The 144,179-nt window shown below is 42.7% G+C and overlaps 1 protein-coding gene across 1 annotated transcript; it reads right to left on the reverse strand.

Annotated features, from left to right (window-relative positions):
• Nucleotides 1-6,071: 6,071 nt before the first annotated feature.
• LOC147447782 (uncharacterized) lies at nucleotides 6,072-77,723 on the reverse strand. Its single transcript, XM_086523498.1, has 10 exons — nucleotides 77,443-77,723; nucleotides 75,610-77,368; nucleotides 75,398-75,520; nucleotides 73,165-73,213; nucleotides 72,856-73,070; nucleotides 72,709-72,777; nucleotides 71,957-72,063; nucleotides 8,284-8,377; nucleotides 8,126-8,195; nucleotides 6,072-7,732 (listed from the first exon to the last, which is right to left on the reverse strand). Exons 2-10 carry the CDS (start codon nucleotides 76,873-76,875, stop codon nucleotides 6,672-6,674), a joined length of 3,054 nt encoding a protein of 1,017 aa, XP_086379624.1. The 5' UTR covers nucleotides 76,876-77,368; nucleotides 77,443-77,723; the 3' UTR covers nucleotides 6,072-6,671.
• Between the last annotated feature and the right edge of the window lie 66,456 nt (nucleotides 77,724-144,179).

A 144,179-nucleotide genomic window follows, 5' to 3' on the forward strand; every position in this document is an offset into this window, starting at 1 on the left:
CTGCAAGCTCCATGTTGGCAAGATCAAACAACAACGACAAAAACAAAAAGAAAGACCTACTCCAGGGCTAAGTGAGGGCCAGAGTGTGCCCTTACCTCAGTATAAATAGGAAGTCATGCACGCTCCCAGAGTCATCAGTTTGAATGCAGTCGGCCGCCCTCAACTGCTCAAGCTTGTAGGCGCCATAGCCTGGGAAGGTGATCGAGAGTGGATAGGGGGCCGCCTACCCCATAAAATAATTTCAATTTCACGCTTTAGTCTAAGCGGGGGCCAAGTCCCCAGTTATCATTATTATGCAACCAAGGAGGGGGGGGGGGGGTTGTTTCTTTTGGAAAGTTTCTCTTACAAAAGAACCATTTATGACTAGTATACTAGTGTGTGTGTGTGTGTGTGTGTGTGTGTGTGTGTGTGTGTGTGTGTGTGTGTGTGTGTGTGTGTGTGTGTGTGTGTGTGTGTGTGTGAGAGAGAGAGAGAGAGAGAGAGAGAGAGAGTGAATATCAAATCCTACGAGGGATAACGATGCTCAAAAGATCGCCTGAGATTGCAAAGCACCATCCTCCACACAGTGGGTGAGTGGAGAGAGAGACGCGATGTGCAGAGTGATTCAACGAGAGGTTTAATAAGCATAGGCCACGTTCACCTCATTATTTAAGGGACACATGAGAGAGAAAAATTCCAATACGTTACATGGGTATCATTAAATAACACCACCACTCCTATAAGCATATTATAGCTCGAGGATGTTATGAAAAAAATAACAATTTTCAACCAGTAATGTGCCCCGGTATTGTACGAGGGATAGTGTTAGAGAGAGAGAGAGAGAGAGAGAGAGAGAGAGAGAGAGAGAGAGAGAGAGAGAAGAAGAAGAAGAAGAAGAAGAAGAAGAAAAGAATTTTAACGTCCCAATTTTGTAACTTTATCATAAAACTTAAATGGTAAGATTTAAATGGCTAGCACATCATAGAGTTATTAATGAGCCACTGAGATGATAACCGACCACAAACTTGATGGCCAATCTTCAAAAAACTTCCCTGTCATAGGTATATGAAAAAAATATAGCATATATATCACCTAAATTAGTGCAATGTGACCGTGAGAAAAATAGCTTTATAAAAAGAACTTTTTATAACCATATGAGAAGGAGCTTCATCGACGTGCTCAATCAATCTCATGGTTAACTCATCCTGATCAGATGCAGTGAGTCATGCCGAACATAGCTAGCACTTGAAAACAACCATTAGAAAAAACGTCACCCCACTTTTTGTTTCACATGCTTTGAATTAACTAACGGACAGCCCCGGCGGCAAACATCACCACATTAACAGAGAACAGTTTGCACCATCATGAGCAAAGTAATACTCTTTAATCACAAAACTATTTAACGCAGTGGTAACTTAGATGTATAAACCAAAGCATGTTACGAACAGACCAACAAGGCCCTGCTTTGTTGACCAGCTCCATGCAAGGAAGTAAAGCAATCCACTAGACAAAGCACACAATAGAGAAAGAAAGTGCTCAACCTAACCTTTCCAGACACACACAATGCAAAAATGACTGTGAGGGGCCAAAGCAACCCTCACCTACATTTACAGCAGCTCCTACAGGTTGAGCCAATTGTTTTCATTGACTGGAGCATCCCCCACGATCTGCATACTCAAATGGTCCAAGGCTCGAGACAGGCAGTTACACCATCCAATTCCCACCATCAGTCAACGTAGGCATAGGTAGGGGCTAGGGGCGCGGCGGGGGGGGGGGGGGGGGGGGAGAGAGAGAGAGAGAGAGAGAGAGAGAGAGAGAGAAACTTTCCCAGACACACACAACGCACAAAAAACACTAAGCGAGGGGCCAAAGCAACCCTCACTTACATTTATAGCAGCTCTACAAAGGATGAGCCAGTTGTTTTCATTGAGCGGAGCGTCCCCCACGATCTGCATACTCAAATGATCCAAGGCTCGAGACAAGCACTTACACCATCCAATTGCCACGGGTAGTCAACGTAGGCATAGGTAGGGGGGTGGGGGAGAGAGAGAGAGAGAGAGAGAGAGAGAGAGAGAGAGAGAGAGAGAGAGAGAGAGAGAGAGAGAGAGAGAGAGAGAGAGAGAGAGAGAGAGAGAGATGGACAGTAGCATAGCAGAATTAATTGTGTGTGCTAAACCGTCTGCAGAAGGTGTGCGGCAGAGAGGGAGAGAGAGTGAGAGAGAGAGGAACGTGTAATGAGAGGCTTAGTTAAAAAAACCAATTACCCAGTCTGCATGGGGTTATAACCCGTTTATATGTTGAGTACCTGATTCAAGGCAAGCGTATCACACCTCAAGCGCCCACAAAGGGTAACATTCCCACGAGGGGTTTAGAGAGGGGGGTTCTATAGATAGAAAAAGGATGGAAGTGTGTGTGTTTCCACTACTGGGCTAGCAGTAGCTAAAGCATGGACTAGCCAAAGGGTTCCAGGTTCCCATAAGCTGTCTAGAAATAGTGCATTAGGTGAGAGTAAGTGTGTGAACATAGGGTTAAGGTTGAAAAAAACAAATCATAGCAGACAGTGATACATGTCTGTGTGTGTGTGTGTGCGCGCGCGCATGCGGGCCCACCCTTACCCAGGAATGTTAAGGTTGTAGACCCATTGAGCATGGGCCTACTGCCTCTTCAAGTCGATCAGAGAAAAAAAGGCTTTGTATTCCAGTAGGAGTTTTAAGGCTCTGTCAGCCAGTAGAAAGAAGTGTGGATGTCTTTCGTAGTCCTTATCAGAAAAAGACTTCAATATTATATATAACATTTAATGAGAAAAAGTAAAATCAAAAGCTCCTATTTCCTGCAAAATCAGCCAAGCAAAAGGATCATAAACCCTAAATAGGAACCTCAGTCCGAGGCCAAAGTCTAGATATGTCAACCAAAAAGGATTTATTGGCAGTGGGCCTCTTAGAGACCACCGACACTTCATTAATCCAAAGACAGAATCCCGACCAACCTAGTTGCCTAGGAAGGCCTTCTGTGTAGGATGTGTGTGTTGTTGTATTAAGATAATACTTATACAAAAAAGAACATATTGCTCATAAGAGGACTAGCTTTAGACATTAGGAAGGTGGTTTGTCGCAAAAATATTCTGCATTCCACTCATTTTTGTACAATATAATCAAAATGCCATAGCAATCTAGTTATCTTATACATCAGGATTAAACCAGTGAATGAGGATGAAATAGGCCTTCATCTCCAAGATTGGACTACAACAGCGCTAAACCTTTTTAAGTCAAGATAGAAGTCCCACATGCATCCATATAGTCAAAGCAACCGATTTGTTTACCTGGCTATGTATGGCAGGTGCCAAACAACCTACCAATTGTTATCCATGTCAAAAAAACTATTAGACTAGTTAATGTCCTAAATAGTACTTAAAATAAAAGTAGTAGCAAATCTCAAGTGATTCCTACATTTTTTCGAGTTAAAGTGCCATGCCAAAACTGAGTAGTAACCATATGATCTTAAAGAACTACTTTTAAAGTAACCTTTTACTGTATCAAAGAGTCCAAACCTATCAAATCATCCATAAGCTAACCGAAAATTGTTAAGAGACAATTCCCTCTATCGTAAAGAATCGAGAAAGAATCTAAAATCGAATGGATCTAGGCAAAGTGAAGGCTATCTTTGGATTAGCCAAATCCGAAGGAACTAAAAGAGTTGTAGATCTTCTTGGGAATGCTTGGTTATATTGATGTTTTCATCAGAGATTATGCCAAGCCAGGAGTTCCCATTGCTAACCAACTCAAAAGGAAATGAAAAAGCTTTTAGTAGGGGGGAGGGGAACAAAAGTCAAACGTAGCTATACCTTTATATCCTATTTTGTTCATTGTGTATCTCAATAAACCATTTATGGTTGAAACACATGCTAGCAATTTTGCTATAGATGCAATCCTTTCTCAAAAGGATTGACCCATTGCTTTTGAAAGAAAAAGTTAGACCACAACATTAAAAAATTGTTTGATTTGTGAAAAAGACTTGTATCCTCTTATGCATGCTCTAAGAAAGTGGAGGCACTATTTATATGGTGCCAAATTTATGATGGTGTTTGATCAAGAGAGCATTAAGTGACTCTCAAAAGGGTAGATGGGTTGAACTCCTTCAAAAGTTTGATTATGAGCTTAGGTATGGGAAAAGGAAATACAATACAATAGAATATTCCCTTAGTAGAATGCCTAGGATAAATGAATTAAGTTCTAGTCATTTCTCAAGTGATTTAAAAGAATCAATCAAAGAAAAATGCCAGAATGATCGTGCATATTCCAAGATATAGGAAACCATTGACAAAAGGGATCCAAATGTGGTGGGGGGCTGGTGCTCCTCTCCTCTCCTCTTTAATTCGAACCTTGTCTCTCACATGCATGCATAGCACTTCAATTTAAAAGGTGAACAAAAAGTCTCTCTCCCTCTCTCTCTCTCTCTCTCTCTCTCTCTCTCCACAAATAGTGTATCATTATTCTAAAATGTATAATGCTTGTATGCTCTATTGTAGGGCTTTGCATGTGTTCTCCATATCTACCATGCTCCCAATTGTAGCACGCAATCTATGCTCTAAGTGTTTTTTTTTTTTTTTTGGGCAAGGGGCACCGGGTGGGGGGGTTGGGGTTTACATGCCAACTCAACTTACTCTTGTGCATGGACTTCATATGCTTTTCCCCAGATGTCTCACATGAAAAAATGTGTGATAAAAAATAGTGCATCTCCAAGATATGAATGCAGGTAAGGGTTGGTTTCCGTTCAAAAAATGAAGTGACCCTATCACAATTGTCGAGTTCCTTCAAACTTTACAAGTGGGGACATTAGGCCTCCTTATCTCAAGGAGGACCTAGTGCCCCCATCCATACCACAATTCCTTGTGTCAAAGGTTTCTAATGCCCAACCATAAGTGGGACTTCATGAGGAAGGAGGGAGGTTTACGATAGTTTAGGCAGTGCTTCACTATCCTTTAGAGGCAGATTTTTCAGTATACTTATGACGAATTGTGTACTAATTTTCTGATGTCTTTGGCAACCAACTGAGAGCTCGGATGGCAAAGAAGGATGGGTTTCATTTGTGATGGGCAACCAATTACATGGGACCAATTAGAGGGTCAATCGCTTTCCTCCACGCATGTACACGTGGAGGGGACATGATGCAACCAATTGAGAGCTTCGACAGCAAACCAACGATGGATTTTATGATGGACAACCAGTTACCACAATGAATGGCTTCCTCCATGTATGTAATTTGCTGTGAGAGCAAGATGCAACCAATTGTGAACTTGTTGGCAAAAAAAGACAGCCTTATATTAGGCAGCCGATTCCATGTAACCTGTAATAGAATGCTTCCTCCATGTATGTACTTTACGTGCATGCCTACCTTGTCAACTAAATTTCTATGAATTCACGTTTTCACAGGTGTATGTGCAACACGTTGTTTTTTTTTTTTTTTGTATATCTATTTTGGCATCCTGTCCTGTGGACACTTAATGAGTACACATTCACACACGCACGCACGCGCACACACACACACACACAGACTGGAGCTCCTCCTTGAAAAAAACTCTCAGCAAACTGTATTACTGCCAGAATCTGAAGCTAGGCATCTTCAGCAGCTTTTGTGCATGCATAGATGTAAAGTCGGACATTTATCGTTACTTATTCATTTTCAAAATTCATACATACATCCCCTAAGTCTTTCCCCCGAAGTGCGAACATGGGTGGGTACACATGCAACCAGCATGCACATGTACATATATTTCTTTCTCAGCACTTTCATTACATAACAAGGCATCCGGAGACAAGACGATAGAACTGCCTTTCGCATTCAGTTGGCCGCGCGTGGGGTGGGGGGGGGGGGGGGGGGGGGATCATTAATTGAGGGAGAAATATGAATCGAACCTTGAAAAATTCGAAGCATTTTCCGTTGAGTACACAGGCTGAAACTCCCTCAACATACACCTTTTTACCGAAAGGCAGTGCCAACAAACCACAATCTCTCATTGTCTGCGTATATATCTAGTCATCTCTTTCCACAATTATCACACAAGCAAGTGCATCACAACCACGTAATTGCAGTCCTTTCACTACTATACATAATCATTTCAATTATCTGCTCTTCCCCTTCACAGAATTTAGGGGGAGCACAACAAATAGTCTGTCTTTGAGGACACTGTATCAATAACATGAATGGTGCATGGTCTGCACTTGTACAGTGTCCTTCCGCAAATCAACATCCTCGGGAATTACCTTACAAGTTGGTACTCAACAGAGCAGCACAAGGCTCTTGAACAAAACTTTCCTACACTCGGGTACCCATTGGAAAGTTACATGTACTTCCGATGCAGCCTCTTCCTCCCCCTCCACAAAAGGGTTCTTTCTCGCAGTTAGTAGAATATACTTCTACAACGAGCCTACCACAGCACAAGAAGATGCAGAACATTAGTCATACACCACCTCAGCGCATCGCCGCAGCACCTGATTGGACACATATGGAGTCTCTTTGGCCAATCCCAGCTCCTCTCTGTGGTACAGTATAAACAGTTCCACCTGCACGGATTGCGTGCGTGGCACATTTGTCAGCTCTTTTCAGTGGTACAAGGAGTTCTCGAAGGGTCACACCGAGGCACACTTTGCTGACCTCTTAAGTCTTGCAAGAACTTGAGACCATCACAATGGGAGTTATGGAGACTTCCAGCTATATGGAAGGCTACTGAAGGCAGGATTGCCAAGACTACTTAGTATATCGTTACCACCATAATCATTCAAGAAACTTTGATTCGGGTCCTGAAGTGAGAGGCTTTGATCCTCGGCAATAGCAGAGGAGCCGTGCATGGCACCATTGGCAATCATGTTCTCTGTGTTATTGACAGATAAACTTGATCCCAGGCTCATCATGTTGTTACCATTACCAGACAGGAAACTTGTATTCATGAGACCATCGCTGAAACTGCTGGTCACGCCTCCTAAATTACCACTGTCGCTATCACTCACAGCACTACCCATCCCAGGACCATCACCGCCTCCTAAAGCTTCACTCATGGTGTTGGAGTTGCCGAGCCCGTTTGCACTAACCAATAAACTTCCTGCCCCAGAAACCATGCTCGCATTCACACCTGCATTCAATTTCGCATTTGCCACCCCTCCAAGCACTTCTTGCTGTTGCTGGTGGTGTGATGTTCCAGCCCTTAACTGAGATGTCATCATCAGATCTTGAATTTGATGAGCTACATTTTCCCTTTCTTGAGGGTTCCCTTGCAAAAACTGGCCCGACGATTGCTGTAGCAAGTTTACAGCAGAGCTCAAAGAGTTCTGCTGAGCAACATGGGAAAATGTATTTAAGGGGGTTGGTTGACCACCACCCCCGCCACCGACTGAAAGAGACGGATGACACTTTTGCAAGGAGTTCAAGTATGTCCGCTGTGAAGAACTTAGAGAGCTTGTGGCTACTTCATTTGATGAGGTATTGATACTCGGGCTAGCACCATTCATTTGCATTGAATTCTGCAAAGGAGTGACAGCATTTTGATGGAGAAGACTCGGCAAAGAGCTTCTCGAGTTCCCTGCATGTCCCACTGTATTTATGGGGCCTGTTAGGTTGCTATTCCCTGTGCTTGTGATTGAGGCCATTGTCTGCTCTGTTGCAAGAGCCTGGGGTGGTGCTGTATGCTCCTGTTGCCGCAATGCATCGCCAGAGAATGACCCCATAGCTCCAGTTCTACGAGGGAAGTTTAACAGACTGGCTGCAAGTCGAATTACCAGCATGATTAGTTTCATACCCATTAGAACAACCAGAGACTTGTAAAAATCTAGATATATTCACACTGGATACCAAGGAACAAAGCTGATCTTAAATGCAACTTAAATTATAACGAAGCACAAATTGCTGCAGCACGCGTTTTTCCATTTATAGAACCAGACAACTTGAGCAAAAGCTCAATTTCAATTATGAAGGAAATAGCAACAATGGCAGAGATCCAGAATGTATTATAACTGTTTCAACGTTTCTCAAACATCCATCAATCCCAATCAAAGAGCTCCATCAGCTATCAAACCAATTCATAACTCGCAAACACATCATTTAAAAGACATAACTGCAAGCCATATTCATTCGCACTTCAGTAGAAAGTTCTTACCTATAGGTCCGATTCTCTTTTCTCTACTGAAGTCAATAAGGTCCTTCATACTATTTACAACTTCTGAAATCTGTAAGTCAAAATTTCGTGATTCAAAAACAACCCACATTTCACTGCAAAGTACAAATCAGAAGATACAAAGTTAGTTCAGAACTAACCTGAAGACATCGAACATATCTTTTTGTGTAGCCAAGGTCATTCACTGTGGGTGCCTCTAAGGTCCGTGTAAGCTGCTTGGCAGCTGCTACAAACCTAAATAACCAGTACAGAATTAACCAATCAGTCTCCTAATTTTTACTGATATCATTCACTTCCAATGTCACTGAACACATAGTAGCTTAACCCACAAATTTAACTTATAACAAAGTTCAATCCCTAATCCACATTTAATCAGAGTCCTGCAAAATCAAAGTTGGTTTCCAAATCCAATATAACGTCGTGCTACTTGTCACGAAATATACCGGTTTCATTCAAAACGGCGAAAAGTTGCTATGACAGACACATCAGCAACACTGGCAGATAAAATATTGCTAGTCACATCAAAGTTTAAGCATTTGCAATTAACATAATTAGAGCATGCTGGCAGTCCAATTACTTAGAAATATTTTAAATATTTCTAGATCAATCCAAGAACCTAGATTCATCTCTAAAGACAGCACAAGATACAGACTCGTGGTGTCACTCCAAGACAATATAACCATCAGCTCCATCCTGCAGAATATTGACTTACTACATCCTCCCTTTGTCATCATGCTCAGTAGTCACTGTAGAACAAGGCACCAATATATGCACTCCCCCCTCCCCCCCCCCAAAAAAAATACAACCCAAAAACAAACACACACACCACGTGCGCACACACTTGACCATATAAAAGTACAAATGTCTGCATTCTGAGTTTTAACCATGGTTTCTACTAAGGGCCTGTTCAATTAACAACCGTGTAATTACTTATCAGAGGCCTACTCAAATGTTCAAGTCCTCGGAGTACTTGATCATTCATTTGGCACATGTATGAACTTGGAAGTTGACACTTGTACTCCGCTTCGTCGAGATCCCCTCACGGAAACTTTCCGTTGTTCCCGATTCCTCAGAAGGAGGTTTGCTTCCGTTTGAATCTTTGTTAGTTCTTTCAATTTCTCCAATGGGAGTGGAATGCTCTTCACAAACGGCTGATGTGTCAAGCCATTGAAGACCCAGAGGGTTAGGGTTCCTTGAGCCTAACCTTGAGACCCTGGCCGAGGGGCCTAAACCCTAGCAAAAGCCAAAGAAGGATGATTTACCAACTTGCACATATCGCCGAGTGGCCCAAATAATAAATTCGGTTAGGATTTTTAAATCCTAACCACTAACAACTTATGGAACCAGCCTAGGGGCCTACACCCTTGAAAATAAAGCAAACCCACTCAACTACACAAATTTGTGTAGAAGTTGGTGACGTGGCATGCTGTACAAACAGCCCTCTCGGCGCTTGCTTTTGGACCCTATGCTTTTAGAAATTCTGCCTTCCATGTAAATTGCTTTTGGATGGTCTAGGGCATTCAAATAAATGTTGTGGGCCCTCCCTATAGCATTCTTCCACGTGGAGAAGGAAAGCAAACACATAGAGCTGTACAATGTTGAAGCAATATAAAGTATTATTCGAAATTCAACTGACCATTTGGTATCTATATTTCTAGCCTCCACCCGACCAAGTTTACTTAGTAGTTTTTGGCAAGGGCCACCATCATTTGGGGCCATTGGAGTCTGGGAGTGAAACTCGATCTATTCTTTTCAAATGGCAAGTTCCCTTACACTGGTATCAGAGCTTCAGCCGTGTGCTTTTTTGAAAGCATATCGATCCTACAAAGAACAGACAAAGCAAGATGGCGTTTTTGGATTCCACGGATTATCTGCAGTTTCTCCTCAATGAGCTTCGCGACATTCTCTCAAAGCATCCTCAATAGAATCTCCAGTTCTACAGAGCTTTCAACAATACTTGAATTACATGTTTCCACCTATGTTGCCTCAGGCTGTTCCTCCTCCTCCGACACCAAAAAGCACAAGGACTTCTAATCAACAATTTGCTAAGTCTTCGATTCCAATCGAGGGAGTTTGGTTCAATCTTTTAAAGTGCACCCAGTGCAACCGCCTCCTTCACCGTTGTTGCCATACCTCCCCAACCTCCCTCGGATACAATGGTTGGAGTCCATATGGTTTCCCCTATTGTTATCCACATCGTTGGGTTGCACCAAATCAACCAAAAGATATCAAGGATAGGGGAAACACATTAAAAAATTTCACTTTTTTTTAGTGAAAGATAGGAAGAAAGCCTTGCCCTTCCTACAACGTTTGACAACATCTATGCCTTGGGGAACAACACAAAAGAATCAAAGATCTCTTGTGCCGCGGAATTTCTAAAAGATAATGCTATATAGTGGTATAGTTCAATTCCTACCCAGTCCCATGCTCCATGGACTTGGCAAGTTGCCATCACCATTGAAGGAATATTGTCTCTCTAAACAAGATCCACTATGCAAGAACAGAGCCAAAATTGCAATGGGACTTGTTTGTATTTCATGGGCCGTCGAATGTCGACCCAAGGCTTACAAGAGTGGACGGCGGCAGCGACTAATAATAGGAATGCAATCTGCCAATTCACGTCGCTTGGCAAAGGATTCTATGTGGGAGGGTGTGCCTCCGAGCAAACTGTTCAAGATCTGGTTATGAGAGGAGGCATAAAAAGGCACTTCTCACTTCGCTTATGTAGCAAATCAATGAGGCTTATGGTGTTCCCACTGATGAGTTAACCTCATCACCAAGAATAAAGCAAGGTGAACCTTCTATGCAATTTAAGCCTCGGGTTGATAAAGGTAAAGGCAAGCAATCCAAGGTTCCTCAAATCCAAATGTTACTTGTAAAGGCGAATCACTTTAAGTTGAGCCTACTAAAGCTTGGCAGCAACCCAAAAAGCCCTTCAGCATTCAAGGACCTGTAATTTTAAGAGACTTCCTTCAATCTACTTATGAAGGAAAGCCATCAACTATCTCAGATGCGATTATACTTGATAATAAGGCTTTAGTTGAAGCTTAGAGTAGAGTGATTGCAAACTCATATAAACATGCTCTTGATAATGATGCGCTCTCATGGATGCTCATTTCGAGCCCTCTTCTTCTGGAAATGTGGCACTGAATAGTGAAGAGCCCATGGGCTTATATATCCTCTTGTCGTCCTCTAAAGGGCATGACATATAATGTGCGAGGTTTCTACAACCATGATAATATAGTTATTTTACGACAGCATAACCTACATCAATTTGTTGGTCAATCTTTTCACTTTGCAAGGTTTAAAACAATGTATGCCGGATGTTCGAGGTATTCCGGACTTGCAATATTAGTGAGACATAATTTGAATCCTATTGTTGCTTTAAATGATGCGATGGATCGATGGATAGTAATACGATGTCTCATTCAAGGTGAGATCTATGGATTTGACATAATTTATACTTATATTGCTTCTAGAGCAGAGCTTGGGAAAGATCTTATCCATTATCCTCGATTGCACAATACTTTTTGCCAGGAGATTTTAATAATGCTCCATTGCTTGTTTATGATACTTCTAGCCACTCTGATACGCTCACTGTAGAAAGAGAAATGGAACAATTTCACATATGTAGCATAGTCTTTTGATTTGTGGATGCACACAAAACCACACGTCTCAATCAAGGTGAGATCTATGAATTTGCTAGAATTTACAACTTCTATGCAAAGAGCTCAAATCTTATGTGTTATCCTTAATCCCACAATACTTTTTTGGTACGAGATTTTAGTAATGATCCATCGCCTCTCGATAATACTTTTGGCCACTCTCATATGCTTGCTAGAGAAAGAAAAGCATGAAACAATTTAACATTTGAATCATCGTCTTTAATTTATGGATGCATTACAAAGGCCATATGTGAGACGAGCCTGTAGCCTTTCTAAAGGGCAATAAACTTTGGCTTTCACCCAATCTATACGTTGTTTAACTCTACTTGTACTTTATGTCACAAAGTAATTTCACGAATAAACTTGTGATTGGAATTCGCCACTTTAAACAGTTTACAACTTAGAAGCTAGAGTGCTCCCAAGTAGACAGTAACACCATGTTGGCGCCCCTTTCGGTATTTCTTTATTTCAATTAAACTGGAGAAGAACCTATAATCTTCTTCAAGTTGTCCCACTCCTATTGTGCTGAAAATTCTCTACCTAGCCCAATTTTGGTAACATAACGCAATAGAAGGCTTCACAGACAAAATCTCCATGTGATACGTGAACTTCCATGCGCATTAGAGCACTTCTATAAACCTGGCAAGAAAATACAGCACGCTGAATTCTCTGTTTTTAGCCTCTAAAATGCGCCAGGACACCTATTTGGCAGTTCCCTAGCTTCCCCAAAGCTCCTGGGACCTTGGGCATCAAAAAGCGTCAAAACCCTAAACCTACAAAAAATTACAGCTTGAGCTCCGTTTTGCGTGTTGAACGCACCTGTAGGTAGGCCCTTGAGTTCCTGCACCTATAGGACTACTTGCCCTTCGATTTATATGAGATTTCTCGCGAGAAATCTCTCTAAATCAACTAGTACCTGCTTTGGATTAGCAATTAGCTAATCCGATACCTGTGCAATAGGCTCTTGCCTCGACAATCGACCATAATTTCCCCAAATGGATATGTAGCAAGAGAGGACTGATTTTAACTCATTACAGTGTCTAAGTAGTGGGTGCAGGTTCACAGCTTTAATGGAAAGCTTGCCTTCTCCTCTTGTCTTATGTAGCACGATGATTCCACTCTCATTCACCTCTCTCCCCTTTTGAATACAAAATCGTGATACCGAGCTCAAGTGAAACCGGCCTGTTCAATCCAAAAAGGGCGGTAGACTTTACTTTAAACCTTGATTTAGCTTTCACCCATTATTAGTCGTCTATTTTACCTGTACTTTCAAGACACAACAAAGGGGAGAGGGATACAGGCTGCTAGATTGCACCTGTATGAGTAGACGGACACCAGATTGGCCCCTAACTTAGGCGCCCCTTTCGGTATTTCTTTATTGTTCAAAAGAGGGAATAAACGCTGTGGTTCCCTACAAGCTGCCCCGCACAAACTCGGCTGAATTTCCACTGTTCCAGCCTGATTTCGGCAGCATAACTGTACTAGAACCCTTCACGGTCAGTATTCCCACGCATTGACTGACTTTCCCGACGCATACGGGCACTTTGCAAAACCTGGCGAGAATCTGCAGCACGCTGAATTCTCTGTTTTCAGCCCTGAAAATGCGCCAGATCGCCTGTACAGCGGTCCCCTTGCGTCCCCGAACCTCCTGGGGGTATTAGGGTCCGTTTAGGGCCAAAACCCTAAACCTGCAAAAATACACAGCAGGCTGTAATTTACTGTTTCGGGCTCCGTTTCGCGTGCCGGTCGCATCCCTAGCAAGTCCTCGAGCTCCCGCACCTGTAGGGCTACTTGCCCTTTGAATTGGACGAGATTTCTGGCGTGAAACCTCTCCGAATTCACCTGTACCTGCGGGGGGATTAGCCGCTAGCTAATCCAGTACCTGTGCAAGAGGCTCTTGCCTCGGCAATCGCGCATGAACCCACACAACTGTACATTGGTCAAATGAAGAGCCCACTAGAGGGGCATAACATACTGCCAAAGGGGAGAGAGAGGGCAGTGCGTAGCGTGCAGGGCATCACTCCTGGCACCGCACTGTGCATAAGAGGGAAAGCAAGCACTCCATAGCTCTTAACCTGTGACAGAGACTTGCAAAATGAGCCTCCCAGCTATAAATCACGTTTTTGCCTTCTCTATAAGTAGTAAACTGGCCTCAGAGTGCCAAGTGTCACTCATTTGTGCATTTTCCCGCTTTAGACCCTCGGGTCTAAAAATATCTCACCTGCAGCCTCTGTTGACTTGGCCACAGAGTAACAAAATGATCCCCATGTCAAACTGCACGTAATGACGCGAAGACATTTTCAGGTCCCAAAATAGCAGTTCCCTAAATTTTAGGAGATGCTGCCATTATATCTTTCTAGGTCATCCGACCCTCTTTGTACACTGTGGCCACATCCAAAACTGAAATGTAGCCTCTGTAGCAAAGGATTCCACTTTGGCTAGTCAATGACCCCACTTGGCTAACCATAGTCCTTGTCCAACCTTAGTGCTCTCTTGCCCTCAGGCCTGGACTCCCTCTGGACAGTTCCACACTAGCTATGCAATGCAGGGCAGTTAGATTTCCCGAGGGGTGTTTCCAAAAAGTGAAAGTAAATAGATAATAAGAAAGAAATCAACAAAAAGGATAGATAGTAGTCACACGCTGGTGACATACCCCCCTCTTGAAATCTCAAACGTCCTCGTTTGCATCTATGTCGTCCATGCTTACTGTCAACACTGATGTATTCAACACCTGTCGACACATATACGACACATACATGCTCATTGTCAACCCTGGTGTATTCAACACCTCGTCGACTCATGTATTGCCTGCGTGTGAACCCTGTCCCAATGACATAGTGGTAGCTTCGCACTCTGCCATTGTTTTGAGTCACTAACTTTCCAATGACAAAATGGTAGCTGCACATTTTGCCACTGTCTTATAGTACACGTTGGATCCCGTAACACTTTCGAGCATACCCAAACCGACAGTTTAAGAATGCAGTTACACATGTACTCTTTAATAGAAGCAATCACTGTATCCTTGACAGACTGACAAGAAATACTCACTTCTATAGCACTAACCAAACTTTTGGACATTCCATAAGAGCAATTGCCAAACTGACAATCTGTACAGCTCTAACATTCATGTAACAGGTATTTCATTTGAGCTCACTTTAAATACCATGTACATCATTTGTTTCAAAAGCCATTGTCACACTGACAATCCATTTAGCTTTGAAACTCAAGGGGTCAAGGTAGGTTGCAAATCGAAGGCTTCCAGGTAAAGTGATAACACAGTTGGTGACTCTGCAAGTTCACCTTCTTCCATCCACTTAGCATCCATTGGTGGATAGTTTCTGAACTTTACCAAGTAACGCCTAGTAACCTTGCCTTTCACTTTCCTTTCTTTGTGTGCCAAAATCTGTTCAGGGACCAAGATCTCGTCAAGTTCCTCGACTTCCGGCTGATCTTCAGCTGGAATAGCTTCTGGCACATCACCCACATAGGGTCTGAGAAGACTCACATGAAACGCATTGTGAATCTTCCAACTGTCAGGCAATTTCAGCCTATATGCAACATCACTGATTATGTCGCACACTTGAAAAGGCCCATAGTAACGCATGCTGAGCTTTGGAAACAGTCTTTCCTTGCCCTTCATCTTCTTTAACCTTGCCTTTTCAAACCGTAGAAGCACCCAATCACCAAGTGAATATACCACTTCACGACGGTGACGATCAGCTGCTTTCTTTTGCTTTGCCTGAGTCCTTTCTAAGGCCACTTTGACCTTCTTGTACATTTCATCCATGTCTTGAACATACTTATCTGCTTCAAATATCTTGTCCTTTGTATGCAGTATGGGAGGAACTTTCTTGCCACCTTCAACTATCTCAAAAGGTGCCTTGCCAGTTGATGAATGCACTGTATTATTGTATGCATACTCCACCAATGGCAAATACTGCTCCCACTTTCCTTTATGCTCTGACACATAGCACTTCAGCAGATCTAGGACAGTAGAATTTGCCTCTTCTGACTGCCCATCTGTTTGAGGATGAAATGACGAAGAGAATTTGAGCGTGGTACCCATATTCTCAAACAAGCCTCTCCAGAACAAACTAGTCATGCGTGGATCACGGTCGCTAATAATCGACTGTGGCATGCCATGATACTTGAAAATATTGCTCATAAACAAGCGTGCCATCTGATCTGGCTTTATCTTCTTCCTGACAGGAATAAAATGAGCCTGTTTGCTGAATCTGCAAATAATGGTCCAAATACCATCATTTCCTGTCTGCGTTCTTGGAAGATCAAAGATAAAATCCATAGCAATACTTTCCCATGGTTTATCTGGAATAGGTAGTGGTTGCAATAACCCTGGTGCCTTTTGCCTGTCAAACTTGACCTTTTGGCATATTAGGCATTCTCGCACAAAGGCATCCACATCCCTTCTCAATGTAGGCCAATAGAAGAATGTCTCTACCGCTTTAACTGTAGCATCAATACCACGATGCCCTGCATACGGTGGGACATGACTCTCTTCCATAACTTTGCGTCGCAATGGCTTTGTGACACACAATCTGCCATGCATCATCATGAACCCGTCTTTAAGAAGATAGTGTTCATGACGTTGTCCATCCATTAGTTGCTCGAAGACCCTTGCAAAATCTTCATCATTTGCATACTGTTCTCTCATATCATCAAGTTCATGATGATAAGGAATCGACACAGCTGAAATTTGTGGCTTTCTTGACAAGGCATCAGCCACAACGTTCTTCTTGCCTTCCACATGCACAATCTGAAAATGGAACATGGACAAGATATTTGCCCATCGCATATGCTTCTCAGATAACTTTGTCTGTGTCAAGAAGTATCGCAAGGTCTGATGATCCGTTTGGACAACGAAATCTGCACCTAGCAGGTAGTGTTTCCAACTTAAGAGCGCATGAATCACAGCCAGTAACTCTTTCTCATAGACCTGCATGGTCATCTCTGGCCCTTGCAAAATTCTGCTCTCATAGGCTACTACCCTGCCATCTTGCATTAGCACAGCACCAATGCTACTACCGCAGGCATCACACTGGACCACAAATGACTTCCTAAGATCTGGCAACACAATGACTGGATCTGAAGTCATCTTTTCCTTTAAGAGATTAAAAGCTGAAATCTCTTTCTGTGTCCATCTGAAGGTGACTGCCTTCTTTTGAAGAGCATGTAAAGGTGAAGCAATCTCAGCGAAATTTCGAATAAACCTTCTGTAATAGGAGCATAGTCCCAAAAAGCTTCGGACATCATGCACCGTCTTCAAATTTGGCCATGACTTGATCGCTTCAACTTTTGCAGGATCCATTCTGACACCGTCCTTTGAGACAATGTGTCCCAGAAAGTGAATCTCTTCCAGAAAAAACTCACTTTTCTTTGCATTGATGAGCAACCTATGACTGCGTAGCTCTTTGAACACAATGGCCAAGTGATGCCTATGCTCCTCTTCATTCTTTGAATAGACTATCATGTCATCAAAGAACGTACCAACAAACTGCTGGTGTGGACGGAAAATTCTGTCCATCATCCTATTAAACGTAGCAGGAGCATTTGTGAGACCAAAGGGCATCACTAAAAATTCGTAAAGGCCAAACGTTGTTCTAAAAGCAGTCTTGTGCACATCCTCTGATCTAATGCGGATCTGATGATACCCACTCTTTAGATCTATCCTGCTAAACATAGCTGCTCCTTCTAATTTGTCCATAATATCATCAATTCTAGGTATAGGAAACCTATTCTTGATGGTATTCTTGTTCAGTGCACGGTAGTCGATGCACATACGCCATGAGCCATCCTTTTTCTGCACCAACAACACTGGAGAACAGAATGGAGATGAACTGGGCTGAATCAGCCCCTTTTCTAACAACTCCTGTACTTGGCCCATTATCTCTTTCTGCTGAGCCGCACTAACCCTGTACGGAGGCTTATTTGGTGGGCTACAGCCTGGCACCAAATCTATCGCATGGTCCTCGGGTCTCTCTGGCGGTAATTGAGACGGTAATGAATCGGAAAAACAGTCACTATACTGTTGTAAAAACATTGACCTTTCTTTATCTAGCACAGATAAATTTGATTCATCACAATCTGACACTTCACGTGCAAAAACCAAGTACGCAGAAAGATGCTTTTTCATTACAGAAGTAATAGCAGAAGCTGATACAGTAGGAATAGACTCCCCTTTAAGCTTTACATCCAGAATGTGAGTCTTTCCCCTGCTCTGTACAGTGATCTTTTTGTTGTAGGCATCCATGATTCCCTGTACACGAAATAACCAAGGAATACCTAACAACACATCACATCCGTCCAGTGGCATGATGTAAAATTCTTCAGCATCTACATAGGACTGGATATGTAGACGCAACTTTCCAATGATGGGTGTCACAGCCTCTGTATGGCCAGGACATGCCAAACCTGCCTCTGCTGTATACCCCATCTCTTCAGGTCTGATTCCCAACTTTGAAGCCAATTCTGGGGAAACCGGCCTGTTCAATCCAAAAAGGGCGGTAGACTTTACTTTAAACCTTGATTTAGCTTTCACCCATTATTAGTCGTCTATTTTACCTGTACTTTCAAGACACAACAAAGGGGAGAGGGATACAGGCTGCTAGATTGCACCTGTATGAGTAGACGGACACCAGATTGGCCCCTAACTTAGGCGCCCCTTTCGGTATTTCTTTATTGTTCAAAAGAGGGAATAAACGCTGTGGTTCCCTACAAGCTGCCCCGCACAAACTCGGCTGAATTTCCACTGTTCCAGCCTGATTTCGGCAGCATAACTGTACTAGAACCCTTCACGGTCAGTATTCCCACGCATTGACTGACTTTCCCGACGCATACGGGCACTTTGCAAAACCTGGCGAGAATCTGCAGCACGCTGAATTCTCTGTTTTCAGCCCTGAAAATGCGCCAGATCGCCTGTACAGCGGTCCCCTTGCGTCCCCGAACCTCCTGGGGGTATTAGGGTCCGTTTAGGGCCAAAACCCTAAACCTGCAAAAATACACAGCAGGCTGTAATTTACTGTTTCGGGCTCCGTTTCGCGTGCCGGTCGCATCCCTAGCAAGTCCTCGAGCTCCCGCACCTGTAGGGCTACTTGCCCTTTGAATTGGACGAGATTTCTGGCGTGAAACCTCTCCGAATTCACCTGTACCTGCGGGGGGATTAGCCGCTAGCTAATCCAGTACCTGTGCAAGAGGCTCTTGCCTCGGCAATCGCGCATGAACCCACACAACTGTACATTGGTCAAATGAAGAGCCCACTAGAGGGGCATAACATACTGCCAAAGGGGAGAGAGAGGGCAGTGCGTAGCGTGCAGGGCATCACTCCTGGCACCGCACTGTGCATAAGAGGGAAAGCAAGCACTCCATAGCTCTTAACCTGTGACAGAGACTTGCAAAATGAGCCTCCCAGCTATAAATCACGTTTTTGCCTTCTCTATAAGTAGTAAACTGGCCTCAGAGTGCCAAGTGTCACTCATTTGTGCATTTTCCCGCTTTAGACCCTCGGGTCTAAAAATATCTCACCTGCAGCCTCTGTTGACTTGGCCACAGAGTAAGAAAATGATCCCCATGTCAAACTGCACGTAATGACGCGAAGACATTTTCAGGTCCCAAAATAGCAGTTCCCTAAATTTTAGGAGATGCTGCCATTATATCTTTCTAGGTCATCCGACCCTCTTTGTACACTGTGGCCACATCCAAAACTGAAATGTAGCCTCTGTAGCAAAGGATTCCACTTTGGCTAGTCAATGACCCCACTTGGCTAACCATAGTCCTTGTCCAACCTTAGTGCTCTCTTGCCCTCAGGCCTGGACTCCCTCTGGACAGTTCCACACTAGCTATGCAATGCAGGGCAGTTAGATTTCCCGAGGGGTGTTTCCAAAAAGTGAAAGTAAATAGATAATAAGAAAGAAATCAACAAAAAGGATAGATAGTAGTCACACGCTGGTGACATACCCCCCTCTTGAAATCTCAAACGTCCTCGTTTGCATCTATGTCGTCCATGCTTACTGTCAACACTGATGTATTCAACACCTGTCGACACATATACGACACATACATGCTCATTGTCAACCCTGGTGTATTCAACACCTCGTCGACTCATGTATTGCCTGCGTGTGAACCCTGTCCCAATGACATAGTGGTAGCTTCGCACTCTGCCATTGTTTTGAGTCACTAACTTTCCAATGACAAAATGGTAGCTGCACATTTTGCCACTGTCTTATAGTACACGTTGGATCCCGTAACACTTTCGAGCATACCCAAACCGACAGTTTAAGAATGCAGTTACACATGTACTCTTTAATAGAAGCAATCACTGTATCCTTGACAGACTGACAAGAAATACTCACTTCTATAGCACTAACCAAACTTTTGGACATTCCATAAGAGCAATTGCCAAACTGACAATCTGTACAGCTCTAACATTCATGTAACAGGTATTTCATTTGAGCTCACTTTAAATACCATGTACATCATTTGTTTCAAAAGCCATTGTCACACTGACAATCCATTTAGCTTTGAAACTCAAGGGGTCAAGGTAGGTTGCAAATCGAAGGCTTCCAGGTAAAGTGATAACACAGTTGGTGACTCTGCAAGTTCACCTTCTTCCATCCACTTAGCATCCATTGGTGGATAGTTTCTGAACTTTACCAAGTAACGCCTAGTAACCTTGCCTTTCACTTTCCTTTCTTTGTGTGCCAAAATCTGTTCAGGGACCAAGATCTCGTCAAGTTCCTCGACTTCCGGCTGATCTTCAGCTGGAATAGCTTCTGGCACATCACCCACATAGGGTCTGAGAAGACTCACATGAAACGCATTGTGAATCTTCCAACTGTCAGGCAATTTCAGCCTATATGCAACATCACTGATTATGTCGCACACTTGAAAAGGCCCATAGTAACGCATGCTGAGCTTTGGAAACAGTCTTTCCTTGCCCTTCATCTTCTTTAACCTTGCCTTTTCAAACCGTAGAAGCACCCAATCACCAAGTGAATATACCACTTCACGACGGTGACGATCAGCTGCTTTCTTTTGCTTTGCCTGAGTCCTTTCTAAGGCCACTTTGACCTTCTTGTACATTTCATCCATGTCTTGAACATACTTATCTGCTTCAAATATCTTGTCCTTTGTATGCAGTATGGGAGGAACTTTCTTGCCACCTTCAACTATCTCAAAAGGTGCCTTGCCAGTTGATGAATGCACTGTATTATTGTATGCATACTCCACCAATGGCAAATACTGCTCCCACTTTCCTTTATGCTCTGACACATAGCACTTCAGCAGATCTAGGACAGTAGAATTTGCCTCTTCTGACTGCCCATCTGTTTGAGGATGAAATGACGAAGAGAATTTGAGCGTGGTACCCATATTCTCAAACAAGCCTCTCCAGAACAAACTAGTCATGCGTGGATCACGGTCGCTAATAATCGACTGTGGCATGCCATGATACTTGAAAATATTGCTCATAAACAAGCGTGCCATCTGATCTGGCTTTATCTTCTTCCTGACAGGAATAAAATGAGCCTGTTTGCTGAATCTGCAAATAATGGTCCAAATACCATCATTTCCTGTCTGCGTTCTTGGAAGATCAAAGATAAAATCCATAGCAATACTTTCCCATGGTTTATCTGGAATAGGTAGTGGTTGCAATAACCCTGGTGCCTTTTGCCTGTCAAACTTGACCTTTTGGCATATTAGGCATTCTCGCACAAAGGCATCCACATCCCTTCTCAATGTAGGCCAATAGAAGAATGTCTCTACCGCTTTAACTGTAGCATCAATACCACGATGCCCTGCATACGGTGGGACATGACTCTCTTCCATAACTTTGCGTCGCAATGGCTTTGTGACACACAATCTGCCATGCATCATCATGAACCCGTCTTTAAGAAGATAGTGTTCATGACGTTGTCCATCCATTAGTTGCTCGAAGACCCTTGCAAAATCTTCATCATTTGCATACTGTTCTCTCATATCATCAAGTTCATGATGATAAGGATATCTGGCTTTCACCCAGACGACCCGGGTTCAAATCCCGGCAATGGAACCATGAAACCGGCCTGTTCAATCCAAAAAGGGCGGTAGACTTTACTTTAAACCTTGATTTAGCTTTCACCCATTATTAGTCGTCTATTTTACCTGTACTTTCAAGACACAACAAAGGGGAGAGGGATACAGGCTGCTAGATTGCACCTGTATGAGTAGACGGACACCAGATTGGCCCCTAACTTAGGCGCCCCTTTCGGTATTTCTTTATTGTTCAAAAGAGGGAATAAACGCTGTGGTTCCCTACAAGCTGCCCCGCACAAACTCGGCTGAATTTCCACTGTTCCAGCCTGATTTCGGCAGCATAACTGTACTAGAACCCTTCACGGTCAGTATTCCCACGCATTGACTGACTTTCCCGACGCATACGGGCACTTTGCAAAACCTGGCGAGAATCTGCAGCACGCTGAATTCTCTGTTTTCAGCCCTGAAAATGCGCCAGATCGCCTGTACAGCGGTCCCCTTGCGTCCCCGAACCTCCTGGGGGTATTAGGGTCCGTTTAGGGCCAAAACCCTAAACCTGCAAAAATACACAGCAGGCTGTAATTTACTGTTTCGGGCTCCGTTTCGCGTGCCGGTCGCATCCCTAGCAAGTCCTCGAGCTCCCGCACCTGTAGGGCTACTTGCCCTTTGAATTGGACGAGATTTCTGGCGTGAAACCTCTCCGAATTCACCTGTACCTGCGGGGGGATTAGCCGCTAGCTAATCCAGTACCTGTGCAAGAGGCTCTTGCCTCGGCAATCGCGCATGAACCCACACAACTGTACATTGGTCAAATGAAGAGCCCACTAGAGGGGCATAACATACTGCCAAAGGGGAGAGAGAGGGCAGTGCGTAGCGTGCAGGGCATCACTCCTGGCACCGCACTGTGCATAAGAGGGAAAGCAAGCACTCCATAGCTCTTAACCTGTGACAGAGACTTGCAAAATGAGCCTCCCAGCTATAAATCACGTTTTTGCCTTCTCTATAAGTAGTAAACTGGCCTCAGAGTGCCAAGTGTCACTCATTTGTGCATTTTCCCGCTTTAGACCCTCGGGTCTAAAAATATCTCACCTGCAGCCTCTGTTGACTTGGCCACAGAGTAACAAAATGATCCCCATGTCAAACTGCACGTAATGACGCGAAGACATTTTCAGGTCCCAAAATAGCAGTTCCCTAAATTTTAGGAGATGCTGCCATTATATCTTTCTAGGTCATCCGACCCTCTTTGTACACTGTGGCCACATCCAAAACTGAAATGTAGCCTCTGTAGCAAAGGATTCCACTTTGGCTAGTCAATGACCCCACTTGGCTAACCATAGTCCTTGTCCAACCTTAGTGCTCTCTTGCCCTCAGGCCTGGACTCCCTCTGGACAGTTCCACACTAGCTATGCAATGCAGGGCAGTTAGATTTCCCGAGGGGTGTTTCCAAAAAGTGAAAGTAAATAGATAATAAGAAAGAAATCAACAAAAAGGATAGATAGTAGTCACACGCTGGTGACACAAGGGCTTTTGATATGTATGTACAATTGTGGGGGCATGTCTCCTAATTCACATTTTCACATACCCGAATTGTCTCTTACAAAGTAAGACTAGACCATTGGTATAAGTTAAATGCATCAAAATGCAATAATTTTGTATGTAAGATGTAGGTGGATTGCTAATTGCAGTTATCAAATCATAGTCTTATCTATGGCTAGGTCTCTACTTCTATATGCTGGTGGATGATCGTCCTCTCCAAATGAAACGGTTTTTACATATAAATCATGCTAATTTATCGCATAAAACTTTCGAACAAATGGTGGAAGCTATCATTTTTCCTTTGGCAAATCAAAAAAGCCTTGATACTATTGGTTTCGTTTTGTGATGTGAATGCAGGCTATCATTGACGATTATGGATGTGATTCATGCATGAGCAACGGGAGCAACTTAGTTCATCAAAACATTTATGGTAGCAATAACATGACATAGCAAATACAACGCCTCTAACTGAAGGAGAATTGCAACAATTCAATCAAATCCTAGTTCATGACGAACGATCGTCACAAGCTACGAAAATGGTAGATGAAACCGGCGCGAGGACGGTAGACTTTAACTTTCACCCGAAACTTTACTTTAGACTTTAAGACACAAAGGAACTTTACGAATAAGCCTATGACTGGAATTCAACCCTTCAAGACAAACCACGGCCTGGCAGCTAGAGCGCTACCAAGCAGACAACGACACCCTATTGGCCCCAAAAACTGGCACCTCTTTCATTATTTCTTTATTCTTAATACGCTTGAGAAAAGTCCTGTAAACTTCTACGAGCTGTCCCACTTTTATCGGGCTGAAATTCCTCTACTCTAACCCGATTTCGGCAACATAATCACGGTAGAAGTCTCCACGGACAAAATCCCAAGTAAACATTTACTTTCACAAACTTTAGAGCACTTTGCAAAACCTGGCGAGAAATTACAGCTCGCTGAATTCTCTGTTTTGCGCTCCAATTCGCGTGTCGATCACTTCTCTGGGTTGCCCTCGAGCTCTCGCACCTATAGGGTCACTTGCCCTTGAACTAGACGAGATTAATCGCGGGAAATCTCTCTTAATTGTCTTGTACAAGCACCCAATGCTTTCCCGAGGCTCCCGTGGCAAATAAACGATCCGAACGCGTCCACCTAACCCTCACCAAGCTATCCAAACCTGTCCATGGCTGCAATTGCAGGTTTTTGACCCAATTTCGCAAACACAACAACGTAAACATCCCTGTAGGTCAAAAGTACACGTCAAGGACACGATGGAAGATTTCTAGTGAGCTGCAGGTCAATTTCAGCATTCTCTAATTTTCTGTTTTGCCACTGTAAAGTGCCCACTACCCTGTACACGCATCCTAAGGCCTTTCCGAGGCTCCCCTGCAGTTGAGCTACAAAACCCTAAACCTGCAAAAAAGCACAACAGGTTGTAATTCTCTGTTTTGGATCGTTTCCAGCGGACCCTCAGACAGTTCCCTTGTAAATCGGACAAGTTTTCACGCGAGAAAACTCTCTGTTTTCGTATTTCTTCGCGACGGAACTGTGCGTACCTAAAGGGGATTAGCAATTAGCTAATCCGGTTCCTGTACACAAGGCTCTTGCCTTGGCAAACGCGCATAAAACCCCAGAATTGTACCTCGTCATCTGAGACGCCCAACTAGTGTGGCATTACCATATGTGCAAAGGGGAGAGAGAGCTGCGCGAGAGCAAATCGTCGCGCTACATAGAGCAAGGGAGAAGGCAAGCTTTCCATTCAAGTTGTGAGCACCTTCAATCACTGTAACAAACTTGGACACTCCATGTCAAAATTCTACAGCGACACAGCAAAGATTCATTTCAAAACATTTCACAATTCACAATAAGGTCGACATGGCCCGACAGAATTCCGTGCCAAGAGGTATTGGCCCCAAAGACTGGCACCCCTTTGGGTATTTCTTTTTGTATTAATCTGTGTTCAAAATAGAAGAGAGTCACTAGGTGCTCACTCTCAGACTCTACGTCCAGATGCTTTGAGAAGTGAGGCATTGTCCACTTATTTAAAGATACAAGGGATGCCCAAAAGAAAGGCCCCAATAGCAGTAATAATAAAAGCTTTTCACTTTCAAAAGCAGTTTGCCCAAAAGCTGCCATAAAAACAGCCAACGTAATTTCAGGCAATTCCATACGTTGCAACGTGTCATGTCAACGCAAAAACGCGTTGTGATTTCCAAGATTCCATACAGATGGCCACGTCAGCATATCAACGCATTCTACGCGGGTCCATACTACTACCACGTGGCATCCGTGCCTCGGTCATTGTGTATGTGTCTGGAAGTCTGCCACATCACCAGTTTGTGACATACTGTTACCAGGAGGTGTATTTTTCCTATTGCCTTACGTAAATAAGTGCTAGATATTTTTATTTATTTTTATTTTTACTTGTTTTCCTTGGAACCCTTGAAAAGGTGCAAGTGGACATTGCATGGCTAGTGTGAAACAGCTGTGGCCGAATAGGTTTCTCATAGAGGGATTCTGGGTCGATCAGTTTGGGACTGGTCGGGCCAGTTAGCACTGAATTCTCATGAGTATGGAAGCCTGTGTGTGCCAAATGAAGTTTGGGCCACTCGGAAAGTCACTTACAACTTTATAAGTCAGTGGGAACTAGAGAATTAACTCAAAAGGGACAAACTGGACATATGGCGGCTCTTGGTGCAATTTTCCACTTCCATCAGCAAGAGGGGGTGCCCAATTTGAGAGAGGAGGCTGATTTGACTCATAAGTGAGCTACAGTGTGTGTGTGTGTGTGTGTGTGTGTGAGTAGTGGGTGCAAGTTTACAGCTTTAATGGAAAGCTTGCCCTCTCCTCTGTCTCATGTAGCGCGATGATTTGCTCTCGTGCATCTCTCTCTCCCCTTTGGCACATATGGTAAAGCCCCACTAATTGGGCTACTTAGATGAACATGTACAGTTCTAGGGGTTTATGCACGTTTGCCAAGGCAAGAGCCTTGGCTGAACAGGAACCGGATTAGCTAATTGCTAATCCCCCACAAGTATGCACAGTTCCATCGCAAAAGATTGAGAGTTTGGAGAGTTTCCTCGCGTGAAAACTCGTCCAATTCACAGGGGACCTGTCCCATTGTGTGCGGGAGCCCTTGGGACACGTGTAGGCGTGTTCGCTCCGCTAGAAACGATCCGAAACAGCGAATTAAAGCCTGCTGTGTTTTTCTGCAGGTTTAGGGTTTCGCAACTAAACTGCAACGGAACACCGGGGGAGCCTCGTGAGAGCCTTGGGATGCGTGTACAAGCTTTTGGGCACCCGGCAGTGAAAAACAGGGAATTACAGCCCGCTGAATTTCTGTGACAGCTCACCAAAAAGCTTCCGGATAGCGAGGGAATCCGTCCTAGACAGGTGCTTTTGACCTACAGGGGTTTTTGCGCCGTTATGCTGCCAAAATCAGGTCGAAAACCTGCGTTTTCAGCCCTCGCCAGGTTTGGACAGCTTCGTGAAAGCTTGTGCGGAGAGGTCGGATCGTCTACCTTAATTTGAATAAAGAAATACCGAAAGGGGCGCCAGTCTTTGGGGCCTACAAGGTGTCGGTCTCGTGTGCGCAGTGACATTCTAGTCGCTGAACGGAACTGTGTTCTCTCTCTCCCCTTCTCAGTGCTCTGTGTAAAGTTAACAGGTAATTGAAATAGTACCGCCCTCTACGTTGTACAGGCCGGTTATACATACCCCCCATGTTCACACCTCCATTTCAAGTGGCGCATGATAGCTTAATGGGAGAGTAGGTGGAAAATTAGTTTTTTCAAAAATCTAGTTTGCCAAAATTTCCAAAATACCCCTTGCATACTAGGAACAACACATCTAGCACAAGTATCAATCCACAGTCACATCACTGGACATGACAAGACATCACATGACAAATCACATTCAAATTTATTCCAAATCTCAAACCATGATTAATCGGCAACGTATTAAGCAATCGCATCTAGATCCAATCAAGACCTCACAGATGCCCGATTAACTAATCTATATTGCAATCATGTCTACACGGATTTATGAGACTGAAATGCTGCAATCATTTCGTCTATCAATTCTTGCACTCAAACAAGTCAAGTACAAATCAATCAATATCATATTCATTTTCGGAAATTCCATTTCATAAAGTCATACAGCAGAATACTGTCAGCCCAGCACTATCCCTGAAACCCAAAGGGACATCACTGACTATATATCAAAAGATCGAGGTAGTCTGTTAGCAAAGGAGCGGAGTGACTCCCCCTCATGTGCATGCCCACTACACTAGATTCACCCATGCTGAACTCGGGGTTCTATCGGAGTAGACTATGCTAAACTCAATGCTTCAAGGTAAAGTTCCACAATCTGAGGAGTATCTGCTAAGTCCTCCTCCTCCATCCACTTCGCATCCAATGCAGGATAGTTCTTGAATTTAACCAAGAACCGCCTAATCACTTTACCTTTAATCTTTCTATCTTTATGTGCCAATATCTGTTTTGGAACGAGTATCTCCTAGATTTCCTCCACTCCGGATTGCTCATTTGGCTCCCCATCATCAGGCACATCGCCTTTATAAGGCTTCAAGAGACTCCCATGAAAAGCATTGTGAATCTTCCAAGTATCGGGTAGCTTCAGTCTAAAGGAAACATCATTTGGCTTTTCTTTTATCTGGAAAGGTCCATAGTATCTCATGCTAAGCTTTGGAAAAAGCTGCTCCTTTTTCTTTTTCTTTCTCAGGCGTGCCTTCTGAAATCGTAAGAGCACCCAAAAGTCTTCCTTTAATTTCAAATCGCAACGGTGTCGATCTGCTGCCTTCTTGTGTCTTTCCTAAGATTTCGCTAAAGCCTCCCGAACCCTGGCAAAAGCAGTGTCCAATGTACTAATCGACTTCAAAAATCTTATCTTTCGTGCTTAGAAAGGGTGGAACCTTCGTAGCACCTTCAATAATCTCAAATGGCGCATTCCCCGTCGGAGAGTGAATTGTGTTATTGTAGGCAAATTCACCAAGGGCAAACTCTTTTGTCACGTGACACATCCAACCCTTTTTGTCCACGGACAAGCTATAGCATGATCAGGGTTCAGTCAGTCCAGTCAGTCTAGATTAGAAGTGATCTGGCACTTTTGTGAGTCTATTCCCAGATCGTGCATGCCCAATCACTTAGCACAGATGCATATCCTCTGGTTGCACACAACATGATCATCAGTATTCCCTTCAGAATCCATCAGATTCAGTCACGGGAATTTTCCAGTGCATTTAGCCTATTTTACCTATTTTTGGCATTTTTCACTTCTTATTATTAAGTGACTTTCCAACAAAAGTAGGTAGGGCAATTTTGCTAAGTTAAGATATAAGCAAACCCAAGTTAGCACTTTCTGGCAGAAGAGGCAGCAAGAGCACATGCTCAACAGGCTTTCTTCTCAGCAGGAACCCTCAAACGCCAAGCTCCCCCATAGCCTAGCGTTTTAGGATTGGACAACCTCAGCAGTAACCCCCATCCTGGCGTTTTCAGCATTTCCTTGATCGCCATCATCACCAACACAAAGTCCTAGCGTTTCCACAGCATTGCATCGCCATAGATACCCAGCTTGCTAGCATTTTCACTAACGCTATCATCAGCCCCAAGATTTGCAGATTCCCCATCAACCCTAGCGACAGAGCAACACCAACGTTTTTGGTTTTCAGCCTGTTTTGCAGCAAAATACTCAGCGTTTTCAGCATGCATAGGAGGTAGCAGATTCAGCCCCATTGGTTGCAGAAGATCCCCAATTTTCAGCCATAAAAACGCAGCCAAAACAGTCATTTTTCAGCCACCGAAACAGTCCCGAAATTCAGCAAACAGAAAAACACAGATTTCAGCCCTAAAGTCGTCGTCGTCATCCCCGTTGTCGTCATCGGCATAGTCCAAGTTGCATCAGTCCATTGCATACGCATTGTACCACTTTGTGCAATCAAAAGTAGACCACTCTCGCCGACGAGAGTGGGGCCTTCGGAGGAGGGTTTTACAACATCTCTGGTGTCGTATCTCTATTCTCTCTCTATCTCTCAGTCTCATACACTTGCACGCACATTGTCCATTCACTTTGTTCGTGATCATAGCACTTTCCATTAAGAACAGAAGGCTCTACCTTCCATAAGAACTAAAAGGAACCTTGAGCACAGTTCGAAGCACTCATCTTGAGCAAAGCGCAAAAAATCAGTCCGCTGCACCTAACAACTTTTCCCATTGAGTCTTCTGATCCGAAACGTAAGACTTCTGAATTTGCAATCTCAAATTGCCCATCTGTCTGCGGGTGGAAAGATGACGAGAACTGTAGCCGTGTGCCAAAGTTCTCCCAAATAGCCTTCCAAAACAAACTCGTGAATCGGGGATCTTTGTTAGAGACTACTATCTCAAACATGCCATGTAGCTGATTATCTGGGCAATGAACATTCTCGCTAAATGATCCAGCTTAACTGTTTTCTTTACTCGAATGAAATGAGCTTGCTTGCTAAATCTGTCAATAACAGTCCAGATACCATTGTGCCCACCTTGTGTCTTCGGGAGATCAAAAATGAAATCCAAATCAATACTTTCCCAAACACAACACACAACACACGCACACACACATGAGCATACATCAACACAAAGTTCAACGTGCTGAGTTTCTGTCATGACTCCGGAGATCAAGGGCAGACTCAGCCATAATGAAGCCTAGCACTAAGAGAAGCATTAAGACCATACCCAAACTACGACCACAAGCATCACAATATACTTCGAATGGATTCTAGCATTAAGACCATACCCAAACTACGACCACAAGCATCACAATATACTTCGAATGGATTCTAGCATTAAGACCATACCCAAACTACGACCACAAGCATCACAATATACTTCGAATGGATTTTGCAAATCCGGCAAAGTCAAAACTGGTACAGTAGTCAATTTCTCTTTCAAAGTCTGAAAGGCAATCACCTCTGTGGTCCCCACGAGAAGAGGACTCCTTTCTATGTCAAGGGATGCATAGGGGAAGCAACCTCTGTAAATTTTCTAATGAACCATCGGTAGTAAGAACATAAGCTCAAGAAGCTTCTAACTTCATGGACATTCTTCAAATCGAGCGAATCACGAATAGTCTCAACCTTGGCCGGGTCCATCTTACTCCTGCTGCTGAGACGATGTGTCCCAGAAAGTGTATCTCCAATAAGAAAAATTCACTCTTCTTTGCATTGATTGCCAACTTGTGATCTGGCAATGCCTGCAAGACCTGTAATAGATGTTGTCTTAGTTATGCCTCATCCTTGGAGAAGACTATAATGTCATCAAAGAAAGTGCCAACAAAAGATCTGTACTCTCAAAAAATCATGTACATCATTCGGTTAAAAGTCGCTGGAGGATTGGTAAGGCCAAAAGGCATCACCAAAACTTCATATAAACCGAAGCTCGTCCGAAAAGCTGTCTTGTACACATCTCCTAGCGTGATTCGGATTTGATGATATCCGCTTTTCAAATCGATCCTATTATAGCATGAGAATCCCTGTAATCTGTCAAGAATATCATCAATCCTTGGAATCGAAAATCTGTTCTTGATGGTGATTTTATTGAGAGCTCTATAATCAAAGCACATCTCCAAGATCCGTCTTTCTTTAAAACCAACAACACCGGAGAGCAGTAGCGTCAAGTACTCGGCTAGATAAGACCCTTTTCCAAGAGCTCTTTCACTTGGTTCATAATCTCTTCATTCTGAGCTCGGCTCGCACAGTAAGGTGGCCGATTCGGTAGTGTGCTTCCAGGTATCAGATCAATAGTATGATCCTCAAGACGAGATGGTGACAACTCGCCTGCCAAGCCCTGAGAAAAGCAATCGACATAAGTCTGGAGAAAATCTTGGCGTTCCTTTTCGAGGTCAAAACATATTCGACCTTCAATCATCATTCACTTCTCTCCAGAAAATCGAGTAAAGAAACTGAATTTCATCAAGTACAATCTCTTTGCCCTTCATTTGTCAAAGTCGCTTTCTCAACCCGATAGTCAATCACGGCGTTGTTCTTGTGGTACCATGATATTTCGAGGAGGACATCACAACCTTCCTAAGGGCATTACGTAAAAGTTGTCGTGCCCTAAATACCCCTGACACTGCAAACGAAGTTTGCCAATGATCTCTGTAATGGCAGCATCCCGTCCGAGTGCCACTAGAACTGCCTCCGCTTGTGGCCTGAGCCTATTGGACATAATTCCAAATCGAGCCCCCAATTCAAGAAGTTGGCCTTGGCTCCTGCATCAAGGACGAAGCGATGGCCGCACGCCATCTCGAGTAAATCTTATCAATCGGGTAATTCTTCACGTGTTTCGCCAATCTCGGGTCCCTGTAGTACTTAATCAATCTATTCACACATATGTCAATCTGCAGTTGATGTTTGTACTCCTTTCTCGCAAACTTGTCCAAATCTTCATTCTTTTCTTCGGCTCCCGCGTCGGATTTTCAACGTTTCTTTGCCTTCCCATTGATAGGCGTCATCTCTGTCAGATTCTTCACGAGAACCCATGTGTAATCTGGGATTCTTTATGGCTTTATGATCTATAAGAGCGCGTCCGATGACCGATGTATGAAGAGTGGGAGTGGCTAATAAGTCCGGGGTCAGGGCACAGAGATTCTTTCCCAAAAGTTGTGTGCACTGCAAAAAGGATCGGATCCTTCGTAGAAGAAGAATCTTTCTATGCTCTAATACCACTATAACAAACTTGAATCCTCCAAGTCAAGATTCTATGAAGACGGGAGCGCCTCCGATGCGGCGATGTATGAGGGTGAGAGTGGCTAACAAGTCCGAGGTCAGGGCACGAAGATTCTTTCCAAAAGCTGTGTGCGTTGCAAAAAGGATCGGATCCTCCGTAGAAGAAGAATCTTTCTATGCTCTGATACCACTGTAACAAACTTCGACACTCCAAGTCAATATTCTACCGCAACACAGCACAGATTCACTTCAAAACATTTCACAATTCACAATAAGGTCGACACGGCCCGACGGAGTTCCGTGCCAAGAGGTATTGGCCCCAAAGACTGGCGCCCCTTTCGGTATTTCTTTTTGTATTAATCTATGTTCAAATTACAAGAGAGTCACTAGGTGCTCACTCTCAAACTCTGCTTCCAGATGCTCTGAGAAGTGAGTCCTTGCCCATTTATTTAAAGATACAAGGGATGCCCAAAAGTAGAGCCCCAACAGCAGTAATAATAAAAGCTTTTCACTTTCAAAAGCAGTTTGCCCAAAAGCTGCTATAAAAACAACCAGTGTAATTTCAGGCAATTCTGTACGTTGCCCCATGTCATGTCAGTGCAAAACGTGTCGTGGTTTCTGGGATTCCAACCGGATGGCCGCATCAACATGTCAAAGCATTCTGCGGGGGTCCATACTATTGCCACATTGTGTTTGGAAGTCACCAGTTTGTGATACCCACTACTCACACACACTATGTAGCACTTAATGAGTGAAAATCAGCCCTCCCTCATGAAATGGGCGCCCACTCTTGCTGATGCTTCTAGCAAATCAACCTAAAGCCGCCATGTGTCCCTTATCCCTCTTTTGAGTTAATTCCCTAGTACCCACGACCTATAGGTGTAGCGAGGGGCCTAAATGACTTTGAAGTGAGTCTAGATACCCTTCTTCTACTCGGATTCCAGTGCCGATTGGCCAGACCAACTCGTGGTAACCTACCCTTCCCGATTGCGTGTGAAACTCTCCATCGTCGACCATTTCACACTAGCCATACAATGTCCGACCATTTACAACTTCTAAAAGAGGGTCCTAACAATTAAACAAAAATCATCAAAAAGAAACCAACTACTCAAGTTAGCAATTGCCACGTCCTCGTGACATACCGCCCTCTTAAAATCGCACACGTCCTCAATAACGTGCCATATATACATGCCATAGATGATTCGGTGTGGTAAGCACCCTTTTATCATCGCATGAATCCGCAAGAAACACTGTCAAAACATGTATACAAATGACTTAATGAGACCTTCATACTTTTGAACAATGTACATTGCTATTGCACCGAATCCATGAGTACATTTGATGTGCTAGTTCATCATTACCCCTCCTTTGCAAACGTTGGGTTGGGGCATACGTCGGCTGTAACCCAAAGGCCTGAAGGTAAAGCTGCAATACATTTGGTGACTCTGATAGTTCATGCTCTTCCATCCACTTTGCATCCATAGGTGGATAGTTCTTGAACTTCACCAAACAGCATCTTACAGCCTGTCCCTTAACTTTTACATGTGCAAGAGGCTCTTGCCTCTCCAAACGAGCATAATTCCACAGTACTGTAGCACACTACCCACGACCAAGTAAGCTCAAATTTCAAGATGATTTATGCATCAAAGAATCCAAGCAATCGCCGCAAAGAAACGACGAGCAGCCTGCCACCTGGCAGACCCACATCACTCCCGCAAGAGATCTAGTGGCCAGTCTACCACCGTGAGACCTGTCCCTATCTCATCTTGGTTCATACTTGCAAACCCTAAAAACACGACACAAAATCAGCCCTAATTTGACCACTTTTTGGCACGGCGAACGCTAAAAAGATTATGGAGGAATATGCGAAATTTCGTGTTTGTCCTGTGAGAAGGAACCCTCTTCACTAGTGTCATCCGTCCTGTCAGCAATAGTGTCATTCCAAGTTCATGTGCTGTGTCTTTGCTCAGAAACCAACAGAGGCTCACTTCTTGAGGAAAAAGTGATTCAAGTCCCGGCAACAGAACCATGAAACCGGCCCGTAGGACGGCAGACTTTGGCTTTCACCAGAAACTTTACTTTAGACTTTAAGACACAAAGGAACTTTACGAATAAGCACGTGACTGGAATTCAACACTTCAAGACAAACCACAATCAGGCAGTAAGAGTGCTACCAAGCAAACAACGACACCCTATTGGCCCCAAAGCCTCGCGCCCCTATCGGTGTTTCTTTATTCTTAATACACTTGAGAAAAACCTATGAACTTCTACAAGCTGTCCCACTTTTATCGGGCTGAAATTCCTTTGCTCTAATCCGATTTCGGCAACATAAACACAGTAGAAGTCTCCACGGACAAAATCCCAAGTAAACATTCACTTTCCACACACTTTAGAGCACTTTGCAAAACCTGGCGAGAAATTACAATTTGCTGAATTCTCTATTTTGAACTCCGATTCCCATGCCGATCACTTTTGTGGATTGCCCTTGAGCTCTCGCACCTGTAGGGTCACTTGCCCATTGAATTAGACGAGATTCCTCGCAAGAAATCTCTCTAAATTGTCCTGTACCAGCACCCCATGCTTTCCCGAAGCTCCCCTGGCAAATAAACAATCCGAACGCTTCCACCTAACCCTCACCAAGCTGTCCAAACCTGTCCATGGCTGTAATTGCAAGTTTTTGACCCAAGTTCGCCAACATAACGGCGTAAATATTCATGTACGTCAAAAGTACACGTCAAGGACAATTTCCCTTGCGTATGGAAGCTTTCTACTGAGCGGCAGGTCAATTTCAGCATGCTGTAATTTTCTGTTTTGCCATTGTACAGTGCATGCTGCCCTATACACGCATCCTAAGGCCTTTCCGAGGCTCCCCTAGCGATTCCGTGCTGTTTAGGTGCAAAACCCTAAACCTGTAGAAAAACACAGCAGGCTGTAATTCTCTGTTTTGGACCGTTTCGAGCGGAGCGCGCACGCCTACACGCGTCTCAGGTGCTCCCAAACAGTTCCCTATAAATCAAACAAGTTTTCAAGCGAAAAAACTCTCCGTTTTTCCATTCCGTCGCGATGGAATTGTGCATATCTGAAGGGGATTCGCAATTAGCTAATCCGGTTCCTGTACACAAGGCTCTTGCCTTGGCAAATGTGCATAAAACCCCTAGAACTGTACATGGTCATCTGAGAAGCCCAACTAGTGGGACATTACCATATGTGCATAAGGGGGCAGAGAGATGCGAGAGCGAATTGTCGCGCTACATAGAGCAAGGGAGAAGGCAAGCTTTTCATTAAAGTTGTGAGCACCTGCACCCACTACTCACACACACTATGTAGCACTTAATGAGTGAAAATCAACCCTCCCTCTTGAAATGAGCCTAAAGCCGCCATGTGTCCCCTATGCCTCTATTGAGTTAATTCCCTAGTACCCACAAACTCATATGTGTAGCCAGGGGCCTAAATGACTTTGAACTGAGCCTAGACACCCTTTTACTGCTCGGATTCCAATGCCGGTTGGCCCGACCAACTCGTGGTGACTTGCCCTTCCCTACTGCGGGTGAAACTCTCGGCCGTCGGCCGCTTCACATTGGCCATACAATGTCTGACCATTTGCAACTTCTTAAAGAGGATCCCAAAAATTAAACAAAAATCATCAGGAAGAAACCAACCACTCAAGTTAGCAATTGCCACGTCCTCGGGACAGTAGATTAGAGCAAGAGAAGCTGCATTCATAGATAAAGGATGTTTATTTGACAAGACATTCTGCGCACTCATCCCTCTCTCTTTGACAAAAATCAAGGAGAGACTTCTTTATTTCTTTTTAAGTTCTTTGTGATTGACCGTGGGTATGGGTGTCACAAACTGCTAACGTGTCAAGCCACTGAAGAACGGAGCCAATCTACAGAGGGGCCTAAACCTTCAGAAGAAGCAATAAAAGAAGTTCCCACCAACTTATGGGACCTCGTCCGATGGGGCTTAAATTTCTAAGCCTAAGTAAAGCAGGACTTACGGACACACTCACAAACAATTGTGCAGCCAACTGATGTCGTGGCAGGGTTGTACGGACGTTTCGTAAAACAAGCAAAACAAGCTAACAGGCCATACAAACACTGCGCTCTTACTTACATAATCTCGGATAGGATGAATTTTGTAATGCCAAGACATTCCTAAAATAACATCACATCCTTGCATTAGACCAGTTAGGAAAGACTCATGATCAAAATACTTACCTATTTTCAAATCAAGATATCCTTGAACAAGAGTAGAGTCCGAGGTCAATCTCTCACAGGCTGCACGGAGCTGATTTGGGATCCCAACCTTTTTGAAATAAGACCAAGAGACTCTAAGGTGTCTAATGAAAATATTTTGTTAGTCGAACCTGGATCAAATAGAATCAAGACTTTTCATACATTAAGACTACGACATCCCTTTAAAAGTTGTTGTTTACCTTTCTCCTTCCTGGTGCTCGCTTGTACATCAAGGACTGTGTTTCAAGCAAAAGACGAGAATCTTTCTTGAGATGTGGGAAATCTCGTTTCATGTGGCCTTTTTCACTACAAAAGAAACATTTACCCTCTTCCATGTAAGCCTTTGACTAAGAGGCAATATAAATATCTACTTTTCTTAGCTCCCTCTGGCTTCTTGTGTAACCGGCATGTACAAAATAGAGGGCGGCACTATTTCAATTACCTGCTTACTTTACACAGAGCACTGTGAAGACAAGAGAACACAGTTGCGTCCAGCGACTAGAATGTCACTGCGCACACGAGACCGACACCCTCTGTCCAAAGTTTGGGAGGGCTGAAAACGCAGGTTTCCGACCTCATTTCGACAACATAACGGCACGACAACCCTTGCAGGTCAAAAGCACCTGCCTACGACGATCCCCTCACAATTTAGAAGCTTTCTGGTGATGTGTAACGGAATTTCAACGTGCTGTAATTCTCTCTTTTTTCTATTGTCGGGTGCCCAAAAACATGTCACGCATCATAAGGCTTTCACGGAGCTCCCATGGCGTTTCCTTGCAATTTAGGTGTGAAACCCTAAACCGGCAGAAAAAACACAGCAGGCTGTAATTCTCTGTTTCGGATCATTTTTAGCGGAGGGACCACGCCTACGCGTATCCCAAGGGCTCCCGCATGAAATGGGACAGTTCCCCTGTGAATTGGTCGAGTTTTTACGCGAGAGAACTCTCCAAACTTGCAATCTTCCGCAATGGAACTGTGCATTCTTGTGGGGGATTAGCAGTTAGCTAAACCAGTTCTTGTTCAAAAGGTTCTTGCCTTGGCAAACACGCATAAACCCCCAGAACTGCACATATTGATCTGAGTAGCCCAACTAGTGGAGCATCACCATATGTGTCCAAGGGGGGAGAGAGATGCACGAGAGCAAATCATCGCGCTACATGAGACAGAGGGGAAGTCAAGCTTTCCATTAAAGCTATCAACATGCACCCACTACTCACACACACAATGTAGGTCACTTATGGAGTAAAAATTAGCCTCACCCTCAAAATCTCCTGCAAATGGCTCTCCTTCTGCCAAGAGTCCAGTTTGCCCCTTAGAGTTAATTCCCTAATTCCCACTCACTTATAGAGTTGTAAGTGACTTTCCGAGGAGCCCATACTTCATTTGGCGCACACAGGCTTCCATACTCATCACAATTCAGTGCTAACTGGCCCGACCAATCCCAGACTGAACGACCTAGACTTTCGATGTGAGAAACCTATTCGGCCGCAACCATTTCACACTAGCCATGCAATTTCCACTTGCACCTTTTCAAGGGTTCCGAGAAAAACAAGTAGAAATATATTTTTGAAATTTTAGTTAGGGAAGGCAACAAGAAAAATACGCCTCCTTGTGACACACCCCACCCTTGAAATACTGCAAGCGACCTCGCTTGCATGCTAATAATACATGCGGATATCTCCTATTACCACATATATTCTATGATGGGAATCCAAGATATACATGCTTCCGAAAATGTAACGTTGGACGATTAAACAATCCCGCCATCCTGGCTACCACACATCTATCAAGCATAGAAGTCTTCTAATGTACTCTCAAGCACAAACTTCTCTAGCTAAATTCTATATGGAAAGAGTAGATACAATTGCTTAAGTACTTCTTGAGCATCATGAACCATGCTCTTGCCTTCCTTCCAAAAAGGCTACATAAGTCACTGTGGGTTCCATCTAAAAGGCTTCAAGATACAGTTGCAATAGATGAAGTGAATCAACCAATTCAGGCTCCTCCATCCATTTGGCATCCAAAGATGGATAGTTCTTGAACTTCACCAAGTAGATTTGCAACCTTTCCTCTAATCTTCCTTTCTTTATGTGCCAGTATCTGTTCACGAATAAGAATCTCATCCAATTCTTCCACTGTGGGTTGTTCCTCATTAAGCATGTTCTCTAGCACAGCACCAACAAAGGGTCTTAGAAGGCTGACATGACAAGCATTATGTATTTTCCAACCTTCTGGTAGCTTCAACTTGTAAGCTACATCGCTAATCTTTTCTGAAATCTGAAAAGGACCATAATATCGCATACTGAGCAGTGTGACATTAAACGTTTCGAGCTTTCGTGCGTTTCAGGGTTTCGAGGTTTCTAAAACGTTTCGTTTCGGAGCTCAGAAAAAGCGAAACACGGGTTTCGTTTTACATGTATGTACCTATAATTATACATTGAATATACATACAAATTCACCTGTCAAGACATGTGAAATACTAGAATCTACATGTGAGACTTGAGTCACGAGTGAACAAGGTAAGAGCTGAAATTGAAATACCTAGCCAAGCCAAAACCATGATAAATTACAACGGCAAAACAAATAACAATGTCTCAATTCATGTACTCATAACAAGAATCGTGACTAAAATCACACTAGTAGTTTCTAATACTTGATTTGAATCTTGAGTCCTGACAAAAAGACCAATAATACATGAGCTTAGTTTTGGTCATACTACACAAATTGTCCAAATATCAATAAGAAACTAGCTAGAGTCCTCCTCATAAGGCTTTGCATTGGGTTTCAAAATCCTAAAACACCCGTTTTGGGTCAGCGGGTCAAAAGGGGAGAATAAAAAAAACATCATCTCGTTTCGGCCGTTTCGTCGTTTCAGGGGGCCGAAACGCGTTTTTATGTTACACTAGTACTGAGCTTAGGAAACAAACGTTCCTTGCCTTTCCTTTTCCTTAACCTGGCCTTTCAAAGCGCAAAAGCACCCAATCACCAAGTAAAAATACAAGTTCACGACGATGACAACCAGCAGCTTTCTTTTGCTTAGCCTGAGTCTTCTCAAGAGCAATCTTTATCTTCTGTATGTTTCATCCATATCCTGTACATACTTGTCTCTCTCAAATATCTTGTCCTTAAGTCTACAAAATGGGCGGGACTTTCTTCCCTCCTTCCACTATCCGAAATGGCGCCTTACCTGTTGACATACGCACAGTGTTATTGTAAGCATATTCAACCAATGGGAGATGGTGTTCCTAAGTTGCCTTGTGCTCAGACACATAACGTTTGAGTAGATCCAGAACAACAAAATTTGCCTCTTTTGATTGTCCATAAGTTTGTGGATGAAACGAAGAAGAGAACTTTAGCGTAGTGCCCTGTTCTCGAACAATGCCTTCCAGAAAAGACTCGTCGTACGTGGATCCCTGTCACCGACAATTGACTGAATCATCCCGTGATACTTAAAGATATTATCCATGAATATCTTGACCATGTGTTTTGGCTTTATCTTCTTCCTAACAAGAATGAAATGGGCCTGCTTACTGAACCTACAAATGATAGTCCAAATCCCATCATTGCCTGTTTGCGTCCTTGGAAGATCAAAGATAAAGTCCATCGCTATGCTTTCCCATGGCCTGTCAAGGATCGTCAATGGCTGCAACAATCTCGGTTGCTTTTGCCCGTCAAATTTGACTTTTTGGCATATTAAGCATGATCTTACAAATGTATCAACGTCTTGACGCAAAGCTGGCCAATAGAAAAATGCCTCAACCCCTTTCACTGTCGCATCAATTCCACGATGCCCAGCATAAGGTGGAGCATGACTTTCCATCAAAACCTTTGGCCGTAACTGATTAGTAAAGCATAACTTTCCAGGCATCATGAGAAAGTCATTCTTAAGCGTATAGTGCTCATGATGTTTCACATCAACAAGTTGATCATAGATCCTTGCAAAATCTGAATCTTCAGCATATTTGTCTTCATTTCATCTAGTTCACAACAAGGTTGTTAGGTACGTAGTATTCGGTACAAATTCGGTACATAAGGTACATAGTACAAAAAGGATTGAGTTTTTAGGTACGTAAAAATTCATCTTTTTTTTCAAGAAGCCTAAAACTGAGAGTACTTCATACATTTACTTATGCATTCACCAAGACTTCATATATAAACTGGCAAATCAACAGTACACCGTTAGAAATGCCAAAAACTAGAGTCCACGACTCTAACTGAACAATGAAAACGCAAAGCTTAGATTAGCTAACCAGTGATCAATGTCTACAAACAAATAGTATCAGATGTCTGCTACCATGGTCACATAAAACTAAGAGCATCAAAATAAATACATAATGAATCATGAAAATGATAAATCCAACACTGAAGTCTGAAGTCATGACTCTAATAACTAGTAAGCACTAAAACCGCACACTCAGCACTGCACTCAAAAGCCATCATCATCACCAGAGGACGATAAAGATGATGATGAGGACTGAAATAGGGCTCAAATAGGGCTGAAGATGATGATGAGGACCGAAATAGCACTGAAGATGATGATGATGACTAAATCGGCTTGAATAGGGCTGAAAAATTTTTATTACAAAAAAACACTTGTATGGAACCTATCCGTATGTATTGAACCGTACCGTACGGACGTATGGTACGGATAGAATCCATACGTACGTACGGATGCAACCTTGGTTCACAATGGTATGGAATTGACATTGCTGAAATTTGGGGCTTTCATGACAACGCATCAGCCACCAAGTTCTTTTTCCCTTGCACGTGCACAATCTAAAAAATGGAATGTTGACAAGATGTTTGCCCATCGCATGTGCTTCTCAGACAACTTCGTTTGTGTGAGAAAATATCGCAAGGTGTAATGATTTGTTTGGACAACAAAATCAGCCCCTAGCAAATTGTGTTTCCAACTAGTGACAGCGTGAATTACTGCCAACAATTCTTTCTCATAAACTTGCCAGTTCCTTTCGGTCTTCAAAAGAATAGTGCTCTCATATGCGACTACTCGGCCATTCTGCATTAGAACTGTGCGAAGACTATGGCCACATGCATCACACTGAACCACAAAAGATTTCGAAAGATCTGGCAAAATGATTACCGAATTTGAAGTCAGCTTCTCTTTCAAGTGTTTGAAAGCTAAAATTTCCTTGGTTGTCCACTTGAAAGTAACTCCTTTTTCTTGCAGTGCATGAAGTGGAGAAGCAATCTCAACAAAATTTCGAATGAACCTCCTGTAGTAGGAACATAAGGCTAGAAAGCTTCGAATGTCATGTACGGACTTCAAGTTTGGCCATGATCTAATTGCTTCCACTTTGGCGGGATCTATGCGTACCTCATCCTTTGAAACAATGTGTCCAATGAAGTGAATCTCTTTAAAAAAGAATTCACTCTTCTGCGCATTAATGAGTAGCCTATTCTTAGGTAACTCATGAAAACTACGATCAAGTGATCCCTATGCTCCTCTTCGGACTTTGAGTAGACAATCATGTCATCAAAGAAGGTGCCCACGAAGTTTCTATGTGGTCTAAAAATTATATCCATCATTCTACTAAACGTGGCAGGAGCATTTTTGAGACCAAACGGCATAACAAGAAACTCATAGAGACCAAATGTTATCATGAACGCAGTTTTTTGGACATCTTCTAGCCTAATGCGTATCTGATGGTAACCACTCTTGAGGTCTACCCTTGTAAACAAGGACGCTCCCTCAAGCCGATCAAGAATGTCATCTATCCTCGGTATGGGGAACCTGTTCTTGACGGTATTCTTATTCAAGGTGCGATAGTCAAAGCACATGCGCAATGAACCATCCTTCTTCTACACTAGGAGTACAAGCGAACAAAAAGGGGATGAACAGGGCTGAATCAGCCCCTTCTCTAAAAGCTCGTTGACCTGACTCATAATCTCTTTCTGCTGGGCTGCACTAATCCTGTATGGTGGTCTATTCGGTGGACTAGAACGTGGCACAAGATCTATAGTATGATCCTCAGGTCTCTCAGGAGGTAATTTCCCTAGCAAAGAGTTAGAAAAACAATCACTAAAATCACTCAAAAAAGTTGAACTATCTTTATCTGAGGTAGACAAATTAGATACAACTAGAGGTACTTCTTTTGCAAAGATCAAGTTCGCAGAAAGATGATTCTTTATTACAGATGAAATAGCAGAAGCAAAACAACTGGAAAACACTCGCCTTTAAGCTTCACATCAAGGACATGACTCTTTCCTCCATGTACAAGGGTAATATTTTCGTTGTAGTATCCACTGTTAGGTGCAGCGGAATGAATGTTTGCACTTTGCTCAAAGATGAGTGCTCCGAACTGGACTCAAGGTTCCATTTCATTCTGATGGAAGGTAGTGCCTTCCGTTCTTAATGAGAGAATGCTATGATTACAAACAAAGTGAATGGACATTGTGCGTGCAAGTGTATGAGACTGAGAGATAGAGAGAGAAGAGATATACGACACCAGAGATGTTGTAAAACCCTCCTCCGAAGGCCCCACTCTCGTTGGCCAGAGTGGTCTACTTATGATTGCACAATCTGGTACAATGGTAATGCATGGGACTGATGCAAGTCTAGGCTATGTCGACGATGACGACGGTGATGACGAAGTCTACCTAAGGGCTGAAATCTGCAAATCTTCTATCTGTTGAATTCTGACTCTATGTCGGTGACGATGTCAATGACCACGATGCGACGACGACACGCTGAAAACGCAGATGCTGAAATCTGTGTTTTCTAGGCTAAAACTGTAAACCTTGCGAAAACTGACCGTGCGGCGAGGAACTGCTGCGGAAAGGTGAGATCTACGAGCTTCGGGACTTGATCTGCGATGTCTAAAGGCTGAAAACTGAAAACGCTGATTTTCCTTGCCTTTCCGTCGCGGTAAAGGTGCAAAACGCCGGGGCTGATCTGCAACCAAAAACGCTAGGGCTGAATTTAGGTCTTTCTATCGCCGTGGTTATGCAAATGCAAAAACTCTAGGCTGATCTGCTGTGGTCTTGTCGCCAAGGATCTGCAAGGGCAAAACGCTGGCTGATCTGCGGTGATCTTGTCCAAAAACGCTAGCCAAGCTGTTGTGAAGCAAAAACGCTAGAAGTCCTTGGGTTCTGTTGAGAAGTTGCCTGTTGAGCAAGGTGCTCCTGCTGCCTCTTCTGCCATTTAGTGTTAACTTGGGTTTGCTTATATACAAACTTAGCAAAATTGCCCTACCTACTTTTGTTGGAAAGTCACTTAAAAATAATAACAAAAACTAGGAAAAATAGGCTAAATGCACTGGAAAATTCCCCTGACTGAATCTGATGGATTCTGAAGGGAATACTGATGATCATGCTGTGTGCAACCAAAGGATATGCATATACACTAAGTGACTGGGCATGCACGGTCTACGAATAGACTCACAAAAGTGCTAGATCACTTCTAAATCTAGACTGACTGACCCTTGTCGTGTTGTAGCTTGTCCACGGACACATAGGGTGGAATGTGTCACGTGACATCCCCTCCTTTTCAAAGTGAGGTATTGGTACCGAACTGTAAGGCGTCGAGGGAGATCGCCAATAGCATCCGGAATCCTGGAAGGGACTCTTCGCCGACCCATTCTGATGTGTGGGTCGTGCGGTACTTGAACTTCATAAAGGTCTGCAACGCTTGCTTCTTTGGGCTGCGTCGAAAGCGACACAAAGTCTTTTGTGGCTCCTTCGATGCTTCAACTTCGTCGAGTGTCATGCTTCTTTCGTCTTCAAGAATCTCCATGGCTGAAAATTCTTGAAACCATTTCCAACACAAAACCATGAACAACCTACTCCGTGTAAAGTGAATGGAAAAAGTCCTGTCTTCCTCAAAGACGGTGCATGCAATGTAGATGAACCAATACACGGAATGCCAAACCGATCACCACACACGCGCAAACAATGAGATCGACTCTTGTCTTGCTGATCTAAATCAATCAACTATGGCAATTCACAACGGAAATGTCCATGCTTGGTGCTCATACTATCATGTGCTCTTTCGAGTACTGTGTCATGCCAAGGAAGAGACATGGAATGTGACTTCCTTGAATGCATACTTTTCAGCTTTTCATGAAAAACATTCGTGCTCATCCATGAGAGAAACGTGCTTAACATACAATATGTCATGTCTAGGAAAAGGGATCACATAAAGACGCTGACGAAAATACAGAAAACGATCACGAATGAAACACTCGAACAATACGTGCGTATCAATCATGCGAACACATAATACTTCCTATGAGGGTTCTTTGGACCTAGGCTCGAGAGGCCAAGATCGCTTCTTCCTGAATGATCGAATCGTCCAGTGGGGGTTCTTTGGACCTCAACTCGAAAGCCAAGATCGTTCTTCGTGATTGATCGAATCTACAACGAGGTTAGCTTCGCTAGAAAAAGCATTCACTAACACATCATCCTTGTGAACAATCAAATCTTCTTCATGCAACTCATCATGCTCGTGAGAAATCACATCTCGATCATGCAAATCATCATGCTTATCAATGTCAATCAAATCATCATCATGCTTCACACAATCATGCAAATCCTGTGTATCATGCTTTGGAGAAGAAGAGACTGAGAGAGTCTCCTTTCCCCAAATCTCTTGCATCTGTGACTGAACTTGAGAATAAAGTCGCCAGAACCCTTTGTTTTGTCGGTCGCTCTGTTCTTGTATTGCTTTAATCTCTGCTTGTCTTACTTTGTTCTCGCGATCAAATTTGGCTTGACTTTCTTTTTCTTCCAAGTCGTACTAACGCTGTATGGCTGCCATTCCTTCTTTGTATTCACGATCTATGGCTGCCCTTCGTTCTTCATAGGCCTTTCTTTCTGCTTCTCTTTCTGCTTTTCTTTCTTCACGTTCTAACTTTCTTTCCATAAACAACTGCCTCAACTCCTCCATAGGAGTTAGTGCAATCTTTGTCGTAGAGAGGGAAGAGGGAGGGTCGGAAAAACCTCCTAGGAGGGAAAATTCTTCTTCGTCTCTCTCATGCTCATCACCTCCAAGCGAAGTATCCATTCTGCTTCGAGTGATGACCATCCTGAAGTCGTGGGTTCTTGTGGTCTTGGGTTCTTAAGTTCACGAGAAACTTGGGTTCTTGCGATTCTTGAGGTTTTCTTTTGCTTGCACACCTGTGTTTGAGAAGGATCTTCTCTTCACCCGAGTTCTACTCTTTTCTGTGGGCGCACCCCTTGGCGGCCTTGCGCTCACACCAAGGTTGCTTTTTCCCACCTCACGTCGAGAGGCCGGCCGCTAAGTGCACGGTCCGCTCTCAATGAGTGAAAAGAGACACAAGGGGAGGTTGGACAAGCCTCTTTCCTGGGATTCCTGTCAAAAACACGAGTAGGAATAGACACGCCCAAGCGAACTTGGGTTCGTGCGACCTCAACAAGCAAAAAAAATTCTAGTGATTCTTGTGGTTCTTTCCCTGAGTGATGCAAAACACTGCCAAAGCTCTATTACCAATGTTAGGTACAGCGGAATGAATGTTTGCGCTTAGCTCAAGATGAGTGCTCCGAACTGTGCTCAAGGTCCCTTTTCATTCTTATGGAAGGTAGTGCCTTCCGTTCTTAATGAGAGAATGCTATGATCACAAACAAAGTGAATGGACATTGTGTGTGCAAGTGTATAAGACTGAGAGATAGAGAGAGGAGAGATACGACACCAGAGATGTTGTAAAACCCTCCTCCGAAGGCCCCACTCTCGTCGGCGAGAGTGGTCTACTTATGATTGCACAATCTGGTACAATGGTGATACATGGGATTGATGCAAGTCTAGGCTATGTCGACGATGACGACGGTGATGACGAAGTCGACCTAAGGGCTGAAATCTGCAAATCTTCTATCTGCTGAATTCTGACTCTATGTCGGTGACGACGATGCGACGACGACGCGCTGAAAACTTAGATGCTGAAATCTGTGTTTTCCGGGCTGAAACTGTAAGCCTTGCGGAAACTAACCGTGCGGCGAGGAACTACTGCGAGAAGGTGAGATCTGCGAGGTTCAGGACTTGATCTGCGATGTCTAAAGGCTGAAAATTGAAAACACTGATGTTCCTTGACTTTCCGTCGCGGTAAAGGTGAAAAACGTCGGGGCTGATCTGCAACCAAAAACGCTAGGGTTGAATTTTGGTCTTTCTATCGCCGTGGTTCTACAAATGCAAAAACGCTAGGCTGATCTGCTGTGGTCTTGTCGCCAAGGATCTGCAAGGGCAAAACGCTGGCTGATGTGCGGTGGTCTTGTCCAAAAACGCTAGCCAAGCTGTTGTGAAGCAAAAACGATAGAACTCCTTGGGTTCCGCTGAGAAGTTGCCTGTTGAGCAACGTGCTCCTGCTGCCTCTTCTGCCATTTAGTGCTAACTTGGGTTTGCATATATACAAACTTAGCAAAATTGCCCTACCTACACTTAAAAATAATAAGTGAAAAATGTCAAAAAATATGGAAAATTTTCTAAATGCACTGGAAAATTCCCCTGACTGAATCTGATGGATTCTGAAGGGAATATTGATGATCATGTTGTGTGCAACCAGAGGATATGCATCTACACTAAGTGACTGAGCATGCACTGTCTACGAATAGACTCACAAAAGTGCTAGATCACTTCTAAATCTAGACTAACTGGATTGACTGAACCCTTGTCGTGTTGTTGCTTATCCAGGGACACATAGGGTTGGATGTTTCACGTGACATCCACCATAGCATGCAACCTATAACCACCATGGGATATCCAGTAACACATCACAATCCTCAAGTGGCATAATATGAAATTATTCCGCATCCACATAGCTCTGAATGTACAGACGAAGCTTCCCCAAAATGGGCGTAACAAGCTCTAGGCATGCCAAACCTGCTTCCCCTGTCATACACATCTCCTCTAAACGAATGCCCAACTTTGATGCCAATTCCGGTGATATAAAATTTGCACGGGCTCCTAGATCAAAGAAAACAAGCACTGCCTAGTCTCTAACTTTGCCCCAAGCTCTGCACAGTTCTGTGGCATCTATGTCTGGCTGGTCACCAACCAAATCTAGGACAAATCCTGGACTTGGCTTTGGCTTCTTCCCTTTATGGTCTGACTTGTCATCCTTTTCTTGTGACTTCTTCTGTGGGCATTCATTTGCAAAATGCCCTTCCTCTTCACAAAAGTAGCATTTCTTGGCCTCTCTAAGAGCTCTCCTTTCTTCAAAAGTTTTGCCAAAAAAATGTCTTTTTTGTCCTTGTCCTCGTCCCAAAGAAGATTTAGACTGCTTCTTGGACGTATCAGCTTCTTCAGTAGAGGGCTTCTTTGTGGGAGGCGCAGAGAGCTTTGCTGCAACATTGCCCTTGGCTGAAAACTGTTTGCCATGGGACCCTTTCTTGTGGCTATTAAATCCATCGGAATCTCCCTTCGACAGATTGTTGGCCACTCTTGCATTCTCAATCCACTGAAACATATTCATGACAGTAGTCTTTGTGTAGTAGTCCCTGAATTCTTGGGCAATCCGCAATAGTACTTCTCAATCTGTTCCAACAATGGCACAAATCTATAGGACTTTATTGGCAACAGTGCGGCCCAAAACTGTTTCTTGTGCTATTCCAGATTCGCACACTGTTTAGTATTCAACTCGTGCCATTCTGTCATCACATCCACTTCAAAAGTGTTTGTCAACCATGCACGTGCAAAAAGCTGTTTTAATTGGACCCACGTTGTTGGGGCTTGACCCTGGTTCAACAATGCAGTCCACCATTGAAGTGCATTCTCTTTCAAGAAAGTGGTAGCCTTGCGTATCTTTGAAGATTCTGTGAAGTTCCCTCCAGCATAAGTTGCATCAAACTGCCGTGTGAAGGTCAAAGCCTCCCGTTGATCTTCAGTTCCTCTGAAAGTTTCAAACTTCACTCCCTACCCGCCTTCCTTGTAATCCTTTGGCTGACTCAAAGGAGCCACATTAATATAAATAGGTGCCTGCAAAAGTGGTGCTCCATGATTGCCCATTCCAGCACACGCATCACCTGTTTTACCTGTCATATCTACATTTTGGACATATCGCTGCGAAAAACCAGCCATACCAAACAGTGTTCCAAGCACTCTAAATTGACCATAGGCACCTAGAATCCTGGTTGGACACCCATGTTCGCGTACATAGGGTTACGCATGGCTGTTTGCATTGTCCCGAATACATTCCCTATAACCAAGATAAGTAATAGGTAATAAAAGGGTCTAACGCATAGCGTGTTCATTACTCCCTTGACCATTCACAAACGGTTCCTGTCCAAGTTGCTTTGGATTATTGGACACCGCTCATTGCTCAACCACATGGGTTTTCCCTCGGGCATCACGAGTCCTCTGCGCATTGGAAATCTCCTTTTCCTGTAACGGCTCAATCATGCCCTGTGTAGGAGGTTGAAAACCCTGTGTTGGAACCTGAAATTCCTCTGTAGGAGCCTATAAGAACTCCTGCATCCTTGGATTGCTAGCCAACTACTGAAACATGTCCATGCAACAACGCAGTTGAGCTCTAAACAACCTGTCCTCTTCTTGAAGAATTGAAGGAACTTTCTCTGTGCCATGTGAGGAAGATCCCTCTCCAGGTACTTGATCTCTCTGCCATAACGACAAGCTCTCTGTGTTGCTTTCGCCCACAACAATCCACGCTGCAATTTTTAAAGAAAAAGTGACTATCCCGTCGATGGAACCATGTAACCAACCTGTACAACGTAGAGGGCGGTACTATTTCAATTACCTGCGTATTTTACACAGAGCATTGTGAAGACAAGAGAACACACTTGCGTCCAACGACTAGAATGTCATTGCGCACACAAGACCGACAACCTGTAGGCCCCAAAAGTTGGTGCCCTTTCGGTATTTCTTTATTCAATTAACAATTGACGATCCGTACACTTAGGCCAAACTCTCACACAACTGTCGAAGCCTAGAGAGGGCTGAAAACGCAGGTTTCCGACCTGATTTCGGCAGCATAACAACACAAAAACCCCTACAGGTCAAAAACACTTGTCTAAGATGGATTCCCTTGCAATTTAGAAGCTTTCTGGGGAGCTGTAACAGAATTTCAGCGTGCTCTAATTCTCTGTGTTTCTGTTGTCGGGTGCCCAAAACCCGGTACACGCATCCTAAGGCTTTCACGAAGCTCCCCTGGTGTTTCCTTGCAGTTTAGGTACGAAACCCTAAACCTGCAGAAAAAACACAGCAGGCTGTAATTCTCTGTTTCGGATTGTTTTTAGCGGAGCGAACGTGCCTACGCGTATCCCAAGGGCTCCCGCATGCAATGAGACAGTTCCCCTGTGAATTGGACGAGTTTTCACGCGAGAAAACTCTCCAAACTCGCAATCTTCCGCGATGGAATTGTGCCTCCCTGTGGGGGATTAGCAGTTAGCTAATCCAATGTCTGCTCAAAAGGATCTTGCCTTCGCAAACGCGCATAAACCCCCAGAACTATACATATTCATTTGAGTAGCCCAACTAGTGGGGCATTACCATATGTGCCAATGGGAAGAGAGAGATGCACAAGAACAAATCATCACGCTACATGAGATAGAGAAGAAGGTAAGCTTTCCATTAAAGCTGTCAACCTGCACCCACTACTCACAAACACTCTGTCGGTTCCCAAAAAAACAAGTAAAAATAAAAATAAGAAAAAATATGTAGTACATATTTAAAGAAGACAAGGGAAAAATACGCATCCTAATGACATCTTGTCTTGACCTTTTGGGATGATCTGAAGGCCAATTTCAAGAGGAGGTATTATTCTAAGTAGAGAGAGCCTTCTGGTTTGCATGGAAGGTATTAAACTCCTGTTTGCGAGGAGTTCCTTTTGAATGCAAATTCCCAGCAACCAAGATAGATTGCATCATAATTTGAAGGGCATTTCGAAGATATAACTTCATGCGTTTTTGGAGTGTCGGTTGCAGTCTTGCTTCAAACTTTCATAAATGGAAGAAGTATCTCCAAGAACTTGTCGACGTAGTCGGAAATTGCTTCATACTCTTTTTAAGAGAGCCAATCCCACTCTTTCTTTACAACAGTTTCGAATTCATAAAACGCAAGCATAGCATCCCTGCAACTCTCTTCCAACTCTGTTCCCAGAGTCCTCTTCTTGCAAAACAACTCTGCTTTCTTGGACGCAAAGTCCGTCCTTGGGAATCTCAAGTTCTGAATCCCAACTCGAGAGTCTATCATTGTCAGATTCGTGAATCTACTTCCCAATCTCGGGTACGAAACACTTGAGCTGATCTGGCCCTAGTTTCACAGAGCGCTTTTCTCCTGCAGAGGCTCATGTCTTCCTATGTTCCTACTCCTTCGCCAAAAAGAAGTACACATGCAAACAAATTGTAACAAACTTGGACACTCCAAGTTAAGATTGTACCGCGACACAGCAAAGATTCACTTAGAAATAGTACACAATCCACACTTGATTCGACACGACCCAGCCGAGTTCCGTGCCTAGAGATATTGGCCCCAAAGACTGGCGCCCCTTTCGGTATTTCTTTTTGTATTAATCTGTGTTCAAAGTACAAGAGAGTGGGAGAGTTCTCACTCCCAGATTCTGCGTCCAGATGCTCTGAGTTGTGAGGGCCCTGCCCACGTATTTAAAGGTTACAAGGGATGCCCAAAAGAAGAGCCCCAAAAGCAATAAGCTTAAAAGCCTTCTAAAATAAAGCATCAAGTTCCAAAAGCTTCAAAAGTTGTCAAATTCAGTGTAAGGTGCAACGGAATGAATGCTTTGCTCAAGATGAGTGCTCCGAACTGTGCTCAAGGGTTCCTTTTACATACGGAAGGGAGAGCCTTCCATTCCTTTAGTGAGAGAGTGCAATGGACACAAACAAAGTGGTAAACACTGTGAATGAAGGTGCTGACACTGAGAGATAGAGAGAGAAGAGAATACGACGCCAGAATGTTGTCAAACCCTCCTTCAAGGGCCCCACTCTCTATGGCGAGAGCGGTCTACTATTGATTGCACAAATCTCTACAATGCGTTGGACTTGCCGACGATGTCAATGATGATGAGGACGACGACGAAACGGGCTGAAATCTGAAACTGCTAAGGGCTGAAATCTGCAAATCTTTATCTGCTGATTTCTGACTCTATGTCGGTGACGATGTCGATGGTGACGATGCGAAGACGACACGCTGAAAATGCAGATGCTGAAATCTGCGTTTTCCGGGCTTAACTGCAAACTTCGATGGATCCCACCGTGCGGCGAGGACCTGCTGGTGCAAACTGCTAACGCTAGGGCTGATCTGTCTTCTACTATCGCCAGGCTGCTGCAGATGCAAAAACGCTGGCTGGTCTGGGTGCAAAACGCTAGACCTTCTTGCAGATGCAAAAACGCTAGGCTTGCGGGGGCCCTACTGAGAAGGTGTCTGTTGAACTGAGTTCCTGATGCCTCTTCTGCCAGAAAGTGCTAACTTTGGTTTTCTTATATATTATCTTAGCAAAATTGCCCTACCTACTTTCCAACAAAAGTCACTTAAAAATAATAAGTGAAAATGTCAAAAATAGGAAAAATAGGTTTAATGCTCTGGAAAATTCCCTTGATGGATTCAGATGAGATTGCTTATGGTCATGTTGTGTGCAACCGGAGGATATGCATCTACTCTAAGTGACTGGGCATGAACGGTCTGCGAACAGACTCACAAAAGTGCCATAACACTTCCTATTCTAAACTGAATTAACTGAACTGAACCCTAGTCATGTTGTAGCTTGTCCACACACACATAGGGTTGGATGTGTCACGTCACATCCCCTCCTTTTCAAAGTGAGGTACAGATACCGAACTATATGGCGTCAAGGGTAGCATCCGGAATCCTCGAAGGTACTCTTCGCCAGCCCACTTTGATGTGTGGGTTGTGCGGTACTTGAACTTCATAAAGGTCTACAACGCTTGCTTCTTTGGGCCACGCCGAAAGCGACACAAAGTCTTATGTGGCTCCTTCGATACTTCAGCTTTGCCTATGGTCATGCTTCTTTCTTCTTCAAGAATCTCCAAGGCTGAAAATTCCTGAAACCACTTCCAACACAAAAACATGAACAAACCCATTCCATGTGAAGTGACAGGAAAAATACTATCCCTTCGAAAAAACGGTGTATGCAATGCATATGAACATAGAGACAGAGTACCAAACCATTCATCAAGCACACGCAAACAACGGGGTTGAATCTTGACTTTTTTATCTAAATAAACAATTGTGGCAATACACAATGGAAATGCCCATGCTTGATGCTCAATCCTTGTTGTGCTCTTTCTAATATTGTGTCATGCCAAGGAAGAGACATGGAATGGGACTTCCTTGAATGCAAACATTTCATCTTTTCATGAGAAATCCGCATACATCCGTACTCATTCATGAGTGAATCGTGTTCATTGTGCAATATGTCATGCCTATGAAAAGGGATCACATAAAGACACAGACTAAAATACAGGAAACGATAACGAATGAAACACTCGAACAATGCGTGCTGACTAATCATGCGAACACAAAGTACTTCCTGTGAGAGTTCTTGAGACCTAGGCTCGAGTGCCAAGATCGGTTCTTCTTGAGGGGGGTCTTTGGCCCTCGACTCAAGAGCCAAGATCGGTTCTTCGTGATTGATCTAATCTGCAATGAGGTTAGCTTCACTAGAAAAAGTATCAACTAACACATCATCCTTGTGAACAATCACATCATCCTTATCTTGCAAATCATCATGCTTGTGAGAAATCACATCTTGATCATCATGCAAATCATCATGCTTGTCATTGTCATCCAAATAATCATGCTTATCATTATCATTCAATTCATTATGCTTATCATCATGCAAATCCTTTGTGTCATGCTTTAGAGAAGAAGAGACTGAGAGAGTCTCCTTTTCTCTAATCTCTTGCATCTGTGCCTGCACTTGAGAAAAGAATCGGAACAAGGCGGCTTTCCTTTCATTGTGCTCATGCTCTATGACTGTCATTCTTTCTTCGTGTTCGCGTTGTATTTCTGCTTTTCTTTTTGCGGTCTCCAAGCGTGCTTGCTCACACTCATGCTCAAAGTCTACCTTTCTTTCAGCTTGTTGTGCTTCGCATTCTAACTTCCTGTCAATAACATTTGCTCCTACTCCTCCATAGAAGTTAGTGCAATCCTTGGCGTAGCTGGGGAAGGGAGAGGGTCGGAAAAACCTCCTAGTGGGGAAAACTCTTCTTCGCCACTCCCATGCTCACCACCTCCATGCGAAGTATCCATTCCGCTTCGGGTGATAACCATTCACTGAAGTCGTAGGTTCACTGAAGTCGTAGGTTCTCGTGGGTTCTTCTGGTCTTGGATTTTTAAGTTCACGAGGAACCTGGGTTCTTGGGGGTCTTGGTTCTTGGGGTTATTGAGATTCTTTTTTCGCTTGCAATCTGTGTTCGAGAAGGATCTTCTCTTCACCCAAGTTCTGCTCTTTTCCGCGGGTGCATCCCTTGGCGGCCTTGCGCTCACACCAAGGTTGCTTTTTCCCACCTCACGTCGATTGGCCGGCCCCTAAGTGCACGGTCCGCTCTCAATGAGTGAAAAGAGGGACAAGCAGAGGTTGGACAAGCCCTTCTTTCTTAGGTTTCTTGTCACTCTTCATTCAAAAACACGATTAGGAATCGACACGCCCAAGAGGACTTGGGTTACGTGCAACCGCAACAAGCAAAAACATTCTTGTGGTTCTTTCCTTGAGTGATACAGAACACTGCCAAAGCTCTGATACCAATGTAAGGTGCAGCGGAATGAATGTTGAACTTTGCTCAAGATGAGTGGTCCGAATTGTGCTCAAGGGTTCCTTTTACTTATGGAAGGGAGAGCCTTCCGTTCCTTTAGTGAGAGAGTACAATGGACACAAACAAAGTGGTAAACACTGTGAATGAAGGTCTTGAGACTCAGAGATAGAGAGAGAAGAGAATAAGACACCAGAATGTTGTCAAACCCTCCTCCGAAGGCCCCACTCTCTATGGCGAGAGCGGTCTACTAGTGATTGCACAAATCTCTACAATGCTTTGGACTTGCCGACGATGTCGACGACGACGAGGACCACCACGAGATGCGCTGAAATCTGAAAATGCTAAGGGCTGAAATCTACAAATCTTTATCTATTGATTTCTGACTCTATGTCGATGACGATGTTGATGGTGACGATGCGACGACGACGTGCTGAAAATGCAGATGCTGAAATCTGCCTTTTCCGGGCTGAAACTGCAAACTTCGATGGATCCCACCGTGCGGCGAGTACCTGCTGGTGCAAACTGCTAATGCTAGGGCTGATCTGTCTTCTGCCTATCACCGGGCTGCTGCAGATGCAAAAACGCTAGCTGATCTGGGTGCAAAACGCTAGACCTTCTTGCAGATGCAAAAACACTAGGCTTGCGGGGGCCCTACTGAGAAGGTGTTTGTTGAACTGAGTTCCTGATGCCTCTTCTGCCAGAAAGTTCTCTTCTCGAAAAGCAATTCCCCGAAAGAGCTCTTGTCGAAGAGAAACCTCTCTTCCAAGAAGAGGTGTGCTCTCAAATCAGCCCCGTCTGCAACGTTTATGGGCTGAAAACAGAGAGAGACAGAAAATTGTCACGATAGAAACTCTTTGTATGTACTTCTTCACAAGGGCACTCACGCATTCGGTCCTGGCGACATTGGTACACTTGAGGCAGCCATGGGCATTACCGGCAACGTCTTCTTCGCGGCTAAAATCTGCAGCAGCATCTTCGCCATGAAACCGCTGGCCTTCTCTGTCTCTACGAGAGAGAGTATGCGTTTGTATCTCCTAGCAACCGGCGGGAATAGGGCCAGCCTTGCCGGTAGGAATAGGGGAGGGAGAGGAGCACTAGAGAGAGGGAGAGAGAGATCGTTGATGCTCAGCCAAAATAAACCTTATACGTTGAAAACAATGCTTGCATGCAACCACATGCACAGATGCAATGCAAACATAGACTTCCTGGGGGGAAGCATCTGCTTTTCCGAAAAGCAACCTGCTTTCATAAAAAGCAATTGCATTTCCTCGAAGTTTCCTTTGAACCCATCTTCATTCAACTGCTTGCTCATCCTTATGCACAAATCTAACACAGTTCGGAATTTCCTCCCGACTATGGAATATTCCCTTTTTGATGCCCTCGTCACCCACCTTGTGACACATCAAGAATGCCCTCACCTAGTCCTTTCCTACTGAACTTACGGTACAATCCTTCGCAATGCTCTATATGTCACCCAACCTATGGCGCATTAGAGTTGTCCGTTCTCGGATGGTCGAATACTTCTTCCCAATGCTCCCAATCACCCATTCGATGTGACGCATTAGAAGCATAGTCACATGGGACACCAATTTTTTGGGCTTCTCATCCCCACCTTTCCGTCTCGCCCTCTTTTTTACACTAAAAATCCATTTGAGCCTCGTCCCTCGTCCCCACTCCTCGGGACGTGTCCCTTGTGACTATGACTAGAAGTACTCGTTCCTGGTGGCCTTACAAATATTCCCGTTCACAGTGCTCCCGCCATTACTCTGAATGACGCACTAGAAATATTTGTACTCAGATGTCTCCAATGGGAAAAAACGCTCACACTTATATTTCCAATAATTCACTTAAAGTTAATTTTTTGTCAGAAAAAGCCAATTTAGCAACATGAATTACGTTACGTCTGAGCACCTTCGCCTTTCAGCTTCACCCACAATGTTTTCACGATAGGACAATTTGAGTAGTCGTACTTGCTCGCAAGGCAGAGTCAGCACATCTCCAACGTTTTCTCAGCATGACCCAGCATTTTCAACCCTTGATCATGAACGTTTTCAGCCCAAGACAACCAGCGTTTTCAACATTTGAGCACCACCAAGAGTCATCCCCTAGCCTCATCATGGTTGCAAATTCGAGCAGTTCCGACATTCACCCATAGCCTCGTCGTCAACACAATACCCCACCATCTAGCACCCCTTGTGTTCTCGCTTGGCTCCTGCCTAGCTCCGCATAAGGACTCAAAGAATCCATCAATACCTCGTCGTCAGTGCCGTCGACATAGAACCCATCAGTACCTCGTAGTTGTCGTCGACATAGAACCCATCGGTACCTCATCTTCGTCGTCGTCGTCGTCCACACAGAACAATCAATACCTCATCATCCAACCCATAAGTACCTTCAATTCCCCAGTACCTTCAGTATCCACAGTATCCCTCAGCACTTGCAATACCCTAGTATCAGTAGTACCCAGCATCAGTAGCATCAGTACCCATTAGCATCAGCATCTCAGCAATTAACATCATTGTATCAGCATTATGCAAGAATAAAGAAAGTACTTGCTTTGGCAACAGAGCAAGGGAGCCCTTGAGGGTTTGGGACCCGACATGTACCCCAGTATCAGTAGTACCCACCATCAGTAGCATCAGTACCCATTAGCATCAGCATCTGAGCAATTAACATCACTGAATCAGCATTATGCAAGAATAAAGAAAGTACTTGCTTTGGCAACAGAGCAAGGGGGCCCTTGAGGGTTTGGGACCCGACATTTGGTGTCGTCTCTCTCTCCCTCCCTCCCTCCCTCCCTCCCTCCCTCTCTCTCTCTTTTTTTTTTTTTGGCAAAAGTCAGGGCTGTATATTACTGAGTACAATATAATCCCCAACGGATGCCAAAATAGCCTATCACGTGGGGTGTACAAGCTGAATGTAAGGAGGAGAGCCACTATAGTGACTACTCGACTAGAACAATCTCATGGTGGTCGGTGTGAGGAGTGGAGGAGAAACCACCGTGGAGGGGCATAATGCCAAGTAATCTGACCACCTGTCAGTGTGAAGAAGAGTGGGGATCGAGCCCAACACCGAAGGAAGGCAAATCGACGAGTCTCGGCTGCTCGAGATGTACCTGAGGAAGAATCCCACTGCCAAATCAGGGTGTGAATGATGTCCAGCCAAATGGTAGTGAGGATATCTTGAAGGGGCTGTGGAGCCGCACTTAGAATGTGAAGACAACGAGCTCTCCAAACATTCCATAGTGTAATACTAGTGATGACTGAAAAAACTTCGTCACGTGTCTGAGAATCCCCCTGCCAAGCAATCTCTCTCTCTCTCTCTCTCTCTCTCTCTCTCTCTCTCTCTCTCTCTCTCTCTCTCTCTCTCTCTCTCTCTCTCTCTCTCTCTCGCGTTCAGTTCATTTCAGTTCTTTCATGTGAAGTAAAGTGTCCCTTCTGTTTGTGCGGAGTACTAGATCCGAGAAAAATCCTTAAACCTTTACGTTGCACCTGACAGATGCAGCCTAATCCATGGATTTCTGACCATTGCAATGCATTATGAAACATGAATAAAACAACATGTTGGTGGCGGAAAAAGCTACAAGATGTTCGGAAAAGTAGTCTTCCTTTGAAAGGGAGGTTATTCTTGTGGAGATTGCTTTTAGGGGTACTACCTAAGGAAATTACCTGGAATCTCGTCACATTGCATCCGCTCGATGCGTGATGTTCTTGTCAAGCTGGGACTCTTGCTCATTTGCTTTGACATTGTAAGCATACAACAAATTTTATTCGCATAGTTGCTCGATCTCATAGATTACATTTTCCCTCTTAGCATTTTGGAAAACACTTTTGGCTGTTGAAAGTGCTTTCTGCTCCTCTAAGATCTTCTTGACCTTGATAAGCTACTCGTTACTTTGGGGTATCTGGAACTTCAAAAATCAGTTGTATTTCGTCAACCAGATTCAGATATCTTTACTACATTCAACATCTCATGAGATATGCATTGCGGTTGTCCTTTAACAATGGTGAAACATTTTTGGACACCTATCTATGATATCATACCACAGAGGATGGTCTAGGCCAACTACTACATGGCTATTAGATGGTTCGCTGATTTTTTTGAGACTTAGTTATCGACGCCTCACGAGGTTGGTTTGGTCAAATAGATGTGTATCTCCGTACCTTCTTATAGTATGGTTGTGTTGCAGATCCGCACATGTTAGATTACTTGTGGATGATTTTGGAGGCACAGCCCAGGGGTTTAACAATTTCTTGTCTTCTATAAGATGCTTACAACCATAGTTGCCAAGAAACTAATTTCTCCAATCACCGAAACTTTCAAACGCTTCAAAACTTCTCTCAAACATTTCAAAGGGAAATACTTTCTACACGCGTGGAAATCACCTTGTCTTGTCCATGTGTTACTTTGATCGAAGTCTTCAACTTCAAAGGAATTTTTGGGTCTCCTAATCTACTTATGTTAATTTGAATGTTCATATGTTATCACTGTAAGCTCTACGCATACATATTTATGGCTTGACACTCAAAACATTTTAATGAAACTATTATTGTGGCGTTTCATAAACTAGCGAAACCATTTCGAAAACTTTTCAAACTTGTTTCATACGAAACGTTTCGAAACTTCGTGGCTACTGTACTTACAACGGATGCTTTATACCAGTCAAGTAGGTAGCATTGGACATGTTGGTTTTGCTACACTGCAAGGGCCAGGCATAACTTTTGGCAGTAATTCCTCTACTCCTCTCACGATTGTGACTTTGTTACATTATTACATCTAGTTCTCATTGCAGATACGAGGAGGATCCCCACACTTGGGTGGTCACGACACTTCGCTCTAGAGACATGCCTCCTCTTCGTCAAAAGCCACGCTCCTTTGACAACTAGTCACGCCCCTTCACCCAAGGGTTGTAGCTATTCGTCCAAAAGATATGTCTTTACATCAACAATAATGTCTCTTCACCATGAGACGTGTCTTTTCATTTGACTCTTTGTCTCCTATATAAGGAGCCTAATGTCCTCAGTTTCATTCAATCAATCACACGCACGGTCTCTTAAGTCTCTTGTCAGAGTTATCTTTTCAAGTACTTGAATTAGGACATACATCCTCGCAATTCCAATGCCACTTTGCAACAAGGTCTTCAATCTCCTTAGGAACCTTTATGGTCGCTCAATCAATACCTTCACACATAGTGGATGCTCCAACAACTTCTTTAACACTAGCTTAGTTCATCAACTTCCACTACAAACTCAAAAGAACCCTCACTAATATGACGTGGAGTTAGTAAATGGATCATTTTTAACTTGTGATCAGACAATTGAATAGTCGTTTGTACTTCACTTGAGAAACTAGAAACTATGCTTCATAATATCCCTTGATTTTTATATACCGACGTTTTGATCGACTCTTAAGTACGGGGTGGAAAGTCTCATACCAAAACATTGTGTCTCGGAATGTAACATTTTATGACGATGCCAAAGCTTTGAAGTATTATAGTGAAGATAACCCGGACTTTGAGCTTATATCTTTGTCTCCATACGACATGACTCTTGGTCTAACATTGGTCTTTCCAAGATGATCTAGTTATTAACTTTTGAGTCTACAAGGACCTTATAGTACACAAATGGTTATTAAAGCCTCAACTTTACAAGTTAACCAACCTATTACAATCAATTATACAATTGATCTGATCAGCAGATACACAGTCTTATAAATGAATCCTTGGAGTCCTTAATTCTTCCAATAATTCAGTGATAAGAGACGAAGACATGGTAGAGAGCTTACTAAGCTATTCCACTAATTAATTCTTGAAGGACAAAGATGGCGCACATGTGAATTAGAAGATGATGATGCTTTCTTTCATGTACTTGATGTTCCAATTGCAACCTCTAAAGTTGTTGCTTCTGATGATAATTTTGAAGAATTTAGGATGCACCGTCTTATGAAGACAATGTTATTCATTGAAGATGTAACAAACTTGGACACTCCAAGCCGAGAATCTACCATGACAACACAAATAACCACTTCAAAACAATTCACAGTTCACAATTGATTTGACACCAGTGTGACATAAAAACGTGTTTCATGCAGATGAAACCCCGAAACCTATGAAACGTTTTGCCGAAACGCATTAAACGGACAGGCATTTTTTATGAAACGTTTAAAATTGGGGCTTATTTTCCAAAAACTTTGTTCAATAGAAGTACTTTGCTAAATGAATCAATGATGCATCAGTTATGATTCATGAAACTAGTGGCTGTGTTTTAACTTTCATCAATACTGAACATCTCTTTGATCGTGCTCGCTTGAAGTTGCTTCTAAGCAGTGAGCACATCTCTCTCTCTCTCTCTCTCTCTCTCTCTCTCTCTCTCTCTCTCTCTCTCTCTCTCTCTCTCTCTCTCTCTTGGCCATTAAAGTCTAGAGTCATGTGTGCTACATTGTATACATATTTATTATATTTTATTAATATATAATTTAATGTCGTTTATGAAACTTGTTTCATGTTTTTGACGCTATGAAACGAAACGTTTCAAAACCTCGAAACCTCGAAACGGCCGAAACCACGAAACGTTTCATGTCACACTGTTTGACACTGGCCCGACGGAGTTCCGTGCCTAGAGATATTGGCCTAGAGATTAGCGTCCCTTTCGGTATTTCTTCTTATATTAATCTGTGTTCAAAGTACAAGAGTGCGGACAGGCGCTCACACTCAGACTCTGCGTCCAGATGCTCTGAGTTATGAGGCCCTGACTCCTTATTTAAGAGTACAAGGGATATACCTTCATAAGTTCAGAAAAGTCTGAACTCACGAATTATAAGAGGAAATAAAGCACTTATAAAACAATAAAAGCAAGGGACACAAGAAAAGAAAAGAAAAACAAAACAAACAAACAAACAAACTAACTAAATCACTTAGTTTGCTACGAAACAAAACTAAATAAAACAAAACATTATTAACTAAAAATGTTCTTAGAAAAGGCATGTGTAAAATAAGATGACACAACTTACTTGGCTTAAAACAAGTACTCAACTTTAAGCAAAAGAAGGATAAGACATCTAAAAAACTTAATCCTAGAAATCAAACTTCACACATGCCAAAAGCAAAGCCCAAAGAGCTGGAATCAAAAGCTGAAACGTAAAAGCTTTGGAAAATAAAGCAGTTCAATCTTTTCTCTCTCAAGCCTTGGCAAATAAAGCAAAGCTTTTTAGAAAAACTCTCTCTCTAACTCCTTGCGTAGGAAAATCCCACGCTCCCAAAAAACTGCCCACGCAAACGCAAAAGCCCTGCTTTCCGTACGATCAGCCAGCACGAATAACGAAGAGTGCCGTAAAGCATTCCACGTCATCATTTTGCGCAAGATGAAGCTACAGCCAAATTTTCTCACGCCAGGACTGTCCATACCACAAAAAGGGTGTATGTACGAGGCAGCCCCCTATCCTTGCCTGAGAGAGAGTGTGTGTGTGTACTGGACATAGTGACATAAAAACCCGTTTCAGCCCATCTGAAACCTCGAAATGACGAAACAGCCGAAACGTTTCGGCAAAACGTGCGGAACGAGTTGATTTTTTCTTTTTTGCCCCCTTTTGACCAGTTAACCTCAAGCCACCCGTTCGAGGATTTTTTAAGCCATGCACAAAGACCGCCTCAAACAATCGATAGATTTTTTGACCCTCACGCACATCAAATAATGTCTCTCTCTCTCTCTCTCTCTCTCTCTCTCTCTCTCTCTCTCTCTCTCTCTCTCTCTCTCTCTCTCTCTCTCTCTCTCTCTCTGAACCTTACACGTCAGCATGGCCCCCTCTTCTTTACCTCCATGTTGTTGCAATTGGTTACCGACTTACCTTGTTCACTAGTGACTCAAGTCTCACATCTAGATTTTGGTATTTCATGTCTTTACAAGTGAATTTGTATGTGTATTCAATGTATAATCATACGAACATAGATATAAAACGAAACCTGTGTTTCGTTTTCTTTGAGCTCCGAAACAAAACGTTTCAAAAACCTCGAAACCCCGAAATGCACGAACCCTCAAACCGTTTCATGTCACACTAGTACTGCTGGGCACGCCACGTCACTGGGTTGTGACATACCCCCCCTCTTGAAAGCATTGTTATCGCCCTCAATTACGCCTGCAAAACAGACAGAAGCCATAAATAGTCTTAGCAAACACTGACTGTTACTACCGACGCACTAGGAACACACATTTAGCACATGTACTAATCGACAATCACATCACACGACATCACAGGGCATCACATGACAAATCACATTCAACAATCATTCGGATCTTACACCATGATTTTATCAGCAATGCAGTTAGCAATCGCATCTAGATCCACTCAGGACCTCATAGATGCCCGATTGACTAGCCCCTATTGCAACCATGTCTATTTGAGATCATTCAGACCAAAATGTTGTAGTAATTTCGTCTATCAGTTCCTGCACTTAAAAACAAGTCGAGAATAAATCAGTTTCATATTCACGAATTCCATTTCATAAAGTCATACAGCAGAATACTGTCAGCTCTCAATACCCCCGAAGCTCAAAGAGACATCAGTGACTCTAGTATTCTAAAAATCAAGGCATCTGTTGACAAAGGAGTGGAGTAACTCTCCCCTCGTGCATCCCACTGCACCATATCTGCGGCCAAGTTGAATTCTGGGTTCCATTTGGAATAGACTATGCTAAACCAAAAGCTTCAAGGTAAAGGTTCACATTCTGAGGAGTATCTGCTAGGTCCTCCTCCTCTATCCACTTCGCATCCAATGAAGGATAGTTCTTGAATTTAACCAAGAACCGCCTTCGTACTTTACCCTTATTCTTTGTATCCTTATGTGCCAAAATCTGTTCAAGAACAAGGATCTCCTCGTTTTCTTCCACTCCAGGTTACTCATCGGCCTCCCCATCTTGGGGCACATCACCTTTGAAAGGTTTCAAGAGACTCACATGAAATGCAATGTGAATCCTACAAGTGTCAGGCAGTTTCAGTCGAAAGGAGACATCATTGATCTTTTCAGAGATCTGGAAAGGGCAGTACTATCACATACTAAGCTTTGAAAAAAGCCTCTCTTTTCCCTTCTTCTTTCTCAGGCGTGCCTTCTCAAAACATAAGAGCACCCAATCATCCTACTTCAATTTCAAATCGCGACGATGGCGATCCGCTGCCTTTTTCTGTCATTCCTGAGATTTCTGCAAAGCCTGGAGGACCTTGGCAAGAGTAGTGTCTAAGTCGCGCGTATACTCATCTAGTGGACAATCTACCACCGTGAGACCTCTCCCTATCTCATCTTGGTTCATACTCGCAAACCCTAAAAACGGAGCAAAAAATCAGCCCTAATTTGACCACCTTTTGGCAGGGCGAACATGCAGAATTTCCTGTTTGTCCTATAAAGAGGAACCCCCTTCCATAATGCCCTTCCCTTTGTCGGCCATAGTATAATCCCGCATTCCTGTACTCTGTGTCTTCACCCAAAACAACCAAGGCTCGCTTCTTGAGGAAAAAGTGATTGATATCCCGGCAATGGAACGTTGAAACCGCCCGTGGGGCGGTAGGCTTTGACTTTCACCCGAAATTCTTTAGGAAACCTGCGACAAGAATTAACACTTAAGTACACGCAGCTCGGAAGCTAGAATGCCCCGAGCAGACGCCGACAACCTGTAGGCCCCAAAATTGGCACCCCTTTCGGTATTACTTTATACTTTGAGACAGTAAATTACAAAGTAGAGTCCTGGGAATCCTTTACTTGTATCCCGCTAGATATTACCTGTTTTGGCCAAATTTCGGCAACATAACAACCTCAAAACTTGCGCGAAACCAATTTCCCTGATGAAACTCACTTCCACTAGCATAAACCCTCTGATTCCTGCCCAAAAACAGTAATTCAGCACACTGTATTTACTTGGTTTTGCCCTGTTTTCAGCCCCAAACAGTCCCCTAACTGTCCTCTGCCAGTGGGGAACGATTCCCAATGATTCTGGCGTCCGTATGGCTGAAAAACAGTCAATTTACAGCGCATACACAGCGCTGAAAACGCACCTGTTTGGTGAGGTTATGACCCTCACCGGTGCCTGCTTTTGGAGTAGCACTTAGCTACTCCTGTTCCTACTAAAGGAGGCTCTTGCCTCAGCACAAAAGCATGAAACCACCCAGCTGTACATCAGTCAAATGAAGAGCCCTCTTTTGGGGCATCACATAACTGTACGTAGGGGGGAGAGAGAGCACTGTGTAGTGTGCAGGTCATAACTCCTAGCACCACACAGTAGATGAGAGGGAAAGAAAGCACACCATAGCTCTTAACCTGTGACAGGTTCTCAATGATGCATCCCCCCAGCATAAATCGAGCGCCCCCTCTTTTGAGCTTGACCTGTAATGCATCTGTGAACAAATAGATGCAAAAGGGGAAGATTTCCATGGCTGCCAAAACCTGCGTATCACTGAAAATGCAGCAAAAAAGCCCTGTAAACACGCATCTGATGCCTTCCAATGTTGAAAATGAGCTCCTCGGTCCTAGGTAAGGTCATAGGAAGCTCAAAAATGGAGAGAGATGGCCGAAAATCAAAGTTATCAACCTCCAAAACTGCTCCAAAAAGTCAGTTACGAGTTCTGTTCTCACAGACTTGGTAAATTGGCCAAATAGTGTCACTTGGCACTCATACATGCAATTTCCCCGCATTGGGCTTCCCGCTTAAAAATCTCTTAACTGTTGACTTTGCAGCAGAGTAATAAAATGTTCCCCTTGTCATTCTGAAGCTAATGACGCGAACATATTTCATGGCCCAAAATAGCAGTTCCCTAAATTTTAGGGGATGTTCCGTTGGACTCCCATTGGTCATCTGACCATCAATGCCCATTAGGACCGCATCCAAAAATGCAATGTAACCGAGCTGTCAGGTACTTTCCTTTGGTAACCCCACCTTGACATTGTACCTTTATTGAGTTCACTTCCTAGTATCCGCAAACTTGCTAAGTGTGACGGGGGGACCTGCATGATCTTGAAATGAGCCGAGACATCCTTTTACTTTACGAGTTCCAGTGCCGACCAACTTCCCGTCTGCGGGTGAAACTACCGTTCACATTGGCCATACAATGTCCGACCATTTGCAACTTCAAAAAGAGGGTCTCAAAAATTAAACAAAAATCAACGAAAAGAAACCAACTCCTCAAGTTAGCAATTGCCACGTCCTCGTGACAGAGACCATCACAACCTTCCAAAGGCATTATGTAAAAGTCCTCATGCCCCACATACCCTTGACAATGCAACCAAAGTTTGCCGACAGGTGTAATGGCTACGTCCCTGCCGGGTGCCGCTAGAACTGCCTCTACAAGTGGTCCCATCAAATCGGGAGACATCTCGAGCTGCGCCGCCAATTCCGGTGAAATGAAGTTGGCCTTGGCTCCTCAATCAAAGAAGATCAAGGCTTCTTGGTCTTTCACTTTGCCCCAAGCTCGGCAAAGTTCTGTACTCTCGTCCAACGTCCTGGGATCGATACCCACGCAATCTGGAACCGGTCTTGTTTTCATCTTGCCTTTTCTTCCACGTTCCTCAGCTGCTCTCGAACTCTCAGGCCTTTCGACATCCTTGTCGTTCTGTTCTTTCTGTACCTTTTTAGGGAAGTTCGCGAAGATATGTCCAGTTTTCCCGCATCCAAAGCACTTCCCTTCCTTGATGTAGCGAGCTCTCCCCTGAGGAGTGAACTTGGGTCGTGCATCCTTCTTTTCTGGGTTGCTCTTTCTCTTTCTACTTTCATTTGTCGAAGTCTATTCGGCTCTTGGTGTCATGATCTCATCGGTGGGGTAGGTCAAACTGCCCGACTGTATCCTTCTTGGTCATCCGAAGATGGTTCCAAGCAGTTCGTATATCACGTTCATACTCTCGAGTCAACCAAGAAGAAATAAAAAGCCTCTTGAATTTCAACCATTTAACTGGCACATTCTTGTTTAATAGAAGTGTGGACCACCAAGTTCAAGCATTCCCCTTAAAGTAAGAGGCAGCTCTCTAAATCTTAGAATGCTCTGAGTAACGCCCCCCGGCGAAAGCGATGTCAAACTACTGTACAAAAGACAAAGCCTTCGAAGCATCTCTATAACCAGAAAACGTGTCAAATTTAATTGATTGTCCACCTTCCTTAAACTCTCGGACTTTCTTGCTTTTGTCTTCCAAAAAGTCATATTGGTTGGCTTTATAGAAATTCTTCTTCTTTGCATAAAAAAAGTTGTTGTCGGAGTCCGAACTGTCTGAAGAGTCGTCCTCTGTAGAACAGTCACTCATGGGGCGAGATTTAGAATTCTTTGCCTTTTTCTTGCCCTTTTCGAAGCGTTGCTTTTTGCTTTGCTTTTTGCCTTTCCTTTCTTCTTTGCTCGAATCATATGAGTTAGAAGAGCTGTCAAAAGAAGAAGAAGAAGAAGAAGAACTGGGTACTCCTTCAAATCGAACACGCTTCTTCTATTTCTTTGCCTTTTCAAAAGTAGATTGACGACCCAAATAACCCGGGAAGTCAGTGCTTTTTGTCGTGCTTTTTAACTTTGTTCTGCGCGTCAAAAAGCTGAGCAATTCGTGCATCAACCACCTCCTCTAATTCTTTCTCTGTATAACTCTTGGGAGTAGCAGGTTTCTTGAGAGTGGGTTTTCAAGGTGGTTTTGTGGTTTTGTGGTTTTCTGCCACTACGTGTGTACCTCATCGAAAGAAGTCTAGCTCATATATTTTGCAAATTTCGGATCCTTCGCAAAATTAAGCATCGTCTTTGTTGCATCGCCGATCAATTGACGACGCTCCATCTCCTGACGCTCCGCCTGAGTAGGCGCAGGCGGGCCGTACTCCTTGCCTGAATCTTCGTTGTGCTCCCTTCTCGCATCTCTGGATGCAAAGGGAGTCGAATAATCTTTGCCTGAAGCCATAGGTGCCGTGGAAAAAATTTAGGGATCGGATTTATTGTAGAAGAGAAATCGGTCGTGCTCTGATACACCAGTGTAACAGACTTGGACACTCGAAGCCGAGAATATAACGCGACAGCACAAATAACCACTTCAAAACAATTCACAGTTCACAATTGATTCGTCACGTGACAGTCGGGCACTACGTGCCAACAAAAAAGAACAGACTGAACAGACTTTTAGCACTTCAATAAATACAGAACTGAGAGAGAGAGAGAGAGAGAGAGAGGACACACGACACTGAGTGGCGAAATTCCACCCTAGAGAGTATTGGCCCCAAACCTTGGCGCCCCTTTCTGTATTTCTTTATATTGCATCAACTCAGTACAAGCCGGTACTCCAGACTCTGCACCTTCTCCAGGAAGCATGCCAGAGAATGAGCCCTAACCTCATATTTAAAGGCCCTTGGCCTGAAAAGCAATTACAGTGAAAAGCCTTTAAAACTCAAAAGCTTTTGGTCCCAAAAGCAATGCCAAAAGCTGCCATTGTAATTTACGAAAATCTGTACAACCTACCACGTCATCATGCGAGTGCAATTTTTGAAAATCTGCCACGTCATCAGTTTTTTTCCTATGTATGTGGGTCTTGCTTTATTTTAATCCTTTATGTCACTTGGGGCGCCATCGGAGGGCGTCCCCATAAGTTGGGAGGACTTCTTCTATTACTTGTTCTTCTTAGGGTTTAAGCCCCTCGACCGGCATCTATAAGTTGGCTCCATTCTTTAGGCTTTGACACATCAGCAGTTTGTGACATCTCCCCTTCTTGAAAGAGTAATCGTCCGGGATTACAGCATATCTGCAAAAAAAACTCAAGTTCGCTCAAAAAAAAATTCCGAGGGACAATCAGTTTGCTCTTTTTGTTAAGGAGTTAGCTTCTCCTGTCGGCTCTTTTTATCAAGGAGTTAGCTTCTCCTTTCGGCTCTTTTGATCAAGGAGTTAGCTTCTCCTTTCGTCCAAATCGGAACTCTTGATATTCCAGCGTAGTAAAATTAGCCATCACACCCAGACCGTACTGATCTTCCACGGGTGTCTTGATGCACTAAAATTACATACCCAGGCAATCTCATCCAATTAGGAATATTCAGTAGTTGGCACATCACAATGCAACACAAATGGTCACATATACATGTTATTAGACATAGAAACATAAAGTCGTCGATGAACACTCCTCCCGCATAACCTAACAAGGTCCGGGCCGGGAGATATTCAACGACTCCCTCATCACTCCTCCCACATAACCTAAAAAGGTCCGAGCCTGGAAATATAGAGGCCTTTTAAAACCAAACGCCCCCCAGACCGCAGCCTGCGTCGTTTGGAGGTGCTGCGAGTAACCACTGCTCAGACTTCTTAATACTCCTCTCGCATAACCATCCAGGTCCGGGCCGGGAGTCACAACAATAGCACTTTTCAATCATTCAATACTCCCCCCGCAAATAACCACAAGGGTCTGGGCCATGAGTATGAACAAGCATTCTCAAACATAATTTCTCACTACTCCACCCCAAAGTAAAATCACCAATCATTGAAACCGGTATTAAAACCAGAGTCAAACAATTCAATTCGGTACCAAGTCAGGTTCAAAATAGATACCATCCATTTCAAACAAATTCCAAACAGGATCACCAAACAAGTTCTCAAACAGATTTTAAACTTAAAAAGCAATCTCGACATCAGTCAAGCTCAAAAAGTCGTCTGACTTTCCATCCTGAAACCTGCACCAAAAAATTAGGGTTAGGTTCATTCCATAGGGTCGTGGCCGAGCACAACATGGTCCATCAGCTCTTGGACAAACAATGTTTCTTTGGCGGCGATGGTAGTCCCATGGTACTAATCGCATTGGACCTCCAAGGTCATCTGATCGTGAAGAGACATCTACTGGGAGATGTCGAGAAACTTCAAGTTATAATCTCCTAGGGTTTCCATGGCAAGCATTTCAAGATACCCCAGTCTGCCAGAAGTTGCACTCTAAAGGAAGATGTCGGAAACCATATAACCTCGGGCAAAAAAAAAAAAATCTTGAAAGCTTGCCACGTCCTTGCAAGTGTGCGGCTTGGTAGCTATAGACATCTGCATGGTACTGTTTCTGAGAAAAACAGCAACTCGAAACAAATCTTGGATCCTTCTTTTGCAAGTGATCTTAATGGCTTATGCCCTATAAGACATGAGCGGTGAAGACGAGAGCGCGCCCGATGCGCGATGAAGTAAGGGTGGGAGTGGCTAATAAGTCCAAGTTGGAGGGCAAAGATACCTTGAATAAAATTCCAATAGCTCTGTCTGCTCTACTGTAGGATCAGTATGCTTTCACAAAAGCACACGCCTAATGCTCTGATACCACTGTCACAAGACGGGCACCACGTGCCAATAGAAAAGAACAGACTGAACAGACTTTTAGCACTTCAATAAATACAGAACGGAGAGAGACGAAACGCGACACGTAGTGGCGAAATTCCACCCCAGAGAGTATTGGCCCCAAACCTTGGCGCCCCTTTCGATATTTCTTTATATTGCATCAACTCAGTACAAGTCGGTACTCCAGACTCTACACCTTCTCCAGGAAGCATGCCAGAGAATAAGCCCTAACCTCATATTTAAAGACCCTTGGCCTGAAAAGCAATACAGTGAAAAGCCTTCAAAACTCAAAAGCTTCTGGTCCCAAAAGCTGCCAACGTAATGTATGGAAATCAGTACAGCTACCACGTCATCAGCCAACGCAAAACGGGGAAATCCGTACAACCTGCCCATCATCATTTGCGCAATTTTTGAAAATCTGCCACATCGTCAGTTTTTTCTTGTGTGTGTGGGTCTTGCTTTATTTTAATCCTTTATGTCACTTGGGGCCCCATCGAACAGGGTCTCCATAAGTTGGAAGGACTTCTTCTGTTACTTGTTCTTCTTAGGGTTTAGGCCCCTCGGACGACATCTGTAAGTTGGCTCCATTCTTTAGGCTTTGACACGTAAGCAGTTTGTGACACTGGCAGAGTTCCGTGCCTAGAGATATTGGCCCCAAAGACTGGCATCCCTTCTGTATTTCTCTTTGTATTAATCTGTGTTCAAAGTACAAGAGTGCGAGCAAGCGCTCACAGTCAAACTCTGCGTCCAGATGCTCTGACTTATGAGGTCTTGCTTGCTTATTTAAAAGTACAAGGGATGCAAAAGCAGAGCCCCAAAAGCTGGAATCAAAAGCTGAAAATTAAAAGCTTTGGAAAATAAAGCAGTTCAATCTTTTCTCTATCAAGCCTTGGCAAATAAAGCAAAACTTTTTAAAAAAACTCTCTAACTCCTTGCGTAGGAAAATCCCACGTTGCCAAAAACTGCCCACGCAAACGCAAAAGCCCTGCTTTCCGTACGCTCAGCCAACGTGAATCGCGGAGAGTGTCATACAGAATGCCACGTCATCATTTTGCGCAAGATGAAGCTGTAGCCAAATTTTCTCATGCCAAGGCTGTCCATGCCACAAAAAGGGTGTATGTACGGGGTAGCCCCTTGTCCTTGCCCAAAGGGTGTGCATGTGTGTACAGGGCACGCCACGTCACTAGGTTGTGACAGAAGCCTTCCTCTAGCGGAACAATCTCCAACTAAACCTTATGAAGCCAAATATAGCAAAGAAGTTCTTGAATGTTGCAATGACATGGAATCTGACACTCAAAACTAGGCAGTTTCATAAAAAGATGAAGTTTTAGACAAAGAAGCTCAAGAATCTTAAAATTCCAAATAACTCGAAAGATTCTTTTCCAAAATACTGTCAACATCAAAAGTCATGTCTTTGAAAGAGGCTCTCATTTTAAATGGGAGCAAATGCCACAATCTCGTGGCTGTTTTGCATTACCTCCGTAGTTCATAGTCATCATGGATATGAATTCAGGGATTGGCCAATCAAGCAGACCCCTATGCTCGACTTGTCAAGGCTCCTCCCCAAAAGATCTGCCCCGTCACCAAATAGACACACTCCTTCAATGATCAGCTACGTTCCATTTCGCCGATAAGTTGTGCCTCTTGATCAATTGGTCCCATGATCCATCTCTCCGCCAAAAGAAGGTACTTATTAGCCAAGGACATGTCTATTCATGAATAGATATGACATTTTGTTTGTGTCTTTTCATCTCCTATAATCAAGAGCCTATTGTAGTTTGGAACATAATTGAAAATCAATCTTCTACTTGATTCTCAGTGTCCGGGTCACTTAATCATAAGTTTTATCTTCGAGTTCTAGAAATAAAACATAGAATTTCCCTAAAATTCTCACAATAAGCCCAAGCAGCGCATTTTTCAGCCCACACTTTATCTATGTGTGCAGAGCATGTGTGAGCAGCTATGGTGTGCTTACAATGCACTTGAAGCCCCTTCTTCATCATGGCTGAATAATAATAATAATTAACTTGAGTCTTGTATCCTCCATAAAAGCTATCTGAGTAGCGTAAATCACATTCCTTTGAAAGTGAGGTTAGGACATCAAGATTCCAAAGGCAAACTCGACCTTTATATCACGTGAATCATAAAGCTATTAAGCCTTCACAGTCCATAGTTGATTAACAAAGAGCTGTACAATCAATGCTCATCATGCATGTGTAATCTTGGTTTCATATGAATGAAGAAATCCACTCTAGAGGGGCACCGGCCTCAACAAATCTAGAGCTACACTATGTTGCTTGCCAATTTGCTAATTTCTTGTGTACCTTAACAAATCCACTCTAGAGGGGCACCGGCCTCAACAAATCTAGAGCTACACTATGTTGCTTGCCAATTTGCTAATTTCTTGTGTACCTTGACAGATTGAGTTGCATATTTCTTCATTGCAACCCTCAAAAATAATTAAGATTTGGGCTATTTAAGTTTAAAGTGGGGATAAGCACATCATACTCCTTACACATCCAGAAACACTATCAACTCTAAAAATAGCTCTGAATATGAAAATGTCATCCATTCAAAGACATGAATAGTTTTTGCTTTTAACACAAGCACAAGCTTGCCTGGTCACTCATTTATTTCAAATGGAAAACTTACAATTGACAATTTGTTTGCAGGTCCTGGGTTGTGAGACTAGTAGCCCCATTTTGGTTTTGTGCAATAGAATTTTGGTACTTCTGTGCAATAGCAGCCAACTGTGTCACCTGGAAAAAAATTATGCACAAGTTCAAGTAAGCTAAAATGTAATCACAGACACTAGGAAAACAGAAAAAGTGAGTTTCCAAATAAATCAGGTTGCTAACTGACAGAAGCAAACAGAAGGAAGAAAACTGCTGTGGAGGTAAAAATTCATTTCAAGAAGACAACAACAAAATAGAAGTACATCGTGGATCGTCAATGGGAGCTGGGGTCAAAGTCCATCAAAGCCCAACCCCAGACTATAAGACCTCAACATTGCCTTACGGTTTTGTTGAGACAGTATGACATTGGTCAACATTTAAAATATGCTGTGCTGAAATGAAAACTCCTGTGACCTTCGACTATTCAAATGGTTCTGATTTGTGTACACGATTTAACGGCTTGAAAGAAGTAACAAATATCCATGAACGAATGTGGCCTCAATCTAGACAAGAAAAGAGGATCAATAAATTGGCCAGAAAAAGGCTCTTAAATGGAAAGACCCGTTGACAAACTAAACTTAAATAAGATTTCAGTTGTTCAAGGAAATAAAAAAAGTTTGAATGCCCCCCTAACTCTCATTGTTAAGAAAGGCAAAAACAATCTATTGGCATATTGATATTGAAGTATGGCTTGAGAAAAGAACACGTAGCAGTCACAAGAGAGCGAACCTGTGGCACCAGGAGCCTCCGTGGCAACAGCTCCTCATGACCTCGAGCACAAAATTCCCACAAATGGATCTGCAGAATGTTACAACTTCTCTTCCATGAACAGAATACCTTTTTAAGCTAACCTAACATTGAGAAGTAAACACCAACCTTGAGCTCTGGAGTAAAAATTATTCGAAGTTGACCTTCCCTTACAACCCGCAATTGTTCAAAGATGCTCTCCTGAATGGCCTTGCCATACTCCAATACCATAAAACCGGAGCCAAGGCGATACTCGTTTGATATATCTACAAACAAAAGCTCATCCAAGATTCCACTATCATACTTGATCTTACAAAGGCGGGGTAGCACTTCAACAGTAGTCTCTGCACATACAGAAAAACAATTGACTTTAGATGAATGTAAGCAATAATAACTATGAGCTAGCTTGGCATCAGATTCATGAGAGAGGGTGCTTACCAAAACCTCTCCCAGGCCTTGAACCACAAATTTCGCAGTGCCAAACATCCTGCATGTAGCTCCAATTTCAATTAAATGCTTCAACTTTCTTCCTAGTCATAGAACACAAAGTAGCAATTTCCATCCATACAACATGTGCTAGTTTAGAACATAATGAAGAGCACATTAACACCAATAAGCCAGCTGTCCAAACGATAAATTTTTGAAATGAAGTCCTGACCAAAAACATTGTTAAGTTTAGTAAATATCACTTTTGAAATGATGATATTAGGAGTCCATGGAAAACCTAGCTTGGTGCTTAAACTCGTTTTCTTGTTGCCGATATTACACCTTGGATGTGTAAACAACTCTTTTAGAACGAGCTCTGTGGATACAAATTTTTGTGCAGCATACCAAAGCCACCTCGTAGGTATACACTGACAGAGCTTTGCAATTCAAAAGCACCACTGCATTCAGCCATATCAATCCAATCCAGCATTTTAGGATACAACCGTATACGGCACACCAAGTCCCACCTCACAAGTTTTACAGTAATAAATTTTTGCAACTCTCATTTGACAGTATCATTTTATCTAAATCATATAGATAGCCCTACCATGCAGTATTTCAAGATACAACAGGGTAGGACACTAGAATAACACCTCTGCCTGCTGCGTGAAACTACAGCTAGTTAGTGCCAAACACAACAAGATCCTTGCGTGCAGCCTAAGAGCTTTTCACTGGTAAGATTTATGAGCTAATTTAATTCCAACCTTTCCCTCAAAGATGCTCTCAAACTTCGAGTTCTGTATTGAAAACCCTAAAAGAGCAGCTTCAAATCTACGTGTGTACCCCCAAGTGTGCAACAAAGCTTGCTAGAACACTCCAAAGCAGCATCTGACAACTAAGAGAAACGCTTAAAAATGCAGTGCACCTACTGAATTGCAGGAGCACGTTGACAATATGGTAAATAGGCCACCTTCCAGAAAGAGGCCATGCACAAGATAAGTCAAGGTCCGAAAGAAGCGAAAGGTCACATTAAGGTCCATAAGAAACACAAAGGGTCGTATCTTTTCATGTCATCATGCCTTCTCCAGTCACACAAAATTTGAATCATGTAAGTATGTTTGTTCATTAACATCGTGTTCCTCATTCTTGTCGTGGAGCAAACATCTTAGGTATTTTGGATAGAAATCTTCATATTAAAAAGATCGAAATCTTCATATAAAAAAGATTGAAATCTCAGCTTTACTTTGAAAGTTTGCATTGCTGCTTGCAAGCTACAAACTAAACAAGGTCTCTACAGCGCACATATCAAGCACCCCATACCAAATTTACACAAGCAGGTCAAAAAATCTGAGCTTTACAAACCATAAGAAAGGCCATGACACTAGTACTGAACACACAATCAGAAGACACACATACACCTCATTCAATGGATATTATCCAAGCAAGCTAAGGACATGAGACAAAGCAGCAAAGACCTGATAACGTCTTACAACGACAAACATGAGAAAAGCATGCAATTTCTTAGTTCCTAATAAGAAATAAACTAAAGAATGCAGAATAAACTAAGTGAAAATAACAAGGCAAAGGCCTGGCTAAAGGGTTACAAAACAATCCTCAAAGTTCAAACCAATCTTCAACACTAGATGATATGCAACCTTGACCTCACTGCTTTAAGCTCTCTATTGACTTCACTGCTTGTCCATACAAAAATGACAAATTATCATGTTTACACATGCCTAGCTTGGACAATAACTACAACATGCCACTAATGTCCTTGAGTCATGGTCACAGGGCATTTGTTACGTGTTGCTGCTTCCCTCGTGTGGTTTAAGTGGCAGGAGAAATGTCCTAGCCTGTATTAGTAGACAGTTATTCTGCTAAATTCTCCATTGTGGATCAAATCATTTTTACCCAGATCATAGTCACATGCCATACAATATGGGATCATGGACCAGCGCACCGGAACAACCAAGAACTGCCAGTTTTTAACAGTCTCTTGAATATGATGTTCTATATTTGCGTCATGAAGAAAACTAGCGAGACAATCCCCCAAATTATAATAAATGTGATAAATCAGACCTGTAAAAACTTGACAAACATGCAGCAAACTCTGGCTTTGAAAGATTTTATCACAACCTTGATTGGTGTAAACAGCTACTTCATATAGAAGTCAGAAAATAACTCCCTCTCAAATCATCCACATCCAGGACAGTAAAAAAGATTATTTGAGGAGCACTACTCGGACCTGTGGAAAGACCCCAGTTGTTTGTCGGCCATTGTTTCCATACTGTGAAACGCACCATCGTTTTTTTGCCCCGTGAGCAAAGAACTCCCCAACAAATCTTCGCCAGAAGTGTATATCATTATCCTGTTAAAATGAAGACATGCTTGCTAAATCAACATTGTGCATATACACCCTTCATCTGCAACCCTAGATTAAAGCTACAAGAGTCATGCCTGCGGCCGCTGCCTTTGTTTGAACATGTACTGCATTAACCTGCGAGCACAGATACCAGGCTCAAACACAAGTGGCTTAGCAGGACCTGCTAGCTGCTGTCTTAGCTGCTGCTGCAGTTGCTTGTGTTGCAAAATTCGTTGCTGCTGCAGGAGACTCATATGAAACTGCTGAGATTGTTGTCTCTGCAGTTGCAAAGCCTCTTGCCTTTGCATGTGTGAAGTCAGAAGTGATTGTTGTACAAGTGAGTTGGGCAATTCAACATCTGGCTTTACTTCCAGTTTTGGTAGAGAAAGTTGGGCATGTAAAGGTTGCTCATGTTGTTGACGTACATCCAACTTCACCGGTCCAACTCCTTGCAATGCCTGCACCTGTTGATGCTGCAATTGCTGACGAAGTGATGCATCAACTTGTTCCAGTTTTACATGAGAGGCTAATGTCTGTGTTTGCTGATGTTGCAATTGCTGACGTAATGATGCATCTACTTGCTCAAGTTTCACTGGTCCTTGGATGGCCTGTTGCCGCAAAGGCGAATCTGTCTGTGGTTCCATTTTCACAGGAGCAAGAGCCTGCCCCTGCTGCTGTATGAGCTGTTGTTCAAGCTTCACTGCTGCCAACCCCTGCATTTGTTGCTGTGTTCCTACGACGAGAGACTGCTGATTTCGTAAGTGGGAGTGCCCTAATTGCTGCTGCTGCTGCTGTTGTAGCTGTTGATGTTGCTCTAGTTGTTGTTGGTGTTGTGCTAGCTGCTGAGAGTCTTGGCTGTACTGAGGCATTGATACAGCATTCAAATGTTGAAGCTCTTGATGGTCCAGCCTACTACTGCCATGTCGAGTTAGCGAATTTACCATTAAACCTGTTCCTGCCAAATTGCCAGAAGAAAATGATAGAGGGGACGGTGATGCCGGCAACCCTGCAAAGCCAAGAGACTCTGCACCCACACTCAAACTTCTCTGTACCGAAGGCACTCCTCCCAGTCCTGAGTTATTGACAGGACCAGGTAGCGCAAGCCCGGCACTGTTGTTTGAAACCCCTGAATTCAAACCTGTAAAAGTCCCTGCATTTCCTGCGCTGTTCAGGTTGCCAAGCATGCTTAGATCTGTGCTGAAGGATGTGCGGGGTGACGTGAGGGAAGGAAAGGCAAGTGTGGAAGGGGATCCATTGCTTGAGCGAAGAAGAGATGCGGGCGAAATGTTTTGCCCCTGCACTGACCCTGCCACCGAGAGGGGCGTCACAGAAGACGATCCCGCCCGGTGGCCTGAATCCATATACTGTTCCAGCGCCAGCCCTAACTATCGTGGAGCTGTCCTTACCCTGCTTCAAACTTTTAGAAAGCTAAGGCATTTCTGTGTAAGGGCTGTTATCCAGTGAGGGCAGCAACATGCCCACAGCACACCCTAATATCAACAAAGACCCCGCAAACAATGATGCGTCACATTTAGCTGCATGTCCAAGTATGCAAATCATGTAACACAGCCAGTTTCTGCACCTTAGTGCCTTTGATGGGCAAGCAGGTAATGCGAGACTCTTACCTTTTCCGCAGAATTGTAAGTCCAAGCACAGAAGTAAATGAGCAGTGGTTCATCAAACATGCAGATTGGACTAATTCTCATGCATTACACTATAAATTTGAAGCCTCTGACCGTCGGGTACAAAGAGTCTCCTTCCGCTCATGCCCTCTTCCCACGCACAGCATCATCTGAACTATTTGTCCTGGTATTAGTAAGAGAGCGGTTCTCCAGAGTGCAGAAAAAGACAACGCTGCCCACATCAAAAACTGCGATGAGCACCACGAAGAACGTATACAGAAAATGGGCTGAAGAAGACAACCATACACAGGGATAAACGCCCACGAGAAGCTTGATGGAGAGTGAGAGGAAGACGTGCACGGCGGAAGCAAAGTACAACGAGGTAGCTGAAGAGGGGATGGGGGCTCTGTGGCGAGAATCTGCAGCTGGGGATCTTCAGAGAGGAGGAAAAGGGGGGTAAAAAAGCAAGTAAAAAATACAAAGCTTTTTCTTCCGGGCTGGCTATGGCGGAATAGCTGCACAGAGAGCTAGTAGGCGGAAAAAGGAGCAGAGAAAACCAAAACAGAGAGAGCCTCTTTCCTTTGGACGAAGACGATGATGATAGTGGTTACCGGCCATACCCGGTCGCCACGCAAGGGCCCAAACCAACCGGGCCAACCGCACCCATCGCGCCCGCCGAAACCTGGACCAGGCAACCGGCCGCACCCGTCGCGGCACCAGAAACCTGTTGACTGCCCGTCATGTAGACGTGTCAAAATCTTAACACGCGATGAGCTGCAATCTAGTGTGGATGTCGGCCACGTGGCATGGTGTATAAAGCACTTCTCGCCGTAGGGATATATTTTTCCCATAGATCTGATAGCAATTTGTCGTTCAAACAGGGCCTTGTGCACACGGTTGGTTGCTCACAACTCGAAACGACCACTATCCTCTTTTTGGCAAAGACCATTAAAATACATATAAACGGATACAAGTAAGTTCTTAATTCACTTATCTTTTTCCCACTAAATTTTGTATTGTCTAACATGAGGTTGTCCCAACATATAAGTGCTGGATAGCATTTATATAATCAATGAAAAAGATGTCTCATTATCATGAATTTCTTATCTGACTCCATTCAAATTAGTATGTTGGATACTACAACTACGAGGTCAAGGATGCTAGCTTTGTTCTAATTTGTCCATACCTTGAGGAATAATGATCGATTTTTGGATTAGAACGTGTGATAGTTCGAAACGAACGTATCGCTCAAGGGATCGTGGTGTGCATGCAATTTTCTTTTTCATAGAGATATCTTAAAACACACACAATTAATGAAATAAGAGAAAAATGCATGCATCACAAGTTTTATTGATAGTAGCCTTATCTAGCACCATTTGCTTTAGCACATACTATAAGCCATATGCCTTACAAAGCATATGAGATGAATGAAAAGGGTGCCTTAACTTTGTGAGCTAGAGGAGATTTGTGCTTTATCTTTGAAGTCAGTGATTATAAATCATTCTTTCTTGGTCATCCAAAATCCAAGGTCGCTTTTTCCTTAGCATTTTATGTGCATGTTATCAAGACCAAATCTGTGGGCTATCCTTCAAAAAAAAAATTGTGAACCGTTTCAGATCTAATCATTGACTGAGAGATTGAAATCTATATGGACTAGAACCATGGTTCAAGACCAAAGCACACTCAATGGGGCCGTAAGCATCCACGATGCCAAGATCTCAAAGCTCCCCCTCCACATTCAATAAGTCAAGAGATTAAACCCATCCAAAAGTTAAAATTGGACAGGGTTTATCGAAGCTCATAGTGCAATATTGTGATGCCTTATGTACTTTCACAATATACCATGGAACCATAAAGAGCATGTAGGGCTGGCAATTACCTCGATTTTGCACTAGACAATATTGCCATTTTCCAAATTGGTTGTGTTCAAGGTTCACACTCCCAAGGATCTAGTTATACCCCCCTCATCAAGCAGGTGAGTCACTATTATTGTGAGAAGCCATAAGGTCTAAAAGTTGCATAACCATACGATAGAGCTCTAGTAACCCATAAACTTTATATGTACAAGGGAAAGCAATTGAGACCCAACTTAATTTTCTTTTTGTCTAAAGGGAATGCCAATTTGCCTCACTTTCATTCCATGCAATAATTGGTGATTTCCATAAAGAAGCGAGCATGTTTTGCAAAAAAAAAATATTTTGTTTTGCAAGATGGATTAAAGCATGGAAAACTTTGTTCTTATAAGCTTCATGAACGAGCAAAACCTTATTTTAGCTCAATATTAAAATCACTTTTCCTAGAACTCCTTCGAGTTGATTACGTGGCCATATTGTCTCCACATCCGACACCCTTTGTGACCATATGTTGAGGGAGTTCCACATTCCTCACCAGTGCTCATGTAACTTGGCTCGTACGGTAAATTTATCAGTAATGTCTTAATGATGATTATTTGCACCTGAATTTTCAAGGTTGAAACTTGGGCACTTTAGTCATAAATTTTGGCAAAGATATCAAACTTATGGCATAGATCCCACTTGTCTCATTAGTTTGCCCTTAAAATTCAAGGTTGAGAAAACGGTCTTTTTGGACTAATTTCTTGCACTTTGATGAATGTATGTACAAGGACAAGGGTCCTCAATAGGTCCTTCACTAAAGAGAACCCTCATCCCTTGCTAAGGCTCCTTGCTCAGTTCATGAGGTCCTTGACCTCACATGATGACCTTGAATCTAAAATTTGCATGCAAGCTTATCCGAAGAACAAGTGAATGAATTGTTTTTTGGCCTCAACATCCATGGTTGCATGAAACATCAAATTTGGCGCAACTATAGATAAACCATGAGAAATTTAGTCCTTTGGACTCTTAGTATGCACCTATCTATGTTGAGAACCCTAAATTTTATATGGTCGTTACATTGTAACAATGTACTTTTAAACAAGACTAAACCAAAGCACTTCTTGTATCGCTTAGTTACTGAAATGTTTCATCTAACCTGACACCAGAGTGCAAATTCAAGATTTGTGCACCTTAATCTAATCAAAATTTGTCCAATAGATGCAAGATTGGCATTTTACAATAGGCCAATAAACCTTAAGCACTCTGGCCAACTATCTAAACCTAGCTACACCAAATCTGACAACCATCACATGATTGGTCATTTCTCAAAGTAGTGGCTTTTGTGTTGGTGCTCAAATTATTCTCTTGATTTGTGCTATGTAACGTGATCGTAGTCCCTCCCCTAAAAACCCAAGGTTGAGTGTAACTACACATCTAAGGTCAAATGTACAGAATTGGGTGTGAGAGGGGTCAATTGACCGCCAAATGTGAAAGGAGGTGTCTTGCGAGCGTTGAAAGGTGGGAACTGTCGCCTGATGTCAAGCGAGGGATGGGCGACATGTGGCAGAACAGAGCGACGGTTGAGATGACGCTCGGGGAATGAGCCGTCTTTTGAGATGGGGGCCCCCGATTTGATGGAGACTGCGGCTATTGCTCCCGGCCGGCAAGCTACCGGCACTCTCTGCCCGCGCCGCCCATTCTTAGCCGGTGGCCATGGCGATTACCGCCTACTGCCCGTCGCCCCCTGCTTGGGATTCCTCTTTCCTGGACACAAGTCCTCTGTATGACGTTATCAACTTATCATTAGCCCCATTCCTCTTATCAAGCTAAAGTTTAAACCCCAACTTTAATCCCCCTGTTTCACTATTTCACTTGCATTTTCTGTTTTTTTAACACACCCCTCTCTAGAGCTCGCTCCCACGAGGCTTTTTGTGCACACTTAGGCATATTCCTAAGAACCTCTATTACAATTATCGTCAATGCTGAGGGTAGAGCAGCAGTTACCAGACGTGCTCCAATAGGGAAACATACCCACCCCCCATTTAGTGTACCACGAGTACTGTCGGTCGCCTTCGGCGGCCTCTCTCTCTCCGTCGCCCCCCCTCTGAGTTCTCTCTCTCTTTTTCGCTCCCCCACTTTTGGCTTATAGCCTTCATCTCGCAAAACATGACACATGTAAAGGGTCACTCCCTCTGCCATATTATTGGGTCTTGTCTATCTCTAATGCCTCAAGAAGCCTCACGATTTGGAATTTTCTGAAACAAAGCACAGAAATAAAGTCTACAAACTATCAATCTTGGTATTATTTAATTCACCTTTTCACGCGGATCTAACACAATTTTTACATTTAAAAAATGACCAGATTTGTAAAATCCCCCCCCCCCCCCCCCCCCCCGGGCCCAAATTACTATTTTTTAATTGAGTGTCTCTAAAATGGCTCCCCTACCCTACTGCCCAGCCTTGGCTTACCTTACATATACCCTATATGCACCACCCTTCCCATTGTAGGATGCTAGGACTATCATCAACAAATATGGCAATACAACACACTTCCTTTCTGTGTAATTAGGCTTAAAATTCACAGTCTGATAGGATGTTGTTGTAAACTTTTTTTGTAGTCCTTTCCCACAAAGGAGTGGGAAATTGTGCCTCTAGGGAAATTCTACCTCCGTCAACTTTCATTGTGCAAAACTAGAGGATGGTTTGGCTTACCATATTTTCCAGCTTCCATTGTACTTGTAGTTGGTTAATCTGTGAGATGCAATGCGTATTTGTGCACAATTTCAGTCAGTGCTCTAATCGTGGTATGGCCAAGCAAGCAAATAGCAAAATGGCAAAACATGTCAATTTCTAATGGAGTTAAACGATTGTTGTTTAGGTGATTGAAAGAAGGCAAACTATTTTTGGACGAAAAATTCACTAGTAGAATTGTTTTACATCTTGCTTGACTTTGCATCTTAAAAACCAAAATGAACCAAAATAATAGTGTGAAAATTGGAGTTCTTCATTCCAAATGGCTTATTCTCAAATTTTGAAGGGGATCGGGGAGCACCACAGACAGAGAGTGAGAGAGAGAGAGAGAAGGAGACACACGCTATGTGGGTGGGGAGACTCAAAGAGTGAGCAGCCCCCTATACACTTATGCTATGTATAAGGTATACAAGTCAGTGGGCACCCAGACTCTGGGCGGCCGGGCAAGGCACAGGCGCCTATACCCCAACAACCTCCCACTTAAAGGCGACTGTGCCTTTAAGCAAGGGAACCTAGTCTAAAGACTAAAAAAGGTGAGAGAAAACCGCTCTCAACCGATGTCCACTGGCTGGCTGTGATCGTGTGCATCCGGTTGTCCTGCTCCCGTGTAAGTCCATACACCACCAGACGTACCGCACACGTACTGCAAGTATGTACACAATACCTGCATATCTCCCTCGTGCACTATGCCATCATCAGTCAACAAACGACTGACAACCCCAACTACATATGCTCCCACTGTAGCTGCGATATCCGGTCTCAAGATCAGCATCTCATACATGAGACCACCGAATGCCGATGCAATGCTAGCGGGCCCTGCTAGCTCTACGGAGCATGCATCAACATATATGTCCCTGGCAATAGGCATCTCTGACTGACAAGGCGTGTCAACCACATGCATCTCCTGACTGTCCGCAAAAGACGCATCAATTTGTCGTGCAACCTCAGAGCAAACCAGCAGCTTTAGGTGTCTGCTGGAAGACATATCCTGCACAACTATATCCCCATGCTCACTGTCGAGCATAGAAAGGAATGACTGCATAATCGCTGACATCTCAGCCTCCTCTGCAATCATCCACTGCAAACATGACCACTCAATCTGCTGTGACTCACTAGAGCTCTCATGCTCTAACTCCGTATGCATAGACTCTTGCACAACGTTCTCCTGTCGCGACTCACTAGAGCAAGACCGCTCTACCCGTCTATCCTGCATAGAAGTATCTCGCACAACTGACTCTCTGCTTTGCTCAGTCACTAGCAAAGCATGCATGTCTGACTCTGTCACCTCTCTGTGTGACTGCTCAAGTCGTGCCCCAACTGTGTGCACAACGAGCTCACTACTCTGCACTCCATGCAAAGCATCCTGCAACCCATGAGCAAAAGAGACTCGCCTGCTCTCTCGCTCTCTACCTGGCTGCATGATCACAGAGACAACACCGTCTCTCGCGTGATCCACATGCAATGGGTAACCTGTACCACTCCTGGCACCTCTCGCAATCACTAGCGAACCCAAATGCATCACAAAATCTCGCTCTCGTAGCGAAATCTGACATCCACTATCCCGTAACTGTCTCACTGAGATCAAATCCCGTCTCAGATCTGGCACATAACGCACATGACGCAGGGTAAATCTCATACCACTGGGCAAGGACAAACATACGTCTCCTGCACCCTCAATGTCATACAAAAAACCATCAGCCATGTGCACACAATCAAGTCTCCCACTAGAAAACGTGCTAAACCACTCACGATGCGACGTGACATGGAAAGTAGCATCTGAATCTAGTAACCAATGTGAAGACAATGTGCAATCCGATATGCAATCTGTAGACATAAGATTGTCTGAAGACAAGCTAGATGTAAATGTGACATCGCCATCACAAGCATACTCAGTAACCACCGTACTGATCTCACTAGCATCTGTCATGCCCAAATTTGCATCACGCATCTGTCGTCTCCGTTGTCTCAAACGCCTGAAACATCGACGCCTAATGTGCCCTCTATGTCCACAATGCCAACATGTCAAGTCTCTATGCCGTCGAGACTTGCGTGTGGGACCAATCTCTCCCATGGACATAGAAGTGGGACTAGACTCTGCTATAGACATGGATGTCGCGTACATAGCATGTAAACTCTGCCATAAAGCATGAGTTGTAGTCTCCCTCGAGACCTGCCAGTCAACAGACTCAACCAGATGCAAACGAATCGTAGACATTGCTAACTCATCAAGATCCTGCCAATCATCATCACGCATAGACTTGGGCTTCGCCAATAAACCACGCAAGGGTTTATCATGACCCAAATCCGCCAATGCAACAAGCATATGCTCCTTCCAAGCAACAAAATCTGCACCATCAAACTGTGTCAGACCATAACGCTGGAAGTCAAATGAAAAATCAGCCATAATGCTCGCAAAAGAGCAACCAACAATGAGTAGAAAATGTCAACCAAATCAGCCCTAAACTGACTTGAATCACATCAACAAAAGTCTGCAAATATGGATGTAAAATATGGCTGCAAATCAGCCCCAAAACAGCCCCAAAATTCAGCTCTTAAACAACTGCATAAACAAGTCACAAACGTGTCCCAGATCAGCCTACAACTGAGTCATACATGGACACCTGCAAAGAGGAAACAATGGCTGAAAATTCAGCGCCCAAATAAGCCCTCAAACCTGCCTGTAAACTTGTAAACCTGTAGCTGAAACCTGTTGAAAAACCTCAAGCCATTAGTGCTCGAATCCGGCTACCTAGCTCGTAGCCACACAAGCATACATCACAATACTCACTCCTGTGAGTGTGCCAAGATAATTGTACGCCTGTCAAACCCGTGAGCTAATCACCAAGCCCACACTGTGCGGTATCGATGCATACACACGCACCAATCTCCCACCTACAGAGAACACCGCACGCAAATGTTGAGTGCAACCCGCAATCTCTACCTAGATCGCATAAATGATGCGCATAAAACTCCTCGGAAAATTTCGCCAGAGTTTCGTCAGTAAAACGGCCACAAAACCAGTAACCAAACTGACTGCACGCTCAAAACCATGAGCAACCAAAGCGCGTCAAATCACACTCCAAATGCATGCACCAATCTCCACATTTTTGCATACATCATTACAAACACCTGCAAATCTAGTACACAAATATCTGCTCTACCTGTGACTGCCAAAAAACATGCTCGAGGCATACATTGCCGAGCTCAAAATGCAATCACATTAGTCTCCCTGAGCATCAAACCACATAAGGCATACATCGTATCCTCCCACCTGTGAGAAAACTTGCAGCAAATATCACTCTCACATCTGAGAGCAAACCATGTGTGGAATCCTCGACACACAATAAACAACTGCTGCTGCAAAAAATTCAGCGTTCAGAATTTTAAAATTCTGATATGATGAGCGCGTCCGGAGCGTGCCAAAACCCCAAGGTAGACTCTTGGATCATATGTATCCGAGTCCGGGTGTGAAAGCTATGCCAAAAACAGTGTTTTTGGGACACGAGAGTGCACAAATAAACTTGCTGCTGTACCTGCTGTAATTCAAAGCATAATTTCAGCAAATAGACATCACCATCGCTTCCGGAGCGTGCCAAAACCCTGACCTAGACTCCTAGATCATGTAGATCTGACTCTGTATGACGGAGCTACGCAAAAAACTGTGTTTTAGAGCCCGAAAATGGCAAAAACGAGCTGCACACAGTCTTGAACCTGCTCCTGCTCCACTCTGCGTGATGCAATGTCCTCTCAATGCAAGCTCCAACACAAGAGCTCTGCCACAACAGCATCCAAGCACTCGAATGTCAAGCTCTCCTCCGCCGAGCACTTCTCTAACGAGCTCCACTGAGCTCAAAAGCTCCTCTCACCAAGGAAGCCGCAACCGCCTCCTCGACCAAGCTTGACCACACCAAGCTCCTAAGCTCCAAAGACAATGCTCCTCAAGCTAAAATCGCTCTCCGTGAAACTCCGTGATCGAACTCCACCGTCGAGAGGGAGCGAGCTATCGCCTCGAAGCTCTCAAAGCCGTCGTGCTCTCCGCTGTCACCATAGCTCTGATACCAATTGAAGGGGATCGGGGAGCACCACAGACAGAGAGTGAGAGAGAGAGAGAGAAGGAGACACACACTATGTGGGTGGGGAGACTCAAAGAGTGAGCAGCCCCCTATACACTTATGCTATGTATAAGGTATACAAGTCAGTGGGCGCCCAGACTCTGGGCGGCCGGGCAAGGCACAGGCGCCTATACCCCATCAAATTTTACTCCTTAATTATTCTATTCTAATAGTGAGTCCATGCTTGGTCACATTTTTCAACTCCTTACTTTTCCCCTTCCCTAAAGTTTGGCATCTGGGTTTTCCTTGTGAAACTTTCTCGAAATAGTTTCATGGATTGCCATTTATTTAAGCACGTCCAAAAGAATTGAAGCCTTTTCTACATTGTGCTACTTTTTAGGGAAAGTCCACTTTTATGAAAGTTGTACCATTTATGCAACATGAATAAAAAGTAGAAGTAAGGGTCTGTTTGAGCAAGGCTTGTGATGGAATTCTTTTTGGAGTTGGTAATATAATTCTACTCACTCCGGCGAGTATTGCTAAAATAAAATAAAGTAGAAGTAACGGCTATGTTGGGAGTAAGTTGACCAAAACTTTTATACTCATCCAGTTTATAACTCAATGTGTTACTACAAGATGGAAGCTTATATAGTATGTTCCAAAAAAGAAGGGCTTGTTGCATTGTATTACTTGAAATTACGACAAATGCGCTACTGTAGTTAGCTGCTGGCAAATTTGAAATTTCAGAGGACATTATGCTACACAACGATTCATCCATTATAAAAGAGCTACCATTGTAATCTAGCAAGCTATAACCCCAAAAAGATTATTATGATTTACAATACTTTCTCATATATAAACAATTAGTTACCATTATAAATTTCAAGCCCCACTTAATAAAACATGAAGCATTGTTCAAAATTAATGAATGTTGCATCATCGCTCATGTATTACAAATGGAGTCTTAATGCTCTATGACAAAATATGTCACAACTTAATGCATGCATGCTACATGCCTATGTAATATATGTATTAAACGATGCATTTAAAAATTAATTGATTGTTTATAATATAAGGTATATACTACTAAGACTCATAACATTCCCCCCCTTCCTGTATATGAAGTTAGTAGTATAGGGATAAAATGGGGAAAGCCTTGATTTTTGGCAAGAGAGGAGTATGGGTTGCACTGGAGAGGTCATGACACATGTCTCTCCCTTATGCATGGTCCTTATTGGGCAAGAGGCTATAACCAAGAGGCTATAACCAAGAAATGGAGCTTTAAGATATCAAAGAGTTCTATTATTAAGATAAGATGGTTCTACGTTAAGAAATGTGCAAGCTCCATTCTATAGTTACATCTCCCTCCAACATGGAGCTTTATTATATTTTAGAGTTTTATATTAAGATAGTGTGCAAAATGCTTGACATCAAAAGTTCTACATTAAGATGATGTGTATGATACTTGATGCTAAGAATCTCTTTGGGAACCTCATCAACCCTCACTATAATTTCCAAACAGCCTCCACCATGGGTAGTTGAATCACATTATCTCAAAACCTTTAGCTTGGACATGGATACAATTGTGCCACTTACTTCATCTATCTACCACTATGAAGAAAATAGTGTGTGCCTTTGTGGCAATATTGTTGTGCTAATTATGGCACCTTATTGACATGCATAAACTTTAGTATTCTTTGTATTTATGTAAATATTTTCTTGATATGGTAGTTAATGTTGACTATATTGGTTGTTTATATTTATAGTAAAGAGTCGTTTCTATTGCTTGGCACCTAAATCATCTAGTGTCTTTTATTACTTATGTTTATTTTGTTTTCTATTGCAATCTTTGTGCCACTGTCACTCATAGCCCATGGAACATGATATGTGGCTACCACTATACACATGGACAAATGATTTAAAAAACACACAAAAAGTTGGGCTAGATTTATGGAAGGCAGGTGTCAAGGGCCTTACCCACATGTTAAAGATGTCCACCAATTACATGTAGAAACAAAATGAACTATATGAAAAAACCTGAGTGGAAATGCCCATTGGAAGTTTGTGATTGGAGAAGGTGTAGGGTCGAACCAAACTTTTGATAAAATCTTACAAATAAATTCATCCTCATTGACAACCCTAAGTACTAGAGTTCCTCCTTTACCAAACCTTTGAAAATAAGTTCTGGATGCGCCATGGCTCCACCATTTCTTGGAGGAGTTTGCTTCTTGCCCATATACATCCGAGTGAATGGGGTGGTATGATTATAGCGAGTGGGCCTTTTCTTTCTTGCATGGCACTGGTACCATACTATAAGCACATTCAATAGGATTTCTTGATACTTTTAATCATAGAGTCAGAATGGTATTTACGTGGCACCTACGGATAAGTTCATTTGGATTTTGTAAGGGTTTGTTCACCCTCGATATGAATAAATGTGTGTGTATTATCTTTATCTTTGCTTGCAAGAGTATGTGCATGTGTGTGTGAACACATTGCATGTGCATCTGCTTGTATTTATTGAGATATGTGATCCCTCTAATATGTATGCATGGGTATTTTCATGTGTGTGATCATTTATTGTTGATTAGATTTTGGAGATTGTAACCTAAGATTGAGCGTGTAAGTAGAGTCGATATCTTCCATAGCTTGCATGTTTAATAGAGTAACTTGAGTTTGGTCGATAACATTATGTGTGTGTGTAGATTCCCATCCCCAAGGTTTGGTTTCCCCCATGGCCACGCTAGATAAAAACTCATTGATTTGACAAATTCTTATGGTGGGTCATGCATGTGTTGCTCCTTATGGCGCTATGTCCGTTACATAATTAACATTGTTCTATAGAGGGAGTGCCTACCTAAACTAATGCAAACCTGCATGCATTGTTGTATTTTGTTGGTAATTAGTCATAGACTTAGGCTCCATCGATTTCACGATTTTGTTGGATTTGGAGTAGATTTACATATGTGTAGAAGTAGATTTGTGTGTAGTAAAGAGAGATGTGAAGCTCCAAAACTCACAAAACCCCCTTTCAGTCCATCCATCATCACCAAGATACAATGTACCTTATCACTTGCATTTGTTGTTTTCCACTTAAATGCATTAATCCACATGAGCTATTCGAGATGATTTTAGTGTTTACGTAGTACTTGTTGCTGCCCAAATTAACCATGTTTTCGAAAGTTCATGTGTAGAGTTGGCATACTTAGAATTTGGCACGCCAATGTCATTTGGCATAAGCTGTGCTATCTTTTAGTAACTTTGCAAGGTTAGGGATACAATTGAAGCTACATGGCATGCACACATATTAGTGTGAGAAGTAAGCTCTCATAGTGGGTATCGATTGGACACAAAACTTGTGTATCTATCGCCATTAGTGTGAGGTTAATTGATTGTGCACTTTTCTTGTGGTTTCTAGAATAACCATCTATCGTAACAATTGAATGTTGCTAGATGAGGGTGACATCTCCTCGAGACTATTCGAGAGACTTAAGAACAGTTGGAAAGATATTATGGATTTTATTTCACTCAATAGCATGCATAGTTTCATTCTTTAATTTATTTGATCATAGATTTCATAGCAAAGCTATGTCAATTTTTTAAATGTCACTCATTCATCATGCTCATTGATATCTCATGAGAGAAAGAGAGGATGAGAAATTATTTTATTTGCAACATTTTAAAATTATATAATTCATATTTTAATACTCTGTTGACAATGGCATACCAAATCCTGGGGGGGTCACTTTATATAAAACCTATATATCACATGCGTTCAACGACTATTTATAAAACCCCTTAGCTATGAAATTCTCACCAATAAAAAAGACCATTTTTCTATTCAATCTATACAAATTTTTTTTAATCTTTCTTCAACACCCTTTTGTATGCCAAAATGTGAAAAAATATAAAATAAAATAATCTCTATTGTTGAACCCACGTGATATGCTTTTTTTTAATTGTAGTGAACCCGTCCCCCCAAGGATGAAGTCTTAAAGTTTCAATATACAATAATATAGGTAACTTTGGTTTTGAATGAACCTAATATATTTTAAAATTCAATTCTTGTGTTCTCTTTACATGTGTATTTTTAACAAGGTACAAGGAAGGACTTTACAGCTTTAATTAATTTGGTTATAATGTGTATTATATTCTCTTACAACTCTTTTACATCACATAATAGTGTATAACAAAAGTTAAGAAGCATACAAAGAAGTAAGAGGAATTAAGATAAGGAAACGTGTTTGGAGGCAATCCATATGCCACTCACACGCATACTTGTAATTTCATGCACATACATATGGAAAACGCAAGAAATAGACACATAATTAGCAATATGTCAACCTTACATTATCATATACATGCTTGACGGTGCATAAATTATCAATAAAGGCGTGCGTGCACACACACACGTACACTCTCAACAATTGGTGTATACAAATGAAAAATCCTCAAGTACTACATACCAATTTGGTACAAATGCATTAAAAATCCTACAATATTGTGCACATCTATACAACTCTGCATAGACATGCCGCCCAAATATTGGACGCAAGAATGCTCTAAATTGAGACACATGCACACCCAAATCAATGCACACGCATCCATGGTGGGCAACAAATGCACTTTGATAAGATGCACACATGCATATAATTAGGTATGAGGAGACTTTGAGTAATTTAAAGGTGAAAAATCAACACGCAAAATAATTTTCTATCAATTTTCTCTTGACGATCTCATAGATTGAAGGTGGAAAATCACCAAAAAATCAACAGATAAAAGTTGAGTTTTCTCTCTCTCTCTCTCTCTCTCTCTCTCTCTCTCTCTCTCTCTCTCTCTCTCTCTTTGGGAGTATACTTTTAGATGGAGGGAACAACTGTTTAGTGCTGAGATAATAATTTTGAGAGCAGTTACTGCGACTAGTTATGGCGATGACTGGTACAATACACAGTCTGTCAGAAGCCCAATTGTTGGGAATCTATAAATAGGGCTCACTAATTCATTTTGGAAGGACGAATCATGGATCCTAGTTCCTTGTATCTTGTATCTTGTATCTTGTATCTTAGAGTTGTTACTCTCTTGTGATTCTAATCACACGCTAAGCATACTTGACTTGTCATTGCACTTGTCTACGGATTTGAACATACAATTAGTTCCCATTTCCAATATTCATTCTCTTTTCTAGTTTCAATGTTCATTGTCATTTCATGTTCCAATATTGTGTTTCATTTATAGTGTCATTTGATCTGAAGTCTCATGTTGATCTGAACTAACTCTAAGTACCAACCTAGAATAACTATTTGAAAGTGTCCAACTCGTTCCATTTTGGCAATCACGGTGACTTGAGCTAAATTGCTCTTGATAGACAAACTACCTCCCAACTGGTGTTAGAGTCATCACACCTCAGTCATGCTGCCTAGAAGAGTTGCACATGGTAGAAGGCCAGCTACCACGTTCATGGATGATTTGAACAGTGTCATTCCAATCCATAAAGAATCTTAGACTGAGAGGGAACCTGGGAATGAGATAGACAAGGAGACAACAAAACGAAGGAACTGGTCTCTTGGATATCCGCACAACCAGAAACATATCGAGGAGAGCGAGGGCAGCAAGAAAAGCCATAAGTCACAACACAAACTAGCAAAAAAGAGGACAAAGGACACAATGTCTAAGATTGAAAAAGACAATGGCTAGGAAGATGACACAGATCATCACAGTAAAAGGAGATCCAAAGGCAAGAAACCAATTCACAAAACCAAATCCAACCACACTAAGGACTCCACTAATCTAAAAATTTATTTTTTATTTTCAAAGGCGGTAAGAAGGATGACCCTTATGTCCACATTCAAGCATTTTTTTTCAATATACAGAACTCAAGGATATTAACGAGGATGAATGGGGGGAATACTTTCCCCCAAAAAAAGAGGCAACCAAGAAATGGTAGTACCATTATCTAGCCTGCCAGCTCATGTCATATGACAAGCTCGTTAAGGCTTTCTGATTAAAATATTTAGACAACAGGGGAGATGAGGACATCCTGTGTCAAGCCTAGCCTCTAGGGTAACATTGGGCAGGCTAAGGGCCAGGGCCAAGGACCAAGACTCACATGCTATCAAAGGAGTGCCATATTTAGCAGACTAGGAGCCTATATATGGTGAGGTTGGGTGGAGAGTTGCATGATTGAGCCCCTGCGGTTTTAGATTGGTATCAAAGCTCAAGGGAGAAGGAGCTATGGAGGAGGGGGGAAATCTTTGCATGGGGCATGTGTGGTTGCATGATCTCTCTCTCTCTCTCTCTCTCTCTCTCTCTCTCTCTCTCTCTCTCTCTCTCTCTCTCTCGCTCTCCCTCTCTCTCTCTCTCTCTCTCTCTCTCTCTCTCGCTCCCTCTCTCTCTCTCTCTCTCTCTCTCTCTCTCTCTCTCTCTCTCTCTCTCTCTCTCTCTCTCTCTCTCTCTCTCTCTCTCTCTCTCTCTCTCTCTCTCTCTCTCTCTCTCTCCAGATCTTGTGTTCAACTCTCCTCGTCGAATAGATCTTTAAGGTCTCTTGGGATAGTTTCCTACGACGTTAAAATACTCTTCTTCTTCTTCTTCTTCTTCTTCTTCTTCTCTCTCTCTCTCTCTCTCTCTCTCTCTCTCTCTCTCTCTCTCTCTCTCTCTCTCTCTCTCTCTCTCTCTCTCTCTCTCTCTCTCTCTCTCTCTCTCTCTCTCTTTTTGCGGGCTTGGGCCGTGAAGGAAGAGACGTGGGCACCCTTAGCTGCGCGTGCAGGCACCCTTAGCAAGGATAGAGTCAGTGATCGACCTTCATCGAATCGAGAGTTGTTTCTCTCAACAGGTTTGCACGGATAAGGGGACGATTTTTTGCATCATCGGCATTGTGAACCGAGCGCCACATACTACAGTATGTCTCTCTCTCTCTCTCTCTCTCTCTCTCTCTCTCTCTCTCTCTCTCTCTCTCTCTCTCTCTCTCTCTCTCTCTCTCTCTCTCTCTCTCTCTCTCTCTCTCTCTCTCTCTCTCTCTCTCCATGCGGTGCTATTGCCCAATGCCATTGCAGCAAGCTCGATTTCTTTTGCCTTCAAACGATGGGTGCCCGTGGCCAATCTTGGCTCTATTAAGGGTGCATGCACACCCCTGTGCATGCCCCACATGCCGTGCTGATGGGAATTCGAACCTTGAGGTGGTCTCTGTGCACCCCCCCCCCCCACACACACACGACGCAACAATACATTTACTGCAAAAATCACAGCTTTGTATAAATTGGCCCTTTTGAGACGGACTCAAGAAATTACTTACAAATTATGGAAATATAATATCCGCAAGTAGTCAATAAGCACACGAAATGTGGATGCTGACATTTAGCATCAAATTTGAGTTAGAGAATTAAAAAAAAAAAAAGATTTGTAGATTGGCAAGGTCATATTAGTTGACATGGAGATGCGCGACAACCAAACCTGGGCATTAGTAACCTGCATTTGTACTTCTCCTTCATCAGGCATAAGGGCAAGGCTCCTAGGCAACATTGATTTTGATGATCTATTTGAGAATCATGCAAGCTCAAACACTCTAGACATGCAATTGCCAATGCAAGTTTCTCGAGGTCATTTATAAGGTAAGCAATAGATTTCAGTTTTGTTTATTAAAAATTTCCTCAAGGACATGTTGCATCACAACATAAGCAGGGCTTGTGTAAACAAGATTGTTATCAAATTTGCATACAAGCATGTCTTGTCAAAGGCGTAAAAACCCAACAAGGCTAAATCATGAACGAGACTTTCTTTCACAAACTTTAGCTATCCAAAGACCAATGATTGGTTTGAAGACCAAATTCTAGCATGGTTTGAGTACGAAATGGCCTCGGTTAGAAGCATACTTTCTCCCCATGCCTAGAAAAGGCCAGGTCATGGTAGTGCCTGAGAATCTCATGGAGATCAACAATGCCTGCTGTTAGACTTGATAAAGGGTATAGAGGTGATCGATATGACCGACCATTTCTTCCAATTCTAAGAAGCTGGCAGACATCTTTTTCTTCTAGTTCCGAGTTTGGGGCATGGCTCCTAGACCAATTTACTAAATCCAATGCAATCAAAGACGGTTATGCTCAACCCATTGTTGACAAGACAAATCTAGTGGGATTTCAAAGGTAAATACTAATAGTGTTGGGCAACCCAAGTACGCTTATGCTTGTGAAATTACTTGTTAAGTATGGAGCCTGATTTACCCCTTGTAATTTTCAATGTTAAAACGCACATTTGTAAGGCCCCCATTATGAGGAGAAGCCATCATGTATGAAAAAAAATCACTCGTCGAAAACCAAAATTTTCACGTCGAGTCTCAACCCAAGCTCGCCACTGGTTTCGCTGGAATATTCCTTTTCGTCCAAATATTATGGCCAAATGGCGGCCGAAGAAAAGTGGTCAAAAATCGGCCGATCGTTTGGCCGGTGGCCCGTGGTCAATGACCGATGGCCAATTTCAAAGGTGGACTTGTCTTCTCAAGGGCGGCCACACATGGGCGGATTGGAGGGTCCAATTTGGACTTGTCTACACAAGGGCGGCTACACACGACTGCCTCTCATGAGAGAGGCCAGCCCTTTTGGCCTATAAAAGGAGGCCATTTCTACACACATTTCATAGTGTGAAGTTGATGCAACAAGGTGGGTGTGAGGTGGTGAGAGTGAAGCAAGACGTGAGCTCCAAAAGGATATAATCCCTTTGTAATCTACTTCTTGTTTTGAAGTACTAAAGCCATTGAGTGGCTGCTTTCCGTGGACATAGCCCACATTGGTTGAACCACGTATATCGTGTGTACTCTCTCTCTTTCTCTCTACTTTATAATCTCTGTGTGTGAAAATTATCTCTCTCCATTAAGTAATCTACTCAATTATCTACTAAGCTAGCCCTATTTCCTAACAAAGATAAGCTAGCCCTAGAGTGATGGGCATATATACAAAGCACGGGGGGAAAGCCTCCTAATGAGGGGAAAAATGTCCCAATGGTCCTAAGTGTATTCACACACATCACTACCACATATATGGTAACAAATCAACTCTATTGCGAGCCTTCGTTTTGCAAAATTTAGATTTGAGTTTAAGAACTTTAATTGGTCTATTTGTTGTTGGAGTTCTTTGATGGTTTTGGTGTGTTTCTCCTTCTCATACTCTTCTTCTATTAGAATTTCTTTGAGATTCAACACATCCCTAGTGTAGTTGTCTGCTTTGACCCCTTCTTCCTCTAGTTGTGCTTCCAAATGAGCAACATGAAAGTGTTGCATTGAGTTTTGGGCCTCCGCCAAGGGCACTATATCAGAGCAAAGTTTTCTCGTAGCTAAAGTATTTGAAGGAATAGATTCCTTGAATTGAGTGGGAGTAATGGCGGAGGAAGGGAAGCTTTTACCTTGTGATTTTGGATTTCCCCACCACCAGCATTGTCTTTAATCACTATATATAATTGTTTCCATTTGTTGAACATGTTTCTCTTCTCCTCCCTATCAGACTCTTTGAGGCTAAACCCAAGAAACCTTTTGGCCTCAAGATCGAGAAGTTCAACAACCAAAACTACCAACATTGGAAGATGCAGATTGAAGACTATCTCTGCCAGAAGGACCTCTATTTGCCACTAGGCGGTCTTGTAAGGAAGCCCGCAAGGATGGAGATGAAGCATGGATTGTCCTTGACCGAAAGGCACTGGGAACAATCCGGTTAAGCTTGGTGTCAACGGTGGCCTTCAATGTTTCGGAGATGAAGACCACGGAGGACTTGATGAAATCACTCGACCACTTCTACGAGAAACCATCGGCATCCAATAAGGTATTTCTCATGAAGCACTTGTTTAATCTAAAGATGGCAGAGAATGGTTCAGTTGCAGAACACCTAAATGACGATCGGTGAAAATCAATTTTGATGACGACGTGCGAGCTCTCCTTATACTATCGTCTCTACCAGATAGTTGGGATAGCCTTGTGATGGCTGTAAGTAACTCTGTCTCTGGCACAAATACTCTTAAGTTTGATGATGTTGTGGGTGTTCTCCTAAGCGAGGAAATGCGAAGGAGAAGCACATGAGAATCATCAATCGTTGCACTATCAGTGGAAACAAGAGGAAGGCCTAAGGAGAGGTTCAAAAACCAAAAGGGTCGCGATTGCTCAAGGTGGAGCAAGTCACGCACAAAGTCAGTTCTTGAATGTTGGAATTGCGACAAGAAAGGCCATGTCAAGAAGGATTACTGGTCCAAGAAGAAGGAGGAGTCGGAGTCTCAAGACAACAAGCCAACATCGAAGGCCAATGTGGCAGGTAAAGCATAGCAAGATGCTCTAATTCTCTCATTAGACAATGTGTCTAATTCGTGGACAGTAGATTTTGGGGCTTCATTCCATGCGACATCACACAAGCAACATTTCCAAAATTACACCAAAGGTAATTTTGGATATGTATTCTTGGGAGATGATGAAGCTTGTGAAATTGTCGGTAAAGGTACAGTTCGTGTCAAAACTTCTAACAAAAATGAACGGAAGCATGAAAGATGTTAGGTATGTTCCTTTGATTCGCAAGAATTTAATCTGTATAGGACAATTGGACAATGAAGGTCACAACATTGCATTCATAAACAATTGGTGGAAGATCTCAAAGGGATCTTTGGTGGTTTCCAAAGGAGAAAAGGTTGGTACACTTTACTTGTGTAAGATTACTTGGAAAGAAAAAAAAAAAAAGATATAGATGATGAGTACATGGAGCTTGAGGATGGTGAAGACTCAAGGAGTGCAAACGGTGACAACATGCAACAATGTCGACCAAACGAGGAGCCTCAACCTATTTCCCAAAGATCTACATGAGCAAGTAGACCTCCAGAAAGGTTCAATCCATCCTTTAACCATCTCTTAATCTCAGATCCTAGAGAGCTGGAATCATATGAAGAAGCTATGCATCACGAATCCAAAGAAGAATGGATGAAGAGCATGCAAGTGGAGATGGACTCATTACATCGCAACCAAACATGGGAGTTGGTTGCGTTGCCTAAAGGTAAGAGGGCATTGCAGAACAAATGGGTGTATAAGCTGAAGGAAGAGGAAGGTGGGAAGAAAAGGTACAAGTCTAAGCTTGTAGTAAAAGGGTTTTCTCAAAAGAAAGGTATTGACTTCAATGAAATATTTTCTCTTGTTGTAAATGGATGTAAATACGAAATTCCCTTACGGTGACTTAGAGGAGGGTGAAAGCATGTATAGGTGGTCGAAAAAGGACTGTCTTGGACACTCCTTTTTAAAGTAGTTTTGGAGAACTTTTGAGTCTACGTTTGATTTTTGGGGGAGGAAACTCAATGATGAGTAATGAAGATGGGGGGAATTTTTTGAAAAAGAGGGGTATGCATTTTTTATCGCCCCCTATAGTTCTTGGACGTGTTGGACGTACGAGCACTCCCTGTGTCTCCTTCTCTGTGTGGGCGCAAAGCATACATGTTTAGGGTATTCTCTATGCGCGGTTTTTGCATAGAGCAGAGCGCCTTTCTCTCCTTCTTTGTGCGGTGTTTCTTTCGCATTCCCTTTCTTTGCTTTGTGCGCAGTTTTCTGTTGTGTGTGCTTAGTTCTCCATCTCTCTCTCTCTCTCTCTCTCTCTCTCTCTCTCTTTCTCTCTCTTTGAGGATGGAGCCTTCTCGCCAGTTACATGTGTGTGAGTGTATGTGACATGTTTGGTTTTGTTGATGCCTGGGCTCTTCATGATGTGTGTTCATGCGTTGAGCTCTTTTTCGATAGGTTTTCTTGATCCTGCTCTATGCCCACCAGTACACAGTCGAGCAGAGTTTCTCGAGCAATTCACAGGCTGCTTACGCGATTACTCGGCGACAAAGAAAAGGGAACAAAGAGAGAGGCAAATGCAGCATACTTTCTGTGTTGAAGGATGTCCAACTCAATGAGAAGCAGAAAAGGAAGATTCTTCGTGCCATGTCAAGGCGCTGGGAAGAGTAGACGCAAGGATTGACAACCAAACTCCAAGGAGAGATTTTTGAACAGTTACTCCAGCAATCAGTATTTGCAACCTGCAGAACTCGTCACATCTATACATGTCATACAATCTAATATCTAATATCTAACCAACCCAAACGATTTTCTCATATTAAATTGATCACTTAATGTGGGAGAATAAACGGGAACAAGTGTTAAGATATAGACATGTGCTTATAGATCTATCTCAACACGGGGCCAGTGGTAAAGGGGCCCAAATGAGAGATGGTCTATCAAAGAGCAAGGCTAACAAATGGAGCATAAGACCTTAGGGTTAGCTTCATTGAAGACCTCCAATAATGTGTGTAAAAGGCCTTTGACCTTAGGTAAGTTAGGGCTGAGCTTGAGGCGCGGGAACCTGACCCAGCTCGAGGTGCTTGTCCTGCTTGTCATGCTTGATGACTAAGGTGCTTGTGCTTGAGATGCTTGAGGTGATTAATTATTGAGATGCTTGAGGTGCTTGACATGCTTGAGATGCTAGGGTTGTACTTGAGGTAAGAACCCCAGCCCAAGCTTAAAGTGCTTATGAGCCAAGCTTCTGGTGGGAATTGGGCCTATACATGAGGGGCTTAAGGTGTCAAAAAGTCAAAGATTCAATCCCTACAAGCAGGGGGTGAGCCCTACATGAGGGGAGATGAGAGAGAACACCCACACACTCACACAAGGCATGCATGGTACAAAGAAAGCAAAAGGGACACTTGTCAAGTTCCTCCTCATGTTGCCCTCATGGTGTGCCTGAAGCCTATTGGTTGGCCACCCAAGGGGTCCAATAATAATTTAGGAGATTTAATTAAATGATTTAGCATTTATCTAACCCTCTCTCTCAAAGGGGAAAGGGGGACACTTGTCTCAAGGCTACCCTTGCTGCTTGTAATGCCTCCTGCTTGTGATTGGCCAGGCTTGGAGGGGTCCAATGAGCTTCAAGCATGAGCTACAAGGGGGGGTCGACCCAAGCAATCTAGGGGGTTGCTTAGGGGGTATACTCACCCACACACACTCAAAAACACTCTCATTGTGTGCTATGCAAAGTGCGCTCCCTCTCCTTTTCCAAGCAAGTAGAGGTTGAGAGCCTACACCAACACTCTTGGATATGGAGTGCAAATCCAACCAAGAGCCATGCTTCAATGCTTAAGCTTGCCATCTCCTTCTTCTTCATTACTATGCTATTATGTATGCTAGCAACAAGAGTTATGATAAGTGAGGAACTAATTCTTTCTCCTACGAAACGTTTCTTCTTCCTCTTCCCTACCCTCATTCCCTGCTAGCTCTCTCCACCTTCGAAGGTGTTTGAGGTCTTGGGATAGTTAAAGCTTTTCTTCAAGTTTATGTTATGTTTGTGATGCATGAAGCTTTCCATCTTCATTGCATCACCTAGGTCACAAGGAACACAAAGATTGTATTGTAACAAGTCTCTCTTAATGGGAGAAATCATAATACAAATGCCTATTGGAGGGGGGACCGGCTCCACATAAATCCGGTCCTCAACTGTTGTCATGTTCTCTAAAGTCTCTCTCTTGCAAAAGTATTGTTCATGCCAAGTTAGCTAATTGCTATGATTATGTTGCTATCTTCAATTATGTTCACCCGCTATGCTCACAAAGTCATTTCTCAAAAGTACTCTCAAATTAAATAGGCCAATTACATTACAATACAGATAGCAGTTCTTTCCAACATTCGCAACACCTTGTTAGAAGTCAAGGACCTGCACTCAGCCACAAAAATGCTTCTCAAGAGAGAAATAGTGATGGCATGCATTAATTCGAAGGACGAAGTAGATGCATGTCCCTTTACGGATAGAGGACTTGCAAAGTCGTTGGGCATACACAGAAGAAACATCGGTTTCGCGAATGCACGACTCCATTTAGAGGATGAGAACAGTCCTTTTTCGGTCTTAGCATGTCAACGACAAGCTTATCGTTTTAAAAACGTCACAGAGGACATTAAGGAGATTGTGTTTGGTTTATGGATAGCAGAGACCCGAGTCTCTCCGAACAAGAAGGACATATGCCAAAGGCGTATTGGCAGAAAGGTTGTTCTTATGCATCCATTGCATTTGCTGGATGAACCTCAGGTATTATCAACCACTTCCAAGTAGTATATTGACCAATGTTCACCACTGTCAAGCTGTCACAACCATAATCAAACTGTAAAAAACCATTGTCAAGTAGTATAGTGACCACTATCCACCACTTTCAAGCTGTACTAACCACTGTCAAACTGTAAAAAACCTATGGGAATTTAAAAAACCACTTGCAATCCGCCAAAGTGCTTAGGTGAGCACCTATGTAAGAGCTTGGAAGTTTTCAAACCACCTGAAGGTGATAGAAAGTGAAAAACAAACCACTTAAAAGACCACTTTCAATCTTTTTAGGTGGTTTTAAGTGCTTCAGGTGGTTTGAAATCTGCTAAGTGCTTGGGTGAGAACCTTGAAGATTTCAAATCACTTGAAGATGATTGAAAGTGGTTTAATGACCCTTTTCAATCACATTTAGGTGGTTGTAATGTTAAGTATGGAGCCTGATTTACCCTTGTAATTTTCTGTGGTAAAAGCGCACATTTGTAAGGCCCCCATTATGAGTAGAAGCCATCGTGCGTGAAGGAAAATCACTCAGTGGAAACCAAAATTTTCACGGACAAGAATCAGGGGCAACTTTAGAGGCCTCAGGGGCGGAGGCCCCGAGACTTTTTTTTTCGTCGGAATATTATGGCCGGACGGCGGCCGGAAAGTGGTCGGAAAACAACCAGTCGGTTGGTCGGTGGTCGGAAAACAACCGGTCGGTTGGCCGGTGGTCGGAAGTCAATGGCCGGTGGCCGGTGGCCGAAGTCAAAAGCGGACTTGTCTTCTCAAGGGCGGCCACACATGGGCGGATTGGAGGGTCCGATTTGGACTTATTCGCACAAGGGCGGCTACACATGGCTGTCTCTCATAAGAGAGGATAGCCCTTTTGGCCTATAAAAGGAGGCCATTTCTACACACATTTCATAGTGTGAAGTTGATGCAACAAGGTGAGTGTGAGGTGGTGAGAGTGAAGCAAGTCTGGAGCTCCATTAAGGGTATAATCCCTTTGTAAACTACTTCTTGTTTTGAAGTACTAAAGCCATTGAGTGGCTGCTTTTCCGTGGACGTAGCCCACATTGGGTGAACCACGTATATCGTGTGTACTCTCTCTCTCTCTCTACTCTATAATCTCTTGTGTGTGAAATCTATCTCTCTCCATTAAGCAATCTACTCAAAAATCTATTTAGCTACGTCTTATTTTCTTACAACTGGTATCAGAGCAAGGTTTGCTCGTAGCTAAATTATCTCAAGGAAAAGATTTCCTTGAATTGAGTGGGAGTTATGGCGGAGGAAGGGAAGCTCAAGATTGAGAAGTTCAACGGCAAAAACTACCAACATTGGAAGATGCAGATTGAAGACTATCTCTACCAGAAGGACCTCTATTTGCCACTAGGCGGTCTTGCGAAGAAGCCCGCAACAATGGCAGATGAAGCATGGATTGTCCTTGATCGAAAGGCACTGGGAACAATCCGGTTAAGCTTGGCGTCAACGGTGGCCTTCAATGTTTCGGAGATGAAGACCACGGAGGACTTGATGAAGTCACTTGACGACTTCTACTAGAAACCATCGGCATCCAATAAGGTATTTCTTATGAAGCGCTTGTTCAATCTAAAGATGGCAGAGAATGGTTCAGTTGCAGAACACCTAAATGACTTTAACACAAATATAAGTCAACTTCGATCAGTGAAAATCAATTTCGATGACGAAGTGCGAGCTCTCCTTATACTATCATCTCTACCGGATAGTTGGGACAACCTTGTGATGGCTGTAAGTAATTCTATCTCTGGCACAAATACTCTTAAGTTTGATGATGTTGTGGGTGTTCTCCTAAGCGAGGAAATGCGAAGGAGAAGCACAGGAGAATCATCAAGTGCTGCACTATCAGTGGAAACAAGAGGAAGGTCTAAGGAGAGGTTCAAAAACCAAAAGGGTCATGATCGCTCAAGGCGGAGCAAGTCACGCACAAAGTCAGTTCTTGAATGTTGGAACTGCGACAAGAAGGGCCACGTTAAGAAGGATTGTTGGTCCAAGAAGAAGAAAGAGACAGAGTCTCAAGACAACAAGCCAACATCGGAGGCCAATGTGGCAGGTAAAGTAGAGCAAGATGCTCTAATTCTCTCATTAGACAATGTGTCTAATTCCTAGATAGTAGATTCCGGGGCTTCATTCCATGCGACACCACACAAGCAACATTTCCAAGACTACACCAAAGGTAATTTTGGGTATGTATACTTGGGAGATGATGAAGCTTGTGAGATTGTCGGCAAAGGTACAGTTTCTGTCAAAACTGCTAACGGAAATGAATGGAAGCTTAAAGATGTTAGGCATGTTCCTTCTCTTCGCAAAATTTTGATCTCTATAGGACAATTGGACGATGAAGGTCACAACATTGCATTCGGAAACAAACGGTGGAAGATCTCAAAGGGATCTTTGGTGGTTGCCAAGGGAGAAAAAATCGGTACACTTTACTTGTGTACTGTTAGCACGCAACCTTCAGCTTGTGCTGCAACTACAGAAGTTGACAGTGCGGTGTGGCACTACCGACTTGGGCATATGAGTGCCAAAGGAATGCAAATCCTTCAAACAAAGAAGCTTCTACCAGGTTTGAAAGAAGTGGACTTAGAGTTCTGTGATGATTGTGTTTATGGTAAACAAAAGAGGGTAAAATTTAAAAATTCAGGAAATGAAAGAAAAAATAAAAACTTGAGTTGGTTCATTCTGATGTTTGGGGTCCTGCAAGTACACCATCACTTGGTGGCTCATTGTACTATGTAACATTCATAGACGATGCGAGTAGAAAAACATGGGTTTATGTCATGAAGAATAAATCCGATGTATTTTCCATATTTCAAAGGTGGAAAGCCTTTGTGAAAAATGAAACAGGTACCAAGGTTAAATGCCTCAGATACGACAATGGAGGCGAATATTGCAGCCAAGCTTTTGAAAGCTTTTGTGCTAGCAATAACATTCGGAGGCAAAGGACAACCCCAAGGACACCTCAACAAAATGGGATTTCGGAAAGGATGAACAAGACAATCATGGAACGAGCACGAAGCATGCGGCTACATGGAGGCCTACCGCTTGAGCTTTGGGCGGAAGCTGTAAGTACGTCTGTGTACTTAATCAATCGGTCACCCTCAACGGCATTGGATGGGGGAGTTCCAGAAGAGGTATGGACAGGTAAACTGGTGAATTATGCATTTCTCAAAGTGTTTGGGTGTGAGGCTTTCATGCACATAGATAGAAGCCTAAGATCAAAGCTAGATGCAAAGTCCAAAAAGTGTTTCTTCATTGGCTATGGAGAAGGAGACTTTGGGTATCGCCTATAGAATCCTGAAGATGGTAAAATCTTAAGGAGTAGGGATGTAATTTTTAACGAACAAAATATGTACAAAGATTACTTGGAAAGAAAACAAACAAAAGAAACAAGTGATGAGTACATGGAGCTTGAGGACGGTGAAGACTCAAGGACTGCAAACGGTGACAATGTGCAACAACGTCAACCAAATGAGGAGCCTCAAGCTATTCCTCGAAGATCTACAAGAGCAAGTAGATCTCCAGAAAGGTTTGTTCCTTCCTTCAACCATCTCTTGATCTCAGATTCTGGAGAGCCGGAATCATATGAAGAAGCTATGCAACATGAATCCAAAGAAGAATGGACGAAGAGCATGCAAGTGGAGATGGACTCACTACATCGCAACCAAACATGGGAGTTGGTTGAGTTGCCTAAAGGTAAGCGGGCACTTCAAAACAAATGGGTGTACAAGCTAAAGGAAGAAGAAGGTGGGAAGAAAAGGTACAAGTCTAGGCTTGTGGTAAAAGGTTTTTCTCAAAAGAAAGGTATTGACTTTAATGAAATATTTTCTCCTGTTGTAAAAATGAACTCAATTAGGCTTGTCTTAAGCCTTGTGGCTGCTCATGATCTAAATCTCGAGCAAATGGATGTAAATACGGCATTCCCTCACGGTGACTTAGAGGAGGAAATCTACATGCTTCAACCAAAGGGGTATGAAGTAAAAGGTAAGGAGAAAATGGTTTGCAGATTAAAGAAGAGCTTGTATGGTTTAAAGCAAGCATCAAGACAATGGTACTTGAAGTTTGATCGATGGATGTTGGATCATGGATTCACAAGATGTAACTCGGATCACTGCGTCTACACGAAGAATTTGGGAGATGGGAAATTCATCATCCTAATGTTGTATGATGATGACATGTTGATTGCAAGTGCTAACATGCAAGACATCAAAGACCTAAAAGAGGAGCTGTCCAAATCTTTTTCAATGAAAGATTTAGGTGCTGCAAAGAGGATACTTGGTATGAAAATATCAAGGGATAGGACGAAGAAGACAATAAAGCTATCTCAAGAAGATTACATCAAGAAGGTACTAGAAAGGTTTGCAATGCAAAATGCAAAACCTGTTTCTACACCTTTGGCTGGTCATTTTAAACTAACGAAGGATATGTGTCCAAAGACACAAAAGGAGATAGCCTATATGTCTAAAGTTCCATATGCTGCAGCGGTAGGTTCTCTAATGGATGCTATGGTCTGGACAAGGCCAGACATTGCTCATGCAGTGGGAGTTGTGAGTAGGTTCATGGACAACCCAGGTAAAGAGCATTGGCAAGCTGTGAAGTGGATACTTAGGTATCTAAAAGGGACAACAACAAATGCTTTGTATTTTGGAGGAACTGATATTTTTCTAGAAGGGTATGCTGATGCAGATATGGCAGGTGACAAAGATACTCGAAGGAGCACTACTGGCTATGTGTTCACGGTTGGAGGCACAGCAGTAAGCTGGGCTTCAAAGCTGCAGAAAGTGGTTTCACTTTCTACCACGAATGAAGAGTATGTAGCAATGACGGAGGCAAGCAAAGAAATTCTGTGGCTTCACAGATTTTTAGAAGAGCTTGGATTCAAACAAGACAATTGTGTCTTGTACAGTGATAGCCAAAGCGCTATCCATCTTGCGAAGAACTCAGCCTTTCATTCAAGGACAAAGCACATTGAGGTGAGATATCACTTCATACGCACTCTTTTGGAAGAGGGACAGCTAAAGCTAGGAAAGGTGCATACAAGTGAAAATCCTGCAGACATGTTTACAAAGGTGGTCAACAAGGAGAAGTTGAGCTTTTGCTCATCTTCAATCAGCATTCAAGGATAAGAAGCCAAAATGGACAGCAGTCACACGTTTGGTTTGGAGATCAATCTCCAAGTGGGAGATTGTTAAGTATCGAGCCTAATTTACCCTTGTAATTTTCTGTGGTAAAAGCGCACATTTGTAAGGCCCCCATTATGAGGAGAAGCCATCGTGCGTGAAGGAAAATCACTCACCGGAAACCAAAATTTTCACGGACAAGAATCAGGGGCAACTTTAGAGGCCTCAGGGGCGGAGGCCCCCGAGACTTTTTTTCGCCGGAATATTATGGCCGGACGGCGGCCGAAAAGTGGTCGGAAAGCAACCGGTCGGTTGGCCGGTGGTCGGAAGTCAATGGCCGGTGGCCAGTGGCCGAATTCAAAAGCGGACTTGTCTTCTCAAGGGCGGCCACACATGGGCGGATTGGAGGGTCCGATTTGGACTTATTCGCACAAGGGCGGCTACACATGGCTGTCTCTCATAAGAGAGGGCAACCCTTTTGGCCTATAAAAGGAGGCCATTTCTACACACATTTCATAGTGTGAAGTTGATGCAACAAGGTGAGTGTGAGGTGGTGAGAGTGAAGCAAGGCGGGAGCTCCATTAAGGGTATAATCCCTTTGTAAACTACTTCTTGTTTTGAAGTACTAAAGCCATTGAGTGGCTGCTTTCCCGTGGACGTAGCCCACATTGGGTGAACCACGTATATCGTGTGTACTCTCTCTCTCTCTCTCTCTCTCTCTATAATCTCTTGTGTGTGAAATCTATCTCTCTCCATTAAGTAATCTACTCAAAAATCTATTTACCTACGTCTTATTTTCTTACATGTAAGTGCTTCAGGTGGTTTAAAATCTGCCAAGTGCTCAAGTGAAAACCTATGTAAGCACTTGGAAGATTTCAAACCACCTGATGGTGATTGAAAGTAGTCATTAAACCACTTGAAAGTGGTTTGATAAACTATTTCAATCACCATTAGGTGGTTTTAAGTGCTTCAAGTGGTTTCCAGTAGTTCAAAGCCACTTTCAAACATGCAAAGCCACTTCTAAGTGGTTAATGTTCCTCTTGGGTGCTTTAAAAACCCGAGATTTGGGTGTTATCCAACTGAAGGTGATTGAAAGTGGTTAAATAACCACTTTCAATCACCTATAGTTGGTTTAAAGAGCTTGAGTGAGAACCTATGTAAGAACTTGGAAGATTTCAAACCACCTGAAGGTCATTGAAAGTGGTTTGATGACATTTTTCAATCACCTTCAGGTGGTTTCAAGAAGTTTGAAGTCCCTTTCAAACATGCAAAACAACTTCTTAGTGGTAAATGTTCCTCTTATGTGCTTTCACAAACACGAGAGTGGGTGTTATAACTTGTAGGTGATGGTACGAAACATTTTGGTTATTTGTTGTCACATTATCTCTTTATTGCCTGCTTTTTTGTGCAGGTGGAATTTTACAGGCGGTTTCAGGAAATGCATCCGATGGCGCACATTTCGCTGAGATGCTTTGAGAATTTGAAGCCCTTTTTTGTTCGAAAATTACGGGACCGCAATACCTACTGCTGCGAATATCATGTGCAAGCTGTCTACTTGAAAGATGCTTCAACCAAATGCGTCAAGGTGGGTTTGGAGTACATGGGGAATCTTGTCGCTGTGCTTGTGATGTTTGTGGCCCTATAGTTAGTGGTAGTATATGTGTGGCTGCAACGTCAACATTTGAGAGCCTCATAACACTATGGGAGTCCTTTTTGTGTCCTAAACGAGAAAATTCCATGTTTTATTTACACATATGCTTGATGGGAAAATGCGATCAGTGCGGTGCAAACAACTCGAATGTTGTCCTCTTGAAGTACACAACGACAACTTTCAGGTGGTTGCAAAGGTTTTTGTTGGTGTGGAGACACAATCTATACATGAAGATGGCCAACACCACAAAAGGAAAGATCTTGTTATTCAACAAATTGGGTGCTCCACTTTCATTTCATTTATGAAAGACAAGTTGACCAAGTTTATCAAACATAACTACGTCTACATATGGCAGGCCGACCAATTCAAAGAGTGTCTATAGAGTTTTCCAAGTGATGTTGTTGTCTGTGTCGTGGACTTTGCAAAAAATTACAGTTTTAAAATTCAGAATGAGATCCAATCCATGCACTGGTATTCTAGTCAGGTGAGCATTTTGGTCCACATCTGCTATGTGCGCTCGACAATGGGCGACATCATAAAATTTCTCCATTTTTATATATCCGATGACAAAGTGCATGACGCATTGTTCGTTCAACATTGCTTTCTTTTGCATGACTAGTGGTGGAAGGACCAGGGTTTTTGTTTAACGCAACACTGGGTATGGTCTGATGGTGCAACATCACAATTCAAAGCACGACAGCCTTTCTTCTTTGTTGTAAGGTTTTCTCAGCTTACTGGGCTTGAGATGATGCAAAACTATTTTGGGTCAGGTCATGGAAAAGGTGAACATGACAGTGCTGGCGCAGTCATAAAGAGGGCATTAACCCATGTTCAATTGAAGGTGGATGGACACCCCCTATATAGTGCATTAACAGTGGTCAATTACCTCACCCCAATGAACAATAGGAAAGATTGTTGGTCATCCATGAACAAGGTCGATAAGGTCTTCTGGGAAATCAAGGTGGGTGATGTGCTGAGAGATATAGAATGGGATTGCAAGAAAATCAGTGGATCACGTTCGATGCATTGTGTGAATGGTTTCTCTTCAACATATATGACTGCACTGAGGTGTAGAAATCTGTCTTGCTTGTGTGCATGGTCAATGGAGAAGATGTAGAAACAAAGCTCACGTAAAAGCATGGCGGTACTTGAGGATCATACCAACAGAGGTTGACATAGATGATGTTTCAAGTGACGAGGAGATTGATGCACCTATGTATGGCCATCACGATGATTTGAGCGATGCCTTACGAGTTGGAGATAACTTTGCAGTCAACGCTGAGGAGGAAGACTTTGATTTTTATATATTGAGGTGTTGCACGGAGAAGAGTCTATCCACCGCGACTCAGAAGGATGCGTGGCACATTTAGATAATGAAGAACTCCTTTTATGTTGAGGGACACTTTTACGATAAAGTTGAGGGACGCTCCGATTGATATGTATTATTAGATGATAGGCCTCCTGCTTCCATGTACTCGCACCTAGTTTGATGCCTTAAGTTCCCCTTGTATCCTGAGACAAACAAGCCTAATGTCTACACTTTGAGTGACACTGTGTATGAGCACATCTACAATAGCATTCCCTCTGATAGCAAGCCGATTTAAAACACATTGATCTCATAAAGTATAATTGGGTACCGCTTTCTTGTATCTGTTCCTCAAAAACTTATGTTCCTTATCCAAAATTTGAAGCATTTCTGACACTTTTTTATTCTTTCGAGTACATGTAGCTTAAAACTTGCCATCCACTTACAAGTGCTTTAAACTACCTTCAACCAGATTTTACAAAAATTTAAAGCCATTTAAGCCACCCAAAAGTTGTCAAGACACCGTTATATACGTAGTTTCGATATCATTGACCACCTATAAGTGCTCACTAAACCACTGTCAAGTGGTTCAAAACCTTTTCCAAACCACATTTAAATCACTTGCAAGTGGAGGAAAAGACCTAGCAAGTGACCTAGAAGGCCTTTACAAGTGCTTTAGAACTGCTTGGTTGAATACATAGTGTCGATCTCATAGACCACCTACAAGTGATATCTAAACCACTAGCAAGTGGTTTTGAACCACTATCAAGTGCTATCTTAACCACTAGCAAGTGCTATCTTTACCACTGCCAAGTGGTTTAGAACCACCTGCAAGTGCTATCTAAACCACTATCAAGTGCTATCTTAACCACTAGCAAGTGCTATCTTTATTACTGGCAAGTGGTTCAGAACCACCTGCAAGTGCTATCTTTACCACTGCCAAGTGGTTTAGAACCACCTGCAAGTGCTATCTAAACCACTATCAAGTGCTATCTTAACCACTAGCAAGTGCTATCTTTATTACTGGCAAGTGGTTCAGAACCACCTGCAAGTGCTATCTAAACCACTAGCAAGTGATTTTGGACCACTAGCAAGTGCTATCTTAACCACTGGCAAGTGGTTAAAAACCATTGGAAAGAGCTATCTTAACCACTAGCAAAGGGTTCATAACTACTGCAAGTGGTCCAAAAGTCCTTTTCATGTGGTTCAGAACCACTTGCTTGTGGCTACCAGTTTACATAATGCAAATAGTTGTCAACCACTTGCATGTGGTCCACAGTTCACAAGTGGTATAGCTTGCACTTCTACCCACTAACCGCTCATATTTATCTTCTACAAAAGCCCTAATAAAAACTGCTAAAACAATTTAAAATCAACTTATAATAAGACATCTTGCAAGGCACACAACAAAATGGTCAATTGAATAGCAAATCATGTCTCTACATTAGAAATCTATATTGAATTCCACAATACAATGTCGGTTTTTTCCCCATTTTACAAAAAGAAGTCATCATCATGAGTTACACTATCAAACTCATCATGGGTATTTACATAAATGATCACAGGTACACAACTCTTAAGATTTCTGTTGAGACCGGAGATCAGAAGGCGGCCTTTTATAACGTGTCTGTGGAGGCAGCACTTTGCCTTTGCTACTTGATAATTTTTCCCTCACAGATTCAACTTTTCGAAGAGTCTTCCGCCCTCTTCTTCTAGCATCCAGTTAACAACCCATGATCAACTCTGCTCGAATATATGTTTTCTTCCACTCATAGGCAAATGGAAAAACTTCATGATGCATAAACCTCTCCCATTGGTCTTCCGTGTGGTCCTCTAGAGAAGGCAAGATAACATAGGAGTCTCAATCGTTCAAGCAACACCTGGGATATTTCTCATCTAGTAGGAGGGTGTTATCTTTGTTGAATTGTGGAAACTCGTTCCAAAAAGTACCCAAGGCTAGAAAGAGCATCTGTTCCCCTTGCTCGTCAAGCCATGAGCTTCTACTGCATGCCTCCTTCACAATCCACCCATTCAAGCACCTGTAGGCCTGAGGCAAGCACAATTCTAACCCCTTTTCCAGGTCTCGATAAGGGCTTGTGTTCCAAACATACACTTCAACAATCTGGCTAGCCCCAAGAACAAACCATTCTGCAAAATGGTGCACATTGTGGTTTCGATTGTTGTCTTGCTTCACCTTCCGAAAGTGCAGCATGTCCACGTTAGGTGGACTTGGTCCCTCTCTCTTGCTGTGAGTGACAATAAGAAGATCATTAATATTAATGATCAAGCTAGGCATATTATCCTCCGAAAGGTGAGAGACACGAAACTCAATTACTAGGGGTGTCTCCGAATCAAAGTGCCCCAGGTCTTCTTGAGCACAATGCTGGTGCCCAACATTACCAATCACTTGTATTTTTACTACAGTGCCAAAAAAACCACACCCAATAGATTATAGTGAAGATTGACACCATGAGACAAAAAAATTATCTTATATTCAAAATAAGTAAATAGCACAAAAAGTACATGGAACTTAAAGTTTCCGATGTGCATGGGTTTTGGGGGGGTCTTGATTAGTACTTTTCTTTGGATTTGGATGATGCACTCCTTCCTCTTGCTGTCGCTTGCGTTTCTTCCTCGAGGTATCTGCAATTACTAGTGATGTCTCCACATCCTCTACGTCCTCCACTTTATCCTTTGGGATCACAAGAAGGTTTACGGGAAAAATACCTAAATCTGCTCGAACAAAAATGAAACACTACATATATGCACTTCATTACCTTCTTGGTTGTCGGTTGAGACCTTGCTAGAGTCATGTCCAATGGTTTCCTTCCCATGGTTCTCAACCACGAAGGGTTCAGCCTCGGGTCCTCCACTCTATCCCGAATTTTTACAACAGCCTTGCCATGCTAAAAACCCTCAGATAGCTCTATGTTGTTCTCGTCAAGTTCAGACAGTCCTATATTATTCTTGTTGGAATTAGGGCTGCAGAGAAACGCACACAGCTTGGAGAAGAGGAAGGAAGCTCAAGGCACACAATAGAGAGTGTGTTACTTAGTATGCAATGGAAAGATAGATAGCCCTAGAGTGATGGGCGTATATACAATGCTCGGGGGGAAAAACCTCCTAAACTGGGAAAAAATGCCACGGCGGTCCTAGTGTGTTCACACACATCACTACCACATGTATATGGTAACAAATCCCCCCTGGAGGGATGCGGTGAATGAGAGCTGGCACATGAGTAAAGGGAAGTGCCATGCCCTGAGGACATGATCGGTCCAGAAAGGGGAGTAAGCCCAAAGCTTTGCGGAAAGCTTCAAGCTTCTCACGAGACAATGCCTTTGTGAAAAGATCTGCAAGGTTGTCCTGTATTGGAACATAAGCCAAGCTGATCTCTCGTGCTGAGAGCCTCTCCCTGACATAGTGGTAATGCACCTCAATGTGCTTTGTGCGAGCATGAAAAACTGGGTTCCTCGCAACTGCCAATGCGCTCTGACTGTCAGTGTAGATAGTGTTGGCAGTGACTGTCAGTGTAGATAGTGTTGGCAGTGACTGTCCAACACCCAAATCAGCCATAAGGCGTATGAGCCATACACACTCAACCGTAGCTGTGAAGACTGCCCTGTACTCAGCCTCACAACTCGAAGTGGCCACAGTAGGTTGCTTCTTGCTCAACCATGATATACATGAACTGCCAAGCATGAAACAAAACCCACTTGTGGACACTCGCGTGTCAAAACAACCAGCCCAATCTGAGTCCGAAAAAGCATGTAAGTATGGCGGCAATGATCCCCCCTTGGGATAAAACAAGCCAAGATGTAAAGTGCCACTAAGGTAGCGGAAAATCCTCTTGACAGCCTGCCAATGCTTAGACCCTCGGCTATGCATAAATCTGCTGACCTGTGAAAGTGAATATCTAGCCTCGTGTTGCATACATAAATGAGGCAGCCAACAGCAGTTTGATAAAGAGTGACATCAGCAGGATCGCCAAACATCATGTAGACTCAACTTTAAACCTATTTCCATGGGAGTGACAATAGGTTTGCAATCCTCAAGTTCAAACTTACATAGCAATGTCTCTATGTAACTTTTCTGACACAAGGCAATACCACCATCACACTGCTTAAACTGTATACCCAAGTAATGATGCAACAGCCCCAAATCTTTCATCTTGAAAGAAGCATTCAAATCAGCCTTAAATTCAACAATATTTCTTTCATTTGGTCCAGTGATCAGCAAATCGTCGACATAAAGAACCACAATGAGAAGTACATCACCCTCACGCTTTACATACAATGTGCTTTCTCTTGGACTGTTACGAAAGCCTCGTTTAACCAAATGAGTGTCAGCTTTCTCATACCAAGCACGAGGAGATTGCTTCAACCCATACAAAGCCTTCTTACATCTGCACACTTTGTCCTCTTGTCCTTTTATGACAAAACCGCGAGGCTGTGTTACATAAACTTCCTCAAATATGTCACCATTCAAGAAAGCGGTAACAATGTCTGATTGATGTACATCCCAACCAAAATGAGCTACCAATGCACATAGAAAACGCACAGTAGTCATACGAAAAGTGGGAGAAAAAGTCTCTTCATAATCTATGCCTTTTTGCTGTGCATAACCCTTTGCAACAAGTCGAGCCTTATGGCGATCGATCTCACCATCCGGCTTGCGTTTCATCTTGTAAACCCACTTCGTATCAATGGCCTTTTTGCTAGGAGGCAAATCACATAAAGTCCATGTGTCCTTTTCTATAAGTGCATCATATTCTGATTGCATGGCAACCATGAGTTCCTTTTTGGGCTATATCTGCTACCATATACATGTGGTAGTGATGTTTGTGAACACACTTAGGACCGCTGGGCCATTTTTTCCCTCTTTAGGAGGTTTTTGCCCCCGTGCATTGTATATACGCCCATCACTCTAGGGCTATTAATCTTTCCATTGCACACTAAGTAATACACTCTTTGTTGTGTGCCTTGAGCTTCCTTCGTCTTCTCCAAGCTAATCCAGTCTGTTTGTGATTGATTGCGGTGACGCACAGGTAGAGGCCGGTTGGACCAAAATGGAGCTAGTGCAACGGTCACGTAAGGTCAACATCAGTGATTGGTAGCCTTCAGACGGGGACTGGTCACACATGCAACCATTTGGACACGACAAAGGAGTTCAAAACAATTTTCGGGGTAACCTTTGTGTGTGGCTCCTCAAATTTTTTTGGTCAAACCCTATAAATCGGGTTTTCCCACCATGGGGTCTCCCTAAAATGGTATGGCTTACGAAAAAAAGACAACGAGCATTAAATGCCCAAAAACCACACACACACACACACACCTTGTTACTTGCCTTCAGGTTTTCAACGAATTAAAAAAGCTATACTAAACCATAAAATGTTGACATTCTTGCTTTATATTGTTGGGGTGTAGGCCAGGTGGCCGTGGGAAACCACCGTTATACACTTGCTTTCCCCTATTCAATATAGGGAGAGAAAGAGGAAGAGTTGACTTCTACTCTTTCTTCTCCACTAACCCACACAGTGGATGCCTGTGCATCTTCCCCTTCCCCATTTCTCTTCTTCCCCTCTCTTGCACACTCCGTACACGCACACCCGTACTCATCAATTGGTATCAGAGCTATGGCTAGGTGGCAGCGGTGATCTCTCGACGGAGGCGGAGCTCGATTGGAGCTCGACGCTTCATGGCACCGGATCAGGCTGACTTGGGGCGGATCCGACACGGATCAGAGAGATCGAGCAAGGTCGACGGTTCCTCACTACCCGACGCACGCAACCCCTCTTGGCTTGGAGGGAGATCTTGGAGATTCTAAGGAATCAAAGCAAGAAAGGAAGAGTCTAGGAAGCTCTGTAGACAGACAGTCAAATTTTTTCATTATGAGCAAGAATTGCAAGCTTTGGAAGCTCGGGAGAAAAACAGTAGCTCAAATCGAAGGCTTGAAGGGCATTCAGCAAGTGAATCGAGGCAGCTCGGAGGTCTACTCATGAAGCATTCAAAGGCTTGAAGCCTTGACAGCCAGAGCATTCAAGGGGGAAGCATCGGACAGAGCGCAGCAAAGAAGCATTGCAATCCTTGAAGGCATCAAGTCCCGAAGTAAGGCCGCACCAGTGTGATTTGAGCAGGCAATCGAGCTTGATACTCGGAGCTGCCAACATATAGGACTTGGCACCGAAACCAAAAGCTCCTGGTCTCTTGAGCTTTATAAAGCTTGGTTCCGTATGAACAACAACAGCCGAAGTCGAGCATTGAAGCCTTGAAGGCTTGTATCGGAATCTACAATTAGACTTGAAGCTTGATGCAACAGAGCGAGCTCGAGCAACATGGCTCTCACACACACTCAAGCTTGCAATAGGCAATGATGTAGCAGGTGCAATTTTGAGCAGTAGCGTCAGGGAACCAGCATGAGACCAAGCTTGGTAGTGCTGAGAACACGATTTCTTGTGAAGCTAGCTGATGTGAGGCGAGCTGCAGAAGTCGACACACACACACACGCACACACACTCGAGTGGAGATTCGGGCGGCTTGTAGTGCATGTGGCAGCGCTGTTCAATACAAGCCGGTAGCGTGTGCAGACATTGGGAGCTTGGGAGTGTGTTGACGAGCAGCAAATTGGGGCCGCCAGAGAGCACTGAGAACATGAGTCCTGCTATGCACTCTCTCTCTCACACACACACACTCACCCACAGTCGTCGACTACAGGCAGGTTTCGACAAAAAGACAACGTTTTTGTTTAATTACACCCTCCCACAATAGTGTGTGTGCAAGGGCTCGTTCCCATTGAGCCTGTGATCGAATTCCTCGACTCCTCTCCTCGAGCTCGTGAAAAGAAAGGCTCTCAGAAATTTGCACTTGTGAAATAGAGAGATAGATAGAGAGAGAGAGAGAGAGAGAGAGAGAGAGAGAGAGAGAGAGAGAGAGAGAGAGAGAGAGAGAGAGAGAGAGAGAGAGAGAGAGAGAGAGAGAGAGCTTGACACCGTGCTTGCAAGCGAGCACAAGCCACCGAGTCCAACAAGTGGAGAGCAATCTTCACAGATCGAGCAAGATCTGCGATTGTTATCGATCCGACTCGATATTGACCGCTCGAGCATTGGCGTTTTACGGCTACTCGACTAGCCACTTCCGCCCGGCGGTGGAAGGCGACATCGACATTGACACCGCTCATGCGCACCGGCTTGACACTGCTCATTCGGCGGATCTCCGACATCCGACCCAGACACCGGGCGCTTCCCCACATGAGCGCGTTCCCGCGATCGATGACCGTGCTTGCGACATGCGCGGGTGAGGTACCTCTATCATAGAGGAGTGACACCTGGCATCGGCACCGAGCGCACCGATCGCCCTGTACTACACAGTTTACGGATATGACACCTTTGGCGGCTATTCGACTAGCATATTTCTGCCCGGCGGCAGAAATCGGCACATAGCAACACCGACACGCAGGTTACAGGCTACAGGGAGGTTTTTCAGCCCATTCACTCACAGATTCTCCAGGTTACCAGACACAGCGCTTTCACAGGCGATTTGGCAGTCATTTCGACAGCAGATATCCCCACAGGGATCACTTTCGCTGCATGCAGCAGTTCTTAGGGCTTGTGTGAGCGCGATTTTACTCATGTACGTTGAGTTGCAGACACTGCTCACTGTACTACGTGTGGAGCCATTTTTGACTATTTTGGCAGTTTTTCCCGGCCGTTTCTGAGATTCGGACCGGAAGATCCCTTTCTGAGACTGTGGCTAGTCCATTTGTGTCTGCATTAGCCTTTTGGAGGGTCAATAGCGTGAGGTTTTCTTTGAGCTGGGGTGTGCTCGAATGTTGAGACACTTTCGGTGATACAGGTAGCTGGAGTTCCCCTTTACAATACCCTCGCCATAGGATATGTATCTGGACGGTTATTTATGCTTTTGACGCCGAGTTGGCACTCACACAACAGTTGTTTTGTGCAGCTGATACCCAGTTAGTGCAGTTGGCACATTTATATGCATTTTGAGTTGAGTTTTGACTCCTCATACAAAGGAAACTCTGCCGGATTTACTTCCCGTGAGTTGTGACTTCCATTGTTGGCACTTTCGAGTCTATTTCATTTGAGATTTTACTCCCGATACAAAGGTTACTCTGTCCAAATTTCTACAGCTTCTCGCCATAGTGTGGCACCTCTCAAACCCTCTTATCAGCGATGGCTTCTTCTTCAGAAAAGGAGGAGTATTTCATTCGGAAGTTCGATGGCAGTAACTTCACCATGTGGAAAGAGCGCATGAAAGATGTTTTGATAAACAAAGGCCTCTTAGAACTGTTGAAAGAGCGCGTAGAGGATGATGATTATACACAAGCTCAATGGGAGCTTTTGGATGCAAAAGCCATGGCTACGATACGTCTACATCTAGCCGAGTCAGTCTTCTTCACTATCATAGGGAAGAAAATAACCAAGGAACTTTGGGATAGCTTATGTTCAGCATGGGAGAGCAAAAGTGCATCCAACAAAGTTTTTCTCATGAAAAAGCTTATGAAGCTCAACATGAAAGAAGGTAGCACAGTTTCTAGTCATTTAAATGAGTTCAACTTCTTGTTCAGTCAGCTGACATCTCAGGGCTTTAAGGAGTTTGACGATGAACTCAAGTCTATCTTCTTATTATGCTCTCTACCCAGTTCATGGGATATCTTTTGCACAGCCATAAGCAATTCGGCTCCGAATGGCAAGTTAGAATTCAATGCCGTCACAGATGCGTTGCTCACTGAAGAGATTCGTCGTAAATCTCTCGATAATGCTAGTCATGGAGATGCATATATGGCTGGCAGTTCAACAAAGCCAAGAGACTGTGACAGGCACAAATACAAAAGCAAAAGTAGAGACCGGAATCCTCGTAGTCCTAGCAGACACAAGAACCAAAGTAGAGACCGCAATGCCAAAAATGTCGAGTGTTACTATTGCCACAAGAAGGGTCATTACAAAAAGGATTGTCGCAGTTTCCTAAGAGATCAAAAAAACATGCAAAAGGATAATTCTGGCAAAGGCAAAAGTACAGTAAAGATTGAGGAGCTCAATATCGTTGAGTCTCCCATGCCTACCACTGCAGTAGAGGATGCTCCTCCTCCAATGATGCTCATTATGCCCACAGAGATTCATCCCGAGGTGACAGCAGATGCCTCTGATGTTCTCATTTTCACTTCAGATCTCACTCCAGATGCTTTGGTTGCACAGGATGAGGGTTATGCACAAAATTGGATCCTTGATTCTGGTGCAAGTTTTCATGTCACACCGCATAGAGAGTGGTTTTCCTCTTATGCACCCATGCATGGAATAGTCAAGCTTGGTGATTCCTATGAGCTTGACATTATTGGCATTGGTGATGTGAAACTTCAGATGCATAATGGCACTACTTTTGTGCCGTAGAATGTCAGACATGTGCCCAAGATTACGAAAAGCTTGCTTTCTATAGGGCAATTGGATGATCTTGACTACACTACAGTTTTTGGTAATCTTTCTTGGATGATCCGCAAGAACAACCTTATCATGATGAAAGGCAATAAAAACTGATCCCTGTAGTCTTTGTTTGTTTCGAGTGTCAACAAACACTCTATCTATGTTGCCGAGCTGCCGTCTCCTGAGTTGTGGCATAGCCGGCTAGGGCATATTAGCCAAAAGGGAATGAAAACACTTCAGCGTTTTGGCTACTTACCTGTGTTAGATTACACGGACTTTCCATTGTGTGAGCATTGTCTATATGGAAAACAGACTAGATTGACATCTTCGCCATTGAATAAGAAACTAGGCGAACCTCTAGACTTGGTGCACAGTGATTTGTGTTGTCCAATGCCACATAAAACTCTAGGGGGAGCGAACTACTTTCTCACGTTCATAGATGATTCCACCAGAAAGGTGTGGGTGTATCTCCTTAAGCGTAAGAAAGAAGTCTTTTCGACATTCCAAAAATTCCTCGCCATGGTTGAGAACCAATCAGGAACAAAGCTCAAAGCTTTTCGCACGGACAATGGTGGAGAATACGTCTCCACAGAGTTCAAGGATTTTTGCAATAGAAGAGGCATTTGGCGGCAGTTTACTGCTCCATACACACCTGCACAAAATGGGATAGCTGAAAGAATGAATCGTACGATTCAAGAGCGAGTTGTCTCTATGATGTCTATGGCGAAGCTTACTCCTGAATTTTGGGGGGAAGCTGTTCTGACAGCAGTGCACATCATCAATAGGTCACCTAGTTCTCCTTTGAATTTCAAAATTCTAGAGGAATTATGGATTGGCAAAAGGCCAAGCTATGAGCATCTACGTGTATTTGGATGTGAGGCATATGCACATGTGCCCAAAGAACTTCGTCGGAAGTTAGATCCCAGATCACACAAATGCATCTTTATTGGCTATGGTGCAAACAAAGAGATGGGATATCGTCTCTGGCACCCAGAATCAAACAAAGTCATTCGTAGCTCACATGTGATTTTCAATGAATCAAAAATGCACAAAAAGCCCATCAAAGATGTTGAGTACAGACGTGTTCGTTTTGAGGATGTAGCCTCCGAACCAACTCAGTTCAGTAGTGTTGCACCTACTCCTCAAGTGTAAGATACTACTATTGCTCCGGAGAGAGCAGAATCTAGCAATCAGGCACTTAGACGCTCTGAGAGAGTATCACGTGTGCCCGAGCGGTTTGAGCCGAGTATACACCACATTTTGGTCATTGACATTGGAGAGCCAACCTGCTACAAAGAAGCTATACAAATGGAGGATAGCTTTAAGTGGGAGCAGGCTATGCAATCATAATACAATTCGATTGTGGCTAATGAGACATGGGATTTGGTTGAATTACCAAAAGGCAAAAATGCTTTACCTTGCAAGTGGGTATACAAGAAGAAGTATACAGCGGAAGATCCCGAGCCTAGATACAAGGCTCGTCTAGTTGCCAAGGGTTTCAAGCAGCAAAAAGGTGTGGATTTTGATGAGATTTTCTCTCCAGTAGTCAAGATGACTACACTTCGCACCGTGCTTGGCTTGGTTGTTATCCAAGACATGGAACTTGTCCAAATGGATGTGAACACAGCATTTCTTCACGGGGATCTAGATGAAGATGTCTACATGAAACAACCAGAGGGCTTCGTAAGTGAAACCCAAAAATCCGTGAGGACCGAATTGGTTTGTAGACTTAAAAAGGCACTCTATGGCCTCAAGCAAGGTTCAAGGCAATGGTATCAAAAATTCGACAAATTCATGCAGTCTCAGGGTTACATTAGAAGTCAAGAGGATCACTGCTTATATACAAAAAGGTTGAACGATGGTTCTTTAATCATCTTGATCTTGTATGTAGATGATATGCTTATTGCAGGCAAATCAATTGATGAAATCAATCAGTTGAAAAAGATGCTAAACACTCAGTTTTCCATGAAGGATTTGGGAGATGCCAATCACTTTCTTGGTATGCACATCAAGAGAGACAAGCAACGTGGAATTCTTGAATTATCTCAAGAAAAGTACATTCACAAAGTCTTGCAACATTTTAGTATGCAGGGGGGGAAGTCATTGAGTACCCCAATGCAAGCATACTCCAAACTTAGCAAGGAAGACTCTCCCAAGACAGTGGCTAAGAAAGAGGAAATGGTGAAGGTACCATATTCTTCAGCAGTTGGCAGTTTGATGTACGCTATGGTAGCCACAAGACCAGACATTGCACATGCAGTGGGAGTGGTTAGTAGGTACATGGCAAACCCTGGCAAGAAGCATTGGGAAGCAGTGAAGAAAATCCTCAGATATTTGAAAGGTACAGCTAGCAAGTGTTTACGCTTTGGAAACAGTGATGCATCTATTGTAGATTACACGGATGCGGATTATGCGGGTTGCGTGGATCGTAGAAGATCCACATTTGGCTATGTGTTCATGTTTTCTGGAGCAGCTATCTCTTGGAGATCGTGTCTCCAAGATTGCACGTCTTCATCTACCACTGAGGCAGAATATGTTGCTGCGTTTGACGCCAGCAAGGAAGCCATATGGTTGGCTCGTCTAGTGGGAGATTTGGGCATTCACGAGGTTCCAGTACTACATTGTGATAGTCAGAGTGCCATTGCTTTGGCAAAGAATCCAGTGTTTCACTCAAAGTCGAAACACGTAGAGGTCAGATACCATGTCATACGAGATGCATTGGCTGGCAAGCGTATCGAGCTTGTCAAGGTTCACACTGACGACAACCCCACAAATGCTCTCACAAAGAGCCTAGCCTCGGAGCGATTTACACATTGTATAGAACTTATGGGTGTAGGATGAAGCCTCGGCAATGCTTCATCAATTTTGTATAGACTAACTATACTAATGCCACTATTGGCCACCATGACCTTCAAGTGGGAGGTTGTTGGGGTGTAGGCCAGGTGGCCGTGGGAAACCACCCTTATACACTTGCTTTCCCTTATTCAATATAGGGAGAGAAAGAGGAAGAGTTGACTTCTACTCTTTCTTCTCCACTAACCCACACAGTGGCTGCCTGTGCATCTTCCCCTTCCCCATTTTTCTTCTTCCCCTCTCTTGCACACACTCCGTACACGCACACCCGTACTCATCATATATGGCCCTACACTTTTCCTAGTTACACTGAATGGGTATCCACTGTGGGATAGAACCCTTATAAAGTTACGATGGTTGCAAAACCCTTAGCTGGCAAAAAACGTGGTTAAAATTTACTTACTGGCCTCACTAACCCTGTCGTGAGGCGCTATGGTGGCTATGTTGTGCCGGACCACATCACAGGCGGCTACTCGTTCTCGGGTCCCCAGGAGGAGCTCGCTCTACTCAATAATCTCTGCACGCTACATGCCATGAGTGATGGTGGTCTTCCTTCTTCTATTTAAAGAGGTGAGGGCGCATTCTGCCTCTCACTTAGCCTTGTGCGTGTTCTACTTCCGTAAAGTGTGAGGACTGTGTGTTTAATCTTTGCTGCACCAAACATGGAGCTCGCAACTCAACCGACACAGGTTGGCCACTAAGCTTGATATTAAGGGTTTTGTTTCTTTCTTTTTTGCCTGGGATAATGTAAAAGCTATGGTAATCACTGTTACTTTAAGCTTGGTAAGGCCCAATGTTTGGGTTGGCTATATTTGGCAGTACACGACAAATTGGCGGATGGTTGGTAAGGAGCACTCTGTGGTTGGCTTTGTTTGACAATAAGTGACACTACTGAGGAATGTTGTTCCTCATCGCTTAGCCTAGTAAGTCCCACTATGTGAGGTGGTATTGTTTGAGTGGTTTAAACACTCTTTGGGCAAGGCTATGATCATGCTATTGTTTTTTTGGTTGCTTTGCGCTAACTGTTCATTAGTTTGTTTAATTTTTTTGGGAAAACATTATAAGGGATTACTGCCGCTTTGCTTGTGAGTACAATACTCCGTTAAATCTATGCATGATCATATGACGAACTGCAGGTGCATACTGTTCAAAAAAATCTTTTGAGATAAGGGAGGTTTACCCCAGTGTTTACTGTTTTTTGACTTGCTAATGATACTAGTCGTGCTCTCTAAACTTGACATTCACCACATAAATTACTGGCTAACTAAAAATTTGGGGTTTTTTGCCCAATTGCATACGGTTTTTTTGGATTATAGTTATTTGGGGATCTTTTTGGGGGATGGCATGGCTGCATACTATTGCTAGACGTGTTTGTTACTGGTTGTTTTTTTGATGAGGTGAGACTATTCACTTGGTTGGATGTAGCTTGTAAAAAGTCCATAAAGCCATCTATTCCTTTTCACTCCGTTATTTGGCATTTGGTCTGGCTTGATACCGCGTTTACAGTACTGATTCTCTGCCACTTGGTTTGCTTAGAGATCTATAATTAAGGTAAGTGACATACAAATTTGGGAAGGTTGGATTCCATAAACCCTAATGGGTGTAAACTATATATGTCCTAAAAAACAAACAAAAGCTAATTTGATACTCTTGAACTACAAAATAATTTATTTTTTAGGCTTTTTTACTTTATGGCTTATTTTTTTTTTTAAAAGAGAGAGAGAAAGTGGATATGGAGCTTCACTGACCTGGTAAAGGAAAATAGACTGATAAGAATGATGGGGGGATGAGTCACTTGGATTAGAAGGGGTTATGGCCTTTTAATCAGAATAGTATTTATGCTAAAAAATAAACTTTGGGATGATAAGACACCTATTGAATATAAATACTTTGGACTAAGATTGAAAGTTTAAAAAAAGTTGTAAGATGGACATGGATAAAAATTGGTATAGTCTATTGATACCTATAAAACTCATCCATGGCTAACATATATGTTGTCTTGTTTGGATGGATGCAGTTAAGGACTCTATCTTATCTTAGAAAGTTTTTTTGGCTTTAAGCAGTTGTCCACACATGATTACATATACACCTACTACAAGGGAAGTACTTCTGATATCTGTATACTAGAATGAGTCTTCATTTGTATAAACATTGTACAAAGATAATTCTAAGACTGATTTGTTTTTGTACTTATCATTTCCCTTTCCCTGGAGCCAGCTGTCTTTTGAATGTAAAAGTTCAATCATGTCTTATTACTTATGTTAACACAGCTACACACACACACACACAAACTCCAAGTTGCTACATCCAAAAACTTATAATGGGCTAATTTGTAAAAAATTAATCAAGAAATTAAACACACATATGAGATTTGATTAGAGCAAACAAATATTTGATGGAGAGCTCTTGCCGATGGCTTCACACACACATAAATCATATAAATCAATGGTGCTTGCAATGAGAGCAACGGGGCTGCAAAACAAGCTAAAAACGATCACAAGCACGCACAATAATTGAGAATTGCACACACACAATGCTAAAACAAACTCCGCCTCACTTAATTACCAAAGGGTAGAGGAGCATGCTCGTGCCCAAATGATGATTAGGGAGTAGGAGTCCTAATGCAAATAGAGATTAGGAAATTCTAATCACTAACATGCAAATGCATAGCAACAAACCAAGCTAGAACACCATGGGTCTAGTACCACTTGATGGGAATGGGATCGTGCTAGATAGGGTGGATGAAAGACAAACATCATGCACACAAGTGAGTGTGTGTAGGCTAGATTATCACTCAAGCGAGTTAGGTTCCAAGATAGATTAACTGGGAATCATGAACACGATCTTGAGTAGTTTGCGAACCCATCACAAGCTCACCATAAAGAAGAGAGATGTAATGCAAACATGGAATGATTTTTTTAATTCATGAAATGAGCTTTAAGTAGCTCTACAACCTTGCACCAATACATGTGGGATAATTCCGCCTTTTCTCTCCTTGACTCATACTCTAGTGAATCTAGGACAAAGCTCACCTTACATCCTTCCCTTTTGTGACAAAACCTTCAGGATTCTGCATATAGATTTCCTCATGCAAACCACCATGTAAAAAAGCAGTTTTTTACATCCATTTGTATGAGTTCCCAATCCCTTGATTCAACCAAGCCCAAAACGATCCACAAAGTAGCCATCTTGACTACAAGAGAAAAGATCTCATCAAAATCAATTTCGTGTTCCTGCTTGTACACTAAACAACCAACCATGCCTTGTACTTTACCAAGGAACCATAAGTGATTTTCTTTTTGTAAACCCATTTGCATGGAAAAACTTTCTGCGCTTTTGGCAAATGCAACAAATCCCAAGTATCATTCTTCTCCAGAGATTTCATTTTTTAAAGTATGGCCCTATATCAATTCTCGATATTTGGACTAGCTGATGCTTCCTTGAAGCAGGACCGTTCACCACAATCTGTCAACATGACATAATCAACACTAGGAACAAATTTATTTGATGGTCGGGTTGACCTCCAAACCAAAGGCTCCATATTTTTAGCTTCCTATCTAGCTTGCAAATTTGCATCTTGCTATCCTACCATTTAAGACTAACCAATTGATTCATACCGTCCAAAGTCAGATGATCATGCATGCTATCCTGCATGCGTGTCTATCCAATCTGATTGTGCCAATTTGTGCTACTCCGACTGTGGACTTCGATGGGCATTTTTTGACTAAGTATTCTCAACACCATTCCTTGCACTTTTAAGAACATCATCAGTAATTTGTTGTTGACCCTTCAACATACACTACTATCCAAAAGGCACATCTCCCCTAAAAAGAACTCTCCTAACTTCTTCAGTCCTTTGAGTTGTTTGTGCACGAGATCCTCCCGAAAGATTACATCATGGCTGTGAACAATTCTCCTCTTTTCACAATCCCATAATTTATACCCCATTTCACCATCATCACCATATCCTAGGAATACACACTTACAGGACTTTGGCTCCAACTTGTTGTAGTCTTCCTTATGGATGTGCACAAAAGCTTTGCAACCAAACACTCTCAAATGAGCATACAAAGGCGGCTTGCTCGACCATGCGTCCCGAGGAACTCCCCCACCCAAAGACCTATGTGGTGACTAATTAATCAAATCTACGGCTATCATGACAACCTCTGGCTAAAAAACATGGGGTAACGCATCATGAGACAACATACATCGAAATTTTTCTTGAATAGTCCGATTCACGCATTCAACAACACCATTTTGGGGTGGGTTATGAGGTGTAGTTAGCTCCCTCTTATCCCTTTACTATAACAAAAGTCCCCGAAAGACTTTGACACATACTCACCCCCATTGTCAGAGTGCAGACACTTTACCTCACTGTTGACCTAATTTTAGCGAGTGCCACAATTTTTTTGAACTTATCCAGAGCCTCATCCTTATGCTGGATCGGATATACCCACACCTTGCGGGTAGCATCATCCACAAAGGTAACAAAATAATGATTTCCCCCTAGAGATAGCCCTAACATCTGACATACATCAGAATGTACCAATTCTAAGGGAGAAGATTTCAATGAAAGAGATTTCTTGTGAGGAGTTTGATCATGCTTGCCATAGATACAGTGATCTCAATGATCAAAACGAGCATACCTCAAATACGATAGATACCCCAAACAAGGAAGCACCTTCATTCTTGTTTGACTCGTGTGTCTCAACCTACCATCCCACAAGGAAACACTTGCTGCTTGGTTATGGAAACTACATGGTCCCACACACTAGATACATGAAGCGGATACAGAGTGTCACTTTTACAACCTCTAGCAATGATCCTGGATCCCTTGATGATTTTCCACTTGCTATCCCCAAAGGTAGTGTGATAGCCATTATCATCTAGCTGCCCTGTGCTTATCAGGCTCTTCTTGAGCTCGGGTACATGCCTCACATGATGCAATGTAAAATTTGATCCATGCTAAAATTTCAAATGCACACTATTGATTCCCTCAATATCACATCCACGGTTGTATCCCAAATGAACAACACCTTGTCTGCCAGCATTGTAGCTAGAGAACCATTCTCGATGTGGTGTCACATGAAATGAAGTACTTGAATCCAAAATTCATATGTGCATGTCATCATTAGAATCAGCAACCAAAGATTGTGCACTAAAAGTGAAGCAAAGAGAATATCATTGCCACTATCCACACGACTGACTACATTGATTTTTTGTATCTTAATAGTTCTCTTCTTTCAGATTGACCACCCTTTTTGTCATCCCTGGTATCATCAAACTTTTTACCTTGCATTTCTCTTTCTTCCACTTAAAAGCAATCATGCTTGAAGTCTCCTTTCTTGCCACAATGATGGCACTCAACATCTTTCCCATGAGAATTACTGCTGCCTCTATTTTTTGATTTCCCCTTTTGTTGAGATCTACCTCTGGTATGCAATGCACTGGAAGACTTATTAGTTGCAATATTCTGTCTATTCAACTCTTCCTTTAGCAAAGATCTCTCCACATTAGAATACATAAGCATAGCATTGGAGTTTCTCATGGTTGTCCTCCTAAATGTATCCCAACTTTCAGGTGAAATGCAGAGTAGGAAAGTAGCTTTGAAGTCATCATCAATGTTGAATTTGAGAGCAGCCAGCTGGTTGAAAACCGAGTTGAACTCATTAAGATGTACAATTATGGTTGAACCTTCCTTCATCCAAAGGTACAGGAACTTCTTCAACCAGTAAACCTTACTATCAGCATTTCCCTAAGCATACAACTACTCAAGTCCAGTTGCATAGCATAGGCAGAATTCAACTTCCCTATGTTGAATAGCAAAGAGTGAAAAATTGAAAGCTCTATCGTAGATTGTGCAAGCTCATCCATATATTTTCAATTTGATTGCTCTCTGTCTGCTGGTCATAACCCCTTTGTCTTGATAGGCTTCACCTGTATCTTCTTCACCAAAACATTGTAGCATTGTTTCTACCATATGGGAAAATTGTGTGCACCCTCAAGCTTCTTGATGTGCAAAATATTGCTGCTGTCACTATTGCTTGCCATGACTTTAGCCCAAAAAAAAATAAAAAAATTGAAGCCTTTGTTGATCAAAATCTTAAAGCCGATTTGCAGCATTGATTACCATTGACAAAGAAGCACACGATCAGCTATACACACTGTCTCAAAACTCGAATTACAGATTTAGACTCAACAATCTGTCCAATCTACAGATTCAGACTCAACTGTCAACAATATTTAGATTATCCAGCAATTTGATTTAGCTACAACAATCCGATTTAGCTTCATCATTTCGGATTTAGCTTTAGCAATTCAGATTTAGACCTTCTACACGTCTGGCACACTTACGAAACCCTTTCTAGAAATAGTTGCTCATTGCCTAACTCGAAACTGAGTTATCAAGCTTACAAATATGAGAGGTCAAAGCTCATAAGCACTCTCTCTTTGTAGGTTTGCTACTCCACCTGCAAGACCAAGATGACCTTGCTCTGAATCTTGCACACTATTGTAGTGACAAAGACTTCCTGCACACTCTGATGTTGAACCAACACTCTGTTGTCAAAACACAACTCTGATACTGACTAATGCTTATCGCACCAGCTTATGAAACCATAGCTCTGATACCAATTTGTAAGGATAGAGTGAAGCTCAACTGCAAATACAACAGTCTGTTCAATCTACAGATCCAGACCGAGTAGTTTGCAAAATTCGTAGACAGCAGACTAACTATAGTGCAAAATCAGACGCAATAGTAAAGAGATGGAGATGCACGCACAGAAGATGAGTAGAAGTTAGAGATGGAGAGGATAACTTCAACATTGTGTTTTGTGGGTACAAAAGAGTTGTACCTCTTTAGTTTTTTTCTGATAGATATAGTGTAGGATTATACAACTAGAAGTGCACGCGGCCCTTTATCCCAACACAACACTCAATAATGAAAACCAAAGGTTATTTGGCAAGAAAAAAATGTTGAAGAAGAGAAAGACGAGATTTAGGGTAGGCTAGAGGAGAAGAAAGCCGCCTTGAAGTCATTAATTGCAAACCATCACACCCTTAGCCAAGCAGAAACTGAAAAATATATTTATCAGTCTCTCACAGAAATTGTCGATCTTGAGGGCAACTTGACATTGAACATGGTGATCTACAAAATTTATTTGAGTCTATGAAATTTGATTTAAAAGAAAAGTATGAGCAGTATACGGGAGCACCAGACAATTAGGTCCTATTTGAATTTATCTAGAATTAGGATGCTGATAACGATGTGGAGGAAGAGGAAGACCAAGGCCAAACAGAGGGCACTGGTGTTGATCAAGATGATGATGATGATAATGATGAAGAAGACGATCAACCACCTCCTGACTCTTCAGCAAGAGGGAGCTAGTCTACTCAGGGCACTAGTTCCAATACCCATACTAACCAGCTTGGTCACCAGACCCAACAAAAAGATTAAAGTCAATCTGCCTCAGGGTCAAAATCAAGAGCAATCTCAGACACAAGGCACTGTTGGTTCCCAAGAGTTGGCAACACAATAGGCATTATTACACATACATCAGCAAAGCAAAATAAAGGTAAGAGTCTTCTAGTGGAGTCGAGCTTAGACTCAGAATCTGAACAAGGTTGCTCCACTGAATTTTTAGCATTGAGCAAGACAATGAGAAGATAGAAAGTAGTTCAAATTTGAACGTTCCTTCACAATGAAATAGCCTTTTCTGATCTAGAGCACTTTCAAATGCTATTTGTGTGGAGCCAGCCGTATGTTCAATGACTAAAAATCACTCAGTTACCACAACCAACAACTCTGTCAACTTCCACCGCATCCTAGCTACGTTCAAGTGTTGGAAAGAGTCCCTGAATGCTTCATTACAAAAGGAGATCTTATCATCTACAGAATACCTCCACGATAAACTTGAAAAGTCTTTGCTTAGAATTGGAGATGCTATTAGGAGGCAAGCCAACATATAAGTGCATGAAGGATATCACAGTGCAGATCAAAGAAGGGCTGATATAGCTTCAAAGCGCCATAAAAATATTGGATCATAAGATTTGCTTACTTTTGGAAAACAATGCCACTACTAGTAGAGGGCCACGGACCAGAATGAGCTGGGGATAACATGAGAGGAATCTCAAGAGCCTCTACCACCTGGTATGAACAACTTGCAAAATGATGCAGTAAGAGATTCAGATGGTGATGAACTTTCTAGAATTTGTCCCATATTTTCTTACATTGATATATACCCTTCTTACTAAGGAATTTGAGCTACTAAGGTTCTTTTTAAACTTGTATCCAACCTACCTAGAACCAGATGACAAGCAAAGCTACATCAAAACCGTAGATGAACTCAGAGATAGGTATGAAGAAGCAACAATTGAGTGGACAGCCTAGAACCAAGTATTGAATGAAGCACTGAAGATGGACTGGACTAATGATCTGATTAAAGCCCTCCACAACTTCCAGCTGAAGATGGGCCAGTGGAGACTACAAATTCATCGGCTGGTCATGATTACCAACAACTAGCTTCTGCAACTTACCGTAAAGGCATCCGAGATACTTGAAAAGGAGCTGGTAGACAAGGCATCCTGTGAACCTCAGTTCAAAGAAATGGATGAAATACTCTTTGAAGCTTGTATCAAATACAACTAGCCTTTTTCTTAGGGATGGATACACACATCCTCCTGCTATCATAAATGCCTGAGTTGCCAGGGGAAAAAGGACCCTTTACGACCCTGATACAAAGACCTGGAACACACTCACCCAATATGAGTTTGAAATGAAGATAGTGAGGAAGGATTAGCTGGAACAAGAGGCGTTATATAGAATGTTGGCCCTAGCGTGCCAGAGTCCCCTAGAGTCTTGTACCGACCCCCAAAGAAGAAGGCTCTAGATAAGTGGAAGTGGGTCCACTAGACTAATTATGGTTAATTTTTTAATGCTTCTTGGAAAATTTTGGTATACACCAAGATTCAAAGAAAAGGGGAAAGCAATATAGATGCTGGGAACAACTGCTTAGCGTTAGGCTAGTAACTCTAGGAGAAATTGCTATGACCAATGATGGTGGTAACTGGTACAATACATAGTTTGTCAAAAGCCCAGTTGGGAAGCTATAACTAGGGCTCACTAATTCATTTCGGGAGATGGAAACATGAATCCTAGTTCCTTGTATCTTGTATCTTGGAGTTGTTATGCTCTTGTAATTATGATCACACAGTGAGCATACTTGACTCATCATTGTACTTGTATATTGATTTGAATATACAATTCGAGTTTCATCATGCTGATCTAAACGAAATCTAACTACCAACCTAGAAAGTCAGTCTGAAAGTGTTTAGCTCATTCCAATACTCTCCCTCTGTCTTGTCTTCTTCTTCTTTGCCTTTGCCCCTCAGTAGCTGCCTTTTCCAAAAGGTGGGGACCTCAATCAACATAGGTTTGATGAGCTTGTCTCAGTGCAATGGAGCAAAAGGTACGAAAAGCAATGAGGAGCTGCTGGCATGGAGAGAAGCAAAAATGATTGCAATTGGGAGGTGCATGAGGTGAAGAGAGAGATGCAAGTATTGATTGATCAAAGAGAAGTATTGACTAACTTGAGGCTAGGAAGGGGGAGGAGAGGGGTTTCCATAGAAGGCAAGGGTAGGATTCTCATGCAAAAGGATTTGATAAGGTGCAAGATAGTCTCCACAGGAGACCATATCTGAAATACCATTTCTGTTAGTGCACTTGAATGTGTCTACTCCAAAAAATACACTAATGGTTGTATTTATTTCAAGCAGAAGCACAAGACACCTCCTTTGACACGTCAAATCATCTGGTGACAACCACAAACACGAACTTTGAAATGTGATTACTAATTAGTAGTCTCTGAATGAGAAGCTTATCAAGGCATATACATATCTTGTGGAACCAACTCTAGGTGTAATAGTCTTCATTTATGGTTCACTAACAAATATTTGTTATATGGTTGATAGGTGGAAAGTAGCCTAAGTAATCCAATGATGTAGGTTGCTTTCCACCTATCATCCGTACAACAAATATCTCTTAGTGAACCATAACTAGATACCATTCTACTAGGTGCATTGATGGTCATCAAGATTGCGTTTTGAAGGACACACACACACACACATGCGTGTTGGGGTAAAGGTGTTGTGCCATTGCCCGGGGCTGGACGTCCGATGTTCGAACGCCTGTCCATTGTGTGTACGTACCCTTATTCATTATATACTTATGAATAAGAAGCTCTTCAGAAAATAGAGCAACTGGGTGTGTGGGAGCTCGCCAGCTAACAGAATCGGGCTAAGGCTCAAGTTTGAGCTTGGATCAAGCATCTACAAAAGAAAGTCGAGTGTATAGAGCCAAAATCGGGAGCAACTGCAAGCTTGAGAGTTTTGGAGAGCTCAGTCGTGCCATACGGGTTGTAAAAGAGAATCGATAGAGCAAGAGTCGTGAGCTTAAGGCAAGCAAAGCAGGTTGAGCTTGTGAGCTTGGAAAATTGGGGGCTTGCAAGAGAGTCAATCAGCAGCTCACTTTTGATGGAGGAATCAAGAGCAGCGGCATCAATGACAGAGCTTGAAGGTAGTGCTAAAACCTTGAAGGCCTATGTACCGAGGAAATTCGAACAGCCTACACAGACAGTGAGCCGACTGTTAACAGTTAGCAAAAGTGCACACACCACACACAGATAGGAAAATTGAACAGCACTGGGAGTAATCAGGGGCAAATAGCCCATGAGAGAGTAGTGCAGACCTTGGGGGCATTTTGTAGTGCACTCCTCAACTCAAAATCAAGCAACTAAGTTTGACAACTCGAGCAGCGAGCAATGAATCGAACCCAAGCAGGAGTTTGAGTGAGAGCATTCCAAGGCTTGCCAAAAGGGAAGAAGGAGCAAGGAAGGATGCGTATATAATCTACACACACCCCCCCTCCAGGCAGTTGCCAGACGATAGTCTCTCTGCAGAGGCAGTTCGAAAGTCTTGCAGAGAATAAAGTTTTTATAAAAAAACTTTTCCTTACACTCTTAGTGTGTGCAAGGGGCCACTCCCACAAAAGCCATCGGCTCGAGTACTCGACAACTTGGCCGCCGCTCCCACCATACCCCTCGACCTCCCCGCTCTGAGAGGCAGTACGAAAGCTTGATAAATAGAGAGAGTTTGCGACCTCTCTTTATCGTAGAGAGCAAGACGACATTGTTTTCATCCAACTCATGGGCGAGTAAGCTAGGGTCCACACCGGCATTGACCCGACTCCCTACAATGGCTCAGCCTCATATACGGCTTTGACCTCGGCATTTTTTGCATTCTTCTTGGCTTTAGCCTCGACCAGAGGCAGCTACGACATTGACGCTTCCATCCGGTGATAACGAAAGGCAACATCAAGCATTTTCCTCGTCTTTGACTTACCGAGAGCAGTTTGGCTCTCCTTCGACGTAGCCTTGCCATCAATCTCCCTCCCATGCACTCATTTCGGAGCAGTTTTGGCTCCGACAAACATCCCCAACATTCTAGCTTCTCGATCTCGACATTAAAAGAGACGGACGAGAGAGAGCGGCGTCGGCTCTCCTCTAGCCCCCATCCGGTGTGGCCTGACTCTGACGTACTCTCCATGGAATTTTGACTTTGACGTTTCTCCAGTTTTCGGCTTCAATGGCACACATCGACATATACAACTTCGACGGCCCATTTCAAATTGGGTTTTCCCTTGAGCGTGCTCAGCTCTTGGAAGGTGTTTCCGATCGACGAGTTTACCAACCATTGAGGTAATTTGTGCCAATTTTCGAACAGTTATGCTCGCAGGTTTCATAGTCTTTCCAACACAGCTGATGCGGCACATGTAGTGCTCATGTACGATTGTGTGGAGCATTCAAGAGAGGTTTTTGGCACGGTTTTGTGCAATTTTATGCTATGTACACATTTGTGGATATAGCTTGAGCTCACATAGCTCGCATGTAGCAGGTTTGCAGGTGTTTTTGGATAGATATACATCCATAGAGCCACTTGGTGAGGAGTGAGCTATTTTGCTAGGCTTTTGACAACATATGTGAACCATTTTGTGGATCTGTTTAACGAAACATTGAGTGTCCATCTTTATGAAATTTGGTAAGATTCTTTGAGTTTTTGCTCAGTTTTTAGGGGAAACTCTGCTAGATTTTTCCCATATTCTTGCCATGGTTTATGAGTAATTGCAGTTTACTCTTTGATGGTTTAGTGGTCAAGTTTACTCCCACTCTGGCAATTATCTGTAGTTTTTTGGTTTGCGGTTTGCGTTGAGTTTTGGCTCATTTTGCAAAGGAGACTCTATTCCTTTTTCCTCGTCTTCTTGCCATAAAAGTTTGCAGTCTTATGCTATCTTGTACAGTGGTCGATATATATTCCCACTTTGACACTGATCAAGTGTTTACTCTCACTTTGACAGGTTTTGTCAACTTGGACACAGTTCAGTGTTCTTGTACTCACTCTCGCATGAGTGAAGATTAGCGTATGCTTGTGTGGCTACATATAGATAGTCACACATTTCAAAAGTTTTTGTAGATTTTTGCAGGCAATTTCGTCAAGTGATATCCCACTTGGTGCCATTTTGGCATTCACTTATGGCAACAAACATGTGTGACAGTGAGAGGTATCGGGGTCTTTTCGATTCTTGCGTTGTTGGCATTGTGGTCACACGTGGCACATTAGGCACTGTCGTTTCAAATGTATGAGACAACAACGGAGATGTATGCATGATGCAGATACGGCTTTGACTCATGTTAGAGAGGCAATTACATTGGCAGTCTATGCAATGATGGTGATGTCATGTTTACTTCGAGTGTACCTCTTGCACATGTGTCTATTGATAGCACACCTTCTTCAAAGTGGTTACTAGATAGCGATGTTGCTTTCCATGTCACACCATATTGTGAGTGGTTCATCACATTTTCTAGTGGGAGACTTGGTTCCATGTGACTCGCTGACCGTTCAGCATGTGACATAGAGGGTCCAAGAGATGTTTGTTTGTCTTTGCCTAGTGGTGCATCATATACGCTATGACATGTGCTTCGTTCCTCAGCTGAGACAGAGTTTGATCTTAGTGAGACATTTAGCATCTTGTGGTTGTCAGACACTTCTTAGAGAGGAGTCTTTCCAGACGCGTTGCGGATCACTGGTGATTGCCATGGGAGATCGTAGTGGCTTGGTATATCCTATGCATGTGTCTTAGGTTCGAAATGGATAGTTTGGTTTTGTCATCGGCATGCTTTGAGTGAGAGACAAGACATGTCTCCTTTTTATGTGAGCTCCACCATTCTCACGTGATAGAGGTTGTGCAGGAAATGCCAGTGGACTTTGTAGAGACATAGATAGAGCGCCAATGCCCTAGTGAGACACATGTGTTGTTAGAGTTTGTGCAGGCAGAGGTAAAGCAAGTCTGCTCCCTACAGACACAAGCAAATATGACAAACATGGAGTTCTTTGATATGCTCATGTTAGAGGTTGATGAGTTGGTGCCAGGATACACAGTTCCACCTATGGATGAGAGGGACATAGCCATCCCAGTGTCGGCGTTGACACATCCATATGCGATGAGTAGTCTTGATGATGCAATTCATGTAGACAACACAAGGGAGGCGAGTACAACCAGGTTTGTGTAGATTTCCCCAGCGTTTGAGCATCTCATGTTCGACTTGTTAGTGTTGAATCCTGACCTAGCAGCTACAGTGGGAGCATTCGAAGCAAGGATTTTCTATCCTACAATGACTAGCACTAGCATGAGGCTTTGTGGAGCTTTGTAGACCATACAACGTTGTCTACTGGATTTACATGCAGGCTCTAGCATGGATACGCACGCTTGCCTACCACTAGGGCTGATATAGCTGCATGTAGATCGACTGAGTGAGCTAGTGGGCATAGGTTGAAAGAGTCTCTCACCTGGTTTCTTATACATATTAGCAATTTAACTAGTAGGTCTCATTATGGATGCATCACTTTTAAGTGAGACTTTGTTGGGGTAAAGGCGTTGCACCTTTGCCAGGGGTCGAACGTCCGGTGTTCCACCGCCCACTGTGTGTACATAGCCTTATTCATTATATACATATGAACAAGGAGCTCCTCACTCATAACAATTCCTGAGGTTGCTCCATCGAGACTCTCGTGCTCCTCCCCTTCCCCACACGCATTGCACTACGCACGCATGCATCCGCGCACACGCACCCTCACAATGCATGCACTCATGGTTGTACTTTCAAAACTTGGGGGATAGTCACGAGATGATGTACTTGAGTTGACTGCTCAGATTGTGATGCATATGCTCAATAAACTTGCACCTTCATTAGATTCAAGCATACGGATAAAGCACTTCCATATGTAAGACCAAAAGCATTCAAGGATCTTTGAATGTTCAATAGTGTGTGTTAACTTGTGTGTGGCACATACTGAGATTTCCCATACACAAGCTATGGTGCTAAGACTTCATGAATAAAATTAAGGTGATGCAATACACATACACATATTTCCCATACACAAGTTAAAGTGATAGGACTTCATGAACAGAATGAAGATGATGCAATACACATCAAGATAGAGATCCGATTGGGGTATCTTCTTCTTCATCATTAAAAATGGTACAAATCTCCTTCTCTGAATGCAATGTCAAGCCATGCCAATTACAGAAAGATGTTTTTGAATGGTTGCACTTGCATAAATTTAAAATTTGAGAGCTCCACATGCTAAGCTAGAAAATAGTGTGCATAAATTAGAACTTGGCATGCACAAAGGACCTGAACCCACAAAAATTATATCGAAGAGAAATGTGGTGGGGGAAAAAATCTAACGATTTGGCAAAAGCCGGATGGTGAGGGTAGTGTTTCTGCAACATGGCATTTGCTTCAATCCACCAAGGAGGGCAAGGTGCAGTGCAATCTAAATTACATGACACGATGATCCGAGTAGGATGAGATTTTGTAGAATAGATGTTTAAATGCTTGGCACGCTTATTTTGCATCACAATTTTTGCATGTATTAATTCCTTTTCTTGCTCCTTGAAAAATAGCTCAGCCAACAACTCCTCTCAACTCTTTAAATTTGGAACCACAGAGGGTTTAACAAGGGTATGACCAACATCAAGGAATTTTTTTCAATAAAATTAACCTTTCCCCATTTGTAGAAGACCCTTACGGGCTCCTCCTGTAGTAGTTGCTGCTAGGGTCAGTGAACAAGGAGGTGGCGGTCACATCGGTGGACGATCTTGAGGCACTGGTGGTGGAGGAAGATGGAAGTTCCCGTGAAGGCTATACTTCTAATTGGTGATATGTTGGGTCTAACAATATTTCACTTCAGCTTGGATAGACTACACCATTTTTTTGACATGTTGCAAGTTCATAGTAATTGCTCCCTTAGAAGGAGCCAAGAGAACATTGTTGAGCTGTGAGTTGACTTTGCGGCTCTTTAGTAAAAGACTTAGCAAAAGATTCTTGCTACTCAACTGCCATATCTACCATTGCACATGTAGTTTGAATAGCATTCCATGCTTGCTCCACCTTGAACTCTACCCAGGTTACTCTATAAGTATCCATTTCTAATCAAACCCTCATATCTACTACTCTGTTGGATCTTATGGATATTTTATACTTGATAGCGAGATTGAAGGGCAAATGAATAAGACATGTTGTTTTAAAGAAAATAAGGTTAAGAAAATTGATCTAAGATCCAAAGAGGAACCAAAACAAGTCAAGATTTGTGCGGAATTGCAATCACTAGTACTGTTGCAATGGTGTCGACATGTTTAAGCATCAACTTATGCATGTCAAAGATTAGAGCCAACTCACACTTTATTGTGAGTTCTTCTCAACAACAATAACAACAAAAATACTAGTTAGAGTAAATGCAAAATATGCTTGGGGTAGTTAGCCCTACTTTTGATTATACAACGACCACATCTACAATGTATCCTTGGCATGCGCAACATTATGAATATAATCCATGCCATATGATGGATTGCTTCAAATTTATTCATACAGTAAATGGTTTACCCATCACAAAGCTGTGTAGAATGAGCTACTACAGTAAAACAATGCATGGAAGAAGTCAAAGCCTAGTTGGCTAAGTACCTTAGTTATTCCATAGTGCCTTCCTTTGTGGCATGAGCTTCTGGGATTGTTTTAATCCCACACCAATTTAACGACATCGATATTCGTAGAACACCATGGTTTTTCTTGGAACCACTGCTCAATTAACTCTACATCCATCGAGGAGCAAGACAACAGATCATGATTAGTTTTCACAAAATCTTCCCCTTCTTGGTTAGCTAAGCCCTTCATCAGATTGATTGTTTATGCAATAATGGGATGGCAAAATTTTGCAATGGTATCCACTTCCTATATGGGGACATGATGAATACATTATGTTGCAATTATTCAAGGATCTATTGCTCTATTGTTCTTGTGATCTAGTTAATAGTTGGACATATGTTTCATAAGTCTTTGTACTACGATTTTGTGGTGAAAGACCTCCGGGCTCCGAAAGGTGATAGTCTCATTGAAGGAGGGGTAGGAATCCTTAACCAAAATTGCTTATCATGAACCATTTGCAGACCATGTGTAGAATAAAGAGAAGATTTTTGGAAACTTTGATGATGGAGAGTCCAATGAACATGAAGCAATCGATGTTGAAGCAAAAATTGATCATTGTTGGTAGAGGACACCTAGAAGGCAAAAAAGGCATTTTTTGGTTGAAAAAACTACTTATTTTTAGGCCACGTGAGGGAAGTTGGAGTTCCAATTATAAGCCAAATTGTTCTTGTATCCATGTCAGCTGTACCATATTCTTAAATAGTAACTCAATCAATCAAAATCTAGATCAAAATCTAGAAGTTCAAATGACCTAGATTCTTAGAAAGATGCAGCTGACATGGATACAAGAACAATTTGGCTTATAATTGGAACTCCAACTTCCCTCACGTGGCCTAAAAATAAGTAGTTTTTTCAACCAAAAAATGCCTTTTTTGCCTTCTAGGTGTCCTCTACCAACAATGATCAATTTTTGCTTCAAATCGATTGCTTCATGTTCATTGGACTCTCCATCATCAAAGTTTCCAAAAATCTTCTCTTTATTCTACAAATGGTCTACAAATGGCTTCACATTTCATGACAAATGGGCTATTCTATTGATCTTGAGATATTGGACCGACTCTATGTGTATTGACATTGACATGTTAGTGCTTAGATAATTATGACATGTTAGTGCGTAGATAGTTGTGAAGCATCATTTGTTATGGAAAAGCCCGCAAACATTATGCCACCGTTGGGAACTTGACTTTATGTTGGTAAAGTGAGCTATTCTTAGCTCAAAATCCTCTAGATTATCTAGAGTACCATATTCACACCTATTATAATGCAACAAAACATGGGTTTCGATACTCATGGCAGGCTAGAAGCGGAAGATGCTTGCTAGTTCTCTTATTTGGAAGTTTGTCATTGTGTTGCCAACAATTTTAGGTGATGAAATCCATGTCCATTAGGTTTTCACTCATCGGCTTGTATATTGTTGTTACAATGGTGTTGGGAGAACAGAAGAATAGATGCTTAATCTATTTAATTTTCCTCTCTCTCTCTCTCCGTGTCTCTCTCTCGCTCTCTCTCTCTCTCTCTCTCACACACACACACACACACACACACACACACCCATTAAACCTCTCACCATTTCTATCAAAACCCAGGTATACACAGATAAATAAGGACACCATACACACCCACACACACACACAAACTATACTTGATAGTGATAGCTTGTAAGAGAAAGAGATGTAGACATAATTTCTACACACAAAGCTTAGCATAAGAGAGAGAGAGAAGAATCTTGCAAGAAAATGGCCTAAAATTGTAGCCTCCCAAACTCCACTACACCTCTTGTGGACTTGAGTACTTAATTTTATTATTGACCTATTTTAGGTGCCAAATATTTGAGGCCCCTCTTTACACTTTAGTCCATGAGTGGTGGCTATCACTTATTGCATGACCCTTCAAAGGGTGGGTTCTCACTAAATATGTACAATGGAGCCATATAATTGGCTTCTGGCAAAAATAACTATAACACTATGCAAATGTAAATGGCCGAGAGATATTATTTGGTGCCTTCTCTTTAGTTCCCAAAGTTCCAATCTACACATAATTTCACTATAAGTAAGAATAAAAGATTGCACAATAATTAACCATTACACGATAGCTATCCTAATTGTAATGCTAACCACGTACAACAGGAGGGTGTCCAATCTCAAACAGACCTCCCACTAGGGATAGAAATTGTCCTCAATTTTTCAACAGAGAATCAATAGGACCATGAGTGATGGTACATGTGGAGAAGATCAAGAAAGTCCTGAATTTTTTTTCCAAGCATCCATTTAGCATCTTCTATAAGGGTGGCCTTTAAAAGTCAAAAGATAGCAATTATAAACCATGCCATGCATGTGGTGGTGGTCTCATGATCAACTATTTGGTCAAATGAGTTGCTCTTCTTGATCGGCAAGTGAAGGTGCGTCCTCATAAATGTGACGTATAGGTAGGGCTCCTCGAAAGGATTGTAAAAGACTATTGTGAAATGCATTGTGAATATCCCAATGTGAAGGTAAATTTAAACGAAACAAAACATCATTTATTATTACAAAAATCTTGAATGGACCATACGAACGGGGAGCAAGCTTTACGGAAACATTGGCAAGGAGCTAGAAAGGGAACAACAAAAGAATGCAAAGCTTGGGGAATCTTACGGTGCAATAAAAAACACACTAACATAGCTTCTAGCAATGCAAGACACACCTACGCCAGCTTCAACATCATCAGCTCCAACGGTGGTACTAGAAGAATTGAAAGCAATCAAGGAGGAGCTCGCACAAGAGAAGTATGACATGCAAATCTTGATTGCAGGACATAAAGCTATTCAAGCCAAATAAATTTGTACATACTTTTGACCATGACATGATTCCCTTATCGCTCATTAAACAAGAAGCTATCTTGTGGAATAAGAAATTACCGCCCACTCTTGAGCCAAAACCAAATTGGGGATTATAAAGATGTACATGTGACAATGGACCATGTACTGACAATTTTGGAGAATTAACCCCTATGGAAAAAGAGATGGTTTGAGAAGTAGCCACATGATTAGACTAACTACAAAAATGCACCACAACATCTTAGGATTGATCCTACACTATGTCCCATGTACTGGCAATTTTGGAGAATCAACCCCTATGGCGAAAGAGATGGTTTGAGAAGCAGCCACATGATTAGAATAACTACAAAAATGCACCAAAACATCTTAGAATTGACCCTCTAGACTATGTCCCATTATTAGAAGGAAATCCTTGGAGAGCTACTATTACTGGCAGAGCAAAAGGTTGTCGATACTCAACTATCTCGTAATATCAAAGTCGGTCGGCAATTTCCCACAGTCAGAACACCACATGGTCCATATATTACAGATGATGGTTACACAAGTGCGTGATGTCCTAGACTTCACTTGTCAGATGCTGGTCAAGATTGCAACATGCTTATCACATGCATCACAACATTTGAGGACATCAAGGTGGCAGAGCACCCATGACATGTCTTTCTTGAGGGCACAAAAGAATTATGCTGAAATAAGGAAGCAGAGGTACCAAACTTCAATGTCGGGTTGTACATTTGTGTCATTTTTCTACACTCTCAATATCTGCAAACATTCGAGGAAGCGTTCATGACAGGTTTCTTGAGATGGATTCCACCATCTTCAACCCCATGACTAAGGATCTGCCTGCCCGCCATATTGCCTATCAAAGCACTTTAATGAACAATCCTTTCAAGGATTTGGCAATTGAAATAGAGATAGTGGTGAGAGCAGAGAAGTTTAATCAACTCACAAGGACGCTAGAGAGAAGAACTTTCGACTACTAAAGACTCAACCCAATCAAATTGAACACCAGCTATACTGCCAAATCTAGAGCCAGAGCCAAAGACAAAGATGAAGACCAAGACAGAGCTTGCACGAGGACGTGCAAAGACTAGGAAGGGGGAAATGTTGGTAGATGGACCAGACGGGTGCCCTCCTAGTCGACCCCTTCATCATGTGCCCTAAATTTTTGATATCCCATCATTATTTTTTACGAAAAATCTTTGTAAATATATGAGTCTCCTATTTTAGTCAGATAATTTTCCAGCTTGTTTATGTAAAATCCGAGTTGTAAAGTCTTATTTTGAGTGTGAGCCTTGTAAAGCCGGCCACTAGCTAAGAAATCCCTAGGTATAAAGCTCAATTTTTGTAAGTGGGGAGGGAGACATTATCATTATCAAAGTTTTTGAGTTTTGGAGCATATGACTGAGAGCGGCTACTCTCACGCACTTTGTAATCCATTTTTCTTAAGCTCTGGTAGTCCAAATTCAATTCCAATTATTGCATTGTGTTCCTTGTCTACTGCTCTTTAATTTAAGTGTAATCAGTATTGCATTGTGATCCTTGTCTACTACTCTTTAATTTAACTGTAATCATTGTCGAATTTGATGTGGCTGGTGACTACACGTTAGCGAGATAAATTGGCTTTTTTGAGCATATTAATGATTGTTCTTTAACGTTTCGACCATATGAGAGTGTTACCATAGAGCGACCTTTCTGATATGTTATGTTCCAGTTTTCAGGATCTTGATCATGATGGATCGTGACTTTGGTACCTTATCGGATTGCAACCAAACTTAGTAGGATAGTGCCCCTAGGTGTCTTTAACATCCTCCTTAAGTTTCCTTGCATCTGGACTTTGTTTGACTGCCGAAATGGTGTAACGACTGAGTGCGGTGACATAGAATATAGGTTGTTTGCCAGATTTGAGAGTGATAGATTTGCTAGTGTGAGAGATAGCTTCATTTTGTAGGTTCACATCTTGAGATTGACACCCTCAGAGAATCTGTATGCCCTATCTGAGTCGCTTCCCTAAGTATTAACATTATGTTAGTGCCAGATATCTATGCTATAAACGTTCATCGCGGGGTGACTCGCTAACAGTTTCCTATGTTGAGGGAAAAAATGAGGAATATATATGTATGTATGTATATATATCTCTTTTCAATTTAGATTCATGCTTAAGCTCCCTTTGCACATCTTTAATTCACCCTATGATGCGAAAACATCATATTCTTCTTCTATTTCATGGCTATATGCATGTTAAAAGTCTATCACCTACCTTGCCATGATCATCTCCAACTCTCATGCATCCGTCTTCTCTTCACATTCATAAAGAGATCATCTTGGTTACTTTTTAAATTAAAATGATTTCCCTCATCACAATTTGATAAAGGATTACCCTTAATGTATTCAAAAATTTCTAAGATTTTCAAGAAATATGCTAATCAAGAAGGAAAATAAAATTAAATTAAGTGACTCTAATTAGATTTGTATAATTATACTTATCTTTGGTGCTTGATTGCAAAGATCCATGTTGCCAAAAGGCAAATCATGCACCTCGCTTGGATACTAAGTTTATGATTTCTTGTTACCAAGAGCATAGCCAAAGCTCTGATACCACTGCTACAAACAGAAGCAGTAGAAGACACGATTGGCGAGAGGCCGAGAGCAAGATAGAGAAAGAAAGCACGTGCAGATGCACCTCCTACAGTGGAGTGCTACATCAACATGGCGAAAGAGAAGAGAGGGGAGGAGAGAAGAATAGACACAGGTAGTGGGTGCAATCTCCCCCCGTGCAAGAGTGAGCATTTTCCTCTTACACGTTATTTATTTATAGACGTCTTGAATCAAATTGAGTACAAATTGCCCAACCGGCTGACATAATAATGATCATAACTCATAAAGAGCACTTGAATAATAAAATGTACATTAATGGGATATCTTTTGACATAGTCCATTAACTGCTAATGCCTTTGCCACCTGCCAATTGCAATAAATAGATAATTATTAAATTCCATTACAATGCAAGACTTTGACATGGAAAAAAGATTTCATGCTGAGATTACAACTCGATTATTGCTAGGAGATGTTGGAAAAAGATAGTCTGCTTTATGTTTGGGATGCAGCTAACTCTTGGAATGCTTTGATTCCTGGACATGTCCAAATGTCCAAAGAAAAAAGTGGGCAAGGAAGCTTTGGGATATTCCTATTAAATTAGAAGCAAGGGATTCTCTAAAGAAACAATCACCCATGCATGCATCTTGAAGGTATGTCGCATAATGCATGGCATTGAGATAAGCAAACAATGTTGTGTTGAGACTTTTAGCCATTTTTTGATAAAAAAATATATTGCTCTTTTGAGAACTCAAGTGATGTACTTTTCAAAGCACAAAAAGTTTCTTATGAGCTTTCTATCCAAGATGCAATCTTTTGGAACCAAATTGAGAGCAGTATATGCCCAACAAGGCAAGGCAAAGAAGCTTGAAGAAGTTACCGGATCTCTCCAAATGCCATCACGTATTCTTACATCTTAACACAATGTGGGCATTATGCAATTTATCATTGTGGGAAAACATATTCGTGGTTAGATTGTTGGTCAGGGGCTATTGAGAAAATACTTGATTTGCATGGATAACATCTATGCCTAATTTAGTGTCATGTTGAAAGCAAATTTGTTTTTTGATGAACTTCTTATCTGGGATATGGTCTCTTGGAACACATTTATTGCAAGATGCATCCATTATGAGAAGGGTGAGGAGGATCTAGAATTGTCTATGAAAAAATCCGAGAGCTTCCTCACCCATTCTTTGATGGACCTATCATGCAACCAAAGCATTCCAAGAGACAGTCACATCCAAAACAAGACGTGCTCACCAAAAAATATGTGATTCAAAAACCAAAGCCTTGTGAAGCACACCACCTTTTCTCCAATAGGTCTTGATTACAATATCATCTTGGATTTTCTTTTCCATATCAATGTCTTGCATAATGGCACGTGCCTTGAACATGCAAAGCATGGGTTATCATAGTTGGAGAAAGGGTCTTGGTCCACATATGTTGAAAATAAACTGAATCTTTCTAGTTGCACCCTTGTCAACAATATCTTGCAACAAATGCACTAATCAAAGAGACCACATCCCTCATTAAAATTTCTTATGCTCCATACATGTGAACCAAAGCATTGTAGTGCATTTTGCGCATGCCAACGTGGTGCATAATGCCACATGCATGTAAGGTACAAGAGTACATGATAGCATTTTGTGAGAGGCCCTCATTTTTCATTTGATGCAAACAACCTAGAGATTCTTTACCATGTCCATGTTGGACATACCCTACAATCAGTGTAGTCCAAGTGACATTATCCCAAGCTAGTCCCTAAACAACCTGTGTGCACCACATTTTACATACATGATGGCTAGCATGTTCCAAAATATGTACTGCTCTCTCTCAATTAATCCACTAACACATATTTAATAATGTATCATACTGAATTGATATCAGTCCATCTTCTTACAACATGAGTTTAGTAAGGTTGTATAAGAAACCTTCAGTCTTTCTGTCCATCTTTCACTTGTCCAACTTTGCCCACCCATAAGATTGTCTCATGCTTGTCTCCATCTCCACAAACGACTTTGGATTCCTTCTATCCTTGGTAGCACAAAATCATAGCTCTAGCTTCCTCTAGCAAAATCCCTTCATCCTCTATGAGCTCAAAAGTGGCATATCACTCCAAACTATAAGCGGGATGCAACAAGAGGAATTCTAAACATTGAGCAAGCACAATAAGAACATTCTTTGAGAAAAACATGGCAATACTACTTATTCAAAGACACTCATTCACAAAAAAATGCATATTATGTTGATGCTTTCATCTAGTCCCAATGAGAGCCCCTTGTATAATCAATACTTGCAAGCATTTATTTGTGTATACATTCATGTGCCCAAGCCTCAAGTACAAACTAGTTTTGTAATCATTATGCTGCTAGTCTCCATTATATAAATAAATATGTATGTAAGTTTATATATGTTTAATACACTTTGCTAGCTTAGATCTCTAACTAGCAACATTACTAT

Source organism: Adiantum capillus-veneris, chromosome 11 (genome assembly GCF_014529385.1).
Source record: "Adiantum capillus-veneris isolate H3 chromosome 11, ASM1452938v2, whole genome shotgun sequence".
NCBI classification, from domain to species: domain Eukaryota; kingdom Viridiplantae; phylum Streptophyta; class Polypodiopsida; order Polypodiales; family Pteridaceae; genus Adiantum; species Adiantum capillus-veneris.

Bases quoted from the DNA above. Each gene is read 5' to 3' on its own strand.
- LOC147447782 (XM_086523498.1), bottom strand. From the start codon at position 76,875: ATGGATTCAGGCCACCGGGCGGGATCGTCTTCTGTGACGCCCCTCTCG. The intron at 72,064-72,708 runs GTTCGCTCTCTT...ATTTTTTTCCAG, and splicing joins GGAGGCTCCTGGTGCCACAG to GTGACACAGTTGGCTGCTAT. The intron at 8,196-8,283 runs GTTAGTTCTGAA...TTTGACTTACAG, and splicing joins GATATGTTCGATGTCTTCAG to ATTTCAGAAGTTGTAAATAG.